The sequence below is a fragment of the Natator depressus genome, chromosome 22 (genome assembly GCF_965152275.1).
Source record: "Natator depressus isolate rNatDep1 chromosome 22, rNatDep2.hap1, whole genome shotgun sequence".
Taxonomy (NCBI): domain Eukaryota; kingdom Metazoa; phylum Chordata; order Testudines; family Cheloniidae; genus Natator; species Natator depressus.
The window spans coordinates 15,658,444-15,802,622 of NC_134255.1; the positions used below are offsets into that span (position 1 = coordinate 15,658,444).

The 144,179-nt window shown below is 44.4% G+C and overlaps 1 protein-coding gene and 1 long non-coding RNA gene across 2 annotated transcripts; one reads left to right on the forward strand and one right to left on the reverse strand.

The window, feature by feature from the left end:
• Window positions 1-694: 694 nt before the first annotated feature.
• On the reverse strand, window positions 695-65,518 carry DRD2 (dopamine receptor D2). Its single transcript, XM_074936745.1, has 8 exons — window positions 64,717-65,518; window positions 20,346-20,658; window positions 8,126-8,235; window positions 7,542-7,678; window positions 6,244-6,434; window positions 4,561-4,647; window positions 3,284-3,623; window positions 695-2,474 (listed from the first exon to the last, which is right to left on the reverse strand). The coding sequence occupies exons 2-8, from the start codon at window positions 20,625-20,627 to the stop codon at window positions 2,281-2,283; spliced, it is 1,341 nt and encodes a 446-aa protein (XP_074792846.1). The 5' UTR covers window positions 20,628-20,658; window positions 64,717-65,518; the 3' UTR covers window positions 695-2,280.
• On the forward strand, window positions 64,893-75,721 carry LOC141976003 (uncharacterized). Its single transcript, XR_012636046.1, has 3 exons — window positions 64,893-65,201; window positions 73,502-73,569; window positions 74,938-75,721. It is a non-coding gene; the product is annotated as an uncharacterized LOC141976003 (long non-coding RNA).
• The last annotated feature ends 68,458 nt before the right edge of the window (window positions 75,722-144,179 follow it).

Consider the following 144,179-nt stretch of genomic DNA (forward strand, 5'->3'; position numbering starts at 1 on the left):
TCTATAGCTGCTGACAGACCTCAAAAGATCATGTTCAAATAAGCTTTGAAATCTATGCTGTAACCATCTACAGCAGTGGTTTCCATGCTGGGATCACGCCTTCCTTCCCCCCTACCCCCGCTTTATTTAACAATACTGGAAGCACCTATATTACAACTCCCTGACCTCTGCTTGCACAGGAAAATGCATGTATTGGTAACATGGGGAAATAGACCTAGAACCAAGGGGAATTCATTGCAAAGGGCCTACAGCAAGAAATGGTCTTGACCTGCAAAATTTGAGAATTACCCATACATAAAGAATGAATGAGTCAAATAAGAAGGTGCTGTGTTGAACTGTAGTTAAGAGGCCCAGGACAAATTAATCACATTGAAGCTGATGGAATTATGCCAGAGATGGTGGATTTGGTCGTCTTTTCTCTTTTTTGATATAAAACCAGAAACGACATTCAATTTGTTCTCCACACCTGCAGGAGGCTCCCCCTCTGCTGAAGCCAGAAGCGTGTGAGGTTCCAGCCAGTATCTCTTTCTACAGGGCATTTAATAGCTTTAAAATTGACAGATGATTTTAATTTGCGGGGTCTGTATGTGTGTGTGGACTATTGCAATAATCCAGACTATCCTGATCCTGAATTAAACTCCAGCAAGACCCATTTCCATGGAATTTTATTAATTTTACTGGATATTCTTTACAGTGATATTACAAAATATATAGTGAACTGGGTACAAAAATGACAGCGTGGATTTGGCAGCCCCAGGGTCGGCTTAGTGAGATGGTGTTGGTGACAGCTTCTCAAGTGGTTAAACCACGAAGCACAGAGACAAGGGGGTGGGGGAGATGCTGGAAACAAACAGGGGGAAAAGCTCTCATTTTCCAGACCAGAGTCCACACTGAACCCAGGAGCAAGTCTAGCTAGAGACTCTTTCAGAACCTTTCAATTTCCCTCCCAAAGCCACCACGGTCAGATTACAAAGGCCCTTAACTCACGGTGGTGAACGGTTACTCTCAGGAGTAGTTCCTCTGAAGACAATGGGATTGTTCATGAAAGCAACTACAGCTCATCAGTGTGAGTCAGTGGCTTAAGATCTGCTTATAGTGAAGTTACTGGCCTTTAGAGTGATGGCTGAGACTTAGAACCTAATACACAACTCTGCTTTCTCTCCCTACAAGCGTCAGTGCAGAGTCATAAGGGAAGGGGCAAGCCAGGATGGCCAATGAAGAGTAGCTTCCCTCCCTGTTTGATTAAACCCATGCTACAGGGTCCAAATTCAGCCTGGAGGTCCAACTCTGATGACTTCACTGGAGTTACACCAGGGATGGACATGGCTCCAGGGGCCTTCTCTTTCACCTTGTCCTCGTGCCACTATACGAATGACACCATCACACTGCAGCTAACTTTGTACAATAACTTGTAACTTGGAGATGAAAATCCTGGCAGGTGGACATGGCTTTGAATGGTGACGATGAGTACCCTTTGAATCATAGCACGCGCGTACCATGCAAGACAAGGTGTCCTTTCTTTGTTTCTCTCTTTATTTATGGTTTTTTTGGCTTGGGCTTCTGTTCAATTCCTCCTATTTATTCATATTTACATTTGTGTTATGACACCATATGTGATACAGGTTTCCCTTCTCCTCCTGCACCCACTTCCCCAGGACCCATATGTCTGTAGATATCAGATCGTGTCTGATGGCAGAACCTTCTTAGCCCAGTTGGCACCTCTCTAAGTCTTTGTCTGAAGGCTTCAGCAGTTTGATACTGGACTGGTCAGCTGGAGGTGATGGCAAAGCCATTGCATGGAGTTCCTGTGAGCTCTGGCTTTCTGGCTCCTATTGCAAAGCAGAAAAGATGTCGGTGTCTTTGGTGAGAATTGTATCAATGACGTTAACATGTGAGCAACCAGCACAGGGACCAATCACTGTCCTCCGCTAGCTCTGCTAATGTCCACAATTAATGCACTGGAGGTCAGTTGGCCACAGGCAGGTATCAGATGAGTGTCTTAGTTTTTGCTTCTGTATCTTCAAAGACAGTGTGAGAGTACCTCTTAAAACTGCCCTTTGGGTTGATCTCTGAGTCCAAAGGTCACCTTAAGGATAAGAGAGAGCATCCCACTTGAAGCCACCCATTACATCCCAGCTATAATGGTGTGTAGGCATGGCACTGTCTTAACACATGGGCCTATGGCCCTATATAAGAACACTGGGCCTCCTCATGACTCCCTATTCACCTGTGTGTGTGTATGTGATGTGTGCATGGCATCATCTTGCTCTCAGGCTTTATTTAGCAATGGAGGATCTTCATGAAGGCCTTGCGGAACTCAATGTTGAAGGTGGTGTAAATAATTGGGTTGACGGCGCTGTTGACATACCCGAGCCACGTGAAGGCACTGTACATCGCCGGTGGGATGTTGCAGTTGCAATGCATGTTCAGGATGTGGGTGATGAAAAAGGGGAGCCAGCATATGATGAAAACACCTGGGAAATAAGGAAAGAATCGGGTTTGATTGCACTGAGCTGTCATTTTAACCCTGGAAGATTTGTACAGGTGCTCAATACTCTCTGAGATCCAACAATTAAGCCCCTTATGGTGATAAAAGAAAGTTGCTTCCTGCAGGGGTGTAGGTCTTGTGCCTTGCTATCCTATTTCTAAATCCGTGGCCCTTAAGTATCTAAGCACTAAATGTTTTCTCAGTTGTTGTAAGTTGATTGACTTCAAAGCAGTTACACCAGCAGAGAATCTGGCCCTCAGAACTGCCAGTCCTGTTTCTGACTTCACTGCCATTTGGAACATAATTGGGATGCATTATAAATCATCTGAGCCTCTTGCCAGCCTTTGCCAATCAGCAGCCAGTATTCCTCAGAGTCGGGCAATACCCTGAGTTAGATGAGGTTGTCCTCTTATGCTGCTCTGAGAGGGAGAACCGTGGCTGGCCTTCCTACTGGTGTCATGCTGCCTGGTTGCACAGGTGTTTCACCTAACTTATCCAGAGAAACCTGCAATAAGGCCCTCACCTTCAGTACGCGACACTCTGTCTCCAGAGACCACTTTAAAGTATCCTCACACCCCTCCTTTCACCTTGCATATTTGCCCTTATTTGACACTTCCTTCTTCCCTCTGAGCATTGCCCGCTATGCTCCTCCTCGTATTTCCCCACATGTTCCACCAGCAGGTGCACTTCTCTCTGCCTATGTGACTAACAAAATAGTTCTCACTGGACATTCCCATTAAAAGACCAGTCCTGGGAATCCAATGGACTACAAAGGAGGCCAAATTGAGCTCTTACCAAGCACAATGGCTAGCATCTGGGTGGCTTTCTTTTCCTTCTGCTGCGAGAGTTTCCTCCTGCTCAGGATCTTGAGGGAAGTCCTTGTCTTGCCATTGGGCATGGACTGGATCTCGAAGACCTTGGCCGTCTTTGGGTTGTCTTTGGCATGCCCATTCTTCTCCGTTTTCGTGGGGCTGTCCAAGGGCAAATCCAGGGTGGAATTGATGCACTGGTTGGAAGTGGCTGGCATGACCAATTGGTGGTTACTCAGCAGGGCTGGTTTGTGTTTGGTTTTTTCAGGGGGGCTGGTACTGGACACCATCTCCATCTCCATCTCCTCCACGTGATTCACTGCCTCCTGGACAAGGATCAAAAAACCCCAACATAAAGATAGATAAATATGCAATTGGAGCAAAGGAGTGATACTGTCTTCTGTGAAGGGAGCAGGAGTACTACTTGGGCCTTGATGAAGAAGAGATTAACCTCAGCTCAATTCCTCATCTCCTCCTTTTGCAGAGATGGTCAGGGGAAGGGCTATCAATTGGCTGTGTGGGAGGCAGAGAGGGGAGAATGCCTTTGGGAAGGTTGGGGTGATAGGACAAGGGGGAAGCTCCAAACTGGGGGAGTGTTTCTGTTGGCTCATTTCTTTGCTTATGTTCCCTTATTTGTATCGCTTTTATGTGTACATTATTCTGAAAGGAACTGGCCTTTCTGACTCTGACAATGCTTATTTGGTTCTTCTGAGTCATTTCGCTATCTTATAGGGGTTGTCAAAGGGGAGAACCTACCAGCCTCAGATCTAGAGCTGGCTGAAGATTTTCTGTCAGAAGGACGTTTAAATGGAAGATGGCTTTTTTTCCTAAACAGAAATATTCCTGGGAAATGTCCATTTTCAATTATTTTATTCAGGTTTTCATAACAAACCAAAGAATTTATGTCTCAAAATATAAAAAACACCTAGAAGGTAAATAAAAAGATCTCCAAATTGATAATTGCCTTAAAAATCATGATATTTTTAACAATCTCATGATGTTTGGGGGAAGGTGGAGGAACTGAGTCCTGATATTTTAACTCTGGAGTTGCCGATACTGCAGTTCAAATAGCTGGCTTTCTTTGGGGAAAGGGAAGAGCACCCTTTAAGTTTTGATGCTGCATAGGAATTCCCTTTGTTAACACAGAACTTTTCTTTCTTAGGCTAGGGGGAAGAAACCCACCCTAAATTCATTCTGCACCATGCAAAGGCAAACGGAGAAAGAGCTTGTGCTAGAGTGCCGACAGTCCTCTGTGACACTTACCACTTTCCGCTTATGAACTGGGAAACTCCCGTTGGACTTGACAATAACAGTGCAGAGCTTCACATCTTCTGGGTGAGTGCATTTGTCCTACGGGGGAAGCATCAGCACACAGGTTACACAAGCAGATGGGAATTAGGAGGGGATGTGGCAATTTAAACACAGGGCACTGAGCAGAAACAAATAGCTGTGAGTAGGAAGGTAAGAAGTCTGGAAAATTACTCCGAGGAGTGAATGATGGTGGTTCCCAGGGACTCTCAGCTCTTTTCTCACCACAAGAAAGACACTTTAAGGACCTTTGTAGCTCCTCAATCCAGCCCCACTCTCTGTCTCCATATTGCTCTGTTTGACTAGAACCTGGCTTTTGAGGGAAATGCTGAGAGACAGTTTGGAGATGGCTTCTCTCCGGTTACAAGTCCATATTAATCATTTTTCACTTCCTACTAAAATGGGAATTTGTGACAAGTGTCCTCATGGCCCACGCACACTTTGCTGGACTCCGCTAATGTGTGTGCCTCAAGGCACTGCTGTCAGTCGCGGGCGTGCCACGCAAGCCATGCGCTCTGCAGGCCAGACACGCATGCACTGCTTGTGAAATATCAAGAGCTGTGTTCTTACATGTGTCTGTCTGGGCCTGCCGTCACCGTGGTGCCAGAGCACATCCCAAAGGTTTCCTTGTTTGTGAACCATGTTGAAGTTGCTAACTAGTGGACGGCCCTGCAAGAGGGCAATAGCCCTCCCTGTGGACACTACTGTAGTGGCAAATTATCTGCACAACCATCTATTGCTCAGTACCGTAACGTGGGCAGACACCAGCTACCACCACGGCCAAATTTGGAGAGAAAGGAAGAGTCAGCTAGCTCAGCCCTAAAAGTAAATGGTGGCCAGGAAAGAAGGAAGTGGGAGGTTGTTGAAGTCCTTGATTGAAGTTTTGAAAACTGCATAGGGGTTTTAATTATAGGATCATAGGACTGGAAGGGACCTCGAGAGGTTATCTAGTCCAGTCCCCTGCACTCATGGCAGGACTAAGTATTATCTAGACTATCCCTGACAGGAGCTCATCTAACCTGCTTCTAACCTAATCTTGTGTCGTCTATTAATTTTAAGGCTAAATTCCCTGGGCTGCTTTGAAAGGCCCAACCTTTGGTATTCTATCCCACAGAGCTAGCGTAAAGATATTTCAATTTCTCTTACAGGATGCAGGCCTCTAGATTTCTTGTGTTGCTGCTAAATAAAATATCTGTAAGCTAGCTCCCCAAGCTACAGTTTGAAGGAATAAATTCCAACAGGATGGTGAGAGATTGTGTCCACCATCCGGTCATGGAATAGAGGGATCTACTCAGAGTGAAAGAATAAAAGTACCCTCGCTTCAAGCCCTTGCTGGATATCTTAAACCCAACTCAGACTCTGCAGAGCTGAAGCAAACATGGGTGGCTTGGGTGAAGCAGAGCCAACCACAGACTTGTTGATGAAACATCCTTGGAAGTCAGGAAAGATCTGGGAAGCTTCCCCGTGGCCATCCAGGACTCCCAAAAGGCATAAGACACGATATCCATCCTCACAATCCACTGTTTCATTCAGACCAAGCAGCGTAAATGGGGAGGGAACGGGGGAAGCATTAGGAAAAGAATGAGATCAGGAAGGAAAGAAGATGGCCATGGGGAGAGGGGGTTGGGGTCTGGTTACCTTCAGCGGTGCCTGCGTGTCAGAGTCCAGGCCGTGGGTGTTGCGCTTGGTGTTGACGCGCTTCCTGCGTTTACGGAGCACTACGTAAATCTGCACGTATACCAGCAGGGTGACAATGAAGGGAACGTAGAAGGAGACGATAGAGGAATACACAACAAAGGCAGGATTGGCAATGATACACTCATTCTTGTCTGGAAGACACAAGAGATTGCAGGAGCATCGTCCCAACTGTTAGGAGCTAGAACCAGCACTTCTCTCTCTCTCTCACCCACCACAGGAGCCACAAGAACACCCCCACCGGGGGATGGGAACAGCTGCTCTCCCATCTTCCTCCAGAAATAATTTCCAAACCAAGAGCGGGATTGTCACAATGAGTCATATACCCAACTCTGCCTGCAAGTCCATGGGAGCTGGGTGTCTCAGCACCCTAGGCTCCTTTGAAAATCACAGGCCAAGCCCTAAACCAAGGGAAAACAGGTTTATTTCTCACGCAGTTAGTGCAGGTGTCAGGTGCTGGATTGAGAGCTGGAGACTGAAATTCTCTAGCTAGCCACACAATTGCAGCGGTGCAAACTTCCCAGACTGCTTCCCACCAAGGAGCCGCATCTCCAGCTGTAGGAATTGAGAGGGGAATGCAGTCTCTATAGACCTTTCAGTCCTTGGGCTCTCTTTTAAGACTGCCCAATAGCTATTATTGGAGGGGGAGGGGTTCTGATGTGGACACCTGTCCTACAGGAACGGGCCTGAGCCCAACGCCTTTCAAGCAGATCACTAAGAGGTGAGTCTACACCTGACGAGGGATCATTTGCTACCAACCTGAGCCAAACACCAAGCAGTGACCTGTACGTGAAAGGCTCCATCATTCCCATACCATAGACCATCCAGTTTCCCTAAAATACACTCCTAGTCAGCAACCTTTATCTTGTGCTGCTGTCCAATGGAGCTGTCTGGTTATTTGTAAGGTGCCCATCACTGCGGCAGATTTTAAGACATAAGGTTACCTCTTCTTTTTGGGTGCTGATGCTGGCTAGTGCTGTGCAAGTTTCTTCTACAGAAGCCTGAGGACAAGCATCAACCCTGATTTATCGGGGGATATAGGTCTGGCAGCGCAAGAGTTGCAACAGATTCAGGGCTGTTTGATTGGCAGAGGGGTGCATGCACCAAAATCTTAACTCTTAGTATTCATTATTCAGCCATGTTAATTCCCTCCTCATAATACAAATTTCTCTGGGACCCACTGAGGCAGAAGAGAGCATGAAACACACACAGTAGCCAGCCGCAGACGGCATTATGCTCACCTGTGTTGCTGAGACCAAATAGAAGTGGGCAGGAGATGGCAAACGACAGGACCCAGACCACGGAGATCATGACAGTGACTCTGCGCCTGGAGCTGTAATGTGTGTTATAAAGCATTGGCATTGCTACTGCGGTGTACCTGCATGCAGCATGGAGACAAAGACCCGGCATGTTAGTTCACTGCCAGTGCTGAGAGACCATCTGCGAATGTACCGTTAGTAAATCTGGAGAATTGCTCCAGAGAGATCACAGGGGCAGGTTCAGCTATAGAAGATCTCCAGGAACTGAGATGTCTAAGCTGGGAGGAATCCACTCTCTTGTCTCTGCAGCCCCCTTGCTTTGGAAGGTTTGAGGGTGGAGCCCATTTGATCTGGTTTTCAATGCCCTTCCTCTGAAGAGAAGACAGCAGTGCTGTAGCCTAATGCACCTTCTCTGGATTATTGTGCCCCATTGGTGTCTGCTCCATCATTTTGAAACATGAGCAGACGCACATAAACTAAGAAGTGATTTTGTGCAATTCACCTTCCTAACCAGCCACACTGAGCAGGACAGGACCGTCCTGCTCCTGGCCCCAGAGAGATCTCACCTGTCAATGCTGATGGCACAGAGGTTGAGGATGCTGGCAGTACACATCATAACGTCCAGGGTGACAAAGATGTCACAGTGGATCCGGCTAAATCTCCACTCACCGACCACCTTGGAGAAGAGAGAGGAGATTGGATAAAGGCATTCATTCAAGCAGCCAGGATAAGAGAGTCTAAGGGCCAATTCTGCTCTTAGTGTAGAGAGTAATTTTGTTGGCTTCAGTGAAGTTACTCTGGAGTTGTGTTGGTTTAAATGAGAGCAGAATTTGGGCCACAGAAGTTGGAGAGGGATTCAGGCCGCATCCTGTTAACACTCCGCTGAGCCAGTGCAGGATTTTTTGCTGTTTATATCTTCCAGTGCTTTGTCCTACCTAGCTTGAAAAGTCCCAAGTGATGGCGTTTGACCAGGAGACCAAGCTGTGAGCCAGTAGGGTCTCATCTTTTGTAATTTCCTCTGAGACAGAGCCTGATTTTACCTTTCTGAATTCCATTCTATTGCCCTACATCCCCATTAGGCAACCCACATGACCGATACAAACCTAGGACCAAAGAAAACGCTACTTCTGTTGATGGCCCATGAGTTGACTCAGTTCTGCTGTGAAGGCCAAAACTATAACAGGATTTTAAAAAAACCTAGATAAATTCGTGGAGGATGGGTCCACCAATGGCTATCAGTCAAGATGGTCAGGGATGTAACACCATGCTCTGAGTGTCCCTAACCTCTGTTTGCCAGAATCTGGGAGTGGATTACAGGGATGGATCACTCAATGATCGCCTATTCTGGTCATTCCCTCTGAAGCGTCTGGCATTGGCCACTGTCAGAGACAGGATACTGGGCTAGATGGACCATTGATCTGACCCACTATGGCTGTTCTTATGCAAGTACTTAATTGGGGCCTTAAAATGCTACAACAAACTTGTATCATTACTAATGTATAATAATTAATAAATTAAGCTAGCAAAATGTGAATGTTTTTAAAAGATTTTTTTGTGCTCAATAAAGCACAGTAATGGAAATAGCATAAGGGAAGCCTATTGTTTCTGCATACATAAAAATAGAAGAAATAATTCACACATTACACATTCTTATGAATGAAGATGGATTAAATTCAGAACAAAAGATCTTTGACACACATTATGTTACATAACAAAGATAGAGGACTAATTATAATATTTCCAGTTACTAGTAGCTCTGTTCTCATCTTTTCTCTTGTTACTAAAACCAAATTTTGCAATTAAGTTTAATGGTGAGTAGTGGAACTATTGTATCCAGTGTGCAAATAGAAAAGCATATTTCCCTCGAATATAAATAAATGTCTTACTGCATTTGGAACTGGAATGAATAAGATATCTATTCTTCAGAGTGATTTCTGCTTTCTAACCCATGACCCTAGGCAATATGAAGTGAAGGAGGGAGAGATGGAGGCTGCATTAAAGGCTGAATGATAGATGAACACTTATTTTAAAAAACAGCATTTAAAGGGCACAGTCATATAAATAAGTTGGTTGGATTAGAATTTGCCCGAAGGCAAAGATTTGCCAGCCGGGTAGAACCCAGAGATGCAATCAGCTGCTTGCAAAAAAACTAAACTAATTTTGAGTTCACTGAGGATGCTGTGAGATTAGTGCAGCATTTGTCCTCCAACACAGTGAAGTGTGTGGCTGTGTACGGATGGGAGAACTTCAAAAGTTTGGGGGGGCGGGTTGGGATATATGCTTCTATTAGAGCTGATTGAAAAATGTAACTTCCAGCATTTCGACATTTGTTCTTGTCTCAAGTCAGGATGAAAGTTGAAAGATTGTAACTTTTTGGAGAATGCCAGAGGGCTGCAAAGAGGAGAGACTCCTCTCCAAAGAGTCTTTGATTTTACTCCATGAAAATAATCATCTCCTGTCAGATCTTCAGCTACCCTGGGCTTATACTTTGTGCAGCTGGAGCCAGGAATGTCACTCTAGGTCATCTCTCTGTTCTCCACATCCTGGACCACTTTAAGGCTGTTTTAAGATTCTCTGGCTGCAATGGTCCTATAGGACAGCAGCTGACCTTAAATGGTTATTTTCACTGAATGAAGACTGTATGGAGAGGAATCTCTGCTCTTGCATCCTGAATCCAGTTACCCTCCATCCCACACATGCTGGTACATCTCCTAGCCAAGGCTGAGATATTGCATTATTTTTTAATTGGAATTAGGCATCTGGATCTCCTTGTTGGTACTGAAAATATTAGCCTCCGAGTGTTGAAAGCCACACCTACTGCAGAGATGGTCCTATCTGCTCTGGTGACCATGGTAATTCTTTTGCTCTTGGTTTTGGGTCTCAGATACTTTCTCTGAGCCCTACAGCCTGAGCTCCAGGAGTTTGCCTAATGTCTCCCCAGACTCTCTGACATGGGATGGGTTTATGAGTCACATTTGAGAAAGCCCTGTTCTAGCTGCAGTGGTGTAAAGGATATTGGGATCTGCTTCTTTGGAAGCTTTAAACCATAAGCCATCAGCCCCTTTTATCTGTTGGACACAAGCGCCTCTGGGGATTCCCAGCATCTGTGGTGAATGCACATGTCCCCGTTCAAATATCAGAGAAACATTCAGTCACTGTGGCATACAGGAAAAGCACTGGAAGATCCCAATGCATCGGGATAAGTCACATGGCTGGAGGGATGCAGAGGGGCCATTGTGTCAACAACGAATCACAGCTAAAGTCATACACGCAGTCCTGATTTCAGTCTACTCTCTAGATTTATGAAACAGAGGTTCCCAGCAGGAGCCATGTGTCCATGAGCTCATGGAAGGAAAAGGATTTATACCCCATCTTATGTCAGCTCTGCTTGGTTCTTCCAATTGAAAAGGATGGGTGAGAAACTCATAAACCAAGCCAGAAATGATGGGCTCTCACAGAATGAGCTTCCATTTGAAGTGGATTATTGTGGACCTGGTTTAGAACAGCACAAACTAGTCCCAGGGGCATTAACTACAATCACAGCCTGCCAGTGGTCATGTTAATGAGGCTTAGCATATACACAATGCTTTACATTTCAAAGTGCCGTACAAACGTTAATTAACTAGGGTGATAATTAATAATGTGGCTGCTTGACCCTCAGTGAATTTGTTTTGCTCTGTGCTGTTACATTCACAGGTGAATTATGGCTTCTCTTGTCTGGCCTTCCCCCCCCCCCCCCCCGTCCATTTTATCTTTTTCTCTCTTAAACAACCAGCTGCAAATGAACAGCAGCAAGTGATACAAATTCATAGCCACTCAGTGCTCAAATTCATGCCAACAGCCACTCACTTCTCAAATCTTTATTTGTTCATGTATTTATTTGTTTGTGGACACTATGGAGCTTAGTAGATGCAAGGTCTTGTTCTTTCAAATTTTCTTGTCAGGTCTAAGTAAACATGATGTACAGCACAGAGTGAGACTGTCTCATTGCAGGGGATCAATACAAATAGGGACTGGGGGGGGAAATACAATCTTGAAATTTTCCCAACAGAGACAGTTATTATTAAACTGATCTGTAATGAAATACAGGGCACACTGCAGCTGAATCCTCTAAAGGATCTGCAAGCTCTGCAGAAAGTGAACAGTTGCTTGTATTGAATGTCAAGCGATGCAGGACTGCATTTTCCATTTGAATTTCAGCAACTTCAAAATTTTTCCATTCCAAAATGGAACAAAAATATTTTTTTAAAAAATTTCCCATGGAAAAAAAAACCTTAAAAAATAGTTTCAGATAAATTGAAATATTTCATTTTGATAAAATAATATAATTTCATTCCAATTTCACTCTTTTAAAACTTTTAAATAGTTTTAAAAGTATAAACCACAGTGAATTTCATTTCAAAAAGTCATTTTAAAAAGAAATAAAATAAAACATTCTTTTCCAAAAATGTCAAAATGGGATGTTTGGACATCATTGAAACAATTTGGTTTTGTTTTCTAAATGAAATTTTATCAAAATGGACACTTTTTAAAAGCATTTCAGTTCAGACAAAAATAGCATTTTCCATCAAAAAAAAAAAGTTTCAGTGAAAAACTTACAATCAGGTCTAATTGAATGCAAGAACCTGAGACTGTCTCTCTTCTTCTTAGCATGTCACCATATAGTCACCAGGAAATGATGTTATGGCTCCTGTACACTTTTATCTTCTTGATGAAAAGGTAGGTTAGTCTTCTTAATGTGCTTCAATTCACTACACAGTTCAGAACAAATTTGCACCATCTAGTTAACCTCAAGTCTGAGTTTTATCTCCTATGTTTAGATGATCAAGACTCTCTGGGCTGCATGGTCCCGACTCCCACCACACAAAGCAGAGTGCTGATCAGCAGCCTCCTGAGAAAGAAACATGTTCCCACTTGAGCCCTGCTCTCTGTGGATAACTCAGCGTGCAATGAAAAGCATTTTATTCCTTCACATTCATAAAAATGCCATTTCCCCCACTTTTTTGCCAAGGCTGAGAATATTTTTTGTACAACTCTTGTTATCATTCTAGGTCATGTGGCCTTAATAACTGTAGTATCTGAGGGCCTCCCAGTTTTCAGTAGATTTTATCTGCACAACACCTCTTTGAGGTAGGGAACTATCCTTCCACCCATATCTTTTCACCTATCCTTTACTGCCATAAGAATAACAACTCAAGATCAAGTTTCCAGACGCCCATGCATTGAAGCTCCCTGCAGCAACCTGACCTATTAGAATGCAAACCCTAGATCTGTCCAGAGACATCAGCACTGATTCTATCAGCTGGAGAGAATTAGGAATGAGCACTTTTTTGAAAACTATCCAAATTCAGCAAAGCTGCCAGCAACCTCTTTCCACCCTGACCTTCCCTACCAAGGGCTGCACTTCTCAGAATCCACGTCTGTTTCTCAGCATTCCTGGCTTTATGGGAAAGGACTCCAAGCTTCAGGAAGGAGTCACTGAAGAGCCCTGCATATCCACCTGCAAATAATATGGTACCCTGTAAGGCAGGTGGAAAATGCATTGGGTGTCTGTGGACTGAAAGTAAATATGGTCAGAATATCAGAACAAACTGTAGAATATCTGAATATAGGAAAGAATTTGAGTCTGATTCACCACTGCCGTGCATTTTGGATCGTCAGTTACTCCTGTGCAAAGAGAGTGCAAACTGCTGAATTTTCCATTCACACCAAGGGGAGCATAACACACCCACATTGCATAAGGACCACCTGGCAGTAAACCCTGAAGCCAATTTTCCAGCCTTGCCTTTCGCATCACACAAAGCAGATGGGAACTCTGTACCTGCTGCAGCTTGGAACACGAGTCATATGGGGGTGGAAGTCACTCTGCTGAGTTATTCAAATACTGATAGCATTGATAGGTCTGAACCCAATACCTTGGTCCCCAGATTATCCTCTCCAAACTGAAAACTCAGGATCTGAACTTTGAGGCTATGGTCCACTTTTAATTAATAAGGCAAAGGAATGAAAGTGTTGTGGCAAACCTTTCCTGTGCAGCTTCCCCATTCCTTGACTCAGGGCCAGCAGAATTGATTCCATGAAGTACCAGGTACTGGGCATTCACAGAGGCTGTGTGCTAGTTCTGGGGGAAACCCTGCTCAATCCCAGCAACCTGTGCGAAAGCAAGCAGAGCTTTTCACCTACTCTCTTGATGATCACCTTCATTTTTTTTCAACCTAATCTGCATCCCCCTCTGTTTCCTCGTAGAATCATAGAGTTTAAGGCCAGAAGGTACTACCCGATCATCAAGTCTGCCTTCTTGTATATCATAGGCCAGCAGCAACACCCTGAGCCCATAGACTAAACCCTACAAACGAAATTAGACCAAAATATCACAGCCCAGAGAAGACTAGACTGTTCTGTGCCACAGGAAGAAAACAAGAGGGACTGAGGAGCACCAGTGATGCTGCTGATGAATGATGAAGTGAGATATACCCAGATAATCCTGGCATGTGACCTGCACCCACATGCTGCAGAGGGAGGTGAAACCCACCCAAGGTCACTGTCAATCTCACCGGGGGTGGGGAAGGGGAAATTCCTTCCCAGCCCCACCTGTGGTGGTAAGTTAGACCCTGAACATGTGAGCAAGAACTAGCCAGTCAAGCCCCTGAGAGAGAGAATGATCAGTTCTACCTCAGAATCTTGGCCTTCCCCATCCAATGTCCCATCTCCAGCCAAAGCCACCCTTGATGCTTCAGAGGAAGGAGATAAAAAAAAGCCCTCCCAGAATACATTTTGGATGGGGGTAACCCTTCCTGAAGTCTGCTGGAGGCCGGCTGAAATCTTGCATGAGTGTCCATTTAGGCTATGTCTACACTATTGCTACACTACTCCATTTTGAGTCCATCAGTGCAGCTCCTACACTGGCCAGAAAGCACACCACAGAGGAGTGGAATGCCCTCTCCAGAAAGTTTCAAAGCTCTTAGGACTTGTTTTACAATTTTCTCCCAAGAACCTTAAAAGGGAAAACCACCCCCTTACAGAACATGTCTTCCTCTCCCCTATTTGTTCACTGCCTTAGAGCTGAGCTGAGCTGCTATTTAAATAGGAGAGGTGATGCTGTGTTAACTCAGGACTCTGCAGGCCCTGGGTTGAAATCCATCGGGAGGGTTAATGCATATCCAGTGGGAAATAAGAGGGCCAGACCAAAGCTATTAGGATCAGTAGGTAGCCCCAAAGTCTCATTTGTGCTTCAGAGAATGCCTCCTGAGATCATCCGAGTTTAATCAACTTCTTTAGCAGCACTGGCTCTGTCCAATAGCAAGAAATCCCACTGGCAAATCGATAGCACACTGAGTTGGTAGGAAGAAGAGGAAGAATAAATAGGTCCCTCTACCAGTAAGTGAGTCCCTTTTAATTTGGGTCATTAGGAAGATGCAATGCTAAGTCAGTGCTAAATATTCTTGCTACGTTCCTCACTAGGGCTCCCGTCACTTGGCATTCTGTGGACCTTATATTTAAGGGAAGAGAAAGGAATTCGATCCAGGTTGCTGTTCTGCCTACCCAGGACAAGGCAGGTACTGTAGTTAGTCCCAAGTGCTATGGTAACGACTCCAGTTTGCTTATAATTGAACTGATGACTAAGACCACGTCTACACTACAAGCTATGGCCATAATATTTGCGCTCGTGCTCATCTGATCTAGCATGCTAACAATAGTCATGCTGCTGTGATCGCATGGGCAGTGGCAATGGATGCATAGGCTAGCAGTCCCGAGTAAGTACCCACGGGATGTGGGCGGGTTTGTACTTGGGATGGCTAGCCTTTGCCGTTGCTGCCCGTACCAGCATGGCGGCTACTAATTTTAGCCTGCTAGCTCAGAGGAGAGCTAATGTGAGTGTGGGATGTGTAGGGGAGCTCGGAATCACACCACTAGCTTGTAATGTACATATAGCCGAAATGGAATCCCTGCCATTTGCCTCCAGCCTTGTAGTGGTTGACGACCAGTCACTAATAGATGTTCTGTAGGGAAAGATACAGACACTGCCCGGGGAGATGAGCTGGGTGACTGTGTAGATCTGTTCCAGTGCTAACTTCCATGACTGTGATTAGATTTTTCTCTCTACTAATTGTAGAAGAAAGATCCCCACAGCAACGTGATGTCTACCTTCTGGGGAGCAGTTTAAGCTGCATGACGTAAAGTGTGAATTAATCTTCATTACGGATTCTACATCCTGCTGATTTGGGTTTTTCAATTTTCCTGATGTGCAGTCAAATATCCTGTCTCCTCTTCTTCCCTCCTCCCCTCCCCAGATGTACTAATACTGATTTCTGCAGTTAACCAGAACCCACACAGCCTAACCTGGGGACACAATTAACACCAACTGCGGTGCATAAATGTGACGAGTATTTTCAAACAGTTATGAAGGGGCAATGGGCTACCCCTGTGCTAACATGGATATTAAACTCCCCAAACATTTGTCCTTCATATTAGGTACTAGGTGTGACAAGGTGTTGCTGGGAACGTATGGGGCATCTGATATGGTTAGGAAAAAAACAAGTAATTTCTCACTAATTCTACCATTTAAATCAATTGGTTTAACAATCAATTACTCTTACAAACAAATCTTGCCGACCCTGATTCAAGAGCGCACAAGTGGAACTTGAGGCATGGGGCCAGTTCTCTGCAGGCTTGATCCTAGAAGCTGCTGAATGCCTGATACAGCAAAGCACTTAAGCACGTGCTTAATTTTAAGCACGCTCATGTTCCCATTGACTTCAGAGGGACTACCCACCCGCTTAAGGTTAAGCACATGGCTAAATGGTTTGTAGGACCCGGGCTAGAGCACTCAGCACTTTGCAGGATCAAGCCCTTGAAGTAACTGGGACTATTCAGATGCTCAAAATTAAGCAAGTGCTTAAGTGTTTTGGTGCATTTGGATGGTAATTAACAAATTCTGATTGTGAATCCATTATCATCCCCACTTTCTTGAATGTGTATGAGACAAGGCTGGGGCAGTAAAACCTTTTATTGGACCAACTTCTGTTGGTGGAAGTTACAAGCTTTCAGGTTACACAGAGCTTTTTTTCAGAGGCTTGTACCTTCCACCAATAGAAGTTGGTCCAATAAAAAATATTACCGCCCTGGCCTTGTTCTTTTCATATCCTGGGACCAAGAGGGCTACAACAAAACTGCCAACAACTATTGAATATATGTGCAATCTTCGTTAAAAGAGTTGCAAAATGTGGATGAGATGGGTAATATTAATCATGAATATTATCTGAAATTGTATAGCTTTAATATAGCATTCAATTACAAATGGAATTTGTACAGAATCTCTCATCTGAGGAGCTCAAAGCACTCTATAAAGATTAAGAGCTAGATTGTACCTTGGACTACCTACTCACGGAGGGGAGTAAAGGGAAGTAGAACACTGTGCAGTTACCCGTGTCTCCGGTCTGGATACACAGGAGCAAGCAGGCATTGTGTGGGGATGGTGTAGGCAAGCAGCAAATGGCTACTTCCTCCCAAAGCAAGGAGGAAGCACAGGGAGGATTTGTGACTCAGGGTGTGTGTGGGGTGCCTGTGAAGTACAATGCTTCTCAGCGCTGTTCCTCTGGGGCAGCTTATGCACCACCCCTTACCCAATCTAACCCTAAGTATTCAAATACCTGAGCAACCCCAGTCCGCTATTAGTGAAGTGGCAACCAACTGTCTTATAAAGCAAACTCCTCTTCCCTTCTAGACTCCACGGATACCTAGTGGGGATGCTCTATGTAAATGCTTCCAATTGACTTCAGGGCTGTAGACTAGATTAAAAGGCAATAACTCGGCAGTGAGAAAATTAAAATCAAGAACCCTGCTGTGAAACATAGATCAGACAGAGGTCTCAGCAAAGGGCTTTTCATTTGCAGTCTGAGTGTATTCAGCACTTGGCAGTAATTATTGTTTCTCTGTCCCCTCTGTAAAGTAAATAACTAAACTTCTGTAGCACCCTTGAGCCTGGATCCAGCGGAGTACTTAACTTTGAACATGTGACTAATTCCAATGATTTCAGTTAGACTAAGCACATGCTTAACTGCTTTGCTGGATTGCAGCCCTGACTTCTTGCTTGTTTTGACTGCAATTTAATGTTCACTTTGTAATTTTGCATGTATAGAGTTCTCTGGAAAAAACCCTCCAGTTTCTCTCCAATTACAGGCCCATCTAAAAGAAAGACTATTGAAGGAAATGTCATTTATTTAGCTATTTTTCTTGTTAGATGAATTTAGCACCGGTAAATAATGCCATATGGACACCTCTTGATGTCTACTACTTATTTAGAGACTACAGCAGCAAAGTAAGTATCCTTCCTTTCCTCTCACCCAGTTTGCTTGAACCTTAATTGAAAAGATCTTCTCTAGGTGGTCAGACATAGATAGATAGATACATAGATGTTCAGTCTCCATGGTTTATTCAATCCCTGGCTCCTCCTGATAGCCACCAAGCAAAGGCCAATTAGTAATGGTTTTGAGGGTGATGTGGACACCTAATCACCAGGAATTGGATTGAGACCCCTTGAAGCTCATTTCACATAGGTCTCAGACAGTCATCACATAGTAACATGTGTAACAACTTTTTGGCAACCCGAGTAGAACTTTACCCAGTACTTTAGGCATTGTGGATGCAACTCATCCCTGTGTAGAAGGCTAGCACAAGGCCTAAGTACAACTTAAATACCACTTAAGCCCTTACGTGGTACATAAAACTTCAGATCGTTCTTTGCACAAGAGGTTAAATTGCTTAGTGTGCTATTCCCTGAGTCAACCAGTCTCCAAAAAAAGTAACGTTTTCTCTCTCTTTGTGCCTTTCTCTGATGTGCGCTCATGCACACAAGTTTTTCTAAAGATCTGAAGAACAAGGGCCTTGTACTTTTCTATTATCCTTTCCCACACATTGCACTTCGCTCTTTCTAGCTATTTACGTTTCCAGGATCATTTGATGTCAGCTAAATGCTTGGCAGATTTGGAATATTCCACTTTCACAAAACACGGTGCCACTCAAACGTGGCTCCAAACGCAGAGGCACAAAATTCCTTTATACCAAAGTGACACTCTAACTACCGTAATGTGACAAGTAGCTCACCTGTGATTTTATTTCTCTTATATATTATGACACAGTAGCTCTGCATTTACATTTTGCACATACAATTGCACATTTTCCCTACTGCTGTGGTTTTTAAGAACTATGCCGTGGTCCTGTGTGTTCGGTCAGTAGTCTATATAGTTTATTCACACAACATCAATGAAGTGTTAGGGGCCCATTCTTGTGCTTGGGCATGCATTGCACATGGCTGTGTATCTTGGAAAATCCATGTCAACTCAAGGTTAGTCCTTGTTGGGGTTTCCCTCGGACCTCTTCCACTTGGTTTCCCCAAGAATTCAGAATGCCTGCAGTGTCATGACTCAGGTTTCTTTATTTGGCATACAGCAAATCTACACTGAGCTGGTCAGACTCAAGTGTAGGTCAGACTCAAGACTGGGTATAGAGCGTACCACATGTCCAAACCTCTTCCTTTATATACATTGACACATTTGCATTTGCTATTCATGGCATCACAGGTTTTGGGATTGGCTTTGTCACTTTGTATGAACCAATATAGCATGCACTGGCCATGCCTGATTTACTCTTTGCCTGTTTTACATACCAGGCTTATCTTACCAATTGTTATCTTGTCCATTGTAAATTGTTATCTGAGTGTTCCCCTTATCTTAGCTAGTGCAGACATTCTGTTTCCAGCCTGCTGATCCTTTCCCCTCCCTAATCCTGTCTCCCAGGAACTGAGGCCTCACCTATGTCCAGTTACTCATGTCAAGCTAGGCCTACGTTCCTCTGGTTTTGTTTTTCTTTTTTTATATTAGCATTTGTCTCATTTGCATTAGGCAGCACAGTAATAAACATGATTGTTAATAGTAATAATTTTGGTGAAGAAAATTTGACCAAGAACCACATAGTGAATCCTATTCTAAGTGCCACAGAAGCTTTAATGGCTATATAGAACACCTAGGACCTTCCTATTTAAGCTCTTATAAAAAAAATCCACACATAAGTTCCGAGTTCAACTGATCACCTCAGAAGGATAAAGAGTGGAAGCAATCTTACTGTAATCTTAAAGGCCAGATCCTTAAACGTTGTTAAGCAGCATAAATCCATTGCAATGGCGCTGTTTTATACCAGCTGAGGATCTGGCTCTAATGCCTTATAAAGATGTCACCTTCGTATTCCTCACACCTGCTCTGGGTGGGTATGCAGAATCTGCTCACATTGCAGGCTAAATTAATGTTGTCTGAGTTTTAAACTCCTGTTAGCCTTGTAGAACTAGTACAGCTATGGGGAAAATGATCTGGATTCTCTTCTTTCTTGTGCATACTCAGTAGATTAGTGAACTAAGCACCAGACACACCTGAGCAAACCCATCGAAGACAATGGGACTGCACATGTCATGGAGAACATAATCTGAAGACAGTGGAGCATCCCGGGTGTCACAGAGGACCTAATTTGACCTCCAGAACCTTTGTTTGTGGTGGTGATGATGTGTGAAATAGGAAGGAGCCTGCCTGACTCTCAGATTCTTGGTTGCATTCACAGGGCTGGCAATTAGAAAAATGAGTAGATTTGTTTCTTGAAATTACTGAGAGGCAGTTATTATTCTGAGTAGAGCCACTCTTTAAATAGCTGATTCCCAAGCCACTAATCTTCCACTCTCTGGATATAGGCACCAGAAATATTTGGCTTGCAGAGGATACGCTACAAATCAATGCCACCTACCTCCAGGTAGACTACCCAGGGCATCACCAGAGTCGCCACCAAGAGATCTGCCACGGCCAGACTCACGATCAGGTAGTTAGTGGTGGTCTGAAGGGCTTTTTCCCTGGACACGGCCATGCACACCAACACGTTGCCGAAGACGATGACGAAGATAAGGAGGGTGAGAAGCATGGCATAGTAGTTGTATTGTGGCTTCTGGTCTTCATCGGACCCATTGAGAGGCTTGCTCCAGTTCCTGTTGCCAATGTCATCATTGTACCAGGACACGTTCAGGGGATCCATGAAGGTAAAAATGCCAGGTTCCAGCTCCACCCTGCCACAAAGAAGAAGCCACATGATACTCAAAGACTAGAGTGTAACGGATCCATCATGCACACACAAGCTCATGGAGGTCAGCTCCATGTTTCTGTCATATACGCGAGTAAACCTTGCAGAGGCTATGACACTTACTGGTCTTAGGCTCAAGGCACTGGAGTAGGACTCAGTACTCTTGGCTATGTCTGAGTCACTCAGACAAGTCAAGTAGGCCAAAATCCTCAAAGGGAGTTAGATGCCTAAATACCATTGAGGATCTGGGCTTTAATCTCTTTGAACCTGAGTTACACAGGTACTTAGTGGAGATAATACTTTGCTACCTCACAGAGACATTGTGAGGATAAATCCTTTTAGGTCTGAGAGGTGCTCACAGGCTACAGTGATGATGCCTTGAAAGTACTTTGCAAGGCAGATAGAACCTGAATAAGTGTATCCCTTTTACTCACTGCTGGGTTCCAATGGAATTGGTTGTTATGGTCACTTCAGCAATAGGTGAAGGGCGAACCTCTATGTGGTCAGAGTTTCCCTTGACAGATGCATGTGTGTACTGGAGGCAGATCCCAGGCTTGTCTAAACCTATTTAAGGTGGGAAACTCCGATCTTAAACACTTTTAGAACACCCTTTCTACCCTGCAGTAATTTATCCACCAGTCTTGCCCTAGGAAATGCGACCACTTGGATTTTTTTTACAAAGCAAACAAAGGGAGCTGAACTTTCCGAACCAATCCTCTAACATGCAGGGCCCACAAGTAATCCAGTGCTTGGCTCCCCACACACAAGCTTGCCAATGCACTCAATCCCAATGCTTCGCAATCCTGATCTGCAGCATCCCTTGTTATTCCATTGATCAGCCTTGTCAAAGCAGATGCACTGTGAAACTGTGATTTTACGAGGAGGGCAAATCTCTCTCAGAAGATTAGGATGAGACCATTCAGGCCCAGATTTTCCAAAGTGCACACAAATTTTGAGCACCTCTGTTGTTGTGTGCCCAGATTCAGAGACGTGCTACCTTATTTGCAGAGATACTGAGCTCCACCGCTTGCATTAACTTCCCATGGGAGCCAGGAGTGCTCAGTCCCGAGGCATCTGCTCTCTTATTGCCAGATCAATCTGATCCAATGCCTAGATCCCCTTCCCCTATCAAAAGCAGTGAGCTGTCCATCATCCCTTAGCAGTGCTGACCCTGACAGACTCCATCCACTCCTTTCCACGCTCCCCAAACATATTGCTACATCATTGTATTGAAAAGGGACCCAGATGAACCATGACAACTGCATTTAAGGGTCTCTGAACGTTCATTCAGATGGACTCAAGGCTGCAAGGAAATCAAACAAAAAATATCTAGTTACAAGACTGACATTTGAAAAGCTGACTAGCATCTGGCACCGGAACAAGGAGGAGGCATCAAACCCAGTCAAAGCACCAGCCCAGCATGCAATCAGAGCAACTCCTAGCGTTGCTAATACATTAAGCTCCTATTATCTTTCCTGAGTCGTTTTTCCTTTCATGCTTTTTAATGAGATTTCCTTCGCTTCACATTGGTTTCTTGCTGCTCGTTAAAATGAACAAGGTAGCAGAGAAAATATAAATAGTGCATCACTTTCCCAATCCTTATCTCCTTCCTTCAAAAGGTGTCCTGCTCCGGCTGACCTGCTGGCAACAAAATCCCAGGCCCTGACATTCTCTGCTCTCTCTTGATGTAAACAGCTGCTGTTCCAGCATGCACTGGAACCTAAGCTCGGAGTCGCTTACCTTGCTTTGCCGTGAGACTTCTGGGTTGGACCCTATGTGCTTTATTATTTTAGCTACACTGCAGTCAGACCACTGTGTGCTCCCATCAGTTCTCCTGAGCTATCAGGATGGGTCGCTGTTTCAATAGGAGACTTTCCAGGATAAACCTTTCCGAAAGAGGTATTGGTACCACAGGGGATGGTCCCTGAGTTGTTGCTGGACAGACCTGGTTCAGCGCTGAGTTAATGTTCACTGAGGTGACATAAGCCTAAGGTCCCGACTCCTGTCCACATGGAGGGGGGCTGAATCCTGTCTGTCTCTCTGACATAGGATCCTATATAATGCCTGTCAACATAGTAGCTATGTGATCCCGCCCTGCTAAAGTCAATGGCAAAACTCCAATTGACTTCAACGGTAGCATGGCTGGACTTGAGGTTACTAATGTCCTATGATACTTTTAAAAAAAACTATAAAAGTAGGTGTAAAATCCCCAGTGTGCTGAAATTCTAATTTTATTACTCCATTCTGCTTCCCTAAATTCCCCCTGCAGTTTCACCTGGATACGGGAGTCTCGGTCACATTTATGTCCTAAAATGTTGGGTCGTACTTTTGTTTGCCAGCTCGTTGTTATTAAGTGTGGAATCTAGCGTGAAATGTGTGACAAGAAAATGTCTATCATTTAGATTTGGGGAGCTTGGAATTGCCAATACAAGAGGGATTCGTCGGTCCCCTTAATTACATATTCCGCCGTTGGCAGGGTCCTACACCAAGAGCTCCAGAACTTGCCTTCCCATCTATGCACCAGGACTAGTTAGGTAATGTGTATTCATGGAGTCAGGGGACCCCCTACTGGAATCTCATAGTCATCATCGTACAGTCTGGAAGATAAGATGGTTATCTGTTGTGATACCTTTTTGACCTAACCTCCCAGGCTTGAACAGTTAGCCATGCTGCATTCTCATCACCTTTGCAACCCTGCCCCTTGACACTGGACTTATCAAAGAAGGCAAGCTCCAGACTTGGCTTTAGTTTAAAATCTTGACCTACTTTAACTTCCATGTGACCCAGAGTCCAACTCTTATGGTGTAAAATACCGCTTGCCCGTGACCTGCCCTTCCGAAAGCCAGGGTTCATAGTAACCCTTCCCTGTTAGGGACAGTTCGGTATATCCCTGCACATTCATAACCACCTGATAATGCTGATGAGGGAATCTTACAGACACATAAATGGCAGAAAGAACCCGCAGTGTATGCAGCTTCCTTTACCGCTTGGCCCTGATTTTCAGAGACTCTGAGCTCTCTACAATTACTCCCTGTATCTAGCAGCCAAAGTTCTTTGAGATCCTGAGAGTTTTCTTCAGCGGCTGGCCCCTGCTCAGACTGCATCATTTCAGGACCAACAAGAGGAGATAAGCAAGTAGGTCAGTCTGAGGGTGAAGCAGAAGATCTTCACACCCCAGATAAAAGCACAGGTATTGGCTGGTCTTCGACAAGCTCCTTATTTCCAGAGGAGAGTCTATAATCCACCAAATATCACTCTCAAAGGGATCAAAAGGAGCCTCGATTAGCTCCGAGTCCAATGCTTTTAGTGAAGCCCCTGGCTGCTGGGTTCCCAACTGCACCTACGATGCTGGTGTTTTCAGATTAACATCCCGCTGCCAGTGGCATTTTCTTCCAGCTGGAGCCCTTGTGAGCACTTCATGGAGTGCAGAAATCTGCTAAAAGGCTTTTAGGGGAACAAGGTACCTTACAAAGGGCAGCATAGCCCTGGGTTGCACAGCAACTGATTGCTCCAGACACAGCCCCTCACGTCCCATTTTCCACTAAAAACGAGGGGCTTACTACAATGATTGTGCTGCTGAATCATCAGCGGAAAGTGATGCTCTCATCTTGGCAATATTGTCCAGGCTAGGGATTGTTCAGACTATCCAGGGAAGAGCCAAGAGCTTTCCAGTATAAGGGTTTTTTAAGCTGTTTTATTGTTGTTTATTATTTATATTACAGGAGGGATTAGAGGTGCCCAGCAAGTTTGGGGCATTGCAAGGAAAATTCTGCACCAGTTTCATTACTATTAACCTTCCCATGCTTGTGAACTTGAAATACTGGGCCTGATCCATGAGCGTGTTGCTCTGATTTTATTCTGGTGTAAGCATTTAAATCAGTGGAGGCTCATTGGTGTAAGCCAGGAGTAAAGCAGAGGTGAGTCAGGAAATTGTTATTAAAATGTATCCCTAATAAATGCGCTGAAACCTGACATTTGCCAGTCATCCGTTTTCTTTTAAGAGTTGGCAAAGTCGGTTGTTGTGTTTTTAATTTTTTTCTGAAGAAAACAAAAGTTTTAGGACAGTTTTTACAGTACAAAATGAATGACAGCAGTGGAGTAACTGTAGGCAACCATATAATGGCAAAGCAGCATGCATGGCTAAGTGTTACAAGAAGGAGCAGTTATTCATGAGTATTCCGACTAGTGTTGGGTGTCTGTGAAGAACTTTGTGTATCCTGAAAACAGCAAGAATTTGAGTGCGGCTAATTATCAGGCCAAACGTGTGTACTGGATGGAGACAGCATTCATTGTTATTAACAATTCTCTGAATGGAATATTTCAGTCATCCAATCAGAAAGCAAAAACACTACCATGTAACCTAGGTCAGCAGCTACATCATATGAGTAACAAATAGCAAACAGTGGGTGTGACAGATGTGAGTCCTGAGAAGTGTAAAGGAGTTCAGAAATCGATATTGGGATGTGAAAGACAGGCATGGACTTTTGTGACCATAAATATCAAGTAGGGGAATCCCTGAGGTGTGGTTAATGCAAATTCCTCACTTTGGGTTATGCAAAAACCTAGCCTTCTGACACTACATCCTGAGCAGCAGCCCTTTGACTGGTGATTGACTGTTCCTGGAGACTGGAGATCAAAGACCTGAGCTGTCTGGTTGGGGTTCTTGTTCCTGGTCTAAAAAGGTGACATGGACTTGTAACCAAGTGGGCAAACCCAGTTGTGGGGTTTGAAAGACTGACACATACCAGAGCTCTAGGATGGAGTTGGGGTGACCTCTGGTAAGCTTTTATATGGGAACTTTCATTGTTTTTATATGTTTGCTTTGTGAGGGCTGGTTGGTAACTGGTGTACACTTTTATAGACCCAGGAGACAAGTTAACCACAGGTGCTGGACCCTAGACAGACCTGCTGGGGAAACCACAGTGAGATGCAGTGGTACTGTAAGCCTAAACTCCCAATCTGAAGGGAGAGAGATGCAGGTCTCTGCCTGAGAGAGGCTCAGAGCTGGAAATCTTAGGAGGGTGTCCTTGAGGAAGACCACAAGGTGTGTGTGTCAAAGGTGCGGTTAAGCCTGAAACTGTGACGGTGGGAATGAAAAGTTTGTAAACAATATCCTTGAAAAAATCAGTCAGCCTTTCTCCTTAGGCTCATATACTTTGTCTGTTGTTGTGGTAGACAGAATTATTCATAGAAATTATTTAGTCAATACTTACCAATCATGGTACATTTTAAAAAACACTCTTATTCCTACACACACAATTTGTAAACTAAAAAAGGGGCTGAATTCTTAATGAATTTTAATTCTACCAAATAGTTTCATCACCACTAGTTGTCATTATTGATAGACAAGTCATTGATGATTTAGAGGTTTGGTTCAGATGCTTTTCCAAACTTATCTGAACCGCTAGAGAATAAAAATCAATTTGGAAATACCATGAGAAGAGCCTTTCTTGTTGTATTGCAATATCTGCCTTTGTGGGCAAACTACAAAACACAGAGAAGTATGAAAATTAACATACAAATATGAATGTCTTTTTGGAAAATTTTGTGTGTGGGGCGGTGAAGGATAGGGACACTATGTAACTAATCAGTCCATTGTGCCATAATCTTGTTATGTGACTCATGCTACATCGTATCAACAATCTCTCATTACAGCCTTTGTCTTGAAGATGATTTATGAGACCTAGAATGTGCATTGCCCGGTGTATGAAATATACACTGCCAGATATTCCTCTGTCCTGCTTGGTTATCCGGTGCTTTGTAGTAGAAAGTTGAAAGAACCAGGGCATCAGACTGCAGCATGTGCAGCCGAAGCAAGGCAGTGCGCGTAATTCATAATTACGATCATGAAATTTCAGCTACCACATTCTTGGGACAAAACTCCCAGGGTAGTAAGGAATGACTCTAGTCTCAGAGTGTCTGTGAAAAAGGAGGGAATAGCATGAGCTTAACACATATTGAATACAGTCATTAGCTGCTTGGTTAATACTGAATACTCCAAGAACTTCCTAGTGGAATAACCCTGTGGTGCCGCTGAAAGTACCGGATATCTATAGGCAAAATGTACCTGCTCTTCTGCTTGATGTGCCAGGCATCCGGGTAGAAAGCATGTGCTGTGCTGCTGAATGGTCCTATGTGGCCAGGTAGAAGATGGACTTGTGGTCAAGATGCTGGACTGGAACTCAAGAAATCTGAGTCCTGTTCCCAATTCTGTCACAGACTACCTCTGTGACCTTGGTCAAGTCACTTAATCACCCTGTGCCTCAGTTCCTGTAAAATGGGGGTGATTAATAGTTCCTATCTCCAGCCCATTGTCTTTTCCATGTAGATTGTAAGCTTGTTGAGGCAGAGGTTGCCTCTTCCTGTGTGTATGTACAATACCTTGAACAACGGAGCCTGTTTCTCAGTTGGAGCCTCTAAGTGCTGCCATAACATCAGCAGAACACACTTGCTGCCAAATTCCAAGTAAAATGCACCTGATTTGCTGCGGAATGTACCTAAGTTAACATTCTGCTGATTTCCATAGAGTTTAAATAGATATAGCAGGACACCAGGTACCACTGGGGAACCAGCAGGTAAAGGGTTAAGCTCTAATTACTTCATCCCATGCATCTTTTAGCACATTCATTGTCCTCTGTGGCTGCAGATACACACAGAAAGTTAAAAGACTTCCTTCTGAGCGACAAGCAGAGAATCTCAACCGGCAAAGGAGTTCAGATAAGGATCCCAAGTTCTCTATGCTTTTCCACAGTCTATTGGAATGGAGCGTGACCTGTTTGGCCTAGAAGTCAGGATTGGAAGTTTGCTAGCCTCAGAACACGTTGGTTCCTTTGGGGCAGAATGTTCTGCCAAAATAAACTTTCCTGCGGCACTTAACGAAAAGAAACAAAAGAAACAAACATGAACTTAGCAGAACTTTTCCAAGGTTTGAGTCTGGGTTCAAGCTTTGGGGAAAGTGGAGGGTCATTTCCTGTTATACCCAAATGGACTCCCCAGCCCGGTTTTTGACATGAACTCCTTGAGAGCAGGCATTGTGGAGGAAGAATTGCTCCAAAACATTTCTGTTTTGATACACAACAGGAGCAACCACACTGATGCAGACCAAGGCCCATCTAGCCCAATTTCTTGCCTCCAACAGTGGCCGGCATCAGCTGCTTCAGAGGAAGATATAAGAAGCCCTGAACTAATGGGATAACCAGTCCCCAGAGAAAGTTTCCTCCTGACCCCTGTTAGTTAGCGGTTGGCTCATGCTCTATAACAGGTGAGTTCATAGTCTCTCCAAAACAATCTTTATTTTTACAGCTCTGGATGTTCTTGCTGTGCATAGAAATCACCAACCCTCTTTCAAACCCTGCTAAACTCTTGCCTTCAGTGATATGTGACGCAGGAGCTAGAAACTTGAGAAAGGTTCCCTGCATAAATTGATTTTCATGGCCAAGGTCTTCAGTGTTGTTTCTCTTCTCTATCCATCAAGAGCAACATTGTTAGCAGGAAAGGACAGCCAGACTTCTGCTCTAGTTTCATTCACCCCTGTACCTTCAGAGACAGATGTTGAGAAATTAGGTATTCAGCGAAGACATGCTTTGTCATTCATCGGATGAATGGACAGGCACAGCTTCCAAATCACACCTAAGAAATACTGGTCCTAACCCCACAGAAAGTCCAGCTGAGCTACCTATAAGTGGCTTTCATCTGGCAGAGCAAGGGTTGCTGGACTGGGAGGCTGTGTCGGTGTCCAGTGATTTGTAAATAACTCAAAGGCTGTAAATTCTGCTTTACAAATGGAATAATTGTGCCAGGGTTAGAACTAGTCAAATGTACAAAGATTCTTTCTCTTAAGAGTAGCAGCGGGAACTCCAGTCTAGTGCTACAGAAAATTGGCCAGATCCTGAGCTGGAGTAACTTGGCAGAGTTTCACTGAAGCCAGTGAGCTACACTGGTTTACACCAGTTGAGGATCTTTTCCAGTGCCGTCTTGTCGTGACATAAGTGGCATATGAGGGAATCAGTTTAACTAATTAAAGCCTAAACCAACCAATCAAAAGCCAAAAATGCCTCGCCAGGCTTCTTCTGTCTCAAACGTTTTATTTTCCTTTCAGCTCCTTTACATAGTTCGAGTGTAAACACCGAATTTGCATGTCAATAGGTAAGCAGGTAGGACTAGAGATGTGCTTCCAAACATGGAGGAGCTCAAAACATGACAAATTTGTTGATGTTCTACCTGTAATGTCTGTGGAGGTACGCTGGTTGGGCAGCATGTAGTATCCATGGATGTCGTGCATAAACCTCCCACAAATGTCCGATTTCCAAAAGACGTGAGATCACTTTCTGTCAGGGCCTTTGCAAAAGTTATTGACTTGGGAAGAAGGATATTTTTCAACACATCACCTGTATCCCCAGTACCAACAGGGTGAGGGCATTTAGGATTAGTAGCCTTGGCCAGACTGGAACACATGTCAGTTGACTGGTTTGTAAAATCTGCACCCATCACAATCAGTGAGCACAGGTAAGATGACGTAAAGCAGGTATGACGGCTGCCATCTTGGCTGATGCCAGAGATTGAATGGAGGACTTCCTGTGCTCAAAGCAGGAGTCTCTACAGCTTGAACTAAAGAAGCAGGCTCTCTGGCTGAGAGCTGACACCAGCATGAAACAAGAAATGACAAAGCTGACAGAAGGCAGCTCAGAAAAGTATTTGCTCCCTCTTCATGCTGGTGGATGTGAAGGCTGAGACCTCTCATCTTGCCCATCGTTGGGTGCTGAACTTATTGAGGCTATCTTAATGTGTACAGAAAAATCCCCCTCCTCCCTTTTATCTCATACAATGCCTCTGTAACTCCACTGGGGGCTCCTGGAGAAGGGACAGTGAAGCTCAAGTCCCTGGAACCACAATTCGGAGTTATGGTCCCTTTGTTGAGGTACACTTAGGATACTTTCCTGGACTGTAATGCATGACTTAAATAAATCTTCTACCCCCCGCCTCCATCTCTTCCCACCACCCCTCTTCCTTTTCAGGTCCTCTCTTTTGTCTCTTCTTTTCACCCCTCCCCTTTTATTCAGCGATGGTTTCTGTGCATGCGCCAAACCCTTCTTCCAAGTGGCCTCCCATATTATAATGCTTTCCTTGAACTCTTGGGGTCCCCCCGCTTCCATAAGGGATTCATATGTGGGATTTGTTTTCCTGCCACACTGTATCTAAGCCCCATTTCTGTCTCCTTCCCCCTCACACAGGTTTATTAGTAGTAGTAATAATCTTGTACATTATGGTTGTGTCCAGAGGCCCCAGTCAGGATCAAGGGCCCATTGCACTGGGTGCTGTATTGGACTCAGAAAGCTGACATTCTCAAAGATGCCTGGGTATTGTTTGTACTCATAGCAAACATACCATCCAGCTGTTGAGATCCTGAGGCAGTGCCACGACAACACGGCCATGTTGTGTCGCAGAAACACGTTGCAAAGAGATGGTGTCATGTTATATTTCCTCCCCTGCCTGAATTATATGCAGGGCTCTTATGCAGCATGTAAGACAGGCTTGTAGGACAAGGGACAGACCTGGAGAATCAGGTGGAACCAATCCTGAAGGTTGGCACCAAATTTGTAGCTCCTCATTGCCTAGAAAGACAATGAAGCTCCGGGAAGACTAAAAAGAAAGAAAGAAGAGAATAACACCCAAATCTCAATCCTCTGAATTACCCAATCAGTGTATTTTGACACAAATAACGTTAATCTATGCAGTGCCTGTCAATGTGTCTGATAGAAATGACTCAGGGCCTCAGACTGAGAATTCAGGAAACTAAATTAGATATCACTTAATGCATAACCCCCCCAGTAACTTTGAAGTCTCCCTTTCCAGTGCAGTTTGTTCTAAAAGAATGTGTTCTTGTTTTGCCTGGTGACTGGAGACCTGAATGCCTAGCGGTTAAGTGCGAAAAATACATGTATCATTTAAATGAAAATATCAAAACCAAAACCTGGGAGACTGCTTTGTTGTTTCTCTTAGTCGTGCGAGCAAACAGAGAGCCTAGAGAACAGTGAGAGCTCTTTTGTAGATACATTTCTCTTGCAAAAGGAGATCTCCAGTTTTACCTTTCAGAAACACGTGTGAAAATGTAAGCTGGAATCAGAGCAACCTAGAAGTTTCCTGGACGGATGAGGAACTCATGCTGCATATGGTGATGGATCTAGGTTGGAGAATGTCAGGGGACTTTCAAAGAGCAGCAAGCAAACTAGTCTGGTTAAAAGAAGAACTGGCCTGTACTGCTGCTGCCCAGAATTGCAGGTAATCTCATCATAAACCTTTCTTGAAGTCTTGAAAGTTTAGCATGTGACTTCTTAATTTTCATGAAACTCTGCACTTCCTAATGTTAGCACCATGATGGAGGACACAGATACTTTAAGCATAACCCATATCAAATCTGATCAAAGCCTGCAAATCTTGGGAATCTCATGAGAGAGCCTTTCACAGACTAATTTCCACCCTAAAGATGTTTGGATAACTGTGAATAAGACTCAGACCTCAAGAGGGAGGCTGATCTTGTGGTTAAATGACTGGCATAGGTGTCAGGAGGTCCAGGTTCAATTTCTGGTTCCAGACTGTTGTCCTGTGGATTTATGAGGTATAAGTCACTTAATTTCTCTGTGCTCGAGTTTCCCATCTGTAAAAACTGTGATAATGGTATTTCCTTTCTCTCTCCCTTGTTCTGTCTGCTCTATTTAGACTGTAAACTCTTTGAGTGGGGAGTGTTTCTCTTACTGTGTGTGTGCACAGCTTGGACAAATGGGAGCTTGGGCAAATCACTTCACCTCTCTCTGCTTCTGTTTCCTCTGAATGTCTTGTTTATTTAAAGTGTAAGCTCTTGAAGGTAGGGTCTGTCTCATAGTTCCTCTTTGTTCAGCCTTTGTCACAATGGGGTCCTGATGTTGGCTGGGGTCTCTCAGTACTAATGTAATAAAATAATAATAATAATTAATAATAAATAACACTTGTCTTAACCAGACCTTTGCCTCTCACCCATCCCAAGTAACAATTTTGTACTAAGGACCGAGACATTATGATTATAAAAATTCTTCCTAGGAATGGAAAACCCGAATCTTTCATCTCAAGTGCCGATGCAATTTGGGACAGCTCTTTGATTCACAGAAATGGTAAAAAGAGCACATCAAATCATTAAAGAAAACTCATTATCCGGATTTTCATGAGTAGAAGTGCTAAGTTCAGTGGCCTGGTTTGTGCAGTCACATTATTCACTATGAGTATTCAGACAAATGCTAGGTGTTCATGGAAATGTTCCTGCGGGCTTGTCTATGCACGAAAGATATTCTGGAATAAGGCAGGATGTGAAGCTATTCTGGAATAACTACATATGTGCATATTCTGGAATAACCCATCGTCAGAAAATTATTTGTCTACACTCTTCAGCAACTACTTGGGAATGACAAATGCATTTAAAGAAATTCAGGATTGGTATATGCATCAGTCAACAAAAGGGGCACATTGGTAATGAATACTGCAGAGTAATAATAGTATCCCTGAATTAACTGGAATTACTCACATGCTTTAAAGGTATGCAAATGCTTGTGGGTCTTTGGTTTTATGGTAATGTATGTTATAGCAAACACTGAAATGGATGGCTAATTGTTCAGCTAGCTGTAATCCTAAATGCCTGGTGTAAAAAGGGTTAATTAAAGCAAAGAAGCTGATTCTGAATCTGCGTTCCAGCATGGAAGTCTACTTCAGAGACGAGTCACTGTATTACCGCTGATTCAGGCCTGCATCGCCACTAATATTCCATATCTGTGAACTCTCCACACACAGTTCAGAGCAGATGTGCCATGACCTGCTTTGCTTTTGTGCTTCATCGGCTGCTTGGGGCTTTGGTTTAGATTTTTCAGTAAGAAAATAAGTAAATAAACAATAATAATAATTTTAAAATAACCCTGAAATGGCTTGTGCTAATAATGACAGTTGACAAGAACAGTTTAGATTATCAGGGTCAGGGCTGAACTGTACATGACTCTGAGATCCTGCCTGAGTCAGACTGCAGTGGGCAGGGAAAAGTAGTGGGGCCAGGACAGGAGCATCATATCCAGCTTCTTCACCTAACCGCAGTAGAGATATGGGCCATATTTGGGGCTTCCCTTGAAGCTGGGGCCATTGCATCAACAGGACCACTATTCCTGGGTCTCCAACTCGATCCATGAGGGATCAAGTCCACATGGAAAAAAAAACAAAAAAACCCTGTGTCCTTCATGCAGAAAGTTCAGTTCTACCCCTGGGTCTTACAGGATCCTGTTAATTGCAGAATGAGTGCCTAGGTTTTCCAAACTTTCCTCTGACACTTGGGAGCAGAGATTCTTCATGCTCCTCCTGGACTTTGCTGGGCACAGGCTCTTGAGGAAGAGAAGATAGTTTGGAGTTTGCACATCCCAGGAGCCCAATGCTGCACATAAATAAAACGTTCTGTGTTTTCTGCAAAACGCTACTCCAAATCAACCCCCATGCTACAGTCCTGCCTTGATCTGTTCTATGGATAGAGAGCTGGGTTCATCCTCCAAGCCTGTATATCTCACTCCTGTATCGTAAGAACATAAGACCAGCCATACAGGGTCAGACCAATGGTCCATCTCACCCAGTATCCTGTCTTTGGACAGTGGCAGGTGCCAGATGCTTCAGAGGGAATTAACAGAACAGGGCGGTTAGTGAGTGATCCACTCCCTCTTGTCCAGTCCCAGCTTCTGGCAGGCCCAATCGCTGGCATTCAAGCATATATAATGCCGACAGACCCCCGTCATCAGCAGGTGGTATTGAACCGTGGAACTTCTGGAGCTTAGTGTATGAGCCTCTACCGCATGAGCTAAAAGCCAACTGGCGCTTAGCTAAGGCTGTAGAGCAGACTCATTTAACTGTCTCTCGAAGTGGTCTCGGTGCCACTAGATGGGACAGAACGCCCCACCCAGGAGGTGGGTGGGTGACACATACATATATGTGAGGTTTAAAAATCTTGCTAAAAGACACAACCTGTCACACAGGGCCTGATACCAAGAGGCTGCCTTGGGGAGTCCCATCTGGGGTAACACTTTGGGTGTGTCTACACTGCAGTCAGACACCCACAGCTGGCTCATGCCCACTGACCTGGGCTCACAGGGCTTGGGCTGTGGGACTGTTGATTTCTGATGTAGACATTCTGGCTCCAGCTGCAGCCCAAGCTCTGGGAACCTTCCACCTCACAGCATCCTGAGCCCAGACATCTATACTGCAATTAAACAGCCCCACAGCCCAAGCCCCGTGAGCCTGAGTCAGCTGGCGCAGGCCAGCTGGTGGGTGTCTGATTGCAGGGTAGACATACCCTCTGAGAGCAGAAGCCTGTGTTTGGGGAGTAGCTGCAGTAGGTTTGTATGCTGTCCCTTGGCACTCAAGAGAGAGAGATTTTTGTGTGTTGAAAAGATTTCTGGCGGTTGAAAGATGTAGCTGTGCTGATTGAAGATCTCCCGTCACAGGGCCAGGCCTGGCACAGAGAGAACCTGCGAAGTCTGGCGCCAGCTGGATGTATTTACACCCCAAGGTCCCGTCCCACTGGGATTGCAGAGTACAGAGAAGTGAGAAGCTAATGCAGCTGCCATTTGTTTCCTTATCCCCTTTTTGTGATTGCTGCAGTGCAAAGCAGCCATTTTTATATGAGCACAGTGATGCTCTGCTGCTCTTAATTGAGCGTCCCAAGCCCCAGAGCTCTGGGGAATGGAAAGAAGCCATTCTTACATGGGTTTCCCCTTACTGATTTCTGCCCTGGCGTCTTTCCTAGAAAGCTGGAAATGCTTCTGCCCCTCTGATTTGCCAGCCCTCAGGTGACTAGCCAGCCTCTGGCCTTCTTTGAATCTAGTTTGTTGCTGTGGGCTTCCCCTTTCTCTTTCTTCTCCCTAGGATGACAGGTAACTTCTTCTCTGTTTTCTTCTGTTTAGTTCACTTATTCCCTTCATTTAATAGAAATGCTTGAACTTATCCGGTTCATCATTGCAAACATGAAACCGTCCAGGGCATTTCTTTCCAACCTGGGGCTCTCCCTCTGGCCTGCTGCTCTTCCTCAACTCATTCCAGTTGCATCTCCTCCCCTGGGTTCCTTTCCATTTATTATTACTATGATACGCACTGCAGTAGTTCCTAAGCCCTCAGTCGGTGATCAGAGCCCCAGTGTGCGCAACACTGTACAAACAAGTCAACTAAAGATAATCCCTGCCCCGAAGAACTCACATCTCACAATCTAGAATGATGACAAATTGTACCAGACAGATACCAGACAAACAGGGTTGGAGGACAATGTCTCCGTGAAGAGTGACAGATTTCCAACATTAGTAATCTTGGGGCTAGGTGCTCAGATGGTGTAAATCAGCATAGTTTCTCTGCAGCTGATTTACACCAGCCAAGTTTCTACTCCTCAGTGCACTAGGAGTCTCCTTTGACAGCACCATGGATACAGCTGATTGGGTTTTATCTATTGCAAGACTTACTTATGTGTCTGCAGTGACAGCAGAGGCACTAAGGAGTTGTTAAAACTCTGCAAACAACCCTAGAAGGAAACAAAATGTTGTGACAGTTGCAATCGAATAGCTAAGTGGTTTCCTCAGCAACCAGTTGCCAACTGTTGTGCAATAATTAAACATCTGCAAACAGATGTGCTGCAAACCTTGCAGCTCTCGCCACCCTCACTACTTCTAGCTTTTACTAAGGCAGGTAATTTTTTTAATAAGGCAAAAACATTCAGCCTGTTCTTTCTTACCTACAACAGCTAAAGGCTGCTGTATTGTTTCCCTCTGAATGGTGGCATGGAAGCAGTGATGGTCAGAAAGCAGAGTTGTGTGCAACACCAGTTGGTTGTGGTGTGTGTGTGTGAAAGAGACAGTGAGATGTTCCTGATGATTTCCTGGGTGTTTGCAGATTTGATCTGGGCTAAAATGGGAGGATTTGCTCAATCAGCAAATGCAACATTTCACTCTGGAAATCCTGATAAAATGAAGAATTCTCCCGATTTTTACCCAGGATGAAGTGTTGTTGGTTTTGCACCAGTGCTGTCTTGGTCACTATTGCCTGAAGTGGCTGTACTGTACCTAGTTTCAGAGTAGCAGCCGTGTTCGTCTGTATTCACAAAAAGAAAAGGAGGACTTGTGGCACCTTAGAGACTAACCAATTTATTTGAGCATAAGCTTTCGTGAGCTATAGCTCACTTCATCGAATGCATACAGTGTATACATCTGATGAAGTGAGCTGTAGCTCACGAAAGCTTATGCTCAAATAAATTGGTTAGTCTCTAAGGTGCCACAAGTCCTCCTTTTCTTTGTACTGTACCTAGAGTGCCTGCAATGCTGGTAGAGTTCAGTTGCCCTCACAGCCAGCAGGGGGCATGCCTGAGCTCCGCCTTCAGCAAACCACAGAGAAAAATAACAAAGGAATGCTGTATTGAATTTTAATGTAAGCAATAATAGCTGCCCTGAGCTTATCAGAAGTGATAATGCCAGATGCTCTACAGAAGCAGCAAGCAGAATATTCTGGTTATAAGAATGTGTTTCTGGCTTGCAGCAGAGGCAGGTAAATGCTAGAGTCAGCCCGAGGAGGGATGGCCTTCTTTCCCCATCAGTGTCTAAGTTAAACCTATTTCCTCTGTGAGTGGAAAGGAACGACGTTCTCATCTTTCAAGAGCAGTCACTGCACATGTGGCATTGGGCACAACCCAAGGGCATTTGACTCTGTAGTTTGCATAGATGCAGCTTAATGCGTTGTGAAGCCTGCCTGCTGACTAGGACTTTAACGACCGAGTGAGGGATGAAAAGGGCTCCCCCTCCCAGGCTGCCATCTGGGAGCAGGGCACTTGTTGAACACGTGATTTTGTGCTAACCAGACACATTATGGTACTGTTCTGCCCTTGTGCATTGTAGTGAAGTCGGTCACTGAGGTCATGTGGAGCTAGCTCCATCCTGGTTGGCCTTGACCTGGTGTCATCAAGGCAAATGGGCTACTTCAAATAGTGCAAAGTACAGGAGAGGGAATATTGCCTTGTCGGTGCAGCAAAGGGGCCGGGAGATAGAACTCTGGGGGTCTGCTCCCAGCTCTGAGACTGACTCATTGTGTAACGCTGGGCAAGGGACTTGACCTCCTGTGTCTCACTTTCCCTGTTTGTACAATGGGGGTAACAGTGTTGATCTCTCTCTCTCTCAGTGGTACTGCATGGCTGAATCCATTCATTTCCCAGCACTTTCAGATGCTCAGGTGACTTTGGGGTGTTTGACATGAGGTCTGTTGGATTTAAAGGCGCAGATCTACAGCTGAATGTTAAGCCGTCACCCCACCAGACATTGGTCGGGCGCAGGATAATCTCACAAATGAAAGGTGAGGGGTTTTTCAAAAGTGATTAGTTATTTTGGGTGCCTCGATGTTTGGGTGCCCAACTTGAGACGTCTTCATGGTGCCTGATTTTCAATGCTCACCACTTCCTATGGGGTCTCAAGCTGGACCCCCCAAATCACGAGTCACTTTTGAAAATCTTGGGTGTATTGGCAAATCCCCTGTAGAAGAGACCTATAACAAGGTAGCCTGCTCCTTTAAGGGCCAGGGAGCCTGGGGCCAGACAGCCCTGCTGGGGGTGGGGTGGTCAGGTGTTCTCTATAAAGGGCTGAGACAAAAGGGCTACAAGAGGGAGATGAGCTGTCCTAGTAGGAGATTGAAGGGAAGGCTGGAGATGGTCTGGTCAGCACTGAGAGAGGTAAGGAGAAAAGCTAAGGTGGGTAGAGAAGCTGCTTTCATGAGCCTTTGTGGAGGCTTGGGCCTGATACTGAATCCAAACTGGGAAGGTTGAGAGACCCCACCTCACTCAGGGGAATCTGGGACAGTGGCCAGACTGAAGCCAACCTGGCTAGGCAGTGCTGCAACAAGGCTCTTTGCTTTCCTTAAGGTAAGACAAAGCCAAATTTGATTTATTAAATAAAGTAAGTGATCAAAATAGCAAAACATTTGCAAATATCAAGCTCACCTGTGAACAATGGGGTATTTTGTATTTCTCTGAGCTTTGTGTGCTTTGCTCATTCAGAGAACAATTTGTATGATAAACCTTGTAAATTTGTTGCGTATGGGTCCTTATTAGCTGATAATTCAAAAGGTGCTTGTCTGACAGTCCTATCAATGCAGCTTGATGGCTCTACAAATGTCTTCTTGAAAACTGTCAAAGTGTCACAAATTAATTAAATGTTAGCTTAAGTGACTCAGTGTGAAGAGAAGAATCTGTGCTAAATGCAGTAATATCACTGTTTCTATTCTCTCATTGCCCTTTGATAATGCAAAACTACCTTAAGAGAAGGCAGAAACTTGTGTGACATGCAGGGCTTTTTTTAAAAAAAAGCCCTCAACAAAATTCCCTAAATCTGTAAAACAATTCTCTGACAATGACTTACTGTTTGCAGGCATCCTCTCACTGCAGGCCTTCCGGTGACTTTAATGGGTTTTGGAACAGGCTTGGGAAGGCCACGCAGCCATTTGAGAATAGAATGTAGCCATTGACATTCAGGGCTAGTTTGTCATTTTTGGCACAACCTGAGCAATCCTGATGCCACTGCAGGAGACACTAAGAGCAGAGCCCTAGGGAGCGTGACTCAAAGGTACAATTCCCTGCCTGCTCGCTCAACGGGGAGTAACAACTTGCTGCCGGTACGCAGATGTTGCCTGCATGGGCTCAGACACTTTGTCTAGTGTGAATGTGGGTAGAGTCAAAGTTCCACCTGTTCCCTGCCATTTCCAGGGGGCAGAGTGGACAGTGCCTGCTTCCTACTATAGGCCTGGACCCAAGGCTTATGTATATTGTACAAGAGTGTTACTCTCCTTATCTCTTTGCTTGGGCATGTATTTAGCAAGACCTAGTCTAGCCCAGTGGTTCTGAAACTGAGGGTTGTGCCCCTCTTTTAATGGGGTCACCGGGGCTGGCGTTGGAGTTGCTGGGCCCGAAGCCAAAGTCTGAGCCCTGCTGCCCAGGGTGGTGGGGCTCAGGCTTTGGCTTCGGGCCTGGGTGGCAAGGCTCAGGTTACTCCCCCTGCCTGCCCAGGGCTGCAGTCTTTGAGCTTTGGGTTCAGCCTTCCCCCAGGGCAGTTGGGGTTGGGTTTTAGCCCTTCTTCCTGGTGTCGTGTAGTAATTTGTGTCCCCAGAAGGGGGTTGCAGTGCAATGAAGCTTGAGAACTGCTGGTTCTAGCCCCATGACTTCCTAAAGAGCTAAAAGATTCTAATTTGCAAATATACTATAGGGTGTACTTTGTGTCTCTCTTCATAAAAATCTACCCTTTCAAAGCAAAAGATATAAAAGTTACCCAAGTGATTTATTTTCATTTCCATTCCTGGCCTGTTATGGAAGTTGGGAAAGAGAACAGATCAGCACTTGATTGCACACTGCCTCCCATGGTGTGATGGCCATGGTACCTTGAACTTGACCTTTATTTTAATTTCAGAAAGGAATCATGAGAATGTGCTCTTGACTCCCAAGAAGGGAGGGAGATTTGCATTGTTATCACTTTGCAAAGAGAAAATACTCCTCAGTGTCTCACAGAAAATCACACTGCTTTACGGTAAAGCACGATTGTTCATAAAATGGCCAGCGATAAGGAAGGGTTTGGCTAATCAGCCAGCCAAGTCACCACCTGCTTCATGTACAAGAACCCTCACAGTCCAGCTGAGGAGTGAGAGGAACCAAACTTGTTTAGTCTCTAAACTATCAATTTATTCTCATCTCGCATGCCTGCAGGTGGGAATTGAGGGCACTTTGATAAATGGGCTGAAAGGTTCTCTCTTGCTTTTCAGTGTGACTTCTGTAAGTGCCTCTGTGCCCTTTGCAAAAATTGTGTTTTTACAGCAATAATAATAAAAAGCAGCTCTTTATTTCAGGATTCCCTGGAGCATCATAGTTGGGGATCTATTTATTTAGCAGTGTAGAGTGACATCCATCACCCTGGAGCCTGGAGGCTTTACATGCATTAAAACAAAAAATATTGACTAGCTGTTCATTCGCTGAGTACTGGCCATGCTGTGCATGGAATGAGGCAGGGGTCTTGTGGAAAAACCAGTAGGTGATCATGTAACTAAGGACTTGTAACATAATGCACACATGAGGGATAACCCAAGGATGCATGGGCAACCTTAATACTGGCATTTCCTAACTTCTGAGGGCTTGATTTGTAAACTTAATAATGTCCTTAAAGTTTGTGTCTATATTTCTATAGGTTTCAGAGTAGCAGCCGTGTTAGTCTGTATTTGCAAAAAGAAAAGGAGTACTTGTGGCACCTTAGAGACTAACCAATTTATTTGAGCATACGCTTTTGTGAGCTACAGCTCACTTCATCGGATGCATGCAGTCTATAGACACTATACCTGAATAGACACTGGAGGAATTCTTCCCCCGGACCTGAAGAGCTCCGTGTGACTCAAAAGCTTGTCTTTCTCATCAACAGAAGTGGGTCCAATAAAAGATATTACCTCATCTCTCTAATCAGGGGATTCTGACAGCATAATGTTAAGCATGGGAGTGATGACGTGTCCATTTTGAATCACTGACAAAAATTGCTATAAGGAACACTTTTTTTTTTATTTTTATTGCTGATAGTCTTTCAACAGGACAAAGAAGCACTTTGACAAATGCACCGAAAGGTTTTCTAAGTTGCCTGCATTTCCTTTATGAAAGCAGTGAAATGACAGTAACTGCAGAACAAACTAAGTGCAGTTGGTTAGCCAGAGCACTTTGCTACAGGAGATGTTACAAGGGGAAAAAAACCAACAATCCAATTACAGCTCCGACCCTCTTTGTGCCTGGCAGCTCATCATTAACTTGGTGCCTGGGTTTGAATGGTATTGCCAACATCAGAGGCCTCAAAATAATAAGATGATCTAGTGGTTAAAGCAATGGACAGACTCAGGATTGGTCGTGGCCAAAAAATGTCTGTTAAAACATTTTTAATGGAGAACTAAGTTTGTGTAACAATTTTTGTAGAAAGTGTCTACTTCCTTTGACATTTTTTATTTTTTTTCCCCCATCAGAAAACTGAAAACTCGCATCTTCATCTTAAAACAGATTTGTCCTCCCCCCCACTTTTGAATTTTTTTGCCCCTACATTTATTGCTTTCTTGGTGTCTGAAAAGCAGAAAGGTTTCAGATTTTTCAAAGCCTGGGCAATAGCCTCACAGTGTTAATTGAGGCCTCTGGGTGCTACCGTCATACAAATCATCATGCTGTACAGTAGTGCAACTAATTGCCACAGACTTTTGCTGACCCAGTTTCCACCTTTGCTATATTTAATAGAGCCAGCCAATGTTTGACTATTGCTTTGAAAGCATTATACATAACTCGGCAATGTTATGTCCATGATACTGGAAATTAGAGTAGATAAGGCACATCTTCAGGATAGGTTTCAGAGTAACAGCTGTGTTAGTCTGTAGTCGCAAAAGGAAAAGGAGTACTTGTGGCACCTTAGAGACTAACCAATTTATTTGAGCATAAGCTTTCGTGGAGCTCCAATAAATCGGTTAGTCTCTAAGGTGCCACAAGTACTCCTTTTCCTTTTGCGACTACAGACTAACAGGGCTGTTACTCTGAAACCTATTAGTATGCAAATAAGATATGTATATTTGTCCAGTTTCTGCTTCCTTTTGTCTTCTATGTTGGATTGGCTTTGGCTTGTCTGTATAAATGGGTTGGCTTGCACTCTTTGCAGGTGATTGAGTCTCAGAGGGGCTCACATCTGGGCGCATTGGCAAAGCGCTTTGCTAATAAACAGTGGTCTGACAAAATCAGTGAGTCTTGAATCTGACTTTGACAGGCTTTATGTTAAGGCAGCTCTCAAAGTTTATCAGAAACTGCCAGTTACATTAGAATCCTCCATTGGAGTTTTGGGCTACATCTTTTGTACATTGTTGATTAAACCCCAAACAAGTAGAGAGGCCAACTCCTACAATTTTGCTATACTCGGCAGCTCCCCGTAAGCTCCTTGTAAATATTTAAGCAGTATATTTGATTACTGGGAAAGGCACAAGCTTAGCAGTTTAGCCCTGGAATGTGTAAGTTGCCCAGCCATTTGCTGCATGAACATTTTAGCACAGCAGGCCATGGTATTACACACATACTTCCAAATTGGCAGTGGCAGACAGAGCACCATATATGTGCTGAATGTGTTTTCATGTATGAACATCCTAGAGCACAGAACAGTCCCTAGTAGTGCTGCATCTGAGGATGACTGAAGATTTGGCAGGGTTTATTTTTAATGCAGAAGACCACTCAGAACTGTTGTGTGTGGGAGTTAGTTGGTATCCCTTTAAATAGTTTGGAGGCCCTGTACAGGGCCTCTTTGTTTTCACTTGCTGTAGCCAACAGACCCCTGCCAGAGCTACAGTGAATGCACCCAGGTAGGAGGACTTGTATATGTTAGTAAATGAGGTGGAAGCCATCTGTGTCTGTGGTTTCTGTATATTCCTAATGTTAAGTAGAGAGCATCATTCAATGCCCCACCTTCAGCATCTCTGCAAATGTAGGACTTTCATCTCTGCTGGGCCTGCCTTTGCTAGTCTACGAACTTTCCAGCTAACTGATAACCCATCTGCATTCTTCTTTTCTTAATAACCAAAGCCCTCTTCCTGGTTTAAAAACTGGGTCTGTTGGCAATGCCAGTATTACTACTCTAATTAAATTTGTGGCAAACAAGCCTGCTGTCTCACTGGTAAATGTATATTGTTCACAGCAAAACATTTCATCTTCCGGGCAAGGTGCTAGCGAAAGTCTGAGTCATGAAACATTCATTAGGCAGAGACCTAGAGCTTCCCAGCCAGACAGAGGGCTGACCCCCTGATATCTCATTGGGCAACATGTAGCATGAAATCCAGGCAAAGGTCTCGTAAGATACAGGTGTACATTCTCACTCTTATCCGGATCTGCTCTGTGACTTGTCTTTGGCCTAGTAGGAGGCATTGCTGTTCTTGTCCACAAGCCCCTGTTTCTGTGGATGCTTATCCTTTTTTTTCTTTCCCATTTTGTCTTTCAAAATAACATTTTTAAGACTGCTGTTGCGAATTTTAAAGAAAACCACCTGCTAAATCCCTAGATGGAACTCAGAGCAGACTGAGGAAGGGTAGGGAGAAGGATGTGCATTGCAGTGAACCAAAACCAAATACTTTCTCACAAATCATTGGAAAGTTCCACAAAACTCTCACAGCCAGTTGCCACTTTGTCAATAGGCAGCACATGAGTGAGGTACACCTGCTGGAATCCCACCCTTCCCCACAGAATAAGACAGCAGCTGTGTGGGATGCAGGGGGGTTAATCGCTATATACAGACATTACTGACTCAAGCCTGCTCTCGGAGTTCAGTGTGATGGTTCTGGTTGATTATTCATGGCTTACTCAGCCGTGGGTCCAGCCACTGACCATCTGTTTGCTGGGAATGTTCAGTTGATAGGCCGTCTCAGTGACGTGGCTCCAGAGTCCTAGCCGAACATAAGCCATGGCGGAGGCTGCAGTTCTGTTCTCAGAACAGCCCTGCCTCCCTTTCCTAAGATGCTTCTCATGTGCAAGGTTAGCCAGCTGGCATGTTTCCTCTGACTGCTGACACTCAGATGCACCCACATTGTTAATGACTACAAGCCTCCCAGGACTCTTAGGGGAAGCTATTTAAAGATGGATTTACCTTGAAGGCATTTCTGCCTTGCAGAAGTAAATTCCTAAGCAATACTTACACACCGCAATACCGCCCTGAATCACACCGCCTGTCACCTCTGAAAATGCAGACTGGTGCACTAACTGGGAGAGACAGACTACTTTGGGGGCATTTGGAGAGGAAGGTCCCCCACACACACTTCTCTTCCTCCAGCAGCATTGTAAGAAATGTGATGTAAAGGGAGAACAGACTCTGGAGAAGCATCTGGGCTCTGACCTCCCAACCCCCAGGCATCTAGCAGGGCCAAGAAGATGAGTGACACAGATGTTTATTGCTTGAATAATTTATGCTGTGAATTCCTGAAGCGCAGCATTAGCCTGAGAGGAGAGAATCTAATGGCTTCCCATCTATTTTCCCAGGGTGAGAATAAGGGCATTGTTTACAGGCCTTGATAAGGGAGAGGAGACAAGGTCAACAGGGGAATGAATGGAGGGGAGGAAGGACCCAGCCTTGAGTCGGGATCAGGTAAAGCACCCCCATGAGGATATCAGGGGTGCCACCAACTGTAAGAACAAGGGCTTGGGGGGCCAGTTCCTCACTGTCGCTCCATATGCTTAAGTTCACCAGCTGAGGAGATGGCCCTCTGTGAGCCTAGGCTAAATGTTAATGCACCAGTGCTGCGGTTGGGTGGGATCTTGGCATCTGCAATCTGGCTCAGCATTTGATATTTCAGTATTGGCAGGTAAAACACTAGCCAGGCATAGCCCTAGTTCCATAGAAACCAGTGGCTCACCAAGCACTGGGTAGTGGTGGGAGCAAAGAGCACAAAATCCAGGAGCTGTTTTGTTTAAGTGTGGGGAGCATGTAAACTTTAAACAGCTCTAAGCACTGACTGTATCTCTAGAGGAAGTTGTTTTCCCAGCCCCTTTTAACTACTTAAATCCATTTATTATTCATGTATTGGGTTTACTGCCTGCATCTATCTATCATATTATTCCCATTACTACAGGATTTGGGCCCTCTGTCAGTCACAGGTACAAGTACAGGATATTTTAACTCCAAGGATCTCTGGCCCCTGGTTCGGTAGCATTGCTGCACGCCATTGGGGTTCTGCCTTGAGTCTAATTGAATATGCTCGCTAGAAAGCGTGCGCATGTTCCCCAGCTATGTTCCATGAAGCACCAAGCACTTACACCTGTAAATGCTCAGAACTGCTATTAAAACTGTGTTTTGGGCTTGGAACATCCTCCCCCCTCCCCGCCTCATGGGCCTTTCTGTCACTCCCTTTAACGATTCTTTCTGCTGGTGCCACAATATTTTCTACTCGCAGCAGTTCATTTCTTGATAATTGCACTGTTCAGAGCTCGTTGCGTTAATTTGGTAACATGAATCACATCTTCCCGGTGGCAGTCTAGGGAGAGGTTAGGGCACAGAAAACCAGAGTGAGTAGAAACAGAACAGCGCTAATCTCCTCTCTGGAATCTCCTTGTGGGAGAGGGAGAAATTTCAAATCTCAAGAACCCCTGCAGGATGGGGAGATCCGACCCAATGGTTGGCAGTTGAATTGAGATGAAGTTAGCGTGGAAATAAGGTGTAAATTTTTAACAGTGAGGCTAATTATTGGAACAATTTACTAGGGGTTATGGTGGATTCTCCATCACTGACAATTTAAAAATCAAGACTGGATTTTTTTCTTTTCCTGAAAGATCTGGTCTAGTTCAAGCAGGAATTAGTTTGGGGCAGGTCTCTGGCCTGTGTTGTACAGGAGGTCAGACTAGATGCTCACAACAGTCCCTTCTGGACTTGGAATCTGTGAATCTAAGACAACCATTTTTTCCACCCCCTCCCCCCGCAAATGTAGTTTCCAGGACTTCCAAAATGACATCTTGTCCCAACCCATAAATCACTTAAACCTGTATTTTAAACTCCACTTCCATTGAGGAAACCTGAGAAGTGCACGCAAAGTCCTTGCAGACTCGGAACAGCAGCTGTGGCTGTGTGAGTCACTCTTTCCCCTTCAGAGCAAGGTGACTTTTCTATGAGCCCACACCTGGGTGATCCATGAAATCCGCAGTTTTGGGTGTTAATCAATATAGTTTCCACCAGCAATTTTCCCTTTCAGATGAACAGCATGTCACTCACTACCCACCTGCCTTTCAGAAAGAGACAGAGATTTGGCTCCTGCCTGACAGCTGGAGGAGAGACACCTATTCATCTTTCTCTGAAAGAATATGTGGGGATGGGGGTGCTTCACTCTTTGAGCATTAGAAGGTGGGGATTAAGAACCTTCTTTTGCTGCAGCTCTCCTGAATCCAGTTGGCTCGAGGGGTGTGGCTACATTGTGGACAGACTTGCGCCTCTCAGCCTGGGTAGACTTGTGCTAGCAGGGCTCAGGCTATCATGCCACAAATCGAAGTGTGGATGGTGCAGTTTGGGTTCAAGCCCACCTGACCCCTCCCCCTCCTAGGCTGGAGAGCTTGAGCAGCAATGCCAGCAGTGAAGGGGTTAAGGAGAATCGATGAGCCCAGTTAGTCCCACCCCACTATACCTACAGCCAATGTTAAGCCTGGAGGGGGAATAAAAGGAGTCAGTCGGATTCACTTCAGTTCAGGGCTGATTGGCCAGGAAGGACGGAGAGTTGTCTCCACCTGAAAAGAGCTTTGCTTGCTGAGTTAAGGAGAGACTGGCCTGCTAACCAGAGCAGCAGGAGGAGAAGTTAAACATCACTGGCTCCCTGGTGTCTGAATCGAGCTGGAAGGACACCCCAGGGGAAGGCTGGTGGGAGGCCCAGTATTGAACTGGGTTTGCTTCTTGTTTTAGAACACTTTGGGTCTAAAGCTCTCCAACCACCTACCCCCCCCCCCCCAAAAGAGGATGGGACTGAAGGGGCAATTAGCCAGTGAGCTGGAGTCTGCTTCAGTGGACACTGGACACAGACTTCTTCCCTTGCAGGGAGATCCAGGGTCGCAGCAGGGCACCTGGAAGGTCCACAAGAGGATACTGCCTCAGCCACCCCACTACAGATATTAGACTTCATGCTTCAGGGTTTAAAACAATCTCTAATCTTTAGAGACTGGGATGAAGCCTAATTGGGAGGGGGCGTGCAGATTACCCCACAGCTGCTACAGCTTCCTTTGAAACATCTGGTGCTGGCCACTATCCAAGATGGGATACTGATCTAGATGAACCTTGGTTCTGATCCAGTTGGGCAATTCCTATGGGCTTATGTCCCATGTTGTCCAAAGATCCAGTTGTTCCTTAACACTATTGTACATTGCCCATGCACTGGATTCCACGTGACCAGAACTGAGCCATTAATTAAACTAATTTAACCTCCCTTTTTGTTTGAATTCTCCTTGAGCTATTTAAAGCATTCTGGAATTTATTTGAGTTTATCCACTGAATTTCTGCAAATTTTTGATCTGTACTAGTTTTTTTTGGTGGTGGTTTTAATTCAAATATTTGACATTTTCCCCTCCCCCCCCCGCATCCCCCTCTGTTTATGCTGGGTTTGGAGCTGGTTGAAATGTTAAAGAATTATGTCCTCAAACCAGTTGGGGGTGGGGGGGATTTAAAGATTTTTTTTTTAATTCCCCTTCCCTCACATTTTTTTCTATCCGATCTTGTCTGTAGATTGTTCATTCTAAATATTTGATACCCAACATTTGAGCCATACTGCTTAATTTTGATGGGATACATAGTGTTGCTTCGGTTTCCCTGATTGGATAAGTATGTCTTTTAGACTCAAGCTTCCATCTGTGTTTGTCCAGCAGCCAGCACAGTGTGTCCTGACTGTGACTTTCTCTGCTAGGTTCTGCCATAATAAAAAATAATGAATCTTCAGATTTAGAAGTTCAAATATTTGCATCTCACTTATAACATCTGTTCATTTAAAATCTGATCGTTCTGTGAACATTCCCGCCAGGAAACTCATTTCTAAAACTATTTGCCAAAGCAGCTAATTCAAGGGGGATGTGAAGCAAGTTAATGTTTGTTTGTGTGAATACGTGTGAAAATGTGTTGGAAGGTTTTTTCCCAGAACCCCACATGACTAATGTTTGCTGTGAAGCCTCTTTTAATAGATCCTTTCTGGTCTGATTTATGGAGTGTCAATCAACCAGAGATTTGTCTGCTTTAGGCTGGCTGCTAGCTCCTTGCATTTGAAACTAAAAGTAAACATTACATGACCCAGTGCTTTGTCTCAAGATGAGTGAGTAAAAATGCTGACATAGAGTAGGTATGTAGCAATTCCCCCCCCCTTACCTCATGCAGATCTGTCAATGCTCTTCAGCCCTGATTTCTAATGTTCTTGGATAATCATTGTTCGCACTTAGCTCTGCCACTGCACCTTCATCCTGACTTGCAATGCCCTCATCCTGTTCTACACATGTCTAGCCATAGAAATGTAGGGCTGGAAGGGACCTCAGAGGTCCTCATCAATGCATCCATGCAGAGGCAGCACTGCGTGAGTAAACCTGTTATGTCAATAGACATATGTCGTTGTTCACCAGCTAAGATTTGGCTTGTTTGTCCTACGCAGTTCTCGGACTCTGCAGTCCTGCATTCTTGATTTGTGGCTCTCCATTAAAATTTCCAGCAGTTATCTGACCGGCCACAGTTCAGGAGCGTGTCCTTATTCTCAAAGAAACACTTACACAGGTGCTGAACTCTAACTCTTGCTGAGTTCCCGCCATGGACTGCCTGGCCATAGTGCATCATGGGAGATGCAGAGACGAGGGGAGCTGAACTGCAGTTCTCAGGTGGCACCCTGGCAGCGTTTTCTTAACTGACATTTTGGAAGCTTTCAACCAAAAGATGAACCCATTTTGGTTTTGGGGGAGGAATGTCAGGTTTTTGATGGCAAAACTGACATTTTCTGCAGAAGGACACTCTTCCAGAAACGTTTAGTTTGGTCAAAAACCCCATTCCCCCCCAAAAAGCTGTTTGGTTATCCTAGCGCACCAACATCTTGACCTTCCTTCTGGGACGGGGTCTGGCCCTGCTTGGAGTGTGCACTGTCTAAGGTACTTCTCTGCCCCCTCACACTCCTTAATGTATTTATCCTCCGAACTCCCCTCGGTGGTAGGGAAGGGTCTATTCCCCCATTCTACTGCTCAGAGACTTGCCCATGGTTGAACAGGAAGTTGGGGTAGAGCACAGATTTGTGCCGAATTCTAGGCTAGTGCTCGAACCCCTGGGCTGTTCTTCCTCTCTGTTCACTTTATTCATCTCATGGAGGGGACCAGCCTAACCCATTCCACAATGCATCTCTCTCATCCTGCTGTGGTACAAGAGAAGGCCTCTCCAGTAGAATTGACACCAGGCCTGTCTTTCCTCCCACTGAAGTCATTGATGATGTTTTGATCTGGCCCTTAAAGCATGTGAAGCAGAAATATATATGTATTTGAATCTCAGTCAGGCATTCAATAGACTGCTGCTTATAGTGAAACTGGCTGGAGAAAGCCAGGGCACAGACTGCAAGAGGGAGCATAGAGTAGTCATTAGCAGGGTGCAGTGTTATATGGCATATCATAGCTCACTATTGGGACCCATGTTATTTAGTGTTGCCATTAGCAATCTGAGCCTGGTGTAAATTCAACAGAGATCCATTTCCTGGTGACATCCAACTGCAGAGGCTGGGGAAAGAAAATGCACATGCAATGCAGTGCAAAAGTACAGAGCAATGAACTTGCACTCCCTTCCATTCTGCACCCTGGGAGAGAGCTTCCCCATCTGAATGTACAGCAGGGAGGCAGCCTGTGAAGCAATGAGGCATCCAGTCGCTGAGTTACTGCAAGATGCAATGTGACAGGACGTGCCATGTTAGATCACATAATTCCACAGAGCATGGCCCCTGTGTGACTCATCAAGGCTGCAACAAAACACTCATTAAGAAAGTGAATCAAGAAGGCAGAGAGCTTCCCACCCGTCCACCCTGGCCCCCCACGCCCACAATATTCCTGGGTCAGTAGCAGTCTACTGACTATTCCCCTGGCTTACTTCACAGCTGTGTTCTGAGGGCCATTGGTTATGAAAGCACATCCAGTTGATAGCAGGGGAAGAAAAGCATCTGGGAGCTAATCCAGCCACTGTTTTAGAACGGGATTTTCCAAGAAGACCCAGGTACTTAGGCACCAACTTTCATTGACTTCCAAGGGGACTTGGGCACCGCATTGTTTTAGGCTCTTTGAAAATGCCAGCCTTGAACTCCCTATTCCATATACTGGGAGTGTAAAATTGGACTCTTGTTCCTTAGAATCCATCTGCTCATTTCCCCATTCAGACTTGTTACCCTTTGTGGGTGACATGATAGTTCTCTCCAGCGTAACCACTCCCTGTCACCTGCTGCTTGCTAGGGTAGCACAAATAAATGCAACAGAAGAGCCCTGCTATAAACTGCTGGTTTTCTACCGGTACTTCCAAGTGGTTGCAAACACACCTTACCTCCTCCCAAGCTAAGATGGAGTGAGAGCTCTGCAGTGTCTGCTATCTTGTGGCTGTCCCATTCAGCGCTTCCGTCTCCCAGATGACTGCATCAACTCTCAGTCTGGCTCATTAGGATCTGGAAGTCCAATTACAGCACCTGTGCAGACCGTAACCTAACAACAGAGTCCGTTTCCAGGGTCCCAGCCTATTGCCTACGGCCCCCAGGCAGCACAGAGCAAACTGCTTCAGGCTGATACTTCCACGGGGAAAGTAGACTCTTGTGAATCTGAAAACTACCTGGCCTTTCGGAGCAAAGGCTTTTTGTAACCAGATGTGTCACGGTCCCTCCCTCATCTGCACAAGATCACACAGGCAGTGCTTTTTAATCTGGACTGGAAGTTAACAGAGGCAACATTTTCCATCAATCCCATTTGCTCTAATCGTTCGGGGCAAAATCCTGCTGTCAGTGATGCTGGGGTGGAAATTGGACCTGTCTGGAAAATGAGAACAAGGATTTATCCCTAAAGGTCTCAAACACTGAAAGTCAAATGGAAGTAATGCTGAGGCTAAAAAGCCACCGTAATACTCTGTTTTACCTGAGCAGAAACATGAAATGGGGCTGTCTTGTATTGCATGCATCAGCCCAATCATTAATACAAGCAAAATGCCCAGTGAGCACTATTCCATCTACTGTGTGCTGAGTAATGACAGGAAAGGACTCCATGCTTAGAAAACTTAAACTGGCTTTTGATGGAGAACTATTTGTACAGTGCAGCAACTGCAGCTCCCCGTGGAGCAATGTGCATGCAGACTGATGCCTGGTGCCTCCTCCAAACTCTTACGCGATCTGGCTCTCCGTGGAACAAGCTCAACGGTATCTTAAAAACCATTCCGTAAGCCAGATAAAAGCCTTGAGGCAGACTAACAATCAGTCTCCATAAGTGCATCTGTTCAGACAAAGAGTGACTCTAAACCTCAGAATCAAACCACAGTCAATACACTGCCCTTCCACGAGGTATTTCTCCACTTCCTTGCATCCTGGCACTTCCAACTTTCAGTTGGTACTAGAAGCTGAAATACTGGATGTTCTTGCTGTATCTTTCTCATGGAGCTCTTACTAGAAAGCCTGCTCTTGTAAGATTTCCAGACCCTGGAGATTTGGAGAAGAATCTGATATGATCCTTCTCTGTTTTGGGCCATCAGCTAATTTTTCCCTTAAAGATGATTGGACACTTTAAAGAATTTTAGGAAACATCCTCCTTGGACAGCTTTGCTCTGTCATGTTTCCATTAGATTTCTTGACTCCTGGGGTTTGTTTTAATTTTGGGGACCTATATGTGGAAACAGGTAATCTGATTGGCTACTTATTGCCCACAGATCCCTCTGACATTCCAGTTACTATGGGGATAAATGTAAATAACTAGTTATCCTTTATGGATGATTAAGGTGAAGTTGGCTCAAGTTCTGACCTTTTGGGACTGACTTCGTCATGTAGGTGATGTTTGCACCTGAAGCACCAATACGTGCCAGAAAGGGAAATAGCCGATCTCATTTGCAAGTCTGACACATCTCTAGCATGGATAAAGAGCCAGTGCAAACATTTTGGATGGAACAGAGCCTGCCAGGCTGGAAGGCAAAAGGTTAACTAGTTATGGAAATAATGCCTTCCTCCTTGCTAGTGGGCGATAGGTCAGAAAACACTGGGACAAATTCTTTGCAGGTGTAACTGTGTAGAAAACCATTGAAGTGAAAGGAGCTGCACCCAGTCACACCCACAGAGATTATTGCCCACAAATTGGCCCAGACAATAGAAGTACACAAATCATTTGATTTGCAATCAGGACAGGTGAAATCCAGCTGTTAACAATTCACTATCAGTTGCTGAAGGCCATGTTTTCTAAATCAGACTAAGGCCAGGTCTACACTACAGACCTGTATTGGTATAATTATATTGCTCAGGGGTGTGAAAAATCCACACCCCTGAATGACTTATTTACACCAACTTGGCCCCCTGTATAGACAGCACTCTGTGAATGGGAGAGCTTCTCCTATCAATATTGCTACCACCATTTGGGTAAGTGGATAAACTATGCTGATGGGGAGTAGCTCCCTGGACAACATCAATGTCCAGGATTTTGCAGAGCAGATGCTGCAGCTCAAAGAGCTCCAATTGGTCCATTCCCTTGCATCTGCAGCTGCCGGATCCTGCCGGCACTGGTAAGGGGGGCCCTCAAGGAGGTGCTGACTGGCGCTGGGTCCTGGGCCCAGCCGCCCTGCCACTCTGACAAGGATTGACACTGCCCCCTACCTCCAGTGAGTACCCCTGCTGCAGGTACATACCTCCCCCCCCCCAATACCTCCTCTGGCAGTGTCCTCTTTTGGGGAACCTATAATGTGGTAACCCTACTCTCAGTGCAGGAGTGTTCACTTAAGCACCACAGCAGCAGAGGTGTGCTGATGCAGCGTTTTAAGTGTAGACCTGCTCTGTAGACAGAATGGAATAGCAACGTGGGTGGAGGGAAGGAGTAAGATTTCTAGTTAGCTTTATAACCTAGACTAGTGGATGTATTTAGTTTCACCTAACCTGTAGGAAAGGGTCTGTTAAATAAAAGGGGGAAAGATTTACTCAAACCAAATAACTTAAGCTCTCGGAAACCATGTCTCCTGTAACTCATTCATTTGGGATCAGCTACTGTGGGTTTTGTGATGTGCCTGAAAATGGCGGTTGGGAGAGAAGTGAACCAAACGGCGTTTTCTGAGCATGTGATTCAGTTTGCCTTTGGGTTTCATTCTTCTTTGAGTGGAGCCCTATGGCATGAGAGAGTAGGCAGCTTTGAAAATAGAAATTCCTGGTGGTCTGAGAGAAAAATGTCGGAGTGGCTTGCAGCAAGCATGTGACAGAGCAATGCTGGGCAATCATCCTCCGTGCATAATCCATTGCGATTGCTACATCTGTAAACTTTCTGTTCTTCCTTAACTGCTAGTCCCAGCAAAGCTGGTTGCTGTCCATTTGTCCGTCTGGTTGCTTTCCTATCCCAAACTATCTGAGATCTCAGTCACACTAATTGCTTATCCTTTCTCTTGTCTTGATTTGCATTCTGCTTCGTGAGATTAAGCAGCAATTAGAGGAGATGGGTGTTTGGGCAAGTTCTCCTAGAAAAGGGTAACTACAGAGAAATGCTCCTGCCCATGTGGAGATCAGGGTGACCTCAAATACAGACAGAATTTAGGCTTGTGTGAATCCAGGCACTCGCTGTGGTGATTGTACAGGGCAGCAAGTAGCCCAAATGACAGGCTGGTAGGAACTCCCCCATTTTGAGAACCATGGCGGACACCCTAGCAATACTGTTTGCTCCCTGTTTCCTTGAAATATCTGTTGCTTCTCCCCTTACTGCAAATCACGTAATGCAATACTGACAAAGCCCTTAGACACGGGAAAGGTTATTCCAGCCATATGTGTTCAAATAAAGTTCAATTTGTCAATGCCTTGCAAAGCAGATCAGCTTCAAAGCACAGGAGTTATGCCGCAGCACTGAAGAGCCATTAGAAGTAATGGCTGGGTCATGGGTCTCGCTACTGTAGCAATAGACCCAGCTAACTGTATTGGGATGAACTTGACCTTGTGCAGAGGGGCAGAAAACAGTTGGTTTAAGTCAGATTTAAATGCTGCCCAGGCCTTGTGCTGATCCTCTCCACAGGGGTGAATGAACACTTGGTCTGTTGGACTGCTAAGGTTTTGTTTTAAAGTTTAAAAAAAGCTCTCTGCAGATTTACTGGAATCCAAATGCAAAGAAGTAAGAAATGTACACATGCCAAACTCTGTGAAATGTCTGTCAATTCGTTACTAGGGTTGACATTGCCGTGGCTCCTGGGATGTCATTGTGCTAGGTGCTATGTAAAAGCATAAAAGACAGTCCCTGCTCCCAAGAGCTTACAGTCTCAATCAGAGGTGCCCAGCTTATGGCCCACAGGCCATACACGGCCCACCAGAGCATTTCATAGGGCCCACAGCCTACTTCAACACAGACTAATGGCAGATCCATTAGCGCTTTGTTGGGTTTACATCATTTTAGTTTAGCTGTGTTTACTGGCTTTTTACTGTGTTCTGTAATCCTAATGCACATTTTATGCACTGTTTTGTCTATTTGTTTTTAAATAGACAATTTTGTACATAGACTGTTTGGCCCACACAAGGTTGTGCTTGGGTTTATGTGGCCCTCCTGTGTAATAAGGTTGGACACCACTGGTCTAAATAGACAAAACAGCAGATCAACATTAAAGTGGCGAACAGGACTCTGGTGTCCTGAAGTCCCATCCAGTGCAGTCTCCATGAACTCTGCTGTCTCTGCAGTTATCACTGGTAGTGAGGTGAATATTTCACAAACAATGATTTATGAACACTTTTTTTTTAAACTCACTGAATTTGGCTCACGTGAGGTCATATTTAGATGCTTGCCAGGCATTTTTTTAAATGTCCACATCCTGGAAGCTGTACAAGTTATAGCAAAAATATGTCATGACAGCTCACTATTACATATTTGTTCTTCTATTCTAAAACTTTCACTCATCCTATCAGGGAGCAGAAAGAATGCTCTGTGACGCCGGTGACCTGTCACAAGACAGATAGCAAATGCTGAATGTCTGAAGCAAACAGTTGTAAACAAACCCTAGGCTGAAAACTATTAATTTTGAGGATTATGGGATGGTGTGTTTTACAAATACTGTATAGGCTCAGTTCAGGGATGACTTGATAACCACCAAAAAGGCTACATTAATCAGGTCTGAGCCAAGGCTCAGAGATCGGAGATTCCTCTGACTTCCATGGGCATTGCATCAGACCCTATTTCTCCACCCACTTTCAGTAGTGGCAATCGGGAGTTACTCCAATCACCTCCGTACAATTACATTGGTGTAAACCCACTGTCAGTGAGAGGCTCACTAGACTCCAAAAATATTATGACCTAGCGGATAGAGTCCTAGACTGAGCACTAGGAGTGTCAGGTTCTAATCCTTACTGTGACCTAGGGACAAGTCAATTTATCCCTCTTTCTGTTTCCTTTGTCTGTCAGGTCTATTTAGAGTATAAGCTCTTAAAGGCAGGGACTGTCTCATAGTATGTGTTACAATGGGGCCTGATCTCAGTTAGGGGCTACCATAATAATGATATCCATAATGAATATTATTTATAACTAATAGTTGGGACTGGCTCTAGTTATAAAATATGTATTATTCCCTTATCCATTTTATTACAAAAACTCATTAACAGAGCTCTATATATTCATGAATGTTTCCATCCCATTATGTTTGGGAGCATATAATCTTTCAGATTCAAATGCCATAAAGACCCAGTAATGTTTTTAATTATTGAATGCTGGGTATGAGTAATTTGGGGGAGGGAATAAGGCAGAAATGAACCACTGATGCCCTGACCATGCTGTCTTCGTTGGCTGTTTTTATTCATCCTCATAAATAAGGAATAAACGTGGCCCAGTTTGCTATTTGCTGAGGGTGACTCCAGCATCGAAGCCCAAACCTAAGCATGGGGGGACACTGGTGAACTGCTAAGCTTCAAGCAGGAGACCTTTATGTTCCTTCAGAGCTGATGAACATGTGCTTACCACACAGCTTTAATCTACTTTCTCCTCTTCACACACCTTATTATACTCCTGGTTCCCTGCATCTTCCCGTTGGAACTCTGTCCTGACAAATAACATGATATGGCAGATACCAGGATTTGATTTTTGCAGTGAAATACATCTGGCTGCAGACACTCTCCCCTGATCTTCTAAATTTACATACAGCTATTTAACACTGTAAAAATACTGGTGAGTTTCCTCAAGTGCAACGCTTCCTTGGTCTGGAAAATGTTTAAACAAAGGCTTATAGTGGGAGGGCAAAAAAGTTTTTGACAAATTTAGACAATGAGCCAGATTCCCCGTTTGGTGTAAATCTGCCTAGCTCCATTAACTCCACTGGACTATTCAGCCCTTGGTGTCTTTGAGACCTCCAGTAATGGGGTCAGTTGTGGATACTTATCCCACTAATATCTGGAGTGAGTCTCCATACAATGTCATATGTAGCACCAAAATGATACAAGGTGGGAGTAACTTCGACTTACTTGACCTAAAGATTAAAGTCTTTATATGTGATTAACCAAACAGTCACAAAGTTCCCCATGTATCCTGTTTAGCTGCCATGGTTCACAGGCTCCAGAGTGATTTTGTGTGAGCACATCAGTTATGCTCCCCTCAAGCCTTTCTATTTGTTTTGGCCCCAGGGGCTTTTCATATATATATAATTTGTTCTGATGAAGCTTGGGACATCTGTCCAATGTCACATTGCAGAGATGGATATCCTAAAAGCAAGTAAAGCTACCACTCTTACATTTAATGAAGGTGACAAGGACAGGACTGGAGCTTGGCAATGTCCATTGATTGTGCTGTGGGTAATACTCAATAGTTTTGTTTGAATCAGTGAAGCAATCGGAGAATGACATTCTTCTCTACATCTGTATGTGTAGAATCTTAATTGGCAGTGGGAAGAGCTGCCTGCAGATAAGTAAACAATATCTCCAGGATACAGAGAATAAGGAATTCACAGATAAATGAAAGCCCCACATGTGAAAATGCTCTTTCACCCGTAATGATTACTCATCAATGTGGCATGGGCTACATTTTTTTCCACAATCTTGCAAGTGGAAATGGACAGTGTTGTATTCTAAAAAATGTTTTGCTTTTTCCTGCAGAAAATGATGGAAACCAAAAATCTTCAGCAGAAAATTCTTGACTTTTTGGTGACAGGTTGGAAACCAGAAAACCAATTATTCCAGGGATGAAAACTGAAAAATGTCACCCCAAAACTGCCAAAGAGCAAAGAGTTTGGTTGAAACTTTTTTGGGGAAGTGGGGGTCTCAGTTTTCTGATGAAATATGAAAATTTTTGAGGGAAGCAGAAACTTTCCTTAAATTTTCATTTAGCCAAAAGCCAGTTTTCCATGGGGAGAAAATGTTTTGACAGAAAATTTCAAACAGCCTGAGTAGTTGCAACACTTCAGGAACAACATTATGATCAAGAGTTTGAAAACTGCCTTTGGAAATAAGAGACTCCTCTAACATCCCAGATGTGCCCCATAGGGATGTGTCCTTCTTTGACAAGGACAGTCAAATCCTCTTAATTGGCGCACATCCTGCTGGAAACAGACATTCCAAATGAACAATCATTGCGACTCTCAGGGGGCTGCTTTACACTCAGCAATTTAAAACAATTTGTGAATTGGAGAAACATAAAGGATAGACTATGAAGCAATGTTTTAAAGAACATGACAGTGAAGTGAAGAAAAGCTCATTTAGCAACCATCCAGAGCTGGGAAAATACCTGATGTGAATGAAACCTACAAAGCTTGGGCCAGATCCTCATCTCGTTTAAAAGGGGCCAATCTTTATTGAAGTCAGTGCAACTACACTGATTTACACTTGCTGAGGATCTGGCCGCACATCTCTAAGGGCTTAGTCCAACATTCAGTGAAGCCAAGGGGAATCTTTCCATTAAATAACTTTCTCTACCATTCACACCTATCCGCATGCTAGCATTACCACAACAAATAGTTTTAAAATAGTATTTTAAAACTATTTTGTGAGCCTTTGGATCACAGACAGTGGCTTTTACTCAAGTCTTCACAGCAGCTAGGACAGTGGGTACTTAATAGTTGACTGGTGCCCCTCTGTGCAACTGTAAATACTACTACTTTGAGAAATTGTTGGTGGTTCACATTGCAATAGAGCCTAGGCACTTCAGTCTTGGACCAGGACCCCATGGTGCTAGGTACTTTACAAACACAGAACAAAATAATCGTAATACTAATTTGCAGAAGTCTTCCTTAACGTAGGGATTTTGGTGTTGACTTTTTGATTTCCTTAATTAAAAAGCTTTAATTATTCCTATCCATATGTAATTCAGAAACTTTAAATAAGGTGCTTACACATTCATTTGGTGTCATTGTGAGCTGAAGTATCTGTTCAGTTGCAAACACATTTTGCAAGCTTCCTTAACCCCAGGGAGAATACAAATGATTCAGCTGGATGCTTGTATCCTAGGAAAAAGTGACTTTTGCTGTTAAACAGCATGACTCTGATTTTAAATGGGGGACAGGAATGGTGCCCTTACCACTGTTTCTTTAAATTTAACCATAATTTTCATAGGCCAACATTTTCAATCTTGGATGCCTAAAATTAGGCTCCTAACTCTACATTTAGGCACCCAAATAAATGGCCTAGGACATCTGTAGCTCCCACTAATAGCAATGAGATTTGTGAGAACTCATTACTTCTCAAAACTGGGTCACTTTTATTTAGGCCCCTAAATAGGGAGTGAGGGATCCAGGTCTGAGAACGTCAGAAAAAGTGGTCAAGGCACTAATCTAGGACATGGGACACCTAGTTTGAGTTCCCTGCTCCACTACAGGTTTTCTGTGTGTCCTTGGGTAAGTTACTTGCCCTCTCTGTGCCCCAGTTTCCTATCTTTACAATGGGAATAACAGTACTTCACCACAATAAGTACCTTAAAGACTTGCAGTGCTCAGATACTGCAGTAATAGAGGCCAGATGAGTTCTCAAGATAATAGAATCTTAAATTGATAAATTCTGATAAGGAATCCCATGTATTTTTGGGGTGAATAACCAGTGCACAATGGTAATTTAGATGGTGTGATATGAGTTAGTAAACGTGACTTGAGTTATTCTAGATCTCAGTTCTAGCATTCAAGGGAATGTGAACACATTAACACTACTTAATTAAGAATTCCATTTTGTAACACTGACAGATGCACTGCAACCTCTCTGTATAATTTATTTTGATTACACATCCATGGTATTAGCACTTAGTCTCTTGAAATGTGTATTTTATTTTACTGCATATCTTTCAATGAAAAATACTTCCAACATTTGAAACCTGTAAAGCAGCAGTATTTGCAATTGTAGGACTGAGGTTTGGGATAAATGAAACCACACACAACAGATAAGGAGCTATGAATCAAAATTAATTTTGGTTACAAAGCACAGGCACACTCAATGCATTTCACTTATTCAGCTAATTTTGGATTGCATCCTGATAAGCTGTCATGAAACAGTTTTTTACACAGATTCAGCAGGTTAATTTAAACCCACTGGGAACTTAAAATGTGACTCAAGTCATGATTACACTGGACTACCTATAGGGCTTAACATTCTGTCTTATTGACTGGCTTTGTTGCTGCTTTTTTTTCTTTGTCCAATACTGCATAACACACACAGCTGCATGTACATTTTCTGAATGGACTAATCATGTCTCTCTCTTTTGATGAAGAACATGCTGCCACCCACATGGAAAGCATCAGAGAAGAGTAAACCAGAAATAAAACCATTCCAGGGGGATGGAGAGAAATACCCACGAAGATAATTGTGAGGTATGTACAAGCAGATAAGTAACAGATCACTCAGGCACATCTTCAAAGAAATAATGAAGCTAAAAATATGTACATGAGGGACAGCAAGAGGAAAACATGACTGATGTGGAACAATTGAAAGAGGAGTTAATACTTATTAGCAACCATTTTAGATTGAATATTGGTTGGTTTTGTAACAGCGTAAGGAGTGATGCCTTTGATAAGACTTAAACAGTTGCCTTCTCCTTTAGAATCTAGTTAGCAGCATGCTGGAGAGTCAAATTAATCAAGCTTATTTGTGTTACTGAAGAATTAGCCAGAACAACTGTGGATGCTAAAAGCTTTTCCATGTAAGTTTCAGTGCATGGGAGAATCAGACCCCAGTCAAATCTCTCCAGTGCAGCTCCTAATTCTCCAAACTTTGTCTTGAATTTGTTTAGAATCCAATGTACTGCTTCCCTTCCCTTATCCTGTCATCTTAGACTTGTTTAAATGTCTGTTGCACAAAAAGTGAGACACTGATATCACTTACAGATTTTGCAACACTAATAAGAAATCAATGCACAGGGGCTGAAACTCACCCCTGTTCAGAGGGCCAATACAAGGTCAATGCACACTTCAGTCCCACTCCTACCTATAGGATAGTGCATAGAGAACTACTCATGCATTTGATGTTATGTGCATGCTTAAATGCTTTGCTATATCAGGGCCCAAGTAAGCAGTGTTCATCCACTAAGTTTAAAATGACAAGGTAGCTTAGGTGAAGAGATGGGTCAGAGAAGGGTAGATTTAGCATTAGCATGTGCAGGATAAAGCAAGAACGTGCTTTGGCAGCTATGCTGTACCAGGAAGCAAGGAGATCAGGCTTATATGTGCTAGTCTCTGTTTCTGCAAAGTTTGTAAATAAGTTCCCATGTAGCTTAATATTCTAGTCTCTTCTGGAGATTTTTTTCCCATAACTGGATGTTCTCTGTGTTGTGGAACCAACTATTTCAAATTGGCTACCGTAAAGAGTTCCTATTAACACTTTTGGATGCCAGTGGTAGAGACTGAGGAAGCTTTGACATAAGTCAATCCATATCTGGGTGTATCTAGATCCTCCACTCAAAGGACCATCTGGGTTGTTATCTGAAGTAGAGTGACTGTTATCTGCCCAATGGGATTAAAGATTCTCCTTCCAATAGCATGAGGTTTCATGGCATGACCACCGCACATGAATAAAATGTTGAAGAATCAAAATTGAGGCATCCAAGACAATAACTGCTTCTGAGAGTAAGGTGTTGGTTGATCCTTAAATGGAAAGGGATTGAATTCATTCCAAGCTGCACTCTCTCTTTAAAGGAAGGTTTGGAGTTTCATATATAAAATTGAATAGGGAGGTGAGTCCCTTAACTTTCACCTTCCTATGAAAGAAGAGAACATGCTACACCTCCCATAATTTTCCAATTATGTCTGCTTTATTAGAGAAAATAGTTTGATTTTTCTGTTGCTCTGCACCCTATTTCATCATTTACACCTATGCAAACTGAATGTTAAAATGCTGATTTGGTAGCATTTCACACCAATGGGTGATTGTCATTTTAATGATTTCCTTAATAAAACCTGTTAGTACAGTAACTTATACCTGTGATTGTGTTTGTGGTCACTGTCCTTGGTCTTTGTGTGGTCAAGGAGCCTCCCAATGTGAGAACCACTGAAGGTGGTTTTCACCCTGTTGAGCTTGAAACTGTAACAGGAGCTGAATCCCCACTCTGGTTTAACACCAAACTGCTCATTCAATTTAAAAAGAGGCTACACTTGGCTCAGGTGCAAACGGCTGGACAAGGTGCAGGGCAGTGGAGAATGAGACCATTAATGACTAAACTGACTCTGGATTGAGGGAGTAGAAGGGAGGGTCTAATTAGCTTGTAGCGGCTCAATAGTCGTGATTTGGGCCCTACCAAATTAACAGTTCATTTTGGTCAATTTCAGTCACAGGATTTTTAGAATAGTAACTTTCATGATTTCAGTATAAAGGGGTGTGTGTGGCAGGGGTGTGTGTAATTATTTCTGCGCTGCTGCTGGTGGTTTCGCTGCTTTCAGAGCTGGATGGCTGGAGAGTCGTGGCTGCTGGCTGGGAGCAGCACAGAAATAAGGATGGCCTGGTAGAGTATTGCCACCCTTACTTCTCTGCTGTTGCCTGCAGAGCTGGGCCCTTAGTCAGCAGCTGCCACTCTCTGGCTGCCCAGCTCTGAAGACAGCAACACAGAAGTAAGGGTGGCAATACCGTGACCCTCCTAAAATAACCTTGTGACCCCTCTGCAACTCCCTTTTGGATCAGGACCCCCAGTTTGAGAAATGCTGGTCTCCCATGTGAAATCTGTATAGTATAGGGTAAAAGCACACAAGACCAGGTTTCACATCCATGATGTGTTTTTTCCATGGCTGTGAATTTGGTAGGGTCCCAGTCATGGTTCTTGTGCTAACCATCCCGTGACAATGATGCACTGAAGCCAACTGCCAAATGAATTGTCCTATTCAGATGAGAATTTAGGCTTCTGATGTTACAGCAAAGATGGAAAGGCTTTGTTTAATTATTCTACCTGCTTCCTTCCTAGTGTATAAAGACTGAAGAGGAAGTAAGCTACAGTGCCTTTGTGATATCTCTGGGTATATGTGGAAGTTCATCTTTGCTCTAATGAGTTACCGGAGATACTGGGCCCAATTCTATACTGCTGTAACTCCATTCATTTCAGTTGGTTCACTCCTGATTTACACTGGTGTAAATGAGAGATGTTTCAAGACTTGGACCTCTGGAAGCCACCTGTGCTGACAAATCACTGATTCCAAGACACCTTGGAAAGAACACTTGGAAATCCTGCTGCCTCTGCTCATAAAGGAGGAGCAATTATAGAATTGCTTTGGGTTAGATTGTGGCTTTTGGCAAAGCCCTGCACAGAATTGCATTACTGCAGGAGTAGCCCAGGGAGGTATTGACTGGGGCAACCCTGTCAGCCTCAGCTCCCCTCCTGCATTTTCCTAGGCACTAGTTGTTCACCACTGGTCTATAGCAGCAGCAGATTACCATCTTCCTCTGTGTGGACTTGGCTACTCCAGCCAGTGACCAAAAAGCAGGAGTCGAAGCTCCACCCATCCCCTGCCCACTTGTCCCAGCCAGGAAGCAGTAAGTAGATGAGGATCCTGGCAAATGTGTATGTGCCTGGACCTGGGTAGCCCATATAAGGGGGCCAGAGATCCTTATACCCTCTGACTGCTCTCTTTCACAGGCATCTAGGCCATGTCGCACAATCCTGCCTTTAACACATCTTGTAAATGACACTAAGGGGTAATATGAATAAAATGTGAGCTGTTTGCTTCAGTAGTCCTTGTATATTGACCACCCTGTAAATGGTACTGAATATTAACCCAGAGTCACTCTATTTTTGTGGGGGTTCGTGTGAATCTGTCTGAAGTATAAAGAAAAATCTTTTTAGAAGATACCAATGGTTTAAAAAATTCTAACCACATCCAAGGTCTTAAAACAGCAGCTGTGCATAAAGCTCCCCTGTTCTTTAAGTGGTAACATATTACCCTCATTCTGGAACAATAGCTAAGATCCTGCAGTAATCCTTACTGCAACAAAGGGGTGTCAGATCATTCCATGAAGTATCTCACAAGATTAATGTGGCATGTCATGCTGAAGCCATATTGTGCATATACACACCATGCATGTGGGTATAAAGATATGCCTGAATATGATCTGAAATGTCAGACTATCGTGCACATGGGTATCATGGCATGACACATGCATTCTGTGTGTGTGTGTGTGTGTGTGTGTGTGTGTGTGTGTACACACATACATATGGCACTTAGTGTGACATATCATGGAATTATGTGATACATCACACAGGAAACTTAGACGTGTTAACCTAGGTGTGAGTAGAAACAGAGATTGGCAGAATCCCTCTCATTTGAGTCAAACCCTAGACCAGTGTAATTCCAATGACTTTAAGAGTTATTCTGCCTGACTTTCACCAGTGTAATCGTTTTTAATGCTCTCATCAATCTGTAGCTCATCTGTGCCTTTCACTACAGGGACAGTGCCTGTGACAGAGATTCACTTTGTTCATAAATGAACACAGGAGTAATTTAAGAAAAGTTTCCTTTCAGGTGAACAGTTTTTGATTAGGATGCAGGCAAGGTGAAGAATGGAGATTCAGAGAACAGAATTTCCAGAGATGTGAAAATGAAGCAGACAGAATGGAAAAAGAATACACCCCAGCAATAAACTGGTCAGATTTGGTCAATGCTACTCAAAAACTGCTTATCATACTTTCTTCTTTTAGGGAAAGAGCAGTAGCAATAATAGGTGGCCAACTTATTTTGAGTGGCTAGGAGCAACCATACATATTTTTATTCTTTCCAAAGTAAATGTTTAATATAAGCCTGTGCATTGTTAAGACCATTGGGTGACTGAGGAATGACACTTAAATCAAATGTGTAGATGCTAAAAACGTATTCAACGTCTTCTGCAGTGAACTACACATGTAACCTGTGTTGGCAAGGGATAGTATCATTTCTTGGTTGGTTATTTGTAAATTATTAAACTTCACTTGCATGGACAGCAGAGCATAATCCACATCCTAACATACTGTTTGTACTTTTGTTCCATATCTTACATCTTGACTACCCTGACTGAGATTTAATTGTAGTGTACAAGGAAGGGCCACCTGTGTATAACCCATTTACACCCAGCAACTTGGACAAAAATGCTCTATCAGGAATGCAACTCTCACTGAGGTCACTGGAAAGATTCCCACTGAAGTCAGATGAAGCCCGTGGCAGAGGCATAAGTATCAATGTAACAGTGAAGACTGGTTCATTCCCTCCAAGCCACTGTAAATTGTCCACAACGACTACTGTCAATGTTTCGAGGAAATAGCTTTAAAGATCTGTTTTCCAACCTCATTCAGGAAAAGGTGAAGAAGACAACTCCCCCCTCTGTCATTCAAAAAGATTATTCATCATAAAGATCTGCCTCATTTATTGTGCTGAAAAATAAATAAGGGATGATGTGGCTCTGACTTGAGGTAAAATACTAAGTGGCATAAGGGGAAAAAAAACATTTTTCCTTAAAAACCTAAATTTTTATCTTTGGGATATGACAGCAATATCCAGGGGGCCAGAGTGAACCCTAAATGTGTTCTCCTCTGTCTAAGCATTTTCATTGGGAGTTTGCCCTGTTGGTTTGTTTCATGTGTGTGAGAGAGAAATTAAGCATTACACTTCTAATGAGAACAGTGTGTTCCTTTGGCAACAATAAGTGCATCTTACTGTGGTTTATCCACCGAGCTGGTTGAAAACGGGGTGGGGGGAAATCATGAATAATTAGGTTTTTGCTGGGGTGTGGGGGTTGATTCAAATTGAGCAGAGAATTTTCACTGCAGTTTTGAAATTTGGAGAAATAAAGTAAAAACCCAGTCCAAACCTTAGCTCTGCCTGTCCATCTCCTCCTCATGGTATCTGTACCATCCATATTATTTGAGAAGAAAAAAAAGTCTTACCTTCAAGCCATACGACTTACTGGAGCAGAGACGGCAAGACTTCTTGTCCTGTATATCCACAACAGCACCACTCTCCACCGTGGCTTCTCCCACCCTTTTCAGAGCCTGCCACCAGACTTTTCCATTTTCATTGGCACTTTTCCTGAACACACAGTAACCCCAACAAACCAGGAATCGCTGGTGGGGAACGTGCTGTTATTGCCTAGCGAAACTGAGTCAGCAGCTGCCAGAGCTTCACGCTTTGGGGGGTGTCAGGGTTTTGTCAGGAATCCGACTTCGGAGCAAAGCTTTCCTGTCGCTGCCCAGGGCTCGGTGAAGCGCTGTGCAAAGGCGGAAGCAGTATGTCAGTTTCCAGCAGCCCAGACGCGGAGTGCCTGTGGAATAAAGCAGTCCTTTGTCTCTCCCACACACACCACACACACACACTAAACAAAATGCCCTGCAAGGGATTCGGGTCAGCCGCTGCTCCCCTGCCCTAGGACCTGGTAAATATTCTCTCTTGCACTTTTTCTGGTTTACGCGCCTAGGAGCAAAGTTTCCCCCTCGGATCTCAGCGCGGGGGCTCGGGCTCACAGGAGCCGGGCTTTCTCCGCTTGCAGTCCCCTGGGCGTGAGGCTGCCGGGCAGCTCCTCCTCCCGCCAGAGCCCTGGCTGCGAGACAGGGTGCAGCCTTGGCGGCGGGAGGCGGGCAGTTCCGAGCCCGGGGGCCGAAGGGGCAGCGAGCGGCCGCAGCTCGCGGGGCTCAGCAGGCTCCGGGCTGGGCTTGGCTGAACTTGCCAAGCCCTCCTCGCCCGGGCTGTTCCGGGGGGCGGCCTGGCCGGGCAGCGGGGAGGAGCGGGTGCCCGGTGAGCGGCGGGGCTGCGCCGAGCCGAGCCAGCCGCGCTCCGGCAGCGGCGAGCGGCGGATTCAGCACCGAGCGCTGGACAGCTCCGCGGCGAGCCGGGGCGGGAGGCGGAGCCGAGCTCGGGGCTCGCCCGCGCCCGCGGCTGCCCTACCCCGCCGGGCAGCGGGCCCGGGCTGGCGGGAAGGGAGCCGCCCCCCCGGCATGCTGCAGCCCTGCGGCACAAGCCCCTGTGGCCGGAGCTCACCCCCAGAGACAGCTGCATAGGGGCCGGGACACAGGCCAGGGCAGGCGCCAGAGGCCATCACTGCCCAGGCCTGCGCCGAGCACCGCCCAGCCCAGGGACGGGAGCACTTCCGTGCCCCCTTGGCTGAGCGAGCGCCCAAAGGCCAGCCTGGCAAGGCCTGAGCAGAAGCTGGGTCGGTGGCCAGAAGTCCCCCCGCCCCGTCCCCAGGAGGCTGGCAAAGGCAGGGGCTGGTTGCCCGCGGCGGGGGCTATGAATGGTCTCGTTATTACCGCCTCCCGCCCTGGGGGCCGGGGACTGGACCAGGTGGCTTGCTGGGGGCCCCTCGCAGTACGACAGCGGAGCAGGGCACTGGCGGAGCGGGTGCGACTCCAGCGGCTGCCTCCCCGCCGGGTTACGAGCTCAAGTTTCGGCAGCCTGTGAGCCTCACTCTCCCCCCACCTCCCCCCCGGGCCCTCCAAACGAGCCAGCGAGCTCCACCTTAAAGCACTGGACTAAAGCGGCAGGTTGCTGGGGGGGGGGGGGGTAGGAGTCAGGTTAGGGGCAAAAACGGAGTTCCGCCGTGAGCGAACATTGCGGTGGAGACGAGCCCCGGGTGAAAGGGACCGACAAGCCGCGGGAAGGCAGGAGAAGCAGCTGTGAGCATGGCCCTGGGCTGAAGCCACGGGGCAGAGCTTCTGAGCCGAGTGCTTGGGGAAAAGGCACCGGCGGATTTCTGACCCAGGACATGGCTCCTGCCGTTTGTTTCTACTGCGTTCACAGACACCGCACTTAGTTTGCACCAAATTAAAGAAATACCCGACTCCCCTCCTCAACTTCGCCTACTAGCCGAAAAAAAACCTAGTTAGGCCCTGAATACTGGCTAATTTCTTGGGTGAAGAGGGAGAACAATACTCATGGTGATAGACAGATAGATCCTTGTATCCTGAGGATAGGAAGGGGAATTAGTTCCGATTATCCAGAGACTTTTCCTCTTGATGCTCTGTTAAAATGGAACGACCGGGTGATAAAAGTGCTACCAGGATAACCTTTTGTTGCACTATTTTAACAGACGTATTAAAAACTACATTTTTCAAAGACTAAAGTGTCTTGCTTTTGAAGACATTGCCCAGCTCTTTGAGGAGGCTTTTAAAAAGCATTTATTCAGCTTTGTGGAAAGTGGTCAACCAAAGAGGATCTGGATCTTGACTGAGCCACAGGCTGAATTCAAGGAACTCTTTCGTTTTTATGCCTTTGTTTAAAATAGTGTCCCTTTGTGCATTTTATACTAAAATAACTATACATTATTTATACATTATCCCGGAGGTAGCCAGATTCATAACAGAGCCTTCAGCACCTTCAGCATAAGACTCAGAAACATTTAAATGAGTTGCCTTTTCTTAGGAAAATTTTGCTAGCCAACTCCTGTTAAAGGAGGCGTTATATAGTGTCATTTCAGTATGTCTAAAGCAATCTGATTTCTGCTTCAACAGGGTCAAACCTTAGTATATTTTTATTCCAACTTTTACCACCCTTTTCCCCCTCCCTCAAAAAAAAGGTATTTAATTCCCAGATGAACAGCACTTAGAACAGGATTATTTATTTGAATCTTTATGCTTCTCATGTTTCAGAGTAACAGCCGTGTTAGTCTGTATTCGCAAAAAGAAAGGGAGTACTTGTGGCACCTTAGAGACTAACCAATTTATTTGAGCATAAGCTTTCGTGAGCTACAGCTCACTTCATCGGATGCATACTGTGGAAAGTGTAGAAGATCTTTTTATACACACAAAGCATGAAAAAATGGGTGTTTACCACTACAAAAGGTTTTCTCTCCCCCCACCCCACTCTCCTGCTGGTAATAGCTTATCTAAAGTGATCACCCTCCTTACAATGGGTATGATAATCAAGGTGGGCCATTTCCAGCACAAATCCAGGGTTTAACAAGAATGTCTGGGGAGGAGGGGGGTAGGAAAAAACAAGGGGAAATAGGTTACCTTGCATAATGACTTAGACTGGGAGTGGCTAAGTCATTATGCAAGGTAACCTATTTCCCCTTGTTTTTTCCTACCCCCCTCCCCCCCAGACATTCTTGTTAAACCCTGGATTTGTGCTGGAAATGGCCCACCTTGGTCCCCTCAACCCACCCAGCAATATTGTTAACCTATCCAACTATACTCTCAGCCCAGCAGAAGCAGCTGTCCTATCTCAGGGTCTCTCCTTCTGCCCCTCCACCCCCTCGAACATGATACAGTTCTGTGGTGACCTAGAATCCTATTTTCGACGTCTCCGACTCAAGGAATATTTCCAAAATACCTCTGAACAACATAATGATCCACAGAGGCCTGCCTACCAACATTACAAAAAGAAGGATTCTAGGTGGACTCCTCCTGAAGGTCGAAACAGCAGACTGGACTTCTACATAGAGTGCTTCCGCCGACGTGCACGGGCTGAAATTGTGGAAAAGCAGCATCACTTGCCCCATAACCTCAGCCGTGCAGAACACAATGCCATCCACAGCCTCAGAAACAACTCTGACATCATAATCAAAAAGGCTGACAAAGGAGGTGCTGTTGTCATCATGAATAGGTCGGAATATGAACAAGAGGCTGCTCGGCAGCTCTCCAACACCACTTTCTACAAGCCATTACCCTCTGATCCCACTGAGAGTTACCAAAAGCATCTACAGCATTTGCTCAAGAAACTTCCTGAAAAAGCACAAGATCAAATCCGCACAGACACACCCCTGGAACCCCGACCTGGGATATTCTATCTACTACCCAAGATCCATAAACCTGGAAATCCTGGACGCCCCATCATCTCAGGCATTGGCACCCTGACAGCAGGATTGTCCGGCTATGTAGACTCACTCCTCAGGCCCTACGCTACCAGCACTCCCAGCTACCTTCGAGACACCACTGACTTCCTGAGGAAACTACAATCCATTGGTGATCTTCCTGATAACACCATCCTGGCCACTATGGATGTAGAAGCCCTCTACACCAACATTCCACACAAAGATGGACTACAAGCCATCAAGAACACTATCCCCGATAATGTCACGGCTAACCTGGTGGCTGAACTTTGTGACTTTGTCCTTACCCATAACTATTTTACATTTGGGGACAATGTATACCTTCAGATCAGCGGCACTGCTATGGGTACCCGCATGGCCCCACAGTATGCCAACATTTTTATGGCTGATTTAGAACAACGCTTCCTCAGCTCTCGTCCCCTAACGCCCCTACTTTACTTGCGCTATATTGATGACATCTTCATCATCTGGACCCATGGAAAAGAAGCCCTTGAGGAATTCCACCATGATTTCAACAATTTCCATCCCACCATCAACCTCAGCCTGGTCCAGTCCACACATGAGATCCACTTCCTGGACACTACAGTGCTAATAAACGATGGTCACATCAACACCACCCTATACCGGAAACCTACTGACCGCTATTCCTACCTACATGCCTCCAGCTTTCACCCTGACCACACCACACGATCCATCGTCTACAGCCAAGCTCTGCGATACAACCGCATTTGCTCCAACCCCTCAGACAGAGACAAACACCTACAAGATCTCTATCAAGCATTCTTACAACTACAATACCCACCTGCGGAAGTGAAGAAACAGATTGATAGAGCCAGAAGAGTTCCCAGAAGTCACCTACTACAGGACAGGCCTAACAAAGAAAATAACAGAACGCCACTAGCCGTCACCTTCAGCCCCCAACTAAAACCCCTCCAACGCATTATTAAGGATCTACAACCTATCCTGAAGGATGACCCAACACTCTCACAAATCTTGGGAGAAAGGCCAGTCCTTGCCTACAGACAGCCCCCCAACCTGAAGCGAATACTCACCAACAACCACATACCACACAACAGAACCACTAACCCAGGAACCTATCCTTGCAACAAAGCCCGTTGCCAACTGTGCCCACATATCTATTCAGGGAACACCATCACAGGGCCTAACAACATCAGCCACACTATCAGAGGCTCGTTCACCTGCACATCCACCAATGTGATATATGCCATCATGTGCCAGCAATGCCCCTCTGCCATGTACATTGGTCAAACTGGACAGTCTCTACGTAAAAGAATAAATGGACACAAATCAGATGTTAGGAATTATAACATTCATAAACCAGTCGGAGAACACTTCAATCTCTCTGGTCACGCAATCACAGACATGAGGGTCGCTATCTTAAAGCAAAAAAACTTCAAATCCAGACTCCAGCGAGAAACTGCTGAATTGGAATTCATTTGCAAATTGGATACTATTAATTTGGGCTTGAATAGAGACTGGGAGTGGCTAAGTCATTATGCAAGGTAGCCTATCTCCCCTTGTTTTTTTCCTACAACCCCCCCCCCCAAGACGTTCTGGTTAAACTTGGATTATTGCTGTGCACATTGTAAGATGAGCTATTGCCAGCAGGAGAGTGAGTTTGTGTGTGTGGTTTTTGGAGGGGTGTGTGTGTGGGGGTGGTGGTGGTGAGAAAACCTGGATTAGTGCTGGAAATGACCCACCTTGATTATCATGCGCATTATAAAGAGAGGTTTCAAAGAGGGATGGGCTATTACCAGCAGGAGAGTGAGTTTGTATGTGTGTCTGTGGGGGGGGGGGGGGAAGGGTGAGAATACCTGGATTTGTGCTGGAAATGACCTTCCTTGATGATCACTTTAGATAAGCTGTTAGCAGCAGGACAGTGGGGTGGGAGGAAGTTTTGTTTCATGGTCTCTGTGTGTATATAATGTCTTCTGCAGTTTCCACGATATGCTATGCATCCGATGAAGTGAGCTGTGGCTCACGAAAGCTCATGCTCAAATAAACTGGTTAGTCTCTAAGGTGCCACAAGTACTCCTTTTCTTTTTTCTTTTTACGAATACAGACTAACACGGCTGTTACTCTGAAACCTATTTCCCCTTGTTTTTTCCTCCCCCCCTCCCCCCCCAGACATTCTTGTTAAACCCTGGATTTGTGCTGGAAATGGCCCACCTTGATTATCATACCCATTGTAAGGAGAGTGATCATTTTAGATAAGCTATTACCAACAGGAGAGTGGGTTTGTTGGGGAGGGTGGGGAGAAAACCTGGATTTGTGCTGGAAATGGCCCACCTTGAGTATCATACACATTGTAAGGAGAGTGATCACTTTAGATAAGCTATTACCAGCAGGAGAGTGGGGTGGGGGGAGAGAAAACCTTTTGTAGTGATAAACACCCATTTTTTCATGCTTTGTGTGTATAAAAACATCTTCTGTATTTTCCACAGTATGCATCCGATGAAGTGAGCTGTAGCTCACAAAAGCTTATGCTCAGATAAATTGGTTAGTCTCTAAGGTGCCACAAGTACTCCTTTTCTTTATGCTTCTCATGAGGCCAAGAAACAGCTTGTCCTTTTGTAGCCTCTTCTGCTTTACTGTGATCTCACAAATATGCGGTCTATCTGATCATTTCAGAGAAAAGCAGCCACACTCAGTTCCAGAAAAACAATCACTTGGTAATTCATAACTGGAGGGAGCACTGTGTATGGACAAACTCCCAGGGTAGCATTGATTATTTATTATGTGCCAAGGCATTGCATGTGACTCAATACAGTCAGGTTGATTTACAGGCTTTAATAAGGCAATGGGGGTATATTTTAGCTGCCTCTAATGGTCTTATTTATGTTTGCTGTCATTACATTTTTCACTCTTATTAAAGAAAACTTTTATTTTGGCATGAATTAAAACAATGGTTGACCTCATGAAAGTCTTTGGGTTGGCTTCCATGTACCCTTGTCTGTGATAATAATACATGCTATCTTTTCCAAACTAGCAATATCTAGATCCTCACTGGATGTAAACTGTAGGCCAATTTATATCAGCTGGGGATCTGTACTACAGAGTTTATAGTGAGATTCATTAGTCTTGAACTATCCATGATTAATTTCAGTATACACCCCACAGAATTATTTGTAAATTATTTGTGAACCCCCTGTAATGGGTGTACCTCACCCACACTGGGCTAGAGGGGATTAACCCCAAGCCATGGGTTGAGGAAGCCACACACCCTCACCCCTGCTGGGCATGCTCCAACTGGAACTACAGTACAAGAGGGAGGCGCTCCGCTCAGTCTAGGCCGACCACCCGTGAGAGCAGATGTGTGCTGCAGGCTCCTGCTGGGAGATTGCCGGAGGCACCAGATGCTGATGCTAGCCAGGTTGGTGCCTCTCCTGAACCCCTGCCAAGGCTGACAGAAGCTAGGCCGCGGTTGCTGAGGGAGCTCCTGCATTGGAAGATGGGGTATGAGGTGGCCTGGAATGGGATGGGTAGAAATTTGTGACTGAGACCGAGCAGCGCGCAGTTGGTTCCCTAGGGTCCTGGGTTAGGACCCAGTGGAGAAGAGTGAGTGCAGGCCCCCTACTCCATCCGACCTGATGCGCACACACTGCTGGCAGGTGAGGAGATGAATTGGGCTGCTGAAGGTCATTACATAGACTCTGGCCACTGGGCCATACTGCCCTGAGAAGAAGGGCTGCTACTTAGACTTTGGCTACTAGACCTTCCTGCCCTGGAGCCTAGGCCTGCCTTAGTGACTCTGGCTGTGATGCCATACTGCCCTAAAGGGCTGATGGGGTGTACCTCCCCTGCAACCGCCCCCCATAAGTATTGAGTGAATTTCACCTCTTTCATGGGGTTTGTCCACAAGCAAAACCCAATTTTTTTCAATCCATTTGTGGTTTGCCATTACTCATTGACTGGTTTGTCTGACTAACTCTTTGTCTGGAGACTGTTCGTCAGCATTTCACTGCAAGTACACTGTGCTGCAGTGATCTTGTTGGTTAATTTTGTGTGTGCGCACACATACACACATAAAATTCCCAAATAAAATACTCCACTGCACACACGTCTCCCTCTTCCTGGGGAATGGATGACACAATAAACACCTGACAGGTGCTCGTCCCATTGCTTAAGTTACGGCTGGAAGGTGCTCAGATACTAAGATGATGAGCCTGGTATCAGAATAGAATAGAACTCTCACTGGGTACAATGGGAGTGTAGGGTCCTCAGCAGCTCACAGGAGGCTCTCAGCATCTTGTAAGAGGAGCTTGTCCGCAGGCTCGTGAAGTGGTGCTGCCCAGAGAAGACTGCTGTGCAGGTGCGGGGAAGAGTTGAGGGAAGCACCTTCACCACCTCTCAGAAGCCCAGCACCACTTAACCCAGCAACCTGTCTCTCTCTCCCAGACCCCAGCAGCCCATGTCCCAGTCCAGATTCAACAACGCCCCTGCTGCCCCACTACATCCCCTCACCCTGACCCAGGGCCCGCCTCCCAAACAACATCCTTACCAGCTCCCACTAGTAGATTAATCAGAGAATGTGAACAGAGAAAGGTCAAAGCAAATCCGTTCAGAAATGTGAATGGATTCTGGGGGAAGGGGTTTTTTTTGGAGCATGTGCCCAGCTCTGATTCACCAGTGATTATTGCAGGGCCGGTTGGCTGGAAGTTGTGAAGTCTTTATTACAAATAAATACAATAGCACATTAGAATTAATCACAGAAGATGCTTCCCCTTGGCGTGGAGCTAGATCTGGTTTCAGGGTGGATAAACTCAGGAAGAAGGCAGATTAGTCATCAGGTAGCCTGCATGAAGCCAGTGAACTTGATTGCCCTGCATATATTCTGGCAGAAATGGTGTAATTACTAGACTCCTACTAATATCTCACTTCTGTTTCAGAGGAAAGAGAGAGATTTTGTCTTTGTCAGCAAAGGAGGCTCTGCCACTGACTTGCTCTGTGGCACTGGGTGAGTTATGTAAAGCGAGGGTTAATAGTACCTACCGTCTCACAAGGGTGTTGTGTAGCTATATTACTTAACATCTGATCTGGCCAACATAGGGCCAGTCTGACCTGCATCGCCACCTGCTTAAACAACTAAAATCTTCAATGAGCAGAAGTGACTGAAAACACATTCTCATTTAATTTATTGACTTGGACTACATGGCTTTGACCTGCCCTGTGTGGCATTAGTTAGGAGAGTGACACAACCAAACAAACACTGAATAAAACAGCATAAATTCAGAACACAGCCACATGAGACACGAGCAGCAGCTACAAGGATCAATCAAGAATTGATTTGATATTTGAATAGAGAGACCCAAGGAGCTAAAACTCTAGCTGCTTTAATTCTTGCTGTGTAATGGGTTTCATCCCTCAGCTATGTAAAATACAAATAGCCAGCACCACTCAAAGGCTGATGAAACTTTTGCAACTATCAGATTAAGAGATGTATCAGATCTCGGGTAGTGTATTGAAGAGATTCTAATATTCTTTATTAGTGGGTCAGTCCTGAAGACAAAACTTCCATTGTCTAAATAAGGACTTCTAGATTGATTGGACCCATGTACATTTCAGGGGCTTTGGGGTGAGAAGTACAAGTTATTATCAGTACTGATAAGGGGAACATAGAAACACTGGGCCAGAATCTGAGGTGGAATAAATCAGCCTGGCTCCATTGACACCAGCTGAGGTTCTGGCCCATTATGAAAACACATTAGTTTTTTGCCAGGTAACGTTCTATTCTTCTGGTTGAACTAAGCTCCTGACAAAGCTGAGATCTACCTTTTTTTGTCAAAAGAATTTTTTGAATGAAAAAGGGTTTTATTGTGGAAAATTTCCATTTAGGTTGAAAATTTCAATTTTTTTCATTGAAAACCCAGAAAAAATCATTGATTAAAAACCTTCAGGTTTTGGTAGAAAGTTTCTGCTTTTGAAAAATGAAAACTTTTACCAAAAATCGACACTTTTTACCCAAACTGGTTCTTGAGAACGGAAAAATTCTCCTAAGCATCTAAGTCACTTTTGAAAATGGGACTTAGGCTTCTAAGTCATTTAGATGCTTTTGATAATGTTACCCTCACTCTAATACAAAGCTCTCTCATTGCCTCTCCTGTACTGAACTCCCTTCAGAGTGTAAGCAGCTGCAATCCTTTGTGATCATTGGAACCGTTGAGCAAACTGTGAGAGGCTGCTCAGCTGCTGTGGAAACATTTTCCTCAGTCTTACACACACACCTGATGCTTAGGAAGGACAAGCATTGGGCAAAGATCCTTAGCCTTATTTCTGTGTGTTGTTTGCACTTGGGCCATGTCTGTTTTGTTCCATTTATTTCTAGATGAATAAATAATGCCTAGAAGAATAACCATGTCGCAGATGATGGAGAGAGGCTCCCAGGGGAATAAGAGGCCAAGCAGGAGAACAGTTTTGTGTACTGAAGATGGCAGGAAGATCCCTGTTCATCGGGCTTCCCCAATTTCTATTTTTAGGCTTTGCTATTTGCACTAATTTGGCTGTAAATGCAGATGAGTTCATGTCAACAACAGAGCCGGGATGCTCTGGGGCAGTTTAATCTCAAACCTACTTATCTTAACAAACCAAATGGAAAGCCGTAATGGTGAGAATGCAGCAACGCACCATGTCCCACAATGGTAAAGAGGATGACCTTTCACTAGAGAAACAAAGACCGGGATGAGATGTTACGGCAATTGGTGTAAGTGCAACTAATAGAGGGCCATTTATTTAGGTCTTCAAGTCTCACACAAAAAATCACCCCACTTGGCAATAATTGATGCCTTTGCTGGCAAACTCAGCATGAGCCAAGGATTGGATGGGCCATGGAGACTGAACTCCCCAATTCACAAGAGCATAGTCTATCCAGCTCAGGTTTGAAGCATATTTCATGCAGGAACGCTGGTTTGAGAAAGTTGTGCAGCTGTTCCAAGGATAATAATGACAGGTTTCAGATAATTAGCCTCTTACAGTTTGTATGGCAACTTCCACCTTCTGTGTGTGTGTGTGCGTGCGTGTGTGTGTATCTATCTTCTTACTATATGTTCCATTCTATGCATCCAATGAAGTGGGCTGTAACTCATGAAAGCTTATGCTCTAATAAATTTGTTAGTCTCTAAGGTGCCACAAGTACTCCTGTTCTTTTTAAGGATAATACTGTTACCCGCCCCCCTTCTTGACCTGAGTGGTTAGCCAAAGTTCTGGGCCCTGTCGGTTGTTTCTGTTAGGGGAGAAACAGATGTAGTCAGAGTATGATGCAACCCTATTTATTTACAAAGAATGTACAAAATCCTGTTTTCCTGACCACAATCAAACAGGATATAGTTTCTTTGCCCACAGCTGTAAGCCTCTTTCAGCCAACACTCTGCTCCAAAGCACTCTCTCTCTCTGTTTTTTTTTCCTCAGGGGCACACTCCTAGTGCTTCTGGGGCAAGATCTGGTGCTTCCTCACTGCCTTCTCTCTTAGTGTGTCTCACCTTTCTGCTGTTTCTCTCACAGACACCCAGACAAACCGTCCCAAACTCCTAGCCCCTGTGCTTTCTGTATCAGTCCCTAGGGAAACCCCTTGGATCAGCTTCCACTCAAGCCTTGCCAAGTGCTCGTGTTTTGGGCGTTGCTCCTATTGTTTCAACTACCTGGTTACATATAGGAGCTTAATGGCTTCTTACAACTATCTTAAATGCAGGACAGGGGTTCCAGTCCCTGAGCTGCAAAGAGGGTTGGGTTAAACCATAACAATAAACAGAGGGCTTCAGTAGGCAGGGCACACAGAATTCAGAACGACCAAGAGAAGGTGGTAGCGTGAAGAATGCAAAATCCATGACTGAGCACTATGCTACAAGCTGAGCTACCAGGCAAGGTCCTTTGATGGAATGTCCCCTGCTATTGCATATGGCCCAATGTCAGGGAGGATACCTTCAATGGGAGGACACACTGGTGCCACATTTTCTTTCCAGGAATGAGCACACTTCAGAGAGAGATCTGATCACAGAACTGGGAGCCAAGAACTCCGGACCATTAATCCCAGCTCTGGCACGGATTCATCTGGTGGCCTTAATCAAGTCATTTATGCCAAAAGTTTTTGGGTGTCTATCTAGAGATGACAAATGATTAAAAAACCAGAGGTGCAGATACTCAGCACCTTAGAATAGCAGGCCCCCGTTATTCCAAATCTGAAACACCCTGAATCAGTAGCTATGTGGCTAAGGCTGGCTTTAATCTTTCTGCCAGGGTTTCCCGTTATATAACATGAGGATAACAATGCTAACACACCTATCTTAATGCACATGGCTCTTTGAAGACTAATGAATTAGATAATATCTGTAAAGGGTTTGAACATGAAAAAGCACTACACAACTGCTAGTGTTACTCTTATAATCATTCATTATTACTCATAGCTGCCTTCAGTTCTTCAAAAGTCCGTCCGCTCAAAGCCTCCGGGACCTCTGGCTGGGGAGTGCTACCAGAACACATTCAAACAGAAACAAAGATGGTCATAGCTGTCTAAGAAACATTTGCTTTAGTTCTCTGGAGAACAAATCCAGGTAGGAAGCAGAGTTTCAATAAGAGTTTGTAAATGAAAGAGAGGTTGAAATACATATATCGATTACGCCTGAATGGGAGATGAGTGGTGACAAATGCAGGGATTCTCTCAGCCCTGGGCAGAGCTCACCCCATCTGTGAAGGTGTGGCCTCCTTCACTCATCACACAGGAGCAGGGGAGGGGATGCACACTGCCTACAGGCATGCCAGCAGCTGCAGCTAGATACATCCCCACTGCCACACACAAGCCCCCAAGTGGGTAGAAAAAGCAAACATTACCACAAGCCGACAATGAGACTGCGGTTTATTAAGCCTGGGGCTGAGAACCCTGCCACGGATCCTCATGGGCAGCAGAGAGAAAAACCCGGGATAATTTTACAGCAAATGGACCTCTTCCAAAACATTTGATGGCAGCTAACGAGGTTAAAAACAACAGAAAAGGCATTTTTCAGGGTGAGGTATTAAGCACTGCAGAGGGTCAGTGCTGGCAAAGAGGCCAGGAATTGATTCAGAAAGGAGAACACATTGGCTCTCAAATCAAAGAGACAGTAAAATCCATCAAGTCCTTGAACAGACTAGGTTTTCTCAGCACATCAGGGCTTGAGCCAGGGTTTGCAAGAGTTGCTTTTATAGCTTCTCCTGTAAATGAGTTCCAGCTTGACAAACCATCTGGAAAGGAGACGTTACTCCCCAATATACCATGATATGGAGGTGCAGATTCAGCCCGGGAAGGGGCAAGGAGCCTTTTCAGGGAGGATGCCTGCATATGGTGGATTTGAATAAAGGGGAACCTAGCTCCAGTGAGTCTCTCCCTCTCCCCAGGACAAAGGGGCCATGAGATCTGCAAAGGCAGCACACTCAGGCCTCTCTTTGTGCAGCAGAAGGGTCCAAAACGTTTAGTTGAAACTTTTGTTTTGGAAACGTTTCATTAAGGCAAGGTTACAATAAAGCATTGACATACTGCACTGTCCATTACTTCTTACTTCTCCAGGAGTCGGTTAATAGTCAAAGAACCTGGCTAAAGATTTAATGGCAAATGGCCTTTCTTGACAAAATTCATGATAAACATCTTTTAAAAAAAAAACACTTTTGGGTTTTTGTCAAAAAACTGCAAACCTGAAATGTGGTTTGTTTGTTTTTCTTTTCAGTTTTTGGCAACTAAAGCCCAATATTTTGGGGTCTGGATTTTTGAAGAATGACCAAATTATTTTGATAAAAAAGAACGTGAATCGTTTTCAGTGATTTTTTTTTTTTTTGGTAGGAAAAAAACCCAGCTCTAGATGACAGAGGTGTTGCTCTCTAATGAGGTCCCCTTCTGTCCACCTGGATGGGGAGCTGGGTACCCTTGGAGAATTAGAACAGAGGCCATTTCAAAATGATTTCACTGAATTTTTCCCCCATCCCACATTTCACTTCATTAGCAGTTTCAATGAAAGAGTTAGTTTTGCATCAAGTAAATGCTAAAAGCATGAAATGTTGCATATTTTTAAAAATGAAAAATGAATCACTGCTTAGAAAATAGAAAAAAGAAAAGGAGTACTTGTTGCACCTTAGAGACTAACCAGTTTATTTGAGCATGAGCTTTCGTGAGCTACAGCTCACTTCATCGGATGCAACTCACGAAAGCTCATGCTCAAATAAACTGGTTAGTCTCTAAGGTGCCACAAGTACTCCTTTTCTTTTTTCTTTTTACGAATACAGACTAACACGGCTGTTACTCTGAAACCTGCTTAGAAAATGAGTGTGTTTCTGATTCACATGGGCCTGTGTTAGCCCAGGTGTCCCCTGCTAGAAACTGGACAGATTCCACAATGGCTCTAAGCTGTGGCTATCCGAAAGTTTGGCTTTGTTCAACCCAAGTGCCATACTGCAGAGAATATACCCAGGGCTCAGTATATTTTGCACTGGCAGAAGGGACAAGAGATTTGCTGGACATACTTTTGCTCCTTAATGAAATTTTCTTCAAAAATGGACCCAATTTTGATTTTGTTACACAATGTGAAAAACACGGATAGCCTGATTCTCAGGTATGCTAAAGCCCCTTCACACCACTCTGGCAGGGGTCTGCTGGACCAGTGCAAGAGTCATGAGTTAAGTGAGAATCATGCCCTGATTCTGGTGAAGTCCGACATCTTAGTGTGAGTACTTTGTGCACATCTATGGAGAGTCCAATCCATCCCTTGGTACATGGGAAGCTGGGCTGGTAGAATCTTAGAAAGGACAGAGGGAGGGGGAATGGAAGTGGGTAAGTGAATCCCATAGTGTTGAAACCTCCCCGCTCTCCAAAAAAACCAAAACCAGTGTTGAAACCAGTGTTGAAACCTCCCCGCTCTCCAAAAAAACCAAAACATTCTGCAAAAAAAATGCCTTAATATTCAAACCTAGATCTAGTCACTGCAGAGCCGGGATCAAAAGCTAGTGATGATATGTTTTGCTTGTGTAACCCACACACCCTCAGGTTGTGGTGTTCTGTCCCATTTAGTGGCACCGAGACCACTTAGAGCGCGAGAGAGAACATGAGTCTGCTCTACAGCCTTAGTTAACAGGCGCTTGGCTTTTAGCTCATGCGGTAGAGGTTCATGCACTAAACTCCAGAGGTCCCCGGTTCAGCCCCACCTGTGGACAACCAGGGTCTGTCGGCATTACAAGTGGGGGCTCGTCTGGGATTTCAGCTGGAAAGACTCTGAAGCGTGGGATGCAATTCCTCAGCTAGGGGAAGTATGTAACCCACACACTTTCTCCGTGTGGTCTGTCCCAGCTAGTGTTGCCAAGACCACTTAAAGAGAGAGATAAAATGAGTCTGCTCTACAGCCTTAGCTAACAGGAAGTTGGCTTTTAGCTCATGCAGTAGAAGCTCATGCTCTAAGCTCCAGAGGTCCCTGGTTCAATCCTGCCTGCTGGCGCCCGGGGTCTATTGGCCTTATACTTGCACTGAAATATTACAGCAGTTCATGTGCTGAACTTCAGCAGAATCAAACAGCAGCTGACATGCAGCTTAGCTATGTGTGTGTTGGAGTTTTTTATGGCTTATGGAATCTGCCACGGGCTCAGGAAGTCATTGATTTAGTTGGACTATAACCGGTTTCTCATACAATCTGACAAAAGTAATATTGCTCCCTGGGCCCTGTTAACCTTTCACTGCTTTTTACCGTAGCCCAGGCAAAGCGTATCTGCCTAGCACGACTGTTGAGGGATTTTCCTCTCTGACCAGAGAAATAACCATAAAGTCAGCGGTTATTACATGAATTAGCACTGGTCAGCATAGACCAGACTTTGAAAGCAAAAGCGCTTTCCCTCTTTGTTATGGGGTGTGATAAGGTTTCTACACCACACAAGGCAGTGCAGGTTAATTCAGGTTAATTAACCTGAGAGGGTGCACCTGGGGGAGAGCCAGCGCTTGCAAGGCTGATTGATGATGGAGCACAGCTGAGAAGGAACAGTAGGGGCTGGTATAAAGCTAGGAAGCTGGAAAAAAGCAAAGGTTGGCAGGGGAAATAGGCTAGAATGATGGGGGGTGGTGTATGTTTGGAGTGCCTGTGTTGGGTAGTCTACAGTTGCTCCCTAGGAGGAGGGCGTTCTGGCTGGAAAAGCTGGTGGGTAGGCAGTAGCTACAGCAAAGTAGGAAAGGAATCCAGGGAAGTAGAAATAAGATCTTAGAGCAAGTAGACCATAGCTGCTGGATGTAAGGTCCCTAGACTGGAAACTGGAGTAGTGGATGGGTCTGGGCTCCCCTACCAGCTGTTGGGAAAGTGGCACAGGCCTGTCCTGGAAGACTGTCTGGGGTGGGGCATGAGAACAGTTGGTACAACAGGACTTGGATACCCCAGCAGGGCAGGACAGTTCTGTGACCTGGCTGGAGGGGCTGAGTCACCAAGAGGACGTGCCCAGAGTCCCAGAGAGGCAGTGGGGCTGTGGTGAGCCCATAATGATGGAAAGGGGGCTTTAGACTGGACAGAACTAATCCCCAGTGCTGCTGTGTGTCCTGTGACATGGTGCTAAAGGTAAGTCTCTGTAATTAATAATCTGACTTTATTGGGACTTGCTCCCCTTCTCTGTTGACTGTACAGAGTTCATACTAGCAACAAATGCTCAGAAGCCCTGATTTTATTAACACACAAGGATTCTTTGACAGACTTAACGGCTTTCCCAGAATCTTCCATAGAGGGTGATCTACTGACTCTTACAGCTATGAGCCTCACAAGTTACCTGGATCCTCAATGTAGTTAGGGCAATAATTACCCTAGACCATACAATGTGCTTAAAACCATCATAGTTCTAACTATAGATTAGGGTAACTTATTGCTCAGCAAGACAGCTGGTAAAATCCATCTTGTAATAATAATGCAGTATAAACAATCCCAACCCATTTGGGGGTTTGAGTTAATATAGATATCAGATGCTTGTTGCAATATTTCTAAAGTTCCAAAACACCAGACATTTGTTCTCCAGTTATATGTGTATATATAACAGATCAATTTAACATTTTTCTATTCTCAACTAGATTTGCAACATATGCTGTGTGGTGTTGGCTTTTTCTGTCTTCCCATAATTAATTAGGCTTGAATACTAATTTAATCACCAGTGAAATGCCACACTTTTCAGAGTGGCTGATGGAGGTTAAATTGGTTTAAATATCCGCACTGGGAGACTGTGGCAACTTTCTGTGCTTGAACTATTTGCGATTGCAAAGGTCCCCGAATAAGAGTGTTTAATTAAAGGCTGGAGTGTACACTGAATTCCCTCATAACATGTGCTTAATCACTGCATATGGTCCTCTTGTTTCCATCACTCCTGGGGTGTGAGATAGACAGTAGGAAGTGTTCTGTAGGCAATGACATAATGAAGCAACTGAATCAAGCAGCTGGGAAACAGGCCTGTTTAGAAACTAAGTGTTGCACAGAGCAGCCAGTGCATCAAGCTGACAGGGCAAGGTGTGAAGTGCTGCAAAATGACAATCTCAGAGGCAGTGGGCCATAGGTTAGCCTGTGTTTTACCGGGCAGGTGTCATTCAATGTATTTTTAATGGGATGTGGTCTGAGGATTGTTAGAAATATTACTGAAGTCCCTTTGGCAGAGTCTGACTGGTTTAGGTGGCAGTTTGTATAAAAGTGAAACAGCGATCCTGCAAAAGTGGCCTTGCGCAAATTGTAGAACAAAAATGCTGTGAGCCCAGTTCCACTTTTTTCAAGCCTGTGCTACATCAGACTAGTGCCATGTTTTGTACCTGTGCCATGTGGTATAATTGCATGAGGGTCAAGACTCTCTACTGGTATAAATCAGCGTAGCTCCAATTTCACGGTTGGCCCCTTGGTAGCAGTGTCCAGGAGAGGCCAAGGAATGTGGACCTCAAACTCTCCTCTCAAGTTACCCCACTGGAGCAGTTTGATGGGCACTTGGGGAAGTGTGTGAAGGAAGCTCTTACCTTATCTGTTCTGTGGCTAAACCAAGGATTTCAGACTCCAGGGTCAGTCTCCAGGAGAATTAAATGAGAATGTGTAATGTGGTTTGCTTCTGTCTGTAACTCATTCACCTGATTCCATCACAAAATATCCTCTTTATGTAGCAGGTGTAAAAAGCAAAGCCAACACTTAAATAAGACCTGGTCTCCAATTACCTTGTTAAGGTATATGGAGATAGTATCTGATGGGCATCTATACCATAAACATAATGGCTAATGAAACACTATCAGTGCAGGTTAGGGTTTCAGGAAGTTCCAGAACTGGATTCTATGCTGTCTCAGGAGATTCCACATGGGTGGGGTGTGGGGGAATACAAGTGACTTAAGCTACCAGTGCACCTAATTCTGCTCTGCTCTCAGCTGTCAGCCCCCTGGGTGAGGTAGAGGGCTCCCTTGGGATGCTCTAATTTTCAGCAGCCTAGCACAGCTCTGCAGCCTAGAATAGCCAGAGAGAAAAGAGGTCCAGCCATTTTCCCCTTGTACCCAGGCATGCCCCCAGCCTCTTTGTTTGTCCTGCTACTTCTGCCATGGCCTGGTTTCATTTTGATAGTGCTTTGCATAAAGTCCTCCATTGCTAGCCTCTGCAGCCACTTATGGATATGTGAGCAACTTTTAAATGCTGCATGAAGGAGAAATTCTATTTCCTGTGCGCTGAGCTAGAGGCTTGACCCTGCAAGAGAGTGAGCACTTCAGCCCCAACACATCATGGAGGTATGCATGTGGTTAAAGTTAAGCATGTGCTCCAGTATTTTTCTGGATCAGACTCAGCACTTTGCTCTGCTAGGCCTCGGTCCTGCAAAGGTGGGTGAGGCAATACCTTTCATTGGACTGACTTCGGTTGGTGAAAGACAATCTTTCAAGCTACACAGATCGCCGTCAGGTCTGGGGAAGGTACTTGGTGTCACAGCTAAATACAGGGTGGAGCATATTGTTTAGTATAAGTAGCTAAGCCCTATTGTAAGAGAATTCAAGGTGAAGTGTCCCACTAACACCTCCTCAATCATAGGACAAAAGTGGGGTTAGTGGGCTGCGGATATTCTTAAGCCATAAATCCAGTGTGTGTCTCTTAGAGGAAGGGAATCCTTCCCCTTGTTGTTTGCAACAAATAGGACACTTCCAGCTTGATCCAGTGGAAAGACTCCCATTCACTTCAACGGGTTTTGGATCAGGCCCTTAAAATGTCTGAAACTTGTTTGCAGTCAGACCTCACACAGTACCAGTCTAGTTGGGTATATTATTTTTAGAGAGGCTGAGTTGATTGATTGAAGGCCAACAGCATCTCTTTCCAGCCATCCGTCAGGGTAAGGAACACAAACTATCCTAATTTAAATCACCACCAGTTGGGGCCCCATGTTCTTTATCCCACTCAGACAACAGTACAATTGCAGTTAGGATGATGTTGCAAGGCTCAGATGTATTGCTTGAATTGCAGTGACTTATTTAGTAATCTTCAGTTTCAAGGATGGAATAATATCCCATCTCTACATAATCAAGGCATCAGAGCCTTTACAGAAGGGCATCCTGTCAGCAGATGGCCAGAGTGCATGTGGTTAAATGCCCTGGGCTTTTGCAACTCATGTTGAATACAATCTAGGCATCACTTACTCTATAGTGCCAATTTGGTGTCTTCCACTAATTAAGTGTAAATGACGTTAATATGGAGAGAGGTTCCCTGCTGTCTTATGCTGATATTAGTTTGGCTTAAAAGCATTTTCAGAGGCAGTCCCTGGGCTGCCTCCTGCAGCACCAGAAGGCCTGTTTGAGCAGAATGGGACACTTCTTGTCTGCAGGAGTATGGTGATTTGGGGAGCCCAGGCAAGGCTTGCCGACACCTCGTGTTCCAGGCAGACTAGTTCTGCATGGGCACCCTGTGTCCCAACCAACCAAACTAGCACTGGAGGGTGGGGAATGAATTCTGCCAAAACATGTGAAAGCTGTCTTCACGGGGAAGGCTTTGAGATGTGCTCCTGCTTTTCTCATAACTTTTATGGAAGTCTTTAATTTTCTAATTCTTAGCAATAAAACTAGTCATTTTTCACAAAGGCACATTTTTACTATGTCATTTTTTCCCTGGAATACTTTGTTTTTTAAAAAAGGACCTTTTTTGATTGGAGGGTGGGTGGGGGGGAAATCATCATTTGAAAAATTCACAAACTCAAACCAATTGTTAGAACAACTTGTGGTTAGAACACAAGCATGGCCACACTGGGTCAGACAATGGTCCATCTTTTCCAGTAACCCATCTTCTGACGGTGGCAGCTGTCTATACTTCAGAGGGAATGAACAGAACAGGGCAATGACAGTGATCCTTCCCCTGTTGTCCAGACCCAGCATCTGGCAATTGGAGGCTCAGGGATATCTAGAGCATGGGGTTGTCTCCATGACTATCTTGGCTAATAGCCATTGATGGACCTACCCTCCATGAACTTCTCATTTTCTTTTGAGCCCAGTTATACTTCTGGCCTTCACAACATCCCTGGCAATGAGTTCCACAGGCTGACTTGTGCAATGTGTGAAATATTCCTTACGTATGTACATGTGTGTTAAACCCGCTGCCTATTAACTTCATTAGGTGACTCCTAGTTTGTTACATGAAGGGGTAAATAGTCACTTTACCCACATCTTCTGTGATTTTATAGATCTGTCATGTTGCCTCTGGATCATCTTTTCTAAGATGAACAGTCCTGACCTTCTAATCTCTACTCATATGGAAGCTGTTCCGTACCCCTTGTAATTTGTTGCCCTTCTCTGTACCTTTTCCAATGCCAATCTTTTTTGAGATGGGGGCAACCAGAACTGCACATAATATTCAAGGGGTGGGCGTACCATGGATTTACATCATGGCATTATATTTTCTCTTATCTATTCCTTTCCTAAAGGCTCCTAACATTGTTAGCTTTTTTGACTGCCACCATACACTGAGGAGATATTTTCAAAGAACTAACCAGACGCCAAGACCACTTTCTTGAGGGGTAACAGTTAATTTAGACCCCATCATTTTACATGAATAGCTAGGATTGATTTTTGCAATGTGCATTACTTCACATTTATCAACATTGAATTTTATCTGCCGTTTTGCTGCCCAGTCATCCAGTTTGAGATCCCTTTGTAGCTCTTTGCAGTCAGCTTTGGACTTAATTATCTAGAGTAATTTTGTATTGCCTGCAAACTCTGCCACCTTGCTGTTCACCCCCCTTTTCCAGAGCGCTTCTGTTTTGGTTGAATAGCACTGGTCCAAGTATCCTTGGGGGACCCTATTTACTCCTCTCCATCTGAAAACTGGCCATTTATTACTGTCCTTTGTTTCCTATCTTTTAAGAGCCTTCGGTAAGGGACCTTGTCAACGGCTTGCTGAAAGTCCAAGTATGCTATATCCACTGAATCATCCTTGTCCACATGCTTGTTGACACCCTCAAAGAATTCTAATAGATTGAGGCATGATTTCCCTTTACAAAAACCCACATTGACTCTTTTCTCCAACAGAGCGTGCTAATTTGTTTGATAATTCTGTTCTTTACTCAAGTGTTAACTAATTTGCCTGGTACTGAAGTTGGGGTTTACCAGCCTGTAATTGCCAGGATCTCTGGAGCCTTTTTAAAAATCAGCATTACATGAACTATCTTCCAGACATCAGATACAGTGACTGATTTAAGTGATTAGGTTACATACCACAGCAGTTGAGCAATTTCATAGAGTTCCTTAAGAGCTCTTGGGTGAATACTATCTGGTACTGGTGATTAATTACTGTTTAATTTACCAATTGGTTCCAAAACTACCTTTACTGAACCTCAATCTAGGACAGTTCCTCAAATTTGTCACCTAAAAAAGAATGGGTCAGGTGTGGGAATCTCCCTCATATCCTCTTTAGTCTGATGCAAAGAATTCATGTAACCTCTTTGCAATGGACTTTATCTTCCTTGAGTGCTCCTTTTAGCACCTCAATCATCCAGCGGCCCCAATTCCTCTTTTTGGAAGGTTTCCTATTTCTGACTTTGTAAAAAAAAGCATTTTTTTCTTTTGCTAGTTCCTCTTCAAATTCTTTTTTGGCTTGCCTAATTAAACACTTGTAAGTGTAAAAGTGTGTTCCTTTCCATTTTCCTGTGTAGGATTTGACTTCCAATTTTGCCTTCCAGTCCAAAGGAAGCCTTTTTGCCTCTAATGGCCTTTTATACTGCTTAGCCAGTGGCATTTTTTGGTCCTCTTTCTTATTTGGGGTGTACATTTATTTTCAGCCTCTATTGTGGAGTTTTTACAAAGTTTCCATGCAAGCATTTTACTCTTGTGACTGTTGCTTTTAACCTCCACTTAAGGAAGCTAGTTGTTGTTGTGTAGTTCCCCTTTTTGAAATGAAATATTACTGTGGTATTTCTTTGCTTCCCTCCCCTGTCAAGGATTATGATCACTATTACTAAGCAGTTCAATGGTTAGGTAAATTTTTTTATCTCACTAACTACTCAAGGCTAACTCTATAATCCTCCACATGGGTATACATTGAGTAGCTACATGAAGATTAAAAACTACAGTACCATGTCTCCACTAGGGGCTTTACATCAAGATAGCCAAACTGCAAAGCACCTAAGGCCAGAACTAAACAAAAAGTTATATTGACCCAACTACATTGCTCAGGGGGTGTGAAAAATCAGGTAGTTAAGCTGACCTAAACCCTTGGTGTAGACAGTACTTGGTCAACAGAGCTACTGCCTCTGGGGGAGGTTTAACTACTGTGGTGGGAGAAGCCCTCCTGTCACTGTAGTGGGTGTCTGTCTTGAAGTGCTACTGCAGCATTTCTAATGAAATACGTAAGTATAATAACCACCCCTTTCTGTGCTGTGAAGTTGCAGCAGCCTGAGGGTCAGCTCCCCTCAATGCACGTACAACACCCACAGTGGTTAATGGAAGTGCTACAAGCTGATCAGGCCTGATAGATCTGCTTAGTCAGTCACAAGGTAAGACCTAAAAATGTGCCACACAGCTGCGTTCAACCTGGGCTAGGGAAGCTGAGCGGGGTTGGGCCTGCTCAGTAGGTGGATCAGAGACCTCTCCAACCAAACCCAATAGTAGCTGGAGGTAGGTAGCGTTCCCTTCTGAGTCCGCTCGGAAACAATAGTGAGTGGTGTGGTGTGCTGAGACATGCAATGCTGTTCATGGGCAAGGTATAAGTATCCTACAGCATCCTATTTAACTACATTCTAGCAGCCTAATTTCCCCCCATACATTCAGCTATGTTGCTGGCCCAGAAGGGGAACAAATATTTAATAATGGGCTGTTCAGCCCATCAGAAAGGAAGAACACAATGCAATAGTTGGAAGCTGAAGCTAGGCAAAATGACTGGAAATAAGGTGTAGCTAACCATTGGAACAACTTACCAAGGGTCAGGGTGGAATTGGCATCAAAGAGAACTGTTAAATCAAGATGGGATGTTTTCTAAAAAATCTGCTGTATGTATGAATTATTTTGGTGATCTGCGTTATGCAGGAAGTCAAACTAGATGTTAACAATGGTTCCTCTGGCCTTGGAATCTATGAATGGCTGCTGCAATTATAGCAAAGGCTGTTTAAAAGTCCATGTTTGTGAATCAATAATTCAAGGGAGGGCGAAGTGCTCACCTCGTGCACAAGTGCCCACAATGCCAGGGAAGTGGAATTACTGCTTACTGGCAAATTCCAAAGCCCCTAACAAGCCAGTAGCAATTAACATATTACATGCCTTGCCAGAGCAAATGGCCTCCTCTGGTTTGTTTTGCCTTATCTCAAGTAGTTAATAAGCTATCCCCTCAGTTAAGGGTGCAAAGAAACAAAAACATTCCCTTAGCTGTCTCAATTAAGGGATGTGAGAGCAGCTCATGTGAGACAAAGGTAGAAGCAAATATTCCCACTGATTGTGTGTCCTAAACTTGTGCATTAGAACATATGGAGAGCAAGAATTTCTTGCTATTGGGAAGAGACTTTTTTCCTAACACTTAGTGGAGGGAATTTTCCTGAATGTGAGTTGCTAATGAACAGTATTGGGCCTGTATGTAACCGGTGCTGTAAAATGCCTCATCTGTCTTCCTGCAATCCTATTTGCAATTGAGCTAGGTAAAGGTTTCAAAACAGAACCAGAGTTCTGTGGATTGTTTTAGTAAACCTGAAATTCAGGGCAGTTCCTGAATTTTGCAAACTTTCTGCCAACCTGGTACCAAGTTAATGTGCAAGAGTGAAACTCGCCTGAAACAAAAGTCCCGCACAAATCACTTGAAACAGCAACTGCTGAGTTTTGTCCAGCTCTTAGCAGCACCTTTCAACCTGCCAAATCCAGATGTGGGATAAGAACATAAACTCTGGATGCTAGAAGCAGAATAGTGTCCAGGGAGAGTTAAATGATGGAGGTATTTTTCCCTTTCATGAAAATAGCATTGTTCCATCTTCATCTCATGGTTCAGAATTTCTGCTCTAAATTTACAAGTGGGATCACAGAAGCTGTGTGTGGACTGGAGGTGAAATAAAGAATGCACTGGTAATTAATGACCAGCATGAGGTGCAGGATTTACACAGTGCACAATCTCTGTAGAAATATGGGGGAGTTGTATTACCTAACAAACCCACATATAAAATGAATGGGTGTTGCAGTAAGCAATAATGCAGTTAGATCTCAAGAACTGTACCTTTCACTTGCTTGGTAACCTGCACCACCCCAACACAAGCTTAGAGTCCCTGACGAACTATGTGATGGCACATTTCAAGGTAGTCTCTTACCTTGCAGTGGAAGTATGGGTCTGATCAACCCAATTCACTTGTTAATGAATACCTTTCTGTCTTTAAGCTAATCTATCACAAAGGCTGTAGCTGCTATTTAATTTACCACAGATTTTTCTAGTGAATCCCATACTATGTCTTAGCTGTCTTTATTATGGTAGCAGCTAGATGGCCCAGCCAAGATAGTGACCTACTGTTCAAACACAGTGAGTCCTTGCATTGAAGAGCTTAGTCTAAAAGGCCAAGACAGAAGAAAGAATTAGAGGGGGAAATGAGGCCCAGAGAAATTGGGTGTCTCCCCCATGGTCACAACAAGTCTGTTGTAAAGCCAGGAACTTAATCTCATGACTACCACACCAGTGCCTTACCCCTGGCTCCTCTTCTTTAGCTTCCCTTTTAGGAATCCCTAGTTATTGCCCAACTTTTCAATCTCCTGCTAGCAGATGTTAGAGGGTGTCTTTCCCCCTTCTCCTTCAGTTTGATAAAAGGTCTGGGACAACTTAGTGTCCTTCAGAGCCATCAGAAGCCTACTTGTGGAGGCAATATTGCCTAGGGGATAGAATGCTGACTTGCATTCAGGAGACCTGAGATCGATTCCTGGCCCTGCCCCTGACTGGCTGGTGATCTTAGGCAAATCACTTCCCTTTTTGGTGCCTCTATTTCCCCATCTGTGCAGTGGGGATAATGGTACTGACCTCCTTTTGTAAAGTACTTTGAAATCTACTGATGAAAAGCACTATATAAGAACTAAGTATTCTTATTTTGTTAGTCCGAAGCAGAAGTGGTGGTCTCCTATAATGAGCAATCCCTTCCAAGATCCTAAATGTCCTTGTTCAGTGAGCCTGAGTCCATGGCTATGCTATTTTTAGGTCACTAGAACAAAGTTAGCATGTCTCTCTCTACCTGAGCTGGGAAATGTACCTCTAGCTGCAGTGTGTACGTACCCTGAGTGCTCTCTGCTTAAAGGCACTTCCAAAAGTGCCCCTCCCTTGACAACCACAGAGCATAGAAATAACTGCTGCCTTAGGACCTGATCAAACTCCCATTGTAACCTAGGCAAAGACTCAGATTGTCCTTAATGAATGGGGTCAGGACTCTAATTTGTGCACTCTGCTACCCGGGGAACAGAGAAGCGTGTGTACATGGAACACTTCACCAGGGAAGAACTGTTCAATGTAACTAAGTCATGGATGCTGCATGGAATGGGGACTAGGTCAAATGTATTTTACTCTGATTTACTTTCTCATTTCCTTAAGTAGGGGAAAGCCACCTCCTAGTGCCCCACTGCTGGAGAAGCCACTGCAGGGAGTCTCACACCTGTCTCCTTTCATATATTCTTCAGGCCATTGGCAAGGCCCATAGAGCAATATAAGATTGTCTGAATAGCTTCTAAAGACACAACACATTCCGATGCATACAGCTTGCTGCTGAATCAGATGGCTGTTTCACTATGAAGACAATATAATCTACTGTGCTTTCATAATGTACTTAGGGATAGTCAGGACTTTCTAAAACCATGTTACATCCTGGAGTTCTGTGCCTTTCTTTGGATCTGTGGGACTCTCCTCAGCACTAATAGAAACCATGACTTGCATTTTTATACCCCTGATTGGGAAGGGCTCAGCAGAGAGCAAAACCCATGATATGTGACCCAAAAAAACCTCTGCTCAAACAAATTGTTAATTTTTCTGCTCCACTGTCTGTTCTCTGATTTAGTTTAGAATAATTTATTGTCCAATCCAGTTGGTCAGGAGTTTGGTTACCCTCTGGAGCCCTGAAAGGGATGCAGCTAAGATCCCAAAGAAATTCATGTGGGGAGGGAGTGTTTGGCAATAGAAATTTCAGAGGTGCCAATCATGCTTCCCAGCAAATAAAGGCACAGTTGGCTAGGTAAAGCTTCTACAGAATTTCTATTTTATGGAAAGTTGGGTGTCTGAATAAACAAGACTTTGAGTTTCTTCAGTTCTTTGATTGGGAAAACTGAAATTTAGGTTTCAGGTTTTTAATTTTATGGAATTAGCCCATACGTACAGCCTACATGTGCACCACAGAAGCGCTGCTGGTGGTGTCAATAGGAACAAGACCAGGCCTGTGGTGCTGTTGCCAATTGATCTGCCTTGAAAATGGTCCCTGGTGGTGTCAATGTCTCACCTATCTGTGTAGCCTGCATCATGCTGGTCATGGCTAAATGACTCAGCTTTTCATGCCTTTCAGTCTCCAGCCTTGCCAAATGCCACTCACAGGCCCTTGGGTGTTAGCGGAAGAATGTTTTCAGGGTTTCATGCCAATTGTTTTCTGCATGCTTTCTAATGAGGGTTTGTCTCCTGGATTTTCTGCTCTGCATTATGGCAGAGGTTATCACAGCAGAAGCATGTCCAATTTTCTAGTTTAACAATGAAAGTTCAACTCTTACCTCAGATTTTCCAGCAAGTAACCTAACCTGAGCCCCTCTGAGCTCAAATGCAGGGTTCATCTGCATGCAACCCAGAAACTGCATCTCTCAAACCAGCACAAGTTATTGATCTTCATCAGGAACTGGGAGGTGAAATTCCATGGCCTGTGTTCTGCAGGTGGTCAGAATGGATGATCATAATAGTTCTTTTGGGCTTAATCTGTATGTGAAATCCTGGCCCTATTGTAAACAATTCGAGGTTTGCTACTGACTTCAGTGGGGCCAGGATTTCACTCTGAATCTGTTTTCAAGGGGCATTCACTGCTAGTAAGACTCTAAAGATGTAGACAAACCTTGTGCAAAGATCGGGAAACAGGGTTATCACTCTCCCTAAGAGGAGGGAAGACCACAGCTGCATGCCCTAAGTGAAGGGACTGTCAGGGCAGGGACAGCTGTCTTGAATTAAAAAATGCTCCAGCACAGTAAGAACCCCACCTGCTCCCAGGGAGGTTAACTAAACTCATTCATTACTTACATGGATCAGAGGGTAAAGCTCTGGGCTGTTAGAACAGGCATTAGAAAGTAGATTTTTCAACTGGGGGGGAAGGAAGCTTAGTTGGCAGTGCTTCCTTTCTAACCTGGGCTGCTCAAAGCCTTTTTCAGCTTGCTGATCATAAAAAGAAAAGGAGTACTTGTGGCACCTTAGAGACTAACCAGTTTATTTGAGCATGAGCTTTCGTGAGCTACAGCTCACTTCATCGGATCATGGCATTTCTTGTCTGTTCCCCCTGCTCTGCAGGCAGCCTGCCTGGAGCAAGTTATCAAACCCAAGAGGTCAATCAGATTTCTGGTTATTTGAGCAGGGCTCTGAAAAGCTGGGCATACCTGTTAGCTGTCATTATATTGGTAATCCTGGAACCCTCTGGTGTTGCCACAGGAAAGGAGTGAACAGACTCCAAGCTTAGATGTGCTCACAAAGGACCAAGCAGTTTGCAAATGAAACAGTTAATGAACTTCTAAAGCCCTCCTGTGCCTAATTATTTCCAGCTGCATCTCTAGCTTCCCCCTCCTGGTCTGAAATCAGGAGGAGGAGGATGACATTGGTATTCAATTAATTAGCATGTATATTATTTTTCTACATCTTGCAAGGTCAAAAGTATTTGAATGAGAGAATACCTGCTAAAAATATTGACTTAACTGAGGACCTTCACACAGTTAGTAATGGTTCTGCTCCCATTGCAGCTAGCTTTTTAATTACCTGAGCAGGCACACTGCTCCAGATACAGGCTTGGGAAGAGTCAGGTGTTTGAAATGTTGGAAAACATCATGAGCAATCTCTGTGGCTTGGCTTGATTTGACTAAATAGCAATAAGCCCATTTGATTAGCAGGCTGCCTTTCAAAACTTGGAGTTCCTTGGGCCAGGTCCTCCATTCTGGGATGGTGGCTTTGCAACTATTGTCTAGTTCTGGTGTCCACAGTTCAAGGAGGGTGGTGATAAACTGGAGCCAGTTCAGAGAAGAGCAGTGAGAATGACTGAGGGATTAGAAAACATGTCTTATAGTGACAGACTCCAGGAGCTCAATCCATTAGTTTACCCAAAGGTTAAGGGGTGACTTGATCAGTCTATAAATATCTAAGAGGGGAGATAATATTTGATAAAAGGGCTCCTCAATGTACTGTATCAAAGCTATAACAAGCTCCAACAGCTGGAAGTTGAAGCTAGGAAAATTTAGATGGGAAATAATATGTATACTATTTAACACCAAGGGTAATTAATCATTGGAACAATTTAACAAGGGATGTGGTGGATTCTCAATCACTAGCCATTTTTAAATCAAGGTTGGATGTTTTTTCTAAAATCTGTTAAAATAGGACTTTCCCAAAACTTTGAATGACCTCTGCATAACAGGCCAGCAAAGGTCAGACTAGATGATCACTGTGGTCCTTTCTGGCCCTAGAAGCTATGAAAGCTGGTAAACTAACCAGCTGGAGGGGTCCTAAGGTAACAGACAGCATGGTCACCCTACACTATTCATTATTGCTCCCTGTGCAGGGAGTGTGGGTGGAGAAAGCAACAGGACCAGAGAACCAAGAGGAAATCTGAAGTTTAATCTTGTTTATATAGTGCTATCTGAATTCCTTCTTCTGTCCAGAGCTGGTAAAAATGTTGACCTTTTTCACAGGGGAAAAAATTTCCCAACCAGCTCTAGTTCCAGGCAGACTCGGGAAATGTTTCTTCCACTCAGTGACAGTTTGAGAAGGGTGTCCAAAAGTCAGTAACACATTCAAAATACGATCATGAAAGCTTGTTTAGTAGGGAAGTTGAAGTTGGGCTGATTCTCATGGCTGTACTTTCTGCTGGGTCGAAACACTGGCTATTAAGGGTTGGGTTCTGATCTCACTTCTATTGGTGTAAATCAAGGAATTGTTCCACTGATGTGCTAGCATGAAACTGGAGTGAGTGGAGAATCCTACTCAATAGCTGAAATCTGCTCAGACAGCCTGTATCAGGGCTCTCCTTGGTACGCTACCTGCTGATGCACACATCCAGTTAGGATACAAGATGGCATATATTCTGATGAGTACTGGCAGCTGTGCCCCCTCCCTTTGTGTAAATCCCCAAATAGCCTTAGTGCTCAGATTCACTGTTAAGTGGTCTTTCTATAGGTGTTTGGGTGAGAAGGAAGAGATTTTTTTTGACTTGGAAAGATGTGTTGCTGTTAATCCTTTGGGGGTGGAGTGTGGAGGGGAGGAGTTGGGTTGTCTTGCGACATCTTAATTACTGAAGGCAGTTTAGCTACTGCAATAAATCCATCTTTCCTGTCCAACACATGTGCAATTTTCCCAGCAAAGGTGATCACAGATCCAGGACTGAAGGTTGGATGGCATTGAGTGAAAGGACAGACCGCTCCCCAAGCCTTATTGTGCATACACTAGCATGGCTGGAGGAGAATGATTTGGTTTGGATTTAGTGCAATGGGGCTGCAACAGAAAGCTTAACTGCACTCATAGGAGTTCTGGATGTTAAGAGATGATCAGAGCAATATAAAGCCAAACTGCTACAGTGGAAGCAGAGTATTTACCAGCTGTCTGCATTACAAACTGACAGATTATATTCCTAGGATGCCACAAGTGGGGAAGCCCTAAAGTCAAATGCCAGCCTGCATGCTCACTGAGCATGAGGAAAGACTTGCAAGGGAGGAAAGAACCAGGGGTGTTGCACAGAGAAGAGGGTCATAAAGATGGTCACCTTCCCAATTCAGTGCAGGGGTAGGGGGTAACATCAACAGGGCTACGGTCAAATCTGTTAGAGCTGACTGCAGTGAGGTGCTGCAACAAAGTAAAAGGACCCCTGTGCAAAGCCTGTGTAATCCCTGGTGAGAATGTGGCAGGTGGCTAGTGACTGTACTAGCTAGGTGGGCTGCTGTGACTGGTGTAGTCTGTGAATGAAGATGAGGCCCTTGGTGGAAGGCCAGTAGCCAACAACATTCCTCATCTTGGAAGCAGCCATAGATCTTCACTGTGCATTGTTCAATGGTCGGTCAAGCTGTCTCTCATGCTGCCCCTATGTCTGAATCTACACAGAGCCACCTCTTCATCCTCCCTCAAATCCCTCCTGAGAGAGCTCCTCTGTTACCAAAAATGAACTTGACAGTGGCCAGGCAGCTGGTGAGCTGCGACTGCCTCTTCTCATGCTGACTGGTATCTCTCACTGACTAGATCCCATCTTTGTCCCCATTGCCTCTTTGGGACAGGGACTGTCTCATGTGGTTGTCCAGCACCTACCATGGCGGGGCTCTGGTCCATGACTGGGTCCCACAGGTGCTATGGTAACACAAATACTAAGTGTTTCAGTAACACCACCTAGAGCGTCAGCAGAATGAGCTGTCATTAGGAGTGGCAGAAACCTAGGGTCAGGTTGGGGAGTCCTTACTCTGCGAAACACTTACTTGTATGCTGGGCATCCCTTTTTTATTTCAGTAGGCTGTCTTCAGGAGCTGGATTGAATGTCAGAATCCCTGTTACCTTGAGCAGGATCAGGCCCAGTGTAAGTGAGACTAAAGGCTCCAGAGTGTGGCCAGAAAGTAGTAGCTGTAACTAGCTAGAAGCAGAGGAGATGGGTACTGGTGACTGTAGCAGGGCTTCTCTGTGCCCAGGGCAATGCACAAGTCCCATACAAGCAAACATAGCTCTTTACAGTTTTACCTTGTACAGCCTGGCTCTGAACAGAATGGCTCTGATCAGGCAGGGAATGGCTTCTTTCCATTCTCATCTTGGGGAAACTTAACCTTCTGTTTCCTGCTCTGGTCTGGGTGCAGATGAGCATAAATCCCTCATGCAGAGACTGTATTGTAATACTCAGGAACAGGAAGTGAATATATCAGCTGTTAGCTGGTGATCACTGGCCTGGATTAACTTACTGCAGATGTAGGTCTGTGTAGGAAACTGAAGGCATCTTACTCTTGAACTGAGTGATCCCACCCTGTTCCCTACTCCAAGGCAAGTTTGTGACCCCAAAGCCCTTTTTCAAGCATTTGAGCTTGTTTTATAGGCATGTCCAGATCTGAATGGGAAAATGAAGCTGAGATGGTTTTGATTGTATAAAAAAAAACTGTCCCTGGCAGCAGTGAATAGTGGTGTTGAAGCTTCCATGCTAATTTTGACTGTTGATGCATTTAATTACCACTTATATAAAGAAGGGGAAAGTGCTACTGTGTTCTAAGTCTGGGAGAAATAAGCTTTTATTCATGAAAGCAATTACATTTATGGTTAATGCAGATCAGCATTAGAGATGCTTGGGTGGTGAGTTGCCTGCTCCATTTCAGATCTGATTTTGCTGTGGAGCCCTGCTATCCAGTAATCATCTTGTCTAATAAAATTTCCAGCTGAGGAAGTTAATATCCAGCAGGCTTTTGCATGGCTATAGGCATCTACTTATTCATTTGTATGTTCCTTCTGATGGTGGCACAGGAACCTTCTTTAGGGCTGCTCTGGTGGGAAGGAGGAAGATGAGACTCCTCAGGATAGCTGGATGGTTAGTCAGGCATCAACTATCACAGAGCAGTGATACTCAGACCTCTGTGGTTCAGGAGCCAAATGAATGATGAGCATTACATGAAAGAACCACAGTAGTATGAATTCCTTGTTCCATTTACTATAGTACTATATAGTCATACATAAACAGTATGACTGGGAAATATTTAGTTTTTATATATTCTCACAGTAAAATGACTTGATTTTATCAACTACAGTTGGTTAATAACCTTCTAGAGCAACTTTTGAGACATAGTATCATAGAATATCAGGGTTGGAAGGACCTCAGGAGGTCATCTAGTCCAACCCCCTGCTCAAGGCAGGATGAATCCCCAATTTTTGCCCCAGATCCCAAATGGCCTCCTCAAGGATTGAACTCACAACCCTCGGTTTAGCAGGCCAAAGCTCAAACCACTGAGCTATCCCTCCCCCCTCATTGGTCAGTGCAACTCCTACCAGCCTGGCCATGAGGAAACCTCTGTCTCCCATAATCAGAGTTGCTACCTACTGGCCAGAAGGATCCTTGTTCCAGTCCAGGCTGTAGTAATTTGCATGGAATTCAGTGGCTGGAGTTGGGAGATGACTGACTGGCTTAGCCCATTCAATATCCTAGGCACATGGAGACACAGGAAAAGCCCACCTAGAGAGAAGTTGATGCTTTTAATTTACCTGTATGCTGTAGCACCCAAGAGTGGGCTCTGGGCTACATGGAGCTTGATTCTGCATGGAGATGTTGTAAAAGATGGATGTGGCTATGAAGAGCTTATCAAATTGAAGGGCTTTCTGTCTACACAATTCTAGCTAGTGGACAGTCAATCCCATCAATACAATATGAATCACTCCCCAGGCCTGAGAAGCTACTTCACCATCCTCATCTGGACAATGGCCTCTGAGCCACAGCTGACAAAGGTTGGCAAAGAAGGTACAATCAAGCCACCTGCTGCCAACCACTCTCCAGGTACCAGCTTCCCGTCTGGCAAAAGAGGCAGCGCAGGGACCCCATTATCCAGTAAGACTCACCTGCTTTGATCCTCTGAGGTGCCTGTTCGGAAAAGGAAGGCATGGCACTGTCCTAGATAGAATTGGCCCCAATCAGTGCAGACAGACCCAGCACATATTTGGAGTCTTGACTTCAATGAGGCTTTTCACTGGTGCATGTGTAAGGGGACTTTTGCCCCCTTACTAACATTCAGTGGGGTGTTTTAGTTGCTAGCTCTCATACTAAAAAGGGGGAAGGGTCGATGGGGAATCGGGACCCTGAAACTGACAGCCCACAGGGACAATGGGGAGAGGCCAATGCTCCAGGCCAGCCTGAATGACAGGGCAGGCAGGCTAATCAGGGAGTTAGGAGGCCAGGGAGGTCCTGTCCTCCATGTGAGCTGGATTTGCCTGGGTCAGACAGAGTGGGGCTGAGCTAAGGAGAAAGCAAGGTCCCAAGCTGAGCTGTGCCAGATCCAGAGAGCAGACCCTGTGCTGGGAGCAGAGCTGCAGCCCCAAAGCCAGAGAGGCACAGCCCAGAGAGTGGATTTGCCCTGGGAGCAGAGCTGCAGCAACCAGAGCCAGAGGGGCCAGAAAAGCAGCCCAAGAAGCAGGTCAGTGCTGGGAGCAGAGTCACAGAAGCAGCCTGCAGAGCAGACCTGTCCTGGGAGCAGAGCTGCAGGGAGCAGAGCCAGAGGGGCCAGAGAAGCAGCCCAGGGAGCTGGAGGCAGCAGCAGCAGTGCTGAGACAGAGTGGTGGAGCTGGGGCTGGAGCCGTCCGGAGCTGGGTGCGGTGAGCAGCTGGGGAGAGCGAGGGGGACCCTGGGCAGCAGGCCCAGCACAGGGAGATGCCTCGGCCAAGAGGCTCTGCAGGCCAGGCTTGGATCATAAACCCCGACAGGGCGGGGGGTGACACTGGGAAGAAGGGTCCTACCACTTAAGCCTGAGAGCATGTGGCCACCACCAGAGCAAGTGTCCAACCCACAGCTTCCCTAGCATGGCCAGGGCCGGAGCAGGAGGCCTGGGACTTACAAGGAACAGACTGTGAACTGCCCTGACATTCCAGAGACAGTTTGTGATGTTCCCTGCCACAGAGTGGGGTGATGTTTCCTTTAACCTTTCTCATTATTCCTTATTCTTTTTAAAATTAAGTAACTTGCATTTGTTTTAACTTGTATGTAATGGTCAGTGGGTCAGAGAAGTGCCCAGTGCAGAGAGAGTACCCTGGAGTGGGGACACCCTAGCCCCTGTCCTAGGTGACCACAGCAGGGTTGGGGGTCGAGCCCCTCAGGAATCCTGGGCCCAGCCTTGTTGGGGTTACAAGGACTCTGCCAGACAGGAGAGTGGAAGGGGAGTCCTCAAGGGCAGGGAGGCCACTGGGTAAAGGAAGTGGGAGCGAGGACTCTGATCCTTTCGCTAGCCCACTTCACCGGGGTAGTGCAGAAGCCAGGAAAGTTCCCCACAAGAGCGGGACTATTCCCCTGCTTCCACATGGGTTTGGCTGTGTGGAGACTGATCATTGGCTTGGGCAGTATCATTCAAGGATATGATGAAGAGGTAGCACCTGGTGACTCAATGAGCATTTCTTCCAAGAGGTGCACTTTTCTTCCTCTTTATTACTACACCCCTTCAATGCTACTGCTATTATGTGGGCCTACACTCTGATGACTTAAGCTCTAAAGTAACTAAAAGCCATGCTGGCATCAGACATGGAAGGACAGAAGGAAGGAGTCTGGTCTTATTGGGGTAGCACAGCTTATTGCACCTGCATGACTGCTTCCAAAAGCTCCTCCTGCTCCTTAGCTTGAAACAATTTGATTTGCCAGCCTATTTTGGCCTTGGCAGAAGTATTTCTTGCTCCACTTGTCCTGAATGCATGCCTATCTGCCTCCCTTCCCTATGCTTTTTCAGATGGGTTTCTGCTCTGGCTCCTGGCCATGGTCCAGAACTACAGATTTATCATTTATTGGCTATTTCACAGTGAGATCTTGCCAACCAAGTACACTTCTTGTGCAGAGTGGCAGAAAATTATAAAAGAATAAAAATTAGTTTGAAAGGAAAAACCTAGTTACCTAACACATCTCTCTAATATCTCCATTTTGCTTTAATTAGCATCTCTTTAATAGATCACTAGCAAAGTAGCTTAGTTAAAGCTTAGTCTGGCACTTAACTCCTGTACTTCATGAGTAGCTCAGCTGATTTCAGGACACAGCAATTCTGATAGTTTATTACTTGAATTATAGTAGTGCCTCCAGGCCCCAAATGAGTTCAGAGTCTCACTGTTCTGCATGCATACACATAGGAACAGTGCCTACGCAATGGAGCTTACCTAAAAACATGAACAAAGGGGTGGGAGAAAAGACCTGTTATCCCCATTTTACAGGTAGGGAACGGACAGCATAAGGACCAAAGGGAGTTAGGCATTTCAAACCCAGATTTAGGTTGCTAAGTCTCAGTTTTAGATTCAACTCTGATCCACAAAACCCCTGGTTAGCTGCTGCCTAGCCCTGTAGGTGCCTGAACTCACTCAATGCCCCATTACTGCTGTAAAAGGTTCCCTAGGAGCCCTAGTTCCTGGCGCCTGTGTGCACATTGCTGCCTCACTTTAGGCATCTAGATGCTGAAATCCCACAAATCGGGTCAAGATAGGAGGAGCTTGTCCTCCAGTCCTGTCTCTGGCTCTGATAGGTACGCTGAGTGATGAGTGTTGCAACACAAGTCTCGTTGTGGCTCCAGGCCCAAATGATTTGTTCAAGATCATGCAGGGGAGTCTGGCAGAGATGGGAACTGAAGCCTGCTCTTTAACTGTTTTGAATGATCAGTGCTTAAGAGCCCCAGTCCTGGGCGAACACAGAACAAAAGGACAATCCCTGACCCCAAAATATGCTGACCTTGTGTGCCCCAGTTAGTGCTGGGATCATCAAACCCCATCATTCCTTGATAAACAGCTGGTTATCTTCACACAGGTAGGATTCTTAGAAAGGTGTAGTACCCAGAAAAAACAGACCATAATAGCTTCAACCTATGACCCCATGAGAATCTGGACAGGTTGGTCCTCTAGGGTGAAATTCCCCTCTCAGCAGAGGAACATCGAGGCTTAGGTCTTGTAACTTAAGCCCTAGTTCTGTCCCTCTGCAAATGAGCAAATTTCACTCCTAAAGCTCAAGTTCTTGGCTTTCTCCAGAGTTTGGTGGCCCCGGCTCACCTTTTTCAGGCTGCTGGAGGGGAATCAGTAGGCAGCACAATCAAAATTGCTTGAATACCCCACTGAATGTTGAATCCCTCTAAACATTATATGCTTTTGCATAACATAATCCTGACTTCTTGAGCCCTGTATTAATAAAATGATTCACTGCTGACCACAATTTGCTGACAGATTTGCCTGCCTAACTTTTTCCATTTAATTTGTTCTATTGCAATGGTACCTTCTGGTCAAATAGAATAATAGGCTCATGAGAGCTTTGTAAACACCAGGCTGAATTTCTAAGTCAAGTCCTTGTGCTTTTTTAATGTCTTCTAATTGGTGCTTTGTATTTAATTCCTTCCATTGTTTGGAAAAATCTAATTTTCCAGTTGTATGAAATTTAGAGATAATTAAGCTTTCTGTGGAAGGCACTTTGTGATCCGAGAGCAAAAGGACCCGTTTCAAGTAATTATCAGCATCTCTGGCAAACTAGGGAAATATGGTCTAGATGAAGTTACTATACAGTGGGTGCAAAACTGGTTGGAAAAAAAACCCATAGAGTAGTTATCTTCGGTTTGCTGTCAAGGGGAGAACATATCTAGGTTGGTCCTTAAGAGATCAGGATTGGGTATGGTACTAGTCAATACTTGATTAATGACTCAAAGTGAAGAGTGGGCTTTTAAGGTGTGTAGATGACACCAAGTTGGGACGGCTTGCAAGTATTTTGGAGGCCAGTAACCCTGTCAAAGAAGGAAATTAGGTTGGTTTGGGATCATTTGTTCTTGACAAGTCCATGTTGACAATTCCTTATCCTATTATCCTGTAGGTGTTTACAAATAGTTTTTGTGCCAGCATCTTTCCAATATTGCAATTAACTGACTGGTTTATAGTTCAAATTTTGACATTGTAGTTTCCTGTGAAACAAATTGTGGTTCTCACACAGCACTAATACAGACTATGAATAATTTTCTTGTATTAAGGTGGCACCTGGAGGATTGCAATCAAGATCAGGGCCCATTGTGCTAGGTGCTTTATAAACACATAGGGAGAGGCAGTCCCTGCCTTGCAGAGTTTACAATGTAAATTGGCAAGACAAAGATTGGGAGAGAGTGTAATCCCTGCTTTACAGATGAGAAACACACATTTCAGTGACTTGCCCAAGGTCAGATAGGAAGTTTACTGCAGAGTCAGATCTCCAGAGTCCCAGTCCAGTGCATTAATCACAAAATTATCATTCTCTTTTAGGGTTGCTGTTCACAAGTGTACTAGGCTGCTGAAGCCATAGATTTTTTTCAGAATATAGGCATGATTTTGGGGGGGGGGGGGACAATTGAGAATTGCATGGCCAGAACAGAGGGTAACATACATGCCTTTGTGGGCTCCTTGTGCTTGCAAGGTATGCTACTTTAAAAAAGTTTCTGAAAATAAACATGGCTTCTGTTACAAAGCACAATCTACTGGTTTTCATGAATTTCATGCAGTGATTTCCTCACTACAGGAATTACTGGATGACATTCTCTGGCCTGTGTTCTACAGAGGGTCAGACAGAATTATCCGAATGGTCCCTTCTGACCTTAATTTACTGTCCCGTGCATGCTTAGCCCAGCTGTGCTGCCTGATGCTCTCTACAAGAGCTCCAGTAACTGTCAGTGCCCGTAGCATACTGGGGAAGGCGGAATTGAATGTGAATGTCACTACGTCCCCCCCCCTTGGGAAGGCTAAAGGCAATCTAGCCTCCGCCACGGAGGTGACGAACATAAGCATAGAGGAGAACACAGATACAGATGGCCTCCAGAGCACTTCCTCTGCCATGATTTTCCCATGCTGGTCAACTGGACACCATCCTACATTCAGGTAGGACTAATGGTGGGGTGAAGATTTTGGATTGAAATCTGTTGTGATCTGGGTCTGAATTGCCCAATCTTGGTGCCACCCCTACCCGTACAGAGTGGGGAGGATCTCCTGTAATACAATATGGCTCCTGCCTAGATAAAGAACTTGACTTTTCTGGGGGGAGGGGGTGGATCCTTCCTTGTAGGCTGCATGACTGGGCAGCGTCTACTAGGGTGGGAAAATACTACTTCGGTACTGAAGATCAGATGCTACAGGCTGTCTTCACTTTGATTACTCTCTCTGCCCTTGATCAAGATGAGTGCAAGGTAAGGATCCTTCCCCTGCTCTGTGCATCATCTTACCAGACACTGCATTCTTCTCAAAACCCACCATCAGTATTTGTGGCACCATCTGCTCCCTAAATCCAAGTTTATCCTTTTCCCTCCTCCCCGGGACACGGCTTGCCTAACTTTTCTGAATAGCACCAGAAGAGGCATTTGCTCTCCTTAATCTGGATTCATGGAGGTGCCCTAGGAGGCAATGTCAATCACCATAGCCTAGTTTTCCCTTGTCTTGCCCAGAGCCCAGTATAACTAATTTACAGCCCAGAGGGGCCCTTGCTGATGCCATGCTTTCCTTCTCATTACCAAATCACTCCTGCCTCCCCTAAAACAAAATCTACAGCATTGGAGGCCCTCACTGGCACCTGTGGACCAGTTGGTCTCTACACGGCTGGGAGTGAGAGCTTGTGCTTTACTCAAACTGCTCCTATTTTAATCTCCCTTAGGCGTTTTCTCATTATTTTGGGGCTAACAACCATCCTGCAAGTGGGTTGGGTCAGGCTGGGACCAATATAATTGTTAGCCCATGGACTGCTTTAAAATAAAACCCCAGTTAACATCTCTCCCCTGTTTGTCTGATGGCAGCCCAAAGGGGCACAGCTTGCTGCCCTTCTGTATCCTGGGCTCATTGTGGCAAACGGAGCCAAAATCTTTCTAAGCCACACATAGCTGTAAATACAGCAGAAGACTGAATTCAGGACACCAGCTGCTAAGCAAATAGTCAGAAATCTCCTTGTCTGCACAGGACTTGGATTTGCAGTACATTTCGCTGCCTTCATTTCACCTTAGTGAAGAGGGAAGAACTAGTTGTCTATGACTTAATGAATCCCTACATGCAAACAGGTGCTTTCTATTCCTTCAAGAAATGTTGTTCAGACTTATTCTTGAGTGGAGTTATACAGCCTGCCACAGTCCTTCCTTTGAACTCTCCAGATGTGCAAGGCTCAGGCAGGGATTAATTATAGGCTCAGATGTGAAGTGGGCTGGATGGGCAATATATATAGAATAGCTGTTGAACTAATGCACAGAAGGGGGCTACCTGCTTTCCATAGGTGTCTCCTGTTGACTTCAGTGGTCATCTTTGTCATTGCATGTAGAATTGGGTCCATTCTTTGTTACCGAGTTTATGTAGCAAAAGAAGAACTGAAGACATTTCTAAGAATGGCAGTTTTTGATTCTCTTGTGGGAAATAGGAATTGTCAGGCTGGATTGGCCCAGGAGAGAGTGTAGTCCAATATCCACCTGTTTCAGAAAAAGAGGACGTACCCCAGCAGTTAGGGATACTCAGTCCAGAGGCAAAATTGTTCCTTAATCCCCAATAGTTTGGTTTTGGCCCTAAAGGTGGGTTTAGGTAATGTGGGCAGTGTGTATTGGGAGTCTGCTCTTGTCAATGGGGATCTTCCTAGTGCCTGTTGGATCAGGCCTCTTGCTTCAATTGCTCTGTGGATACACAAGACTGCAGTCTTCAGGCTGTGGGGCCAGCACCTTCCACCCATGGCATACTATTGTGTGTCTTGCTCTTATACAACAAGCATACTATGAAAACCACACCAGCACAGTGGGGTCCCAGATAACCAGGTTTGCTGACAATACGTAACACACACATGCAACTCACTCTTGAATGTGTTACTCAGAATTAGCTACGTATACCCTGCTCTCCTGGCTGGGTTCTGGGGGGCTTCTAAAACACAGTGAGCACCACTAGAGGGCTCACTGGGTATTTAAACTGATACTCATCCTCTTCCTACACCCTACATATACACTTTGCAAAATCTGAGCCTCTGAGCACACAACATAAGTGTAGTCTTCTGAGCGATAGAACTAATCTAACTCAGCATGCCCTGGATGATTTTTCAAGATTATATGTACATATACAGAGTTAACTAGAAAAATGACTTTGATTTAAAAAAATTTACAATTGTTTGAAATATCAGATGTTAACAATGGAGATGGCACTAAAATCTTAATTGCGGTTTAGATGGTGGATTTCTCCAAGCAATGTAGTACAATGCCTAATTACCTTTCCAAAGTCTGGAGGTGCCGTTTGATAGGTGGAATGACCTTTCACGCAATGTGTAGAAACTGTGTGAAGACAAGCTCAGTAATCCGATCCAGACTCCAGTCGAGTCAGGGGAGACCACTTTCAGCTGCATGGTTGTTGGTATGCATTCTGTCTAGCTGCATGTACCAATGCATAGGGTGTTGGGGTTGGAGTCAGGAGACCTAGGTTTTATTCTATGGAGCCAGTTCCTCAGCTGAGGTAGTGACACTGATTTACAGTAGAAATCAGAATGGTGCTGATGTGAACCTGCTGAGGCTCTGGCTCAGTTTCTCTGTGTAGGCGGTAATTACACATATGGGGCCAGATCCTCAACAGATGTAAAACAGTAGATCCATTGGCTTCAAAGGAGCTATTATGTACCCCAGCTGAGTATGTGATCCATAAGTTACTGTGGTGCAGAAGAGCTATTTTCTATAAGCTTTTAAAAACCTCTTGGTACATGTCATTATACAGAGTAAAACTATTTCCCCCCCCGTACTGTTCCTCACACGTTCTTGTCAACTGCTGGAAATGGCCCACCTTGATTATCACTACAAAAGGTTCTCTCCCACCCCCCCACCGGTAATAGCTCACCTTTCCTGATCACTCTCCTTACAGTGTGTATGGTAACACCCATTGTTTCATGTTCTCTGTGTATATAAAATCTCCCCACTGTATTTCCACTGCAGGCATCCGATGAAGTGAGCTGTAGCTCACGAAAGCTTATGCTCAAATTGGTTAGTCTCTAAGGTGCCACAAGTCCTCCTTTTCTTTTGTCAGATACAGACTAGCACGGCTGCTACTCTGAAACTTGCAGCTCAGCTGATGTGAAGGAGACACGACTGAGAGTCATGAATTGTGGGAGTTTAAACTATTTCTCTGTATGAATTGGCATTGGGGAAAAGCATTAGACTAAAGCAAAATGTTCCACAGGTCAACAATGAGCCAGCATTTTCCTATGGTGGAAACACAGAACTAGGAATATACAAATCTTCTGCAGAGTTCTCATCAAATGACGATGATTCTGTTAAATGCAAAATGTAGTGTGTGGTACAATAGGTCTGGGATGCTTTTAATTTGGTGATGGAGCATAGGGGATGTAGCTGCTAGAATGCTGTTTATCAAGTCACAGAAAGGTCCCTTAGATTTCACTAATGATTCAGCAGACTGGTGACATCCAAGGGTTTTGGATATGTGCAAAGATATCACTGCTTCACCTGATAAGACATTGGGATGAGACATTTAGCAGTCCTATTTGCATCTCCATGGCTTGCCATGCTTCATTTTGATTAGACTAAACTATTGAAGTAGTATTCTTTGTGTATTCTTGTTGTAATATTGACATTCATTGCGAACTTTTCCCAAGGAGATCCAATCTTTTAGACAACACACCTGGGCCAGTGAATAAGGAATCCTAGCTTTCATTTCTTTGTCAGTTACATGCCGTGTGACCTCGAGCAAGTTACATAATGTCTTTGGGACTCAGTGTTTACCTTTCTGTAAAATGGGAATCAAACACTGATCCTCATGATGATGTTGAGGCTGAATTTGTGCTACAGTGAGTGCTAAAACTGCAAGAATGCTAATTATACCCTTTCCTTTACTACAGTGGGGGCCAGTGTCCTCAGTGAGTGAAGTATTTGCTATAAAGAGGAAAACATTTACTTTTTCCCCACCTTTCATTCCCTTATTCTTAGGGAGGGCCCCTCAGTATTTATCCATCCCATTCAAACCTGTTTCAATCTCACTGTTACTGTTCATGATTTACAGCAAACATGCTGAAGAATGAGATTAAGTTTAGAAGGGATGTTGCTTATGTCTGAAATTAATTCCACATGATTTAAAATGGCCTTTGCAGGGCAAGTGGAGAAGGCAAAAGGGATTGTTGTACCATCTATACAGTTGGCTGAGTGGACTGGGGTGATGTACAATACCATTTCTTTTTACAGATAATGTATGCAATTACCTCAGGGTGCCATGTGAGTTGGTGTGTATCAGTGACACTGGGATATGATGTAATCTAATGTAGCTCCTGTAACATTCTGATGACCACAGAGGAATTGGTTTCAGTTCCATAGATTCAGAGAAGGGACTTTACAAATGGCACCTGCCAAGCGAAGAATTGCCACCAGCCTTGCATATGTTCTGTCCAAATACAAAGTGCCTTTCTTTGGCAGTTACCTGCCATAATGAGAACACACACAACTTGCCCGCTGTGTGAGGAAGGGAGTGGATACATGTTTATCTCTAGACATTAAGCCTACATTTTTAGAATTGACAAGTGATTTTGCGGGTTCTTCATTTTCAGGCACCCAACTTCAGATACCTGAAAGAACCCTGATTTTGCAGAAAGTGCAGAGGAGCTACCCTCTGAAAAAAGGCTTCTCTAAGGTATCTTCAGGTGAGCACCCCAAAAATTGAAGCACCTCTCTGATGTGGCCCCTTTGCTATAGTATCTGGGTGGCTCATGGTTTAAGGTATTTATCCTCTCAGCACCCCTAGGAGGTAGGGCAGAGCTGTTATCCCATTGTACAGATCAGAAACTGGGCCACAGAGTAAGTAGGCAACTTGTCCAGGGTTCACATGGAGTCGGTGACAAAGCAGGGAATTAAATCCAGGTCTCCCAAGTCCCAGGCTAGTACTGTAACCATTAGGCCATACTTCCTCTCAATAGGCCTCTTTGACTTGAATGGTCCCTCAGAATGTTTCCTACTTACAAGGTGGAGGAGATTTAGTGTATTTAGCTGTGATACTCTGAATACCTTTCCCAGACCTGAAGAAGAGATCTCTGCAAACTCAAAAGCTTGTCTCTCCCCAGAAGTTGGTCTAATAAAAGATTACCTCATCGGCCTTCTGAAAATGGAGGCCAATTTATTTTAACCTTGAGTCATTGCCATGGTATAAGAATGTAAACCAAATAGAGAATGGGGGGAGGGGATGGATATTCTGGCTGGGAAAACTCTATGCTGTATTCAACCATTATTTTCTCCTAATATTTAAATATTCAAGTCTCCCTTTAAAACAGGGGGGTAGTGTCAGGTTGGTAGTGTGGTCTGACTCCTGGGGTGAAGAAAGGAGCTATTTTATAAAAGAAACCTGCTCATCTCCTCAAACCTGTGCAGAACAAAAGTACTTGTCACTAGATAAAATAGCTGGGAATTGTTTCAAAATGAAATTTTGACTTGACATTTCTGAGCCTTGTAGCTCTGTACAAAAAAATGACACCAGCAGTTTCCATGTGCCTTTGACACCAGTTTTATATTGACAGTTCCCCTACCTTATAATTAGTTGAATGTTCTGAATAGCTCTGCCTGTCAGGGACTAAACTGGGTTGTTTCCATTTAAACATCTGGGTTTTTTCTCTTGACTAGAAGACTCCAAGTTTTGCCTCCTTGGTTTCATGTGCATGTGTTGCCTAAGACAGTTACAGGCAAAGAAATGCTCACCAAAATATTCCCTAGATGGAGACCCTGGCTGTGGTAGCTGTGAATCAAATTGAGGGCTCGGTTGTCTTTTGGTTTTTCCCAGGTTTGGGGGGCAGGGGGAAGAGAACACTGGTATGAGAATCTTGAATCCCTGATTGCAGAATCTGTGCATGTGACATTTAGATCAGTCAACTTCACTGAAAGGGTATCTTCTAAACAGAATGTTTAAAGTTTTAAAAGTTCAGCTCCCCTCCCCTGATTTTCCTCCATTTTCTTGCCTTTTATGCCTCCTGAAGGTGTTCCCCTGCAGACAGCATGTTTGCTCCCTGAGAGTATCTGCTCCCTGCTGCACGTTTGCCGTTTGAAGTCAAAACCCTGTTTGCGATGGCCAAATCAATTCCATTGGCTTATGGAGTCCCTCGGGGATTTGTGGGTGAGAGGAGGATATAGCCCAAGGACATGAGGCTGTCAGAGCAGGGAAGTATCTGAAACATGCATGTTACAGGGTCTCCTTATCCCAACTCCACAGCTGCAATTAAAATAGCTAGAGAAATAATTGTTGCCTTTTGCTCAAACTCCTCCTTGCATAGACTCATGGAAGGGTTGTTTCTCTTCATGCTGCAGACATCAGTGTGGTGTGCTTGTCTGTCTTGCTTGGCTAAACAGCAGAAATGACATGCAGAGATGTTAAAAGTGGCTCCTTGGTATATTTTGCCTGAGGTCAGTGCAAGTTCCTTTTATTGGAGAAGCTTCCCCAAGGCCCTACCGTTAAAGCATTTACCCATTCTTCATTGAGTCTGTTTCCATGTAACTGATTATCCTGGCTGCGTAAGTGCTCAGTTAAAGCATCTGTCCCATCTGTGATGGGACAAAAGGCTCCCAACAGTCTGCAAGAAGGGCAGTATGACTGGTTTATGACTGAATCCCCTTGGGCTTTTCACTGAAACTGGACTGGTGGTGTAAATGCAGGTCAGAATTCCCTCTGGTTTAGCAAGGCTCTACCCTCTAGGTTGAGAATGGATGACTATTCCTAAACACATACAGATGAAAAGTTGACTCGGCACCTGTGTGTGTGTGTACACACCAAGTGCAGGATCAAGCCCTTAATAGAAAGCTCCTGGTTGCAGATGCTAAGACACAAGGACACCAGGAAAAACAACGCAGGTGAAGAAATCTGGCTGAAGCACCCATCTGGAGAGTTACTGTAGTCTTATGCTATTAATTCTTTACCTTCCCTCCAAGTATCCCACCAATATTCACCAGCTAAGACTCCCAAGAAGGTAGGTCTGGTACTGAGTCTAGTGGTACAAGCACAGACTTGAGAGCCAGGAATTCCAGTTTTCTAGAGTCTCCATCACAGATTCAGAGTCTGACCTTGAGCAAGTGAACTGCAGCCAACTTTTCAAAAGCAGAGCTGAAATTTGAGTTATTAAACTTTAGATCCTTTGCATTTGATTTCCCAAGGTGCTGAGTGCCTGGATTTGCAGCTGATTGACACCTCTGAAAATCAGATGCAAGCTGTATCAGGGCAAGCACCCAAATGGAAGTGCTCAGAATCAATGGCAGCTCTTGAGTGGATTTGGAGGAATGAGCCAGATCTGGGAACTTCACTACACAATGCCTAGTGCAATGCCATCAATTGTGGCATCTCTGGCTGGTGCAACGGTCCTTAATAGACAATGTTTGTTTGACTGAATGCGGCCTTAACTTCTGTATGATGTCTGCTTTGCTGTCCTTCACAAATATCACCCCCCACCCCCATTTTAATCTCCCAGAAGTGGTGTGGGAATTAATCAGTTCACTATATAAAGCAATGACTATTATTCATAGATTCCAAGGCCAGGCCAGAAGGGTTCACTGTGATCATTATCTCTCCATTTTACAGAGTGATACACTGAAGTGCAATGAGGTTAAATGACCTGCATTCAATTGTGCAGTCACTGCTGAGTCAGGAGTCCAGACTTGTAGTTCTGTGCTCCAGCTGGTGTGCACACAAACCTTCCCTGATTTCTCTCATTTGCAGTCACTCTGTGGGTTTTTTGAAGAGCGATAAAAGGCAAATACTCAATCATTTTTAGGGTTGTTTGAGGACTGGAGCATAGACTCATGTAACTTAACCTTGGAACACACGTGCCATTTGATTGCTCAAGATGGCATTTGCTTGGCTAGATCTCTATTTCCAGTTCACTTGCGAAGCCTCATCCCTTACCAGCATGCTTGCTTTTAAACTGATCTTCAAAGGCTTTAGAGGACATATGAAAACATAGTTTTTAATTAGAAGTGTAATTAAAAAACAAGTCGCTCACAGGGATTACACCTTTGAATTGTTGCAAATGTGAAGCACTTATTATTAATGCTTACCATTCCCCTTTAAAAAAAAAAGGTTCCTGAATAATCTCCAGGGCCTCATTGTTCAAGCACACCTTGTGAAATGCAAAATACATGCTGGGGTGCAGGAGAACCTCAGAGCAGTAAGAATTCAAAGTGAAGGACATGAAACAATTCCTCTCCCTCCCTCACTCCCCCCGACTGTTTCGTCATTGAGGAGATAAGTCACTTATGGTGTCTGTATGTGTAGTTAAAAACTGAAAAGGGGCTCTGTCAATAGAAAAACAATCTTTACAGCTCTGCTTGGCCTTTGATGCTACTGATGAATCTGCTTCACAAGTGCACCTGGATCTGCAGTGTGTTCTGGCAGCTGTTGAAGACCTGGGTTGGCCTTGTATGCATCTGGCTGATGTGGAAGATTTATTTTCTGTCTCTGAAGTTTACAAGAACAAATGGAAGCTTTCCTTTAATAATCAGCAGCTAGTCTAGACTTCTCTGGACTACGGTTCAACTGCTGACCCAGACAGTTGCTCTGAGACTCCGGAGACCTGTTTAATTGGGCAGCAACTGCTGGAAGGCACTTGCCAGCGTATTTCCTGCAAATTTCCCAGCAGGGTGATGACAATGTGCAGCAGTCTCTGCACAGTTGTGTATTCACTGGATTAACGGCTAGGTCTTTTTTACACTGCGCTGTCCGACACATTGTGCCCGTTCAAATGGAGGGAAGTGTTCCATGTGAAGTTCTTTCTTTGGGACAAGGCTGACATGGGTAGATAGAAAATGACTGAACAGCCACTAATTTAGAGTAGTTCATATCAGCTGCCCAACCAAGGAAGAAACATCTCTAAAACGCAACCAGTGCACATTTGCGGCTGAGAGATTTTTGCCAGTGAGATGCAAATTGTGTCCCATGCCATTGGTCATCAGGGTGACCAGAGACAGAACTCATATGGGCCATAGGGAGGGGTGGATGGCTCAGTCAAATTAAAGGCAAAATTCTGTTTTCAGATATGGAGACACTAACCAGTCATCCAGTTTAACTCAGGTACACGTTTTATCCAGGGCTAACCAACAGTCACCAGAATACGCTCCCATTTGGAGAGAAAGTTGCATATTGGGGAGAACAATTCCAGAGGCAGGTTCTGCTCTGTATTTGAAGAATGCAGAATTTTACCCAAGGGCATAGGGGGCCCTGAGGTTAGAGATTTAGGGGGCCCTAGTACACTGATTCCTTCCCTGGGGACTGCCCCTTGCTGTGATGAGGAGGCTTGTGTGTTCCAATGACCTGAGTGCTGTCAGTGAGAGTTTGAACTCCTGGTAGGGTCCAACAAGCTGACCAGGTCAAATGTAGGCTCCAGGCAAAAAGCTGTCCACCGCTTCTCCAGGTTGGAGTGGAGCAAATGGGAGTTTTGACTGTTGGGGCACCTGCTTAGTTAGCAAGAGGGGGGTCGGAGAATTCCATGAAGGGCCAGTGGGAGTCAGAGTGGACCTCCAGTCCATGCAGGAGAGGAAGCTCCCATTTGGAGCGGATACATTTAGGAGACAAGGAGATCAGACTTGGTGGGAAGATCCCAGGCTGCTGTAAGCTTTGAGACTGTTCTGAGTCACCATCAGGGAAGCTCCTGGGCACCTCTTTCCCTATACAGTATATAAATGCTGCTTAGGAAGGGGAAGGTTTCTTCTCTTGGCATCTCAGGTAATCTCCGAATCTAGCTAGATTCATGCATCTCTGCACTGGCATTCGTATTTACGAGAGAAGAAATAAATTCTAGGGATGCAAGTGCATGCTTTGTAGGAGCACAGAAATGATGGGGTAGAGAACTAAGCTCGTTTTTTCCCTTCAGCTCATTCCTTCCCCTGTGGCTTGAGCAGTCCAAGATTCTTCACTCCTGGAGTGACTGACATGATGGGGGGGGGGGTGCATGGTTTGAATGTCATTGAGCAACGGAAACCTCCTCCCCTCTTTCCTCATGGCTGATTATTCCCTCTGAAGGGAGCAGTGGCATAGAAACAGCAACATTGGCTCATGACCATGCTTTCCCCACGCATGCATGAAGGGGTTACAGAAGCTGGATGCTCATCACTAATGTGTGCTTTTGGCTCTCAGGGGTGGGAGGGGAGCTTCTGCAAAGTTCAGGAGCAGACTTGCTTCTCTGTTTGCACACACGGCTCGCCAGCAGTGATGTGCCCAAGCTTCCAATCCTTCAGAGTCTTGTTCCTCTTAAATAAAAGATAGTAAAGGTCAATGCAGTATGCCAGAATATTTAAGTTGGAACTCAAGGATTTGGCCCAGAGATGGGCTAACCCAGGTCTCTCCCACACCTCAGACCAATGTCCTAACCACCATGCTGTACAGCATGAGTCTCTCCCTGCTTCCCAATGAAAACTTCATTGAAAACCAGTACATTGCCATGAAACATTTGTGCTTCAGCATATGTAATTTCATCAGAGCGTGGAGTGTGAGGAACTAAATCACTTGAAATATAAATATCTAGACAGATTAGTACTTGCATATTAGCTTCACATTTGGCTGTCAATATGCATTAATTGAAGGTTTAACCAGCTAATCTATGAAACCTATTGCTGTGATAATCAGAACTTACATTTTAAAAAGAGAAGGATTTTCATCTGTTAATTACACACGCAGACATTCTGCAGTGTGAATCCCACATGCAATTTAGACTAAATCAGCAGACAAATTGGATAATATGTTGCTTTTATTGAGCCAACAAACAAGAAAGGCCTGTCTTTTGGAGCTGGCAGCAAAGCCGCGGGGAACAACGAGGGTTGGCTCTGCAGAGACCCACCTGCTGGAACAGATATTCTCAGGCATGGATCCAAAACCTCTAGTGACAGGGGGAAATGCTGTTGTCAGTTGCCACCTGCGAACATGTCTCTTTGCTGTGAAAATGATTTCCTTGCTGCCATCCGTTCTCCTGAGATGGCAGCATTTGTATGGCTGTGGCTTAGGAGTGTTAAGGTCTAGTGGGAATGAAGCAATGCATGATAGGATGTCCTATGGGTACCATAAAATCTAGGCTGCACAATGGGGCCCAATCTCATCTGTGGCCTCTGGGCACTTCTGTGAAATAACTAAATAGTTCAGTGTGAACCACTAGTTTTACAGGGAAATTATTTCCCAAGTTCGAGAGACGCTGGTTCCTTTATTTTCATTCTGCCACACTATTAAAAACTTGTGCTTAACTGGCTCTTTGCTCGTGATCATTATGACAAAGATCTTTCCAAGTGGAGTCCCTGCCATGCTGCTGGGGTATAATCCGCAAAAGCAGAGGTTCTGCTGAATAACTTCCTCACCCAATCTCTTGGGATATTTCTCTCCATGTATAACCCTTTGGGCTGGTTTGCTCAATCTGATTGAAAGAGAAGCCTCTGAAAAATGAATCCTTCCCCTGCTGCTTTCTCTCTCTATCCTCCTCCCCGATTTCCATCACTGTCAATTGCAGAATGGCTGACTAGCGTATGTTGATTTCAGTACGACTTCCAGAGGTGGTGCTTGCTCTGAGGTTAGTTATTCAGCGTGCGTAGGGGGGAGATACATCTGCCAAACACTGAAATGGGAGTCCATTTGTTGTGCAGTCAGAAATCAATCCCGATTTAGGGCCAGGATTTAGGCAGAGCAGAAGTGGTGTACAGCAGACAGTCCCACCATCTGTGACTCAACCAGCTAGCAGGTCTGTTAGTCCAGCATCCCAGAAACAAGTCAGGGTCATGGGAGCAAGGGGACTGGCTCCTGGCTCTCCCACAGCGTGGGGAAATGCTCGAACCAGTGGGCTGTCGTTATTCTTGGTTTTGTTTGCTCTTTTCTGGCCCCAGTGACTCTTGAATTACTTAGCCAGTGAGAGACTTCAATGGGAGACACTGAAGAAGGCCCACATATCCCATTACCCAGTAGTTAAGAGTGCTCACCTGAGAAATGGCAATTCTGCAGGTGGAGGAGGGACTCGAATTGGGGGGTTCCCACACCCGAGGTGAGTAAATGGGAATAAAACCACTGGGATAAGTTATGAAGGCGGTCTCCTCACCTCTGCAGCCCACCTTGTGTACTCACTTGAGGGGCCCAATCCGGTGGGCACTTTCTCAGCACGTTTACTGGATTGGGCCCTGCAGGCGAAGTAATGGTTGAACGCCTGTCTTTGCCCTATTTCATGAGCTGCTTTGCAGCTTAGGGTGGAGATAGGCACCCAGTCGCCTAGACAGAGGCAGCAGTGCCCATGAGGCAGAAACATGGGCATTGAGGGACCTTTTATTGTCTCCCCCCAAAAAAAACTTTAGATGCCAAGTGGGTTTAGGGGCCTACAGGGTTCAGCAGGAGTTTTGTGCATCTCAGTGCTGAAACTAGGATATAGGTGGCTTATTTTTGTGTATCCAGGTCTTAGTCTCCCTATGTCTTAGCCCTGTTTTACAGCTGAGAACTAACAGCCCTGGCTGACCTCTCTGGGGTGCTGTGAGGATAAAGACCTTAAAGATTGTCAGGTGTTCAGATGCTATGGTGATGGGGGGGCTGTGTAAGTACTGTAGATGCATGAAAATTGCTTTATCGCCACTAATGATTAAGTATTTGAATGTATGGTTTGGAGAGAGAGGACTGCCTTTCCCATTAACTGTCCCTTGAGTTATCGGAGCCTCTTCCATGCTGATTTTTGCTCATTCATAGCAATACAGTGTCATAATGTTGCACGATCAAATGCAGGTAATAAGAGACCTAGATGAGCAATGCTAGGTGTCAGTTATCTAATTAGAAGGGAACCTTGCTCTAAGGGACTCCATTAGTTCTACTGAAAGTCCATACTTCAGAATCTTATCATAGTACAGCTCCATTCGCCAGCCTTGAGTAGACAATGGAAAAGTCAACCCATTAAACAAACACCATCATTAGCTCTAATTGTATTGAAGTGTGAAGCCATAATTCAGCAGATCAGACATAGTTAAGATGATTCTGCAGCATTACAGAGTCTTAGTATGCTTTTCTGCTGAGCCCCTGACCTAACATGGGAAAGGGAAGACTAGGGAACTGTCATTAAATAAACGGATTTTGGTTTTGGAATGTGGCTCTGTGGAATGTTGCAGCATTCGGACGAATACCCTTCTTTCCAAGGCAGCAACTTTCAGCAGTAAAGCAGGAAGGTTCTCAGGTTTCCTCATTCTGATTGTGAAAACACTGTTAGTCACTGGTTCAAACTCCAGTCAGTGGAAGGCCTCCCATTGACTTAATGGGCTCTGGATCAGGCTCTCTATTCTGTAAAAGTACTGCACTTGTTGGGAGGATAACAAAGAAACAGAAACCCAGGTTTAAGTGTAAAATTTAACATTGACTGTAGAGATACAATGGGCATCTCCGTAATAAGTAACATTTATTACTTCTAAGTCTGGATGAAGGAACCATAGTTCAAAGCAACCCATCCCCTGCTGCCCCACCAGAATATTGGGTAAAATACTTCTCTGCTTGCTTTACGTCCATTAACATGGGTGTCTTCCTCTAGGGCTGCCACAGTAAACTGCAGGGGGACACCATTTCTACTGGAGCTGAAACACTTATGGTCTGCATCCAGGGCTTAGTTTGTGACAGGACTTTCCAGGGATGAGCCTCAGTACCTTTCATTACAGATGAAGCACTATCTGCATCTCATTTGTAACCATAGCCACTTTTATGGAGGCCTGCTCACTCCACATAGTCTATTTCCAATGGTTTGTAGCAGTGATAAATTGAGGTGCCAGGATGGGAATGAAAATTAACTTGGGTGACCCTGCTTAATGACTTAATTTGGCTTATGTAGAGAGAAGCCATTGGCAAACCTCCTCCAGCCAGACACAATGTGCAGTTCCTCTGGAATGTACCAATTGCCAGACTGGGTCAGACCTATAGTCCACCTAATGCAGTATCCTGTTCTGACAGTGGTCAGCACCAACTGCTTCAGAGGAAAGTGCAAGAAACCCTGCAGTTATGGGATATCCTGCCCCCGGGGATGTTTCCTCCTGAGCCCCCATCGGTTAGCAGTTGACTATACCCTGAGGACTGAGTTCTTTTCCCGTCCCAAATACTTACGTGTGGAAATACTTTATGTACTGTCAACAAGGACATAGCAAAGGCTATACAAAGATTTAGGTTAGATCCTAGGAAAAACTTTCTAACTCTAAGGGTAGCTAAGATTAGGTATATTTGACGCTGCCTCAGTGCAGAATGCTGGGCTAGGTGACCTCTTAAGGTCCATTTCCTCCTTGACATTTCAATGATTCTATTCTCTATTCCAAGTCTCACTGTTCCCTCTCTGTGAATCCCAACAGCAAGAGGCATTGCTTAACCCAAAGAAAGTGGGACGTTTAGGTAATTTAATTTCATCGCGTGGGCTGGTTTCCCATTTTGCATGGTCTCTAGAGGTTCTGGGGATGGATTTGCATACTGTGACCTAAGAATTGCTGAAGCTGTTTAGTTTCACCATTGAGGTGCTCTGCAAGAGAAGGATGGTGCAAGAGGGCAGGATAGGAAGCAAACTAATCAAAGTCCTAATTAATAAGGTGATTCTGATGACTGGGAAACCCTCCCACTGTAATTACCACTAATTAGCAGCTGTGAGTGCAGGAAGAAAAAACAAAATCCATGGTTTTAAGCAGCTCAGTCAAGTCCTTGCAAAATACTGACAGCACCCAAATTCTGCATTCCACTAGATTGGATGACCATGTACTTCCTTAACAAAGAGCTCTTAAGAGCTTAAGAAAATTAGCAATATGTCCATAGACCAGATCTCCTGATTCTGATTCTTCTGTCAACAATCAAACTGAACATCTTCAGCATTTGAGTTCTTGTGCAAACTTGTTTCTTCCCTACATGGTGCTCATTGGTGTAATGAGTTTCTCAGTCCAAGCCCCTTGGGACAGGCATCTACATTCCAACAAACGAACAGGGAGTCTGACCTTTCCTCTCACCAAGTTGCATTATTGAGGGAGGCTGGTGTGGCATTAGAAGGTGCTTGCTCTGATGCTCTAACTCTCTTCAGTAAAGGCTGCTATTCAGGGACATTCAGCTGTACATTTATCCACAAATTAAGGGAAAATCAATCCTAAAAATGTAGGATGCAATGCGTACAGATACATGTTAACTAGACCATATGCAATGTAGCTGTACTGGTCCAGGATATTAGAGGCAAGGTGGGTGAGGTAATATCGTTTATTGGACCAACTTCTCCTTGAGAGAAGCTTTTGAGCCACACACAGCTTAGATATTGCTGTTTACATCGTTACCTTGGTCCTGGGCCTGACCCAGATACATGAGTAATGCTTGTTGGGTGTCTGTTCAACTCCTGTCATTTTCATTGCAGATTTTCAGACACCTGCTGCTTTGTGCTGGGCATTGCTGGCAGTGGCTGCTTGGAGACATGCCTCTGCATGAGTCTCTGGGGGGCTTAGCTTCTCAGGAGCCCCTCTGCTCATCAGACAGGTGCTGTTACATGTCGTTTGCACATTTATAAGTGCTGCATTTTGAAACCTCATGGCTATGGATGGCTGGGAATTAGAAGGTATTTTTTTTCCTGAAACGCTGACTTGTAACTGAAATTGTTTGCAAGGAAGAATCAGTTTTGATTAATTTCCTGACTTGAGAAAATGTTGGGGGGTGGGAATAAGTTTTGAAATTGTCAGAATGGCCAGTTAGAAAGCTTTGTTTTTGTGACTATTTTGTCTGTTTTGAACTTTAACGTGTTCTACTAAAAAGGTTAAAGAAAATAGACCTGAAGCTTGAAATCCAAACAGTGTTTTGAAAATGTTCAATTGCTTCAAAACTTTTTTCAGTTTGCAGAAATTTTGGCATTTCAACTTTTTCCTAATTCGGATGGGGGGGGAATTTTTTAGTTCTCATTCTCTGGGAGTAGGCAAACCACCACCCATCCCCGCCCTTGTTCTCATGATGTGCATTGAGCTACCTCCTGCCCCCACCGCCCCGAGACCGTGCTTGCAAGATGGTCCTTAGAAGGACTGAAACTAACCAATTATAGCATTATTCCTAGTGTCTGGATCTACAGGTGGAGGTAGGAGTGTATAGCTCCCAGCTCAATGGGGTTCCAGTCTTTACTGGGAACTCTGAGAGTAACCAAAATGTAAGTGTCTATTTACTAGAGTTGTCCTGCATTAAAAATATTTTCCTTTGTTTCCTTTCCATGCAACACCCACCACCAGCACCATGACTGTAAAGTGCTTGTGTTCTGCCACAGAGCATGACTCCAGCATGGTGTTCTCTTAGCTGCTAGTTGCTGTTAGTATGATCAACACAACGCAGTGGAAGTGTTAATTATGACCCTGCTGCCTTATCAGCTCCCTGCTGATTGTTTGTTTTTTATCTCCATGCTTGGGGATGGAAAGTGCAGTCTGGCTTCTGCTGGGATCATTTTTAAAAAAGAATTTTAAAGTAGAAACCTTGGGGGGTTGTCAGTCATGGAGTTAAAATTCAAATGATCAAAACTGCAAATATTTTCCTTCTGTGAACTTCAAAACAAGGGACAGGCAAACCTCAGACTGTTCAGAGACCCCCCCTGAAAGCATGATGTAGCTTCAAAAGACCCTCCTTTTTGTTTGCACAGTGCTTACTGCTATGGCTGGCTTGCTTCATGACCAGGGCTTCTCGGTGTTAAAGTAATAAGCTTCCCCATATTGCTTGAGTCTCCAGCAGGCAGGCTAGAAATCTAACAAGCATCATAGGCTGTCTGAGATTTCTGGGATGAAAGGTGATGCCTCCTTTGCAGGTGCTGTATGCCTCCGGAGAGGTTATGGAGTGGAATTGACCCTGAATAGTGTCCTTTGGCCAAAACCAGAGGGCAAGCAGCAGAATTGCAGTTGGAAAAGGTTTAGCCCTCTCTGCTGGAATGGTTCCAAAAGCAAAAGGCAGCTTTTCCAGGCTGAAAAAAGGCTTAAACCAAACAAGGAAACTTGACAAAATTGTGGGTTTTTCCCCCACTGAGATGTATCTGGGTATAATGGTCACCATTAAACTTTGAGTGCCTTTCAAAGCACTAGGGCTACCATGGCAGTCTTTGCTATCTCTAACTGGGAATTCCATGAATACCACAGCAATGTTCAAACACATGTCCTCAATGCCACACTCTGAGTTAAAGGTAGAAATGCCAACAGCTCTTAGCAGCAGTACATAAGATTGGCCATACTAGACCAGACCAAAGGCCCATCTAGCCCAGTATCCTGTCTGTTGACAGTGGCCAATGCCAGGTGCCCCGAGGGAATGAACAGAGCAGGGAATCAAGTGATCCATCCCCTGTTGCCCATTCCCAGCCTCTGGCAAACAGAGGCTAGGGACACCATCCCTGCCCATCCTGGCTAATAGCCTTTGATGGACCTATCCTCCATGAATTTATCTAGTTCTTTTTTTGAACCCTCTTATAGTCTTGGCCTTCACAACATCCTCTGGCAAGGATTTCCACAGGTTGACTGGGTTGTGTGAAGATATACTTCCTTTTGTTTGTTTAAAACCTACTGCCTATTTTCATTTGGTGACCCCAGGCTTTTGTGTTATGAGAAGGAATAAATCACACTTCCTTATTTATTTTTTTTCTCCACACCAGTCATGATTTTATAGATCTCATATCCCTTCTTAGTTCTCTTTTCCAAGCTGTAAAGTCCTAGTCTTATGAGGAGAGATTAATATGGAAGCTGTTCCATACTCCTAATCATTTTTGTTGCCCTTTTCTGAACCTTTTCCAATTCCAATATATATTTTTTGAGATGGGGCGACAACATCTGCATGCAGTATTCAAGATGTGGGTATACTGTGAATTTATAGAGGCAACATATTTTCTGTCTCATTATTTATCCCCTTCTTAATGATGCCCAACATTGTTTGCTTTTTTGACTCCACTGCACATTGAGTGGATGTTTTCGGAGAACTATCCACAATGACTCCAAGATCTTTCTTGAGTGATAACTACTAATTTAGACTCCATTTTATATGTATAGTTAGGATTGTTTTGCAGTCTGCATGACTTTGCATTTATCAACAGGCTATTATGCTCTTGTGGATCTGCCACTTGGCTGCTCAGTGAGAATATTACTATATGGAAGCAGAGGAGCAGTGTTTGAAAAGGGACTGAATTCTGGTGGTCAGTGATGGAGCTGTGTAGATCAAATATCTAATAATTATACTTGTCTATAAAACTTTTAAGGTAAGAGCTATTCACAAGATTAACCCTGCCTGTGAGGGGCTTATGGTCGGTTTTATCACCCATTTTAAAGACTGGGTAACTGAGGCACCAAGAAGGGAAGGCAGTTTGTGCTGGAGTAGACACTAAACTCAATTTCTAGTTTTTAGGCCTGTGATCAGACTCTTCCGGCCAGTGCACTCCATTCTGCTCTCAGCTGCATGTGGGCCAATCTGGATTAATGCTTTAGTCACTTGGTATTTACATCAGCATAAGGATACCAGAATTTGGTCCATTGTGTGGAACGTTGTTGGTATCACTGAGCAAATGGCATCTGCTATCATTGCTCTCTTCATTGGTCTGTCTGGATGAACACACTGATCTGCAAGATATTTTGGTGTTTCAAGGTTTAATTCTATTTTGTTTTATGCAAGGTCTCTGAAGGCTTCGGATAGCTGCCGGTAGATAAGAACATAAATATCACCTTTTGCTCCCAGGAGCTGCTGTGGGAGACTGTAGCCTTTCAGACAAACGTGGAGATAAGCAAACTTTCTATGCAATAACTTTGCAAAGTAGACTGAGCCTAAGCAATTTATCTTAGTTGTTTGAGGCATTTATCATTGTGGAATTTAAATGCAAGCAACTTACATGAACTTTCTCCCCATTCTTCATGATCTTCTGAGCCTTGAAGATCCCCCATTTCCTTAACTCCTTCTACTGTTAAAGGAGAGCTGAACATAGCTCTTCAACTCATTCCTAGCTCACTCATTCTTGACTTTACTTCCTTCTGGATCTCTGCTCTGAGCGGAGTTGGAACTGCTCATTTATTTCAGTTTTGTCCTGTGCTAACATGTTCTTGCAAAAAGTCTTACAGGACAGAGTTGATCAACAAATTGACAACATTTCTATGTAAATTTTGATTTACATGAAAATTTGCCTGGAAAGATTTCTAAAATCTAGGATGCAGCATGTGGGCTGGGGGAGTGTTAAAAGCCTGGGGGTTAGGACACTTGTGGGATGTGGGAGACTTAAGTTCAATATTTGCTCTGAACCCTGTTTGATTTCAATAGGAGTTAGGTGCCTTAATACCTCTGAGGATCTGGGCATCTGCCTTTTCTCTCCTCCAACCTTTTTATCTGGTCCATTTAGACTGTAAGCTCTTTGGGGCAGAGACTCTCTCGCTATGTCTGCCTAGCACAATGGTGCCTCCATCTCAACCGGTTTCTCTTGGCACTACTGTTACACAATTAGAGAACTATACTAAGAGTTAATGCAGCAGATTGACTGTTTCCAATTCTATTGGGCTTGCTGTATGGGGAGTGCTCCAGTCCTGTATGACAAAGGGCAGTCCTTTCCCCTGAAGTCCATTAGCAAATAAGCAGGACATTAAATTTCTCCATGGTATTCAGGACTATGCTGTAAATGGAGCTGCTTGTGCTGAACTCTGCCCTGAACTCCATTGTGTACCTGGCATGAACACTAAGTGCCACTGATGTAGTCAACTAGGAAAGATGCTTTTTTTTTCCCAGGTTCACATGACCACATCAGGCATTTGATTTATCCGTCTGGCTTTAAAGCTGACATTTCAAGCTTGGTAAGCTGAATATATTAAGGAATTCAATAAAATGACCAAGATGCAGAATCTGGACTTGGAAGAGACCCTGTGAGGCTGCTTACTGGCAATTTTGCATCCTTGCTCTTCTTTGTCTGCTTTGTTGTTCAGCAGGGACTTAATTTGTAGCCACCTTGATGAGAGATGCCCAATAAAAGGACAAGGAGTAGCTTGTGTAGAGCAGAACCACCGGTGCCAAAAGATCAGAGGAAACAGCTGTTCCCTAAATGGTCATGATTAAAATAACAAATGACTAAATGACCTGTTCTGCATATCCCAGCCCATGGCTTAGAAACATATAATGGTAATCTAAATATAAGAAATATAGTTTATTATACAAATAATGAATACCCTCCTGCTTGAATCCACTCATTCTAGTGTTCACTTCCCCCTGGCCAAATATACTAATTCTCATAGCATTTATGGTGGCTGCCCATGGAAGGAAATTAGTCTGTTAAATGAACCCAGTGTTATGGAATTACGTGTTTCTATTTCACTGAGCATTTTTATCCATGGGAAGTGTTTACATGGGGTGAATTTCAGCATCAGTATGAAGGACTTAGCCACAGTTTCAGCTTTGTAATGAACAGGTGACTGCCATCATCCAAAGGTAGCACTGCAGATGCCCTGATGGGTGAATGACAGCTGAGGAAGAGTAAATGAGCTTGGAAGAAATAAGACCATGTAAGAATCTGCTCCCAACCACCACTTCCCCTCTCACCCCCTTTTTTTAAGATTGAAAAGTTTGGTTAATTTTTTATTTTTGTAGGCCTCTTCAGGTCTTGGGTCTGGCTTAGGATACAAGTGGTAGCCCCAAAATACCATGCAGAAAGTCATTCTGTCATGTTGATCCATCTGAAATCCGAATATCTCCAGAAAACCTGACCATGCCAGATTTCAATCTCCAATTCTAGCAGAGAAAGCTTCTCCATGTGATGTCAGAGATTCAGACACCAATGCAAGCTAGTTTCCTGCCTGATGTAAGGTAGATTGAACAACCAGGATTTTTAAATTCAAGGATTAATTTGCAGGACAAAGTTCTTTGGAGGGCTGTTATTATTCTGTAGTTTTATTAGGTTTTCACCCACAAACAGAATGTATGAACCTTTTGATGGAGCTGACCTTAACTTTTCCTGGATCACAGCATTCTCACTCCTACAGATACTAATAGGATCTGATACTTTATGAAGAATTCCAGGTTCTTGAAACTCCCCCTCGCTCCCCTTTCTTCTTGTGGTTAAAGTGTGGGACCTTCATCTAGGAATTTCCCCTAGAGCCTGAGCTGCTAGGATGGGAAATGCAGACTGAATATGGCTCAGGCTGTGGTATTACTAAAGATGATGCCCTATGGACCTGATCCAAAGCCCAGTGCATAAATGGTTGGCGGTTCTGTATCATGGTAGTGACCCCACTGTAGTCCTTATTGTGCTTGGCACTGTACAAACATAGGATAAAAAGATGGTCCCTGCCCTAGTGAACTTACAATCTAAGTAACAAACTGCATTTTGGAATAGCAGGGACTGCAGCTTTTAACCAGATGGACTGAATGGGAGGCAGATCCTAGTATAACTGGGATACCTACTATAATATCAGAATGTACTCTAAGGGAGATACCAGCGTCCTGAAAGTTCTGTTTTCCAAGACACACATGCACTTTACTCAATTAAGATTTTGGTTCATCCAGTATGTGTTTTCTTGGTAAACTCAAGTTACCACCACTACATCAATTTCCACTTCACAAGCGTTTGTAAGCCACAGTGGCCGATGGGGTGGGGGAACATGGTTTGCACACATGAATTCCATGCATTGTTATCAAAGGGCCATCCATGAAGCATCTATAACACTTAAATCCTTAAAATAGTGCTTAAATGACAATAAGTACTCAAGAGAGACTTAAATTGTGGTATGTTGGCCTTGTCTTGGCCCACTGTATGGGGTGAATTTCATCACCCATTCTTGGCACATGCCATGTGTATATTAGTGACTAGAGCAATTCTAGATGATACATTGTGGCCCTAACCTAGCAAATCACTTAAGCACGCATGTTGCTTTAAGAATGAGTCGTCTCACTTACTTAAGCACATAACTGGGACTGTTGAAGTTATGCACCTAAGTACTTTGTCTGGACTCCTTTAACTTGCTCTCAAAAGGCTGGATCCAGTAAAGGGGTTGGAGTGAAGTGCAGTCCAAAGGAGCTATCTGGGATTCACATCTGCAGGTCAACTACATCTCAAGTCAGATACTCAACAGGGGAAGAGTGAGCAGACATCACAATAACAGACAACACTTCTATTGTGCCTTTCTTCCAAGAGCCCCAAATGATCAATATGCTTTACATATTGATGTACAGATCATAGCCCTGTAGTTTATAGAAATTGGGCAGTATCCTTTTCAATACAGACTGATGTTTCACAAGACATCAGAACCCTGCCAGAGTAAGGTGTGTGTAGAGCTGGGCCTGACTGGCTATATAGGTTTAGTAAAGGGTTAGTCATACCTCAGCATGCCAGTGTGGATCTGTACGTTGTATAAAGAGTAAATGACACAACAGGCCCTGAGCCTACAACTTGCAAGGCGGGAGGACGTGCATGGAAAAGAATTACTTATGTGATCAGGTCCCTAATCTATGGGTCTAGCTCTGTGCATCATGGGCATGCAGCCATCTTTTGGGGTGGAATGTGACAGCTGTTGGTCAACTGACTGCAACAGCATGCAGCAGCTTGGGACTGAAAGTGAAGGATGACTCTCCTCCTGTAATGTTAAGGAGGCAGAAGGCAGTTATTGGAGTTGGAAGTGGCACTTCAGCTCTTAGGAAGAAAGCCAAAGGGTTTTTAGTTACTACATTTTTATGGGGAAAGTAATAAATGTCAGGTGACAATATAATATGATCCTCACTTAATGACCGAAATTCATGAGGCCCACCTCTGTCTCCAACTCACACTCCAGAGAGAGAATGTGATGGGGGAGGGGATGGAGATGTGGAAAATTGGGTGGAACCTGGTCTCCACATCTGGTAGCTGTGCTGGTGTGAGCTGTAGTAATTTATTGTGGGGATAGCCTAGCAGTACTCTTATAATTGTGACTTGGTGCCTCCAAATCAGAGGCCTCACAGGGCTGCTCCTGGGGTGCTCCAGCTTACACAACCCCTTGTTCAAAGCTGTGATTAGATCCTACTCTAGCCCTTAAAGAATAGGTACAAATAGCAAAGCACAGAGGATCTGGCTTCAGTGGAGTTACAACAGAGAGAGAGGGTGGAGAGTCACCATCCTGGATCTAGTTTTCTAAATCCTATAAACCTGATATTGCTAATTCTTGGAGAGGAAGGCTGGTCTGGTGATTGGAGCACTGACTTCAGAGGCCTGGGTTACATTCCTTGCTCCGTCAGACTGAGAGATCTTGGGTATGCTGTCATTTGTGTCTGTGTGCCTCAGTTTCCTATCTGTAATGTGGGGATAATAGCACTGCCCTTCTGCACAGGAGTGCTCTGAGGATAATCCTATAAAAGATTGTGAGGTCGTCAGATTCTATGGTTATGGGAGTTGTGTAAATAAACCAGGTAGTTTAATTTTATGAACTAGTTTAAGCCTTGATATGGGTTGAGCTAAAACCCAGTCTTTTAGCAAGGAAGACGATAAAAATGGTGCCTACGACTAAGAGCTGTAATAGCAATAATGCTAATCACTAGCTCTTATGTAACACATTCCATCAGTGGGTCTCCAAGTGCATTACCAATAACTACAATACAAGGGAGGTCAGCTTTAACTCTTTTACCAGTGGGGAAACTGAGGTACAGACAAACTGACTTTCCCAAGGTCACCCAGCACATCAATGGTAGAGCCCAAATATAACCCAGGTCTCCTGCATCCCCAGCCAGCGCTTCGTCCACCAGGCCACACAATCTACTGAACAAAGACTGGAGCACCCACACAAGTGAGTGCCCTTTGCACCATTAGTGCAAGAGCCTAACTCCTACAGTGATGTCTGTTCTGGGGCTTGGCTGAGTAGCAAGGGGAGACCACATTTCTAGAGTGTACATGTGTTCTCATACCATTAAAATCCCTGGAGCTCTGTCAGCACTTCAGCAAATTAATGGAGCATTGCTGCTCTTTGGACGTAGCCTTTTAAACCTCGTGTGGTTTTAACACCCTAGCGCTGATGTAACTAGCAATACCTACAGAGCCTCAAATACCTCCAATTAATTGAAGACAGTGCTGTCCTATTAACCTCAAGCGCAGGAATATCCACCCTCTCCCTCAGCATCGCTTATTTGTATTGAACCTAGCAGACCAGCCAAGAGCAAACACCTAGTAAAGACAGCTTTCCCCCTCCACCTCTGCTTTTTCTCTTCTTTCCCCCACCCCCCCCACCACCTGTGACATTACAAACCGCTTCCCTGGATTCTCTCCAAACCCCATCTCCCAGCTAGAGACCAGAGGACATATCCTCACTGCTGGCTGTGCCAGAGCTGTGCAAGGGGAGGAACTGGCATGCTCCCCAGCCGTGTGAAACGTATAAAGCATCCAGTCGGCTTCATTCCTTTGAATGGATTCCAAGGCTAGTAGCCTTTCAGTGACTGTTGATAAAACAGCCATTAGGGAAGGAGGGGACTTTCCTGGCCAGCATAAAGTTTCCAGTTGTTGGGCTGTAGTGACCTGATACGTCAAACATATTAGCTAATGGTTAAGAAAACTCCTATGCCAGTGCTAATGCACATCAAAGGCAGCGTTGAGGGATTTCTCAATAGAGCATGGCCAGTACAGAAGCATAGCTCTGTTGTGCTCGTGTCCCGGGGGGATGATTGCTTTCATTGAAGCAGATTCTCCTTCCTTATGCTCTTCCCATTGCACCATGGGGTTCTGATACATACTCTCTGGCCAGCAAGGCGGTGAGCAGCGGCTGGCCAAGCAGATGGCACCCTGATAAGACTTGCTGGCTGGGTAATGACTTATGAGTTACTGTGTTATCCCTCTGTCTCAGCAAGTGAGTTTGGTACTACCAGGGGTGATAGAAGGTCCCTAAAAGTGTGTGGGGCCCATAGGCACCTGAACCATGGCCCAACCCTCTCATGCCACCTCTTCCCCACGTGGCTCCTTTCCTGTGCTGCTTCTGCCCTCGCTTGCTCCTCGCCACCTCCTCCCCCCTGTTGCTCACACTTATGGCTGGTAAAAAGTGAGGGCATAGTGCTCCCATTTTAAAAGGGAAGGGGGGGGCTATAGACTCCTGCCCCCCATTCCACTGTCCTTGGGCGCTAGTCACATGTGTGACCACTCCCTGACATGCCAGTTTGTCTGCCTTGCCAGCAAACTCTTCAGGACTCAGCCAGTCCAAACTTTGCTGTGCAGGTAAGAAACTAAAGGTCAGGTTAAACTGACCTTTAACTCCAGATTTCCCCAGACAGGTCTCCCTGCAGTGTCCAGCCCTCTTGCTGAACACCGACATTAAGTTCATTGCTCCTTTAAAGAGACCATACACTGCAGCCAGTTAGCTTAACTAGGGTTCACGCTCCTTTTCTTTCTCGCCAGGTCTCTTTTCTAGTATGGTTGATCAGACTCTGTAGCCGGGAACCTTCACAGATCTCCAAGTGCTCGGTTCCTTTGTCCCTTCAGGTGAAGGAACCAGAATCGCTTTTTCTCTTATCTTCCAAAAGTTCTTTGATCCTGCTTCAAGAGGCAGGAAGCTTCCTGGGGGTACTTTCGTATCAGCTTTGGAGATTAAGTGGTCCTCTTTCCTTACTTCATCCCATGATGGCTTTTACCTTGGATGTAAATGTGCCACCTTTGGTCCTGCCTGATGACCAGGTTGGTCAGACAAGCAAGTACACATTTCTTTGCCTGTGGCAAACGGGGCTTATGCCAAACACATTTTAAGAGCCTAGTTCTAGCACATATTACAGGTTTTTGTAAAGATGCCGTACATACATCATGCAAGAATATTAATCAGTGAGTTACTAGTTTTCCGATGAGATATAACATGCCACTAGTGTTAGGTGAAATGAGTATGTCAGGCCTCACAAGAATTACTGACCTAGAGTAGTGAACCACCAAGGGGCCTGTGTCACTCACGCTGGCGCAAGACTGATTGGCACGCCTAGGACTGGAGTAACAGAGGGTGGTTCTGGGTGTGGAGTGAGACAGATCAGCAGAGCTGTTAGGAGACCTAGGACTGGAATAGCAGAGGGTGCTGCAGATCACGACTGACATGAATCAGATCTGTTGGATGCCTACAACTGGAAGAGTTTAGGTTGGAGGCGCATTTGCAGAGCTATGTGGAAGGGTGTTTGCACAGTGCTGGCTAGTGGTCCTGAAGTCCTGCTAGTCAGAAGTCTTACAAGGCGGGGAAGTTCACACATCTCTTGCCCCAGGCCTAGCAGATAGCCAGCCTTGTTTCCAAAACCGCTGACCCATAAGTGAGTGCACATTAGCACAGTTTGAGATTTCGGCTTACTTTTATGCAGCAGCCATGAGGCAGTTTGGGAGGGTTTCTTTTCATTTCCAGCTCAAATACATATTTGACATGACAGAAGCTTAAAAAACAAGAGATCGGAATAGCATTAAAAAAGTGTATTAAAATTCCCTTTCTGTGTAAAGTTCACCCTTGCTTGATGCAGCGGAAATGAAAGGTGGGTGATCTCCACAGCACTGCTTCTGTTAATTAATGAAGATCATCTCATCCTTCTAATTTGACTTCAAAAAGGGAAATAATAAGGTGATTGTTATGTAAGCTCATGGCCTGGGTTGATTAGGAAAGAAATGTAACATAAGCATCAATCAATATTTCACAGCTCCACAGAACTCAAAGTCTGGAATAAGTTTCTGGGCATCATCCGGGTTATACACCCAGTAACTGCTGACCTGGCGCCTTTTTTTAGGCTCCAGTTCAGCAAGGTAGTAGAACACACAGCATGTAACTGTCCCATTTACTTGAAGGAGATTACTATTCACATGCCTAGTTAGGCACAACTCAGCACCTTGCTCAATTGGCACCCCATCAGGCTGGTTATATTTAGTTTTATTACAGTTTTAATAATTATAATTACACTAGCATCCCTGACTAAAATCAGGACCCCATTGTGCTAGATGCTGTACGTATCAGGATAAGAGACAGTCCCCACCCCAAAATTTACAACCTGAAGGAAGAAGACAAAGGATGGGAGAAAGGAAGAGAGTTTCTTTTTATGGATGGGGAAGTGAGGCCCAGCAGGCCTGGTTGAGAATCACTTTCTCATACTGGAGAGGCGTTACCCCCGGTAGTCCTATAAGTGCTGCTGGCCCTTGAGTAAGGGTGGGATGATTTAGCCTAGAGAATAAGTGATTTGCCCAAAATAAAATAGAATGTATATGGCAGAGCCAGGATTTGAACCCAGAAATCTTGAGTCAAGCTGGTCAGGAGTTTTGGTTTTTTGATTTTCTCCAGTGCACCATTTTCTTCCAAAAAAAAGCTGAGTAATCAAAACTGAAACTGTTTTGAAACTGAAAACAGCTTTGAAATTGTTGGCATGTTCCATTTTGAACACGGCAAGCTAGAAAGTTTTTCCACATCAAAATGGCTTCATTTTGAAATTATAGTAAATTTAGATTTTTAAAAGCTTAAAGAGAAAAAATGAAAAGCGTTGATTGACTTAACACTTTGTGGTTGGTTCGTGAATGGGAAATCTTTTGCAAATCTCAATTCTTGATTAGATTGAATAAGAAATGACTTTCAATCCTGAGTCTCAATCCAGATCTTTAACTATGAGGCCACCCTTTCCTTCATAGGAAATTGGTTTCTTCCCTCATAAACTAGTCCCTCAAGTTGACTGATCACTTCTGTTGCTCTTCTCTCAATTCCTTCCAGTTTATCAAGATCTTTCTGGTCTTGAGGGGCCCCAAACTGAACAGGTGCTGTCTCAGTTATGTGGAGAGGGATGCTCCCCTTTATCAACATATTGACCAAATGTCTGACATGATTAAATTGGTGACCCATTAGAATTAGAAAGGAAGACTGGGACTTGGTCAATCCCTGTTCTGCCATATCTTTCCTGTATGATCATGGGCAAGTCACTCAATTCCCCTTCTGAAGAAGAGGGATAATAAGTTATCTGTACTTCCCTGCTTTAATTCATGTTGGTGAGCCATATAAATATCCAGATAGACAGGAAATGTGTAGGCCTACAAACACATTCCTGAGTAGTAGGATATGATTCCAGAAGTCAGAGCAATATGTGTTAACAAGAGCAAAGATGTTTGACGAAGTTTCATTTCAGAGTCCAATTATTTTTCCCTGCTGGATTCATGGGGGGAGCATAGTTTTGAGGCTGAGAAAATTTCCCTTCATTGGGGGGGGAGGGGGGGACAGTGACTCAAAACAAAATAAGAAGAACCTGCCATGTTTTAATTTTTCATGAAACCAGCAAGCCCCAGGATTATTCACTAAAAAGTAGAAAATTTCCTAGGGCCTGGGAGAACTGTTGTCACACCAGTCCAGCTTGATAGCCCTCCAGTAAAGGAAAAAAGGGTGGTGGTTTTTCTGTCTCCATTTAAATCCAGTTAGTTCATCCTCGGCCAACAAAGATCAGTGATTGAATCTAGACAGGAAGATGCTGAGAGCGTGGTTGGTTCAGATTAATTCCTCTCACCTGCACCCCCCATGGAATGAGATCGTACAATTTCTGATCATACAGAAACTAATGGCCATTAAACTCACCTGTAGTTATGCAAATTCATGAATTCAGTTAATGGACGCTAATGTCACATTTCCTGCAGCTCCTTTTTCTGTGGCCTTTGGCAGCCAACCAGGAAAGTGAATTAACCGTCCTCTGAGGGGTTTATTCTAAGAATTAACCCATCATTCTGTCCTTGGCTAAATCCTGTTTGAAGCACTGAACTGCGTGGAGTTATCTAGCTTGGAAGGAGAAACATCTCGTACTTCTGAGGAAGCTTTTCTGATTCTCTCTTGGTATGCCTGCAAATAAGGGGATGCAGTGGGCCAGATTCTCACCTGTTGTAGGTCAGCATAGTTCCACTGTAGTCTTTATAGTCAGTGAAATCAGTGAAGCTATACCAATTGACAGCTAAAGATGTAGACTGGCTTGTTGGAAAGCTACCAAGTCAAAATAGCCTAGGGAATTCAGTGTGTTTGAGCAACGAGGGGAGACAATATTGCACAAATACCCATTTGCATTTAAAATAAAATTTCTTTTTGATTGTAGCCACAATGGTTATGTTTGCTTTCTGCAAACACTGGAGAACTTAATCTTTTAACCTGTGTTTGTGTACAGCAACACTTTTTGCTTGCATGCACGACTATTTGCTGAAAGCAAATTTCATATTGTATGTTGTAAAATTCAGTTTGTGGTGTTAATGACATAGGTCATGTGATACCATTCCTGTTTCTTGACTGGCTGAATGACATAACTGACTCACTGTGAATGGTGGCTGTCACAACTGAATACGCAGTACACAGGGCTGATTAGTGTAGTCACATAAATGAGTGTGAATGGCAAACTCCATGTAGACTCGATTCTGGTATTCAAAATCTGCATAATCTGCAGACCACACATAAACAATTCACACCTTCTCATGGTGTTGAAGTACATTGCCTTCTGGACCCAGAATGATGACAGAATCCTAGAAATGCAGGGCTGGAAGAGACCTCGAAGTCATCTAATCCAGCCCTTCACTGAGGCAGGACCAACTAAATCTAGACCATCCCTGAGAGGTTTGTCCAACCTGGTCTTAAAAACCTCCAGTGACAGGGTTCCACAATCTCCCTAAACCTGATCTAGGGCTTAACTGTCCTTAGAGTTAAAGTTTTTCCTAATGTCAGACTTGAATCTCTTGTTGCAACCCCCAAATCAGCCCCAACTAGCAGTGCATAGCAACACATATAGGTCGTATTACAGGTTTGTGTTAACATAGCACGTAGGGGCCCAGTGGAGATCATAGCCACATTGTAGTAGGTGCTGTTCATATATACAGTAAGATCATCCCTGAAGCAAAGAGCTTACAGTCTAAATAGCCAGGACGGACAAAATCTGGAAGTCTTATGAGCCTCCTTTACAGATGGGGAGCTGAAACAGAAACAAAGTGACTTGCTCAAGGTCATACAGGCCTCCACGGGCCTATTATACCTGTCACCCATGGTGTGGGAGGTGGATTTAGCAACCAGAGAGAACCCAGCAGCCGAGGTGGCATGATGTGTCAAGTTGAGCAACCATTTTCTGATGTCACTAGTGGCTAACGGCCTAGTGTGAAATGCAGATGCGCCTCTCCCATAGAATACCTTCACTTCCCATCTTCTCCATGTCCTTGATGTGAGGGGAGAGGAGCATCTACAGAGTAGTCTTTATCACAGGCAGTGTGTGACTCTATTAAAGGCAAGTGAGGAGTGCTGTCTCTTGTTAAATGAATGTGAATCTTCACCCCACCAGCAAGAAGCCAAAAGGGGGAAAGAGTTGGACTAGTTTTCTTCTGTCTCCATTTGTTGAGTGAGAGGCATGAGTCTCTGCCTGTTTGTTACTGGAGGCCTCGCAGCGTACTGTAAATCACAGCTTCCAGCTACTGCTCTCCGGCTGCGTGTTGAGTTAATTATGATCTAGCAAATGTTCTCACCAGATGAACCCCATCCGTTAATGAGCCCTGCTTGCTAGTTCCGCTATGCAACTCTTGTCACTCACCCAAGAAAAGCCAAAAGGATTATATGGGGAAGAGGGGATCAGACAAATGGAGGTGGGCCTCAGGGCCACGAATGTCACCAGGTGAAGGGACAAGAGGTGAGAATGGGTTTGATGGACCAAATTCTCTGTGGATGTAAATATCCAGAAATTGACTGGAGTCTGTGGAGCTGTGCTTACTTACACCAGCAGAGAATTTGGATGCAAATACCCAGGTATTAGTGAAGGGGCAATGAATGAGACAGTCTGCAAACAACCCACAGGCAGCCTAAATTCTCTAATGGTTAAACCCTGGACCCATTTGTGGGAATCAGATCTGTGAGCCACTAGCACACTGCAAATAGGGTGGAATTCACAAGCACCATTTCAGGCAGCTCTGCTCATGTGTGTCTGTCAAAAGATGAATACCCAAAAACCTAATGAACTTTGGCCAAAACCTGCAATATTTTGATTTTTGTCTGAAGTTTTGGTTTTGGGTATCTTGATCAAAACAAGTCTTTCAAAATTTTCCATGGGGGGAGGGAGGGGTGACTATTTTCTGACCAGTTCTAGTTAAATACATGGCAACCTTTATGTATACTAACCCACACACATACTCTGCTTTATATAATCTGTACCTAAAAGTCTCGTAACTCCTGTGCCAAGATAATTTCTTTTGCCTGGTCTCAATGTTGACTTTCCCTGGACGTCTGAGTGTACATGAGTGGAGGTCTCCCTTGCTGGAAAGCCAGCTGCCTGTCTGTGTACCTCTTCCATGCCCGTCTCTGGAAAGCCTGTACCTGCTTTGAAAGTCTGTCCAGATCCTTACTCTCGGTGACTGACAGGTTTTTGCTATTGGCTACGCTCTGCCATCCTGTCCAGCCCTTCTCTCGCTCTTCCAGTCTTTTGCTGATCAGACTTCCTTTTTGTCTTCCTGGGGAGCAGCAACCAGGCCCCTTGCTTATTGCTATCGTGTGCTGCTCCCGCCTATTAGCCTGAGTGAATTGTAGTGATTGACAAAGGCTTTGAACTACTGTCAGTTTGGTTCTAGCCTTAGAACATCAGAGCAGAACGAGATCAGAAATGAGATGGCCAGGCAAAGCTTCCTATAGTGTGTGCTCCAGGGTTTCACTCAAGCCAGGAGTGAGTGAATACCCCAAACCCTGGGATTTTCACCCTTCCCTTTGGGACGCTGTATACAGCGCAATACCTCTTTGTCAGGGAGTTTTTCCCAGCACACATTGTCCTTACTTTAACTTTAAAGCCTGATCCATTACCTGAATCGACTCCTCACCCTGCTTTGTATTTAGTTTGAGACAGATGGAGGGGTGGAAGAGTCACAGCCAGAACTCGGTCAGTCTGGCTTTTATTATTAAATCTTGCAGCTGAATCATTTAGTAACTAGTGTCTTGCTGGCATTTTGGCAAATTTTATTCCTAACTCATGGTCCCCAACTGAGTCTCTCACCTGTTGGCCTGTCACTTTAAGGGTATTTTTTACTTCAGTGTATTGCTTCCATCTCCTTTCTGTTGCTCGTCATCTCTTAAGCCTCCCTGCCTTATTACTGTGAGCTCCTGGTGGCTCTTTGGAATGCTCTGCCTTAGACTGGGATGTGAACCCATTCTTACAAGTCCTAGAGATTTCGCTTTGGTTTGCTCAGCCCATAAGTTGACTCAATGTGTCAATGCTCTAGCCCAGTAATGCTGCTCTTTGCACATGCCACTTTTTTATTTTTAAAGGGCTAGTCACAGCCACTATATTTAACTCTCAGCCCTGCTGAGCTGTGGATTCCAGGAACTTGACCTCGCACTGTACAAAATAGGACTTCCTTTGATTTACTCTAAATATACCCACCATTTCACCACTGAGCGACTGCTGCTTCTCACACTTCACCTTCTAAGCAGCCTCCACCTGCCTTTTCTTGCATTTGCTTATATTCTTCTTGACAGCTGGGCACCTGGGTGGAAGAACTCCGAAGCATCCCCTTGAAGCTCAGATCCCTGGGGAACTGGTGAGTACGCGACACCGCCTTTCCTGCAGAACAGCCTGGGATTCCAGCTTGCCTGAGAAGTTCATACGGAAAGCTGCCTTCGGGCCTCTCGGAGATTTGGAGAACAAAGGAGTGATTACAGAGAACACAATCTTCATATTTTAAAATGTCAAGTCGAGTTTATCTGAAATCTTGCCCAGCTACGAGGAAATGAGAGAAAATGCAGCAAGGAAAAAGGCACAAGAAGAGTGGGAAGGATATTCACTGCGCTTGCCTATCTTTTAAGGACCAGAATCCAGAAGCACCATCAACTCCTACTGAAGTCAAAGATTGGACACTAACATTATCAACCTTTGAAGAAAATATAATCTCGTCTCTGAAGCCTAGACTGATTCTTGGGGACCAGTTTCATCAATAGCAGGGGAAGGATGGCCATTGGGGTTATGGCCTGAGCCTAGGACTGAGGTCCAATTCCTGGTTCTGCCACGTACTTCCTGTTTGACTTTGGGCAAGTCGCTGATGGTTGGGGTACACACAGTTTTTGTAGGGGCAGGGACCATCTTTTTATTGTCTGTACAGCACCTAGCCCAATAGGGTGCTGATCCAGGACTGGGGCTCCTCAGCACTACTGCAATACAAATCCATCACGTAGATACGCCCTAAATCTCTGGGCTAGATCTACAAGAAGGTTGAGGTGCCAAAGTCAAAATTTTAGATATTCAACCCCACCTCCACCCCCACTCAGCTATCGCCTCACCTTCTTGTGCCTCAGTTTCCACTGCTGAAGTCCCCGTGGTGTCTACATTTCTGTTGATGGGCATGCGCAAACCTGGATCTGTCCTCATATTATGTATTGCTACACGGAGTCTTAAATCCCCATTGTGGATTTAGCTCAGTGCCTGTCTGTGGGGGTGGAATCGGAACCCAGCCGTATTGCACAGTGCTGAGCAATAAACAATATTGGCAGAATGCCACCATGAAATACATTCCTGCAGCGTAAGGGGGAGGGGTGGTTTCAGAGTGCGTCCCCTCTAGGTTATCTCCTGGTTTATGGAAGAAAAAGGATTTTGTTATGGGCTCGATTCACCATTCTCATGCACCTTGGGAGATATTTTCATGAGCCAAAAGAAGTGCAGAGCTGGAAGAAAACAGATTTGATAGTGCTTTACAGTGGTGTAGAGGATGACACGGGTTCAAGGCAATGATGAATTGGGCTCCAGCGTAACATTAAGATGCTGGAAAACATTAGAGCAAAATGTCCCCTTCGTTGCTAAATGGAATCTATGCACTGTCTTTCATATGGAAAAGGCTGATAAAATACTCAAGTACCAATCTGGCTTTGAGTCCAAGGTAAGGCCATACAAAAGGCTCTCCCCACAATGTAGAGTGTGATTGACAGAAGATAAATGGCTTGCAAACCTTCCCATGGCTGTTTGGTTTGAAAGTTCATCTTGAAATGTATTAAATGGTCTTTTGTGCATATTCTATCCCTGATGATATCGGGGGGCGGGGGGAATTGTAATAGGGTCAGGCAGCCGAACTTCAGTTCCTCCTACCTGTGATGAATCTTTCTGTGGTCGCAGGTGAGTTCTGTTAGATACAACAGAGGGGCCTGGCGTGGTCGTCTGTGTCTGTTGTGTTTGGATAACACGTCACAAAATAAAACATCTAGCATAGCATATTGGAGCATTGTGGGCCCAGTCCAGTGCTTACTGAAGTCAACAAAAGCGCTCCCATGGGTGTCGGTGAATTTTGGATTGACCCTCATATGCAAAGCTTAATTTCAAGATGCTCACTCTGGGAGCTTCCAGCTGACCTTAAAACATACAGCAGGGAGCATGAGAAGCCACTAAAGCTAATGAAACAAAGAAATGACAAGAGTCTTCCCCAGTAATGGATTGGCACATGTGTTGCATGTGAGAGGGACTGCATTGCCCAGGTGAGGGGAGCTTATCACTAAAGCTGTGCGAATAACCCATTTGGCTGAACCAAAAAAACGGAATTGGTTCCGGTCAACATGAAACCACATCTCTTCTCTTCTCCCCAAACCCCCCAACCCCCGGTAAAACAAAACATTTTTGGGTCAAATACAATATTTTGTACAACTGAAACAATTTCATTTAATTTGAGGGTTTCTTTTCACCTTTAACAAACTTTTTAAATTCAATTTAGTGAAATTCTGAAGAGAAATGTCTTTCTAAAACAAGCCAAAACCTTTCCTTTTGGAAAGGCCAAAACCAACCTGTTTGGAAACTTCTGATTTTTTTTCTTAATATTTTACCAAAATAATTCACTGAAATCTACCTGAATTTGCTAATTTCTTTGGTTGACCTGAATGTGCATTTTTCAGTGGGGGGGGAGATTTGCACAGAAGTTTGCCCAGTTCTCCCTAGCGCTGGTCTGTCCATCAGCGTCACAGTACCAGTGCTCCTGCCTGTGGACGTGAGTTGGAAGAGACAGGTTCCTGCCTCACTGTGGCTTTGCGGGCCACAAGCATGCATCATGCAGTGAGGTAGTTGACTAAAACCCTGATCCAACAAAGCATTTAAGTATAAACTGAGCTTTAAGCATGAGTAGATCATGTGCTTTAAAGGCAGATCACATGATCTGAATCACAGCTTAGAGACCTGAGTGTTCACTGCATTACTCTGGTTTTATGTCAGGGTAATTCCTGAAATCAGGTGAGGCATATAACTGGAGTAATGCACAACCAAGCAAGCCTCTCCTCTAACTCACAGAGAAATTTCATCTCTCCTTTCCATTCCAAAGGCAGATGGACCAAATTCTGCTCTCGTGCGCACTCTCGCTTGCTCGCACGCACAAACCCACCCTCTCCCATTCACTTCAGTGAGCAAACTGCGGCCCCATGATACAATATCACTTTCATTCAGCAGATCCAGAATGCACAGCCACATGGCCGTGATGGCTGTCTGGCAGCCCCTTGTATGTGGCGGGGCAGCCCCTTGTGTGTGGCAGACTTAGCTTTCAGAGAACTTTTCACATCTCTGCCCTGGTCTTAGCAAAAGACCCTTAATGTGTCTTGCCCCAGGGGCATTTAAAAGACCACGTAACAATTTAGATCTTGTGCATTTGACATTTCCAAGCAAAATTGTAGTAGCTCTAGTCACTTGTGGTTCGAATCTAAATGTCTCCTGATGTCAATAGGAATCAATAACCTGTGAATAACAGCTGGCTCCCTGCTTAAGCAAGAGTTGCTATCCATTTTCTTTCATCAGTTCCTTGCTAAATATATCTAATGCTTCAAGGCAGCTGACAAATTAAAATTCAGTTTTGTTCAAACAGAATCTCCCTGATGTTGCCAAACAAATCCATGATTTAAAAAATCTAGACTTTTTTCAATTACAGTATAATTGAAGAGGAATTGGGCTGTCTGAAATAGTGTTGACAGCTGGAACAGGCTAATTATGCAAGTGCTTAACCTAATGGGCTGAATAGTGACCAGGTTCCCCAAAAATAAATACACACCTTCCAAATTGAGTCACTCTGGCAAATGGTGACTTTGACAACAATAGAATGAAATCCAGACACTAGCAGTAGGCACAGAATAAAGCTCAGTGGAAGCCCCACCTCTGGCTCTGTGGAAAGCATCTGTCTGCCTGGGTAGCCAATGTTAACTACTTCAGTGCCCTGTGGAGGAGTAATACATATCTGGCAAAGAGGCAGCGGTATAGAACTATAGAGGTACAGACAATTCCAATTAGAAATACAGCCCCCGTTTTTAACAGTGAGGGTGATTAACCAGTGGAAGAAACTATGGAGTGAAGTGGTGGATTCTCCATCTTTTGGTGTTAGACTAGATGCCTTTCAGGAAGATCTACGTTAGCCAAACACACGCTGTTTTAGGCAAATGAGTTAGTGGGCTCAATACAGGGGTAAGTGGGTGAAATTCAATGACATACAGAAGGTCAGACTATATGATCTAATTGCACCTTCTGGCCTTAAACTCTGATATGAATCAAATCATAAACAGTAGAGATGGAGGCTAATTAGATCATACAGTCTACTGAATGTGTAACAACCCCAGCCAAGGGTTACTGGCAGGTTTTTGAACCTAGAGACTTCAGCACTGCAGCAGACTTCTACTGCTTGGGACAAAGGAATGACTGTTAGCAGGTAGCATTGGGAAGCTGTTATCCTCTAGTGTCTGGTTGACTGGAGGGAGATAGTACACACACTTTGCCCAGGGAGTTGCTCATGCTTGCATTTTCAAAGGGGCCTAAGGCAGTTGATTTTCAATGAGATTTGAGCACTCATCTAGGTCAGGCTATTCAAAGTTAATGCAGTAATGGGGCTTCCACCCCCTCACTTGCAAACATACTCCACAATTTAGTGAAGCTCACTGCAGGAGGCATCTCTTATTCAGACTAAAAGAATGAGTTGAATATCCACCACACAGATCTTCACAGAGAAGCTACTTACAATGTAATAAATGACGAGATCTAGTGGTGACAGTGGGCTGTGAATTTGCTATTAACTTGCCATGCAATAATAAAGCCAATATAAGCCTGTGTGGCTTTGGGCTGTATACATGGATACCCGACATCACAGAGCACTGGCCTGATAGGCCTTATCTTTGTTATGCTGGTGAGAACACACCTGGGTTATCAGATGCGATTTCCCCACTCGTGTAGTCCAGCATAAAGCAGGAGTAACTCAGTGAAGTCAATGAACGTACCCAGTGTAAAACTGGTATGAGAGGAGAAGCAAACCCAGGTGGTTCTGTTCCAAGCACCTGAGGAGCAGAGATGCGCAGACCCATTAGAGGAGTGATCAGAAGGATGAAGAGTCTGGAGTGGTTTACTCCCCTCTCCTAAAATAGGCATGGATTGACTACGCAATGTAGCAACTAAGGGAGGAATGTCTGCAAGTATCTGAAGGGTTTAGATGGGAGACTGATTACCTCGTCCACTAGAGATCTCACTCCTAGAGCTGGCTGGGAAACGGGTTTCCTGCCCCTTGAATATTTTTGAGTTCAAAATTATTTTCCATCTTGAATTGAGATGAAGAGTTGAAATAGTCATCAAACAAAATTCAGTTCAGGTTCATCAAAATTTGGTTTGGAGTTTGACCTTTTTTCCTATCCTTTTAAACTTTTTTTAGTCTAATTAGTTTAAATTTCTAAACAAAAACTCATTCTGAATCAGGAAAATAAAATTTTTCCTTTAGAAAATGTAGACGTGAGCTGTTGTGACAATTCCAGCTTTTTAATATCATTTTGAGGCGGGAAAGTCATTGAATCCAAAGCTGTTTCACGAACAGCTTCAGTTTTGACAAACTGTCATTTCTTTAATGAGATTTCATTAAATAATTCCCAACCAGCTCTATTCACTCCTCCTTTGCCAGCCCTTGACTTTGTTCTCAGAAACCTCTAGTGTTCGTGTAGATTCCCATTCTCTACCCATACTCGTACCCACTTTGTAAGTGCCCACTCGACAGCCTTTTGACTGCTCATTCTTTCTTTCCAGCCCATGGACTTGATTCAAGCAGGCAATTACATTCACCTCCCTTTGCCCCAGGTCTGGGAAGTTGAAGATAAGAGAGCAGCAAGATGCAGACATGGAGAGGAATGCAGTTTCCCCGCGTTTAGCTGTCCCTGCTTGGTGCAGTGACATTAAACTCTGTAGAATTGATAAAAGCAGTGTGTGAGAACCTGATTTCTTCAAGTGCCAGACACGGAACGCTGATTCTAGCATTGTCTGCTGAGAACTGGGGCTGTTTTGAGGATGCTGCGATTTTTCAGCTTGATGGTATCCTCATTCATTGAGACTCTACAGATCCCTACTGGGATAGGAAAGTTGCCTCCAGGCACCATCCTGCCCCAGTACTGCAGTGATTGGCACTGTATAAATGATGCTATGTATGTGTGATAAGGCAAACGGGATGGGTTTCAAGGCCATAGTTTATGGTGACTTATTAACCTCATGAGATTTTTAAATCTTTTTAAAATTTATTTTTATATATCTAGTTGCCATGGTTATATAAATGTGTGTGTATAAATGCAACTGAGTCCACCCATGTGAGTGGTGACTCAAAGGTGCAGCAACACCAACGCAAAGCCACGTTTGTATAAACAAGCCCGTGAATTTCAAGTTTTCACACATTACAAATTCCCAGTTTTTTCCATGGTGCAAATGACCTGCATACCTTTCAATTGCCTTTTGCATACAAAATGGGAGCATTGTGCTTTTAGCAGGTGTATTTTCATATGCAGTTTAATTAACAGAGCTCCCATAAGTATGGTGATTAATGTTTGGCCATGGCAGCAGCATTTATCTCCAACTAAGAGAATTTAGCACTTGCCACCTTGTTGAGAGGAGCCAGCTGTTACTGCTCATATGGAAGCCATAACCAGATAGTGATAACTTTTTCTGAATTCTTTTTAATGATTAAAAAACATAATTGCCACTCATAAATCTCTGTGCCTCTGACCTGCCTGGCATCAGAATGACTCCAAGGCAGATTCGCTTAAATAAAATATCAGCATGCACAACGGATAAAGCAGACGTTATTAACACAGCATTTATGATGGGAAAATGGCGCTAACACGCTAGATAGGAACAGATTTAATTACGTAGGTCGACAAGCGCCATTTAGTTTGTCATGAAAGGGTCTGTACTAAGCTATGGAGACTTTTCAGGGGTTGTGAGGATGGAAAACTGGGAACTGTTTACATTGAAACTTTCTACAAATTGGCATTTTTGATGGAAAAATGTTCCACTGGAAGATGGATAGATGGGGTATATTCACTTCAAAGTCAAAATGTATTGGAATGTTCTGAGGTTGTTTCAAAGCCACTTTTCAGTTTGAAATTTGTTTAATTGTATATTCTAATTTATAAATCAGTTTAAAATCAAGTCAAAATCCAAACATTCTGATTTTTATTGAAATTAAATATTTTGATTTTTTCAAAAAAAATTTTTGTGGAAAATACCAATTTTTGCCTTTCTTTAGGATTAGAACGCTTTTTTTTGCAATGTTGGAGTTTCCCATAGAATGGAAATTCCGGTTCCTGATCAGATCTGCCCATCTGTCTACACCAGGGGTAGGCAACCTATGGCATGTGTGCAAAGGTGGCACGCAAGCTGATTGTCAGTGGCACTCACACTGCCTGGGTCCTGGCCATCGGTCTGGGGGGCTCGGCATTTTAATTTAATTTTAAATGAAGCTTCTTAAACGTTTAGAAAATCTTATTTACTTTACATACAACAATAGTTTCTTTATATATTAGACTTATAGAAAGAGACCTTCTAAAAACATTAATGTATTCCTGGCACGCAAAACCTTAAATTAGAGTGAATAAATGAAGATTATGCACACCGCTTCTGGAAGGTTGCCGACCCCTGGTCTACACTCTTGTATTGGGGCCCATCACTGTGGCATCTAAGCAGCTCCCAAGAGTAAAAACCAACAGCCATGTCCACGGCAAGACTCAACGGCTTTGTCTGCACAAATTAGGGGATTCTACTTTGGTTTCTCTTGCACAGGGGCAGTCCTGCCCAGGATAGCAGCTGTGCCATAAATGGGCTGCTGTTTTAACTGCTCTCCCTGCTCAGAGCCTGCTTTGATGGCACTCATGGCGTTTCTCCTGTGCTGGAGCAACAGTGGGGAGAGTTTGCTGAATTTCCCAGTATAGGGGAACAAGTCATTGGAAACAATGAGAGGTCAAATGCAACACAATGATATACCTAGGCTTTGTCCACACTAGCACTTTTGTCAGTCAAGGGTGTGAAAAAACACACCAAGATAAGTGCTGGTGTGGACAGTGCTATGTCAGTGGGAGATGCTGTCCTGCTGACATAGCTAGCTGCTCGTTGGTGGTTTAATGATACAGGTGGGCGAGTTCTTTCCCTCCTGGCATAGAGAGGCTACATGGGAGACCTTACAGCTGTGCCTCTGTAAAGTCTGTAGCAGAGACATAACCTTAGTTGCAGTATAGTGTTCAGCCAGTTAGTGTGTCTGAGGGTTGGAGGCTGGATGTGGTCTCTGGTAGACAAGATGCTAGGGGACAAGGCTGCAGCTCAACTTAGATGGTTTCCTGTTTTTTTTCTCAGTAGTAGCAGTGGCTTTGTTTAATCAGTGCCTTCTATTGAAGGCAGGTCGGGACTCCTTAGTTCATGATGCTCAGACAGCTTGTTTGGCGAGATCAGCATGGAAGTTGCAGAACTGTTCCCTGTATGGCCAACCTTTTGTGCTCAAAAATCATGAGCCAGGCCCACCAAAATTGTAAGATGTTGGGAGCTTTTATTTGCTTTCTGGTTTTTAAGCCTTTAGGGTTCACCTTTTTCTCCACAAATAAGAGCTAGAATTAAAATCTACTTTAAAAAACCCCCAAGACTCTCATATAATCACAGGACTCCATAAGCTGGGGCTTTAAGAAATATCATGAGGTTAGTAATATCTCAAGAGATGACAACACTGTATACCACTCATTTTGATATGGACATCTAGACTGGTCAGGCATTCACAGGAATAACTTCACTAGTTGGCAGTGGTGGTAGACTCATCCTCCAATGTGGACCAGCTGGTAAAGGGGGCAAGGACACAGGCTTGTGCTAGTGAGTTAGAAATCCACCTTCAAAAATCCCATTAATTTCAATAGGGCAGGACCAGAACTTCAGAGGGGTATTTGAGCTCTTCAAATAACCGTACTATGGAATTTGAGGATATGTCATGTATGTGCTTCCATCAGAACTGGATTTGCGCAGACAAAGGCTCCTTATGCCTGGGAAACAAAAAATGTGTGTTTTCCAGGTTCATGGAAAGCAAAATGTTTCCTTTTGGACTCCATTTTTTCCATCTAAATAACAAGCAGAGATGGGAAAATGTCTCTTCACCATAGAAAAATGACCTCTGCCCAATTCTGTTGGGGTA

Excerpts from the sequence above, each read along its gene's own strand:
- DRD2 (XM_074936745.1), bottom strand. The coding sequence starts at position 20,627 with ATGGATCCCCTGAACGTGTCCTGGTACAATGATGACATTGGCAACAGG. Across the intron at positions 4,648-6,243 it reads ACACGCAGGCACCGCTGAAG|GACAAATGCACTCACCCAGA; the intron begins GTAACCAGACCC and ends CTTCCCCCGTAG. Across the intron at positions 3,624-4,560 it reads CAGTTCATAAGCGGAAAGTG|GAGGCAGTGAATCACGTGGA; the intron begins GTAAGTGTCACA and ends ATCCTTGTCCAG.